The sequence below is a fragment of the Rhinatrema bivittatum genome, chromosome 13 (genome assembly GCF_901001135.1).
Source record: "Rhinatrema bivittatum chromosome 13, aRhiBiv1.1, whole genome shotgun sequence".
NCBI lineage: Eukaryota > Metazoa > Chordata > Amphibia > Gymnophiona > Rhinatrematidae > Rhinatrema > Rhinatrema bivittatum.
In genome coordinates this window covers 4,580,500-4,724,678 of record NC_042627.1, presented here as the reverse complement: position 1 = coordinate 4,724,678, position 144,179 = coordinate 4,580,500, and the positions used below count along the sequence as shown (strand labels likewise).

The 144,179-nt window shown below is 42.8% G+C and overlaps 4 protein-coding genes across 6 annotated transcripts; 3 read left to right on the top strand and 1 right to left on the bottom strand.

Moving 5' to 3' along the window:
- Window positions 1–3,719: 3,719 nt before the first annotated feature.
- LOC115075436 (proto-oncogene Mas-like) lies at window positions 3,720–6,881 on the bottom strand. The gene has a single exon (XM_029575803.1). It carries the CDS (start codon window positions 6,632–6,634, stop codon window positions 5,660–5,662), a length of 975 nt encoding a protein of 324 aa, XP_029431663.1. The 5' UTR covers window positions 6,635–6,881; the 3' UTR covers window positions 3,720–5,659.
- A 37,763-nt stretch (window positions 6,882–44,644) lies between these two features.
- On the top strand, window positions 44,645–64,506 carry LOC115075038 (mexicain-like). 2 transcript variants are annotated; one of them, XM_029575151.1, is made up of 8 exons: window positions 44,645–44,781; window positions 48,880–48,986; window positions 50,031–50,173; window positions 51,212–51,394; window positions 53,118–53,300; window positions 58,003–58,162; window positions 59,785–59,884; window positions 64,199–64,506. In XM_029575151.1, exons 2-8 carry the CDS (start codon window positions 48,881–48,883, stop codon window positions 64,296–64,298), a joined length of 975 nt encoding a protein of 324 aa, XP_029431011.1. In that variant the 5' UTR covers window positions 44,645–44,781; window position 48,880; the 3' UTR covers window positions 64,299–64,506. The 2 variants fall into 2 exon arrangements, with proteins under 2 accessions (XP_029431011.1, XP_029431012.1); XM_029575152.1 differs by having other exon boundaries at window positions 44,750–44,781; window positions 48,840–48,986.
- A 15,427-nt stretch (window positions 64,507–79,933) lies between these two features.
- LOC115075160 (ervatamin-B-like) lies at window positions 79,934–99,531 on the top strand. Its single transcript, XM_029575385.1, has 8 exons — window positions 79,934–80,030; window positions 83,541–83,647; window positions 86,820–86,962; window positions 92,210–92,392; window positions 95,903–96,085; window positions 97,050–97,209; window positions 98,540–98,639; window positions 98,871–99,531. Exons 2-8 carry the CDS (start codon window positions 83,542–83,544, stop codon window positions 98,968–98,970), a joined length of 975 nt encoding a protein of 324 aa, XP_029431245.1. The 5' UTR covers window positions 79,934–80,030; window position 83,541; the 3' UTR covers window positions 98,971–99,531.
- A 22,655-nt stretch (window positions 99,532–122,186) lies between these two features.
- On the top strand, window positions 122,187–131,134 carry LOC115075199. 2 transcript variants are annotated; one of them, XM_029575446.1, is made up of 2 exons: window positions 122,187–122,460; window positions 126,315–131,134. In XM_029575446.1, exon 2 carries the CDS (start codon window positions 126,367–126,369, stop codon window positions 127,576–127,578), a length of 1,212 nt encoding a protein of 403 aa, XP_029431306.1. In that variant the 5' UTR covers window positions 122,187–122,460; window positions 126,315–126,366; the 3' UTR covers window positions 127,579–131,134. The 2 variants fall into 2 exon arrangements, with proteins under 2 accessions (XP_029431306.1, XP_029431305.1); XM_029575445.1 differs by having other exon boundaries at window positions 122,187–122,497.
- Window positions 131,135–144,179: the final 13,045 nt, after the last annotated feature.

Sequence of the window (144,179 nt, the reverse complement as noted above, 5' to 3'; positions counted from 1 at the left end):
AAACATCCTAGTCTTAAATAATCACTTAAAGCATGATAAATCTTCTTAAAAATAATAAGTACCTCAGTATTCCCTATCTTTACATACATTGTTGCAGTATTCACAAAAATTAAGTAACAGTTTTAAGGCGGAATGAGTTTTGCCAAAAGATAGGATATTGGACAAAACATGTCGCTCTTTTAGTTTCCGGCATGCAATTCTTTGTTGGAGAGTTTAAAAAGCAACGTGCTCAATAGTTTTTGTTTTTGTTTTTTTTTTACAAGAGATTAATTTATCTAATGGCAAACATCACAAGCTTAAATGGGATTGGGTTGTGCAATGTGACTATTCCTCTTTTTCCATGAATCAGAGGGGAGAAGTCATATTTTTGCATAAGAATTTGCCCTTTGTCATTGTGAGGGATACAGAAGGAAGATATGTGTTATTTTCAGGGGAATTGCATAACAATAAGTGCTTACTGGGTAACATATACATTCCTAATATATATTCTCATTGGGGTCCATATATAAAAGCCATTTAGATGGATAACCTAACAGTTACATTCAGCCCTTATCCCGCTGCATTCTATCCGGGTAAGTAGTTAGCCAGATAAAATAAGGGGTGTTTTGAAGGTGCTCCAGGGAGCTGCTTAGATATGCAGCACACCTAGCCGAATATTGGGTCCTGGCAGGACAATGGGGCCCTGTTTAAAGGTAACAGGTGGGTGGGAGGGTGTCATCCTGGGGTGGGAGAGGGAGGGGGACTGAAGATATCCGGGTAAGTAGTGAGTTATCTGAACTCACCGATAGCCGGTTAGGGTTAAAGCTATCCAGCTATGTGTAGTATATTGATCCCGCTGAATATACTGGACAAGTTATCCTGCTGTCTGAATACTGGCCTCATTCTTTCATTTCCCATTTAATTACCAGTAAGTCAATATCCAGAGCACATAGTTCTCCTGGGTGGGAATTTTAATTTGGTAAGTGATCCAGAGCTGGATGCTAGTAAAGGACTAGCAAATTTGGGATTACGGTTTTTGCTACAATTGTTAGATTATATGGCATACTTTATACCCCTGAGAAAGGGATTATTCATTTTACTCTGCTCCCCACAGCTCTTATTCTCAATTAGATTATTTTTTTTTATTTCATACTGTATTAGAGGCCTCTATAGGTATTTTTTCAATTTCTGATCATGCTCTATTCTTCAGCTTTTAAGTGGAGGTTTCCTCTTTGTTTGTATAAAGATGAACAGTTTAAGTTTGTTTGCAAACTACATGGCAACAATATTTAATGCTGAATGATTCCCCTGAGGTAACTGCTGCTTAGCAGGGAAAGCTGTGATGTGGGGTGAGATAATTTACTATGTGGCCCATAAACATAAGGAGCGAGATGCAGAGATCCTGAGATTATCTAAAATATCAAAAGAAGAAAATGAGAAACATATTTCTACTATGAGTACTGAAGACAAAAAACCTGGAAGCTTCAAGGAACCAATTGAATCACTTGCTTAAAGAGCTAGACAGGCGATCAGGGGTTTAGAGAAAAAAATGTTTCCATATGCAAATACATCTAGTAAGAGTAAACTTCTGGCTTGATTAGTTAAAAGCTTTCCACCCAAATATTATATTACATCTATAAGAGATGCTCAAGGTAAAATGCTTACCATCACTGAAGATATCTTATTAGCATTTATGTCTTGCTATAATAAGATATATTCTACTAAACCTCTGAAGAATGTAAGAATAAAAGACTTTTTCTTCTATTCAGTTATCACAATTGTCATCTCACCAAACAGAGATGCTGGGTTTCCCTATAACAACTTTAGAAACTGATTAGGCCATTCAGCAGCTGAAGTTTTGAAAGGCACCAGGATTAGATGGTTTTAGTGCTGAATTTGATAAGCTTCTGCGTACTAATTTGTTGGACATTCTAAAATGGGATTATGATTACCCTTTGACTAAGGTAGCTTTCAGCCTGAGTTTAATCAGGCAGTGATAAACTTTTTCCCCGAAATAGGGAAAGGGACTGACAAATCCTGAAAGTTATCAAACAATTTCTCTTCTCAAAATAGATATTAAGATTTTGGCTTGCATTTAGCACTCAGAATGGGTTTTTCCTAGTTTAATATCCCCTGATCAAGTAGGATTTGTACAGGGTAGACATGAGATGAATAATGTTTAAAAATTGGTTCATGCTTTGTGGGATAAGTCCCCTTGTAATGCAGAAGGCATAATTATTACTTTAGATATGGAAAAAGCATTTGATAAGGTTAAGTGGCATTAAATGTTTTGGGTGCTGTAGAAATATGGGAGGTCCATATTCCTTCACTGTCAGGATAGCAAAGTTATCTGGATAAATTTATCTTGCTTAATGCAGAGATATTTAATAGTGCAGCCGCATTACTGAATATAACTGACTATCTTATCTTGCTAAATGCGGAGGGATATTTAGTAGTGCAGCCGCATTACTGAATATAGCTGACTATCTTATCTTACTAAATGCGGAGGGATATTTAGTAGTGCAGCCGCATTACTGAATATAGCTGACTATCTTATCTTGCTAAATGCGGAGGGATATTTAGTAGTGCAGCCGCATTACTGAATATAACTGACTATCTTATCTTGCTAAATGCGGAGGGATATTTAGTAGTGCAGCCGCATTACTGAATATAGCTGACTATCTTATCTTACTAAATGCGGAGGGATATTTAATAGTGCAGCCGCATTACTGAATATAGCTATCTTATCTTGCTAAATGCGGAGGGATATTTAGTAGTGCAGCCGCATTACTGAATATAGCTGACTATCTTATCTTGCTAAATGCGGAGGGATATTTAATAGTGCAGCCGCATTACTGAATATAGCTGACTATCTTATCTTGCTAAATGCGGAGGGATATTTAATAGTGCAGCCGCATTACTGAATATAGCTGACTATCTTAAAATTAGCCGGCTAACTTTAGGACAGCTCTTTGGTCCAACCAGACGTAACCGACTAAGCAGGACATTTTCTAACAGGATCGCACGCGAAAAGTCCCTTTTCGCGTGCGATCCCATTAGAAAATGACCCCTTAAATGTTTCTGAATATGGATCTCATTGATTCCCAACAAGTTTATAAAATGATTATCCCTATTAAATTATAACCCTCCCAGGCTAGACTTACTATTAATAGACAAGTTTATTCTCTTTTTCCACATTTAGAGGGCACTAGACAAGGTTGCTCTTTTTCTCCTTTATATTATGTGCTAATGGTGGAGCTGCAGCAGAGGTACGAACAGCACAACAGACATCAGTGAAGATTTTCTGTGATTTGGAGTGATGAAAGATATAAAAAGATGAGATTTGAACAATGTACTCTCGACCTAGCTTGATGCACACTATACCTAGCTCCTATCAAGCTAGGTCAAGAGTATAATGTACAAATCTCATCTTTGAGTATGTTTCATCACTCCAAATCACATAAAATCTTCACTGATGTCTATGTCTACTGTGTTGTTTGTACTTCTGACTGTGCATGTAAAACTGCCCTTCAAAACCTAGGCCACCACCAAAACCTCACCCTGAGTTCAGAATGCCCCCTCTTACAATAGTATAAAACGTTGACTAATATGGGTGCCTCTCTAGAGGCGTTCTCTCTCTCTCTCCTCCCATCCCCTCTCCCTCCCCAAAACATCTATAATGTGCATGAGAGAAAATTTGCATGCGCTAATACAAATACAAATTTTCTCTCATGCACATTCATTGTGGATATCCTGAAAACCCGACTGGCTGGTGGGCCCCCAGGACAGGGTTGGGGATCACTGATCTATTTGATTCTGTACAATGAGTGTAGAAATTCTTATGTAAGTGGTGGGAGCTCTTATGGCAAGTTTTCCTATTTTTGCCATTGGTGACTAATCCTGATTTTTCTCCTGGGATGCAGCATGGACTCTCATATATTGGGATTAACAAGAGTTTCGCAATTGTATTGTTCTGCTAGAGATACTTCTTTTGAGCAGTTAAGAGATGACTGAGCATACCTACAAGCCAGGAATTATATATTAGCTATTAAACATCAAAATCCTGATGTATTTTTGCCTGAGTCATTAACAAATATATTGTTACTTTTTGGCAGTAAATAGAATAAAATGGCATATTAGCATAAAATAAGATTTGAGAAGGGTCAGGCTGCATCTATAACCCAATTGGCAATGATTTCTGAAGAAGAATTAGTGAAATTATTTGCAAATCTTAAAGTTATATCATATGATTCTAAGGGCCCGATTTTAAAAGCCAGCCACTCGCAAATCCCGGGAGATATGTGCGTGGCCAGGCCATGCGTGTGTCGAGCGCATTTTCGAAATGGCGCAGATATGCGCATCTCTCCCGGTACACGCGGAAGTGCCGGGCTGCAAAAAAAGGGGCGGGGACTGGCGGGGGGCAGCACCACTGGCAGCCGGCCAGCGCACAGAACTTACTCCTGCTCCGTGGGGTAGACTGGGAGGGAACTGGGGTAGGCCTTGTCACATCGCCGAGTGGTTTTTACAGAGATCCCCCCCCTGCGCACGCGAGTGGGGCACCCGCGCCCACACGCACGAACTGGTACAAAATCGGGCAGGCCTGTGCATGCGGTCATCGGATTTTATACCATGCACTCAGTGACGCTTGCATGTTATAAAATCGGCATGTCCATGTGTGCACGCCGGGAATCGCACGCACTTGGACGCGTGCGCGCGGGTTTTTACAATTTACCTGTTGAGTCAGGAAATGCAATTTAAAATCTTTCACAGAAGTTATTATGATCTCCCTTAAGCTTTCTTGTATGGGCCTTTTGTTTCTGATTTATTTATCAAATGGAAGTTTATGCCCGGGTCTTTTGTTCATTATTTTTTACTATGTCTCACATTGTTTGACTATTGGGATATGGCTCTTTCCTTGATTGGCGAGGTAACTTCTGTTAAACCTCCATTCATAGGGGAAGCTTTGTTACCAGGCACTACAGATTGGGCTTATCCAAGCGGGGTTTAAAGTTTGTCCAGATTGCTATATTGTTGGCAAAGGCATATATTTTGAAATTTTGGATAAAAAAGGATCCATCTCGGCTACAAGTATGCTTTAATCAAATGTTTGATCTGATACATTTAGAAAGATTAGATGTGAAATACATGCATAGATCTCTTAATAAGGAGTATCATAAAGCTTGGGTTTTATTCTATAAAGTGTCACCTGCACAGTATAAAAGTAAATAATATATATATATGCTGTTTTGGAAATGGTTTTCAGTTTATCATAGGCATGAATGCGGTAATGAGTGAGAGCCTTGTCTTATCTCTGTTATATGTCTTTGCTGTTAATCAAAAAATGATGTTTTTCATATAGTTTGATATATTTATTTCTTAGAATTATACTTATTGTTTGTGCTGAAATGCATCCCTTAAATAAAGATTTTTAAAAGAAGTGACTTGCCTAAGGTGAGGCTGAAAGTTAATTTCCGATTGTGAGTTAGAACTCATGTCCAAGAGCCCTGCTGACTCATAAATCTTTACTTTCAAAAGTAGAGCTCATGTTGCCCCCTCTCAGTTAGCCCAGATTATAACATACATTTTTCACTGTGCTTCTGTGGAGGATTTATACATTTTTATCTTATTTATTTTTTCTGGCTCTTCTCAGGAATCCCAGACCTCTTGAACACCTGATCTTTCACATTTTGATCTCAGATGCCTCTGTAGTCGGGGCTGACTCTTGAGATATTTCAGAGTCCTCTTTGAAGACTTTCTGGAGTGCCCCCTGAATAGAGCCCATAACACCTTGCTTTCCTATACGCCCCACAAAGAAATAAACAAAAGGGTTAGCAGCACTGTTGACCACTGAGCAGAACAGGCTCCAGGAATACAAGGTGAAGAACTGCATAGGTACAATCTTAAAGTAGTCAAGGAGAGCCAATATCCTTGGTGGGATGGTGAAAAGAATAAAAATGCTGACTGTGACCACAATGACAAGGTAGAGTTTGGATGAGTGTTGGCGCCATGTTTTTGTCCAGACTTTGATGAAGAGGATCAGACTAGATAGCACCATGGCTGGTGAGAAGATCAGCAGGCTCAAGCTAGCTGTACTTATGGTCATTGCTGTACACTTCCACTCCCTCTTTGTGAAGGCTTCATCATTGCAACCAAAATAATCCATATATGTCAACAGGACAGAGACCACCCAAAGACTGGCACTGACAATAGCTGATTGGTGCCTTGGACGCTGGCAGCGGTACCAAAATGGGTAAGTGAGGGACAGACATCTCTCCACACTGATAGCAGTTAAAAGGAAGAGGCCAGCATAATAGGCTAGAGTTATACAAATCCCTGTATTAAAAATTTCCTTCTGCATTTGGCCTATCGATTGCCGAAAAAATATATATAGGAAAATAGTCATTGCGGAGAACAACAGAAGAAGGTCTGCAAAGGCCAGGTTCAAGATATAAACAGTGAAGGAGGTCTTTTGGATACGGAACATAAGGAACCAGAAAACTATTCCATTTCCTACTAATCCCAAGAGGGTGATGACTAGAGAAAAGTAGACCACAATTAATTCATTGGTTGAGAATTTGTTAGTGGAATTGTTCCATTGTGTGTCATTAGACAATTCAACGTCTGTAGTATTGAGAGACAAAATCGGCTCGGTCATGGTGACCTCTCCAAGATGCTGCTGTTACTCTATTTCTTTCTCTCTTCTACGAATCATTACAGATTTCTTTCTTTTTCATTCTCCTCCAAGATGTTCTTTCTCTCTCTATGTCATTTTCTTTTTCACTCTCCTCCAAGAGATTCTTCCTGTTTCTCTTTGTCCTATAGACATGGAACAAATAAGACAAGAATATGAGTGTAGTGAGAACCAGCTCTGAAAAGGCTGAAGCCTTCTCAGAATCTCAGGAGTTTCACTCCTAGAGTTAGTAGTTTGGTAGCTTGGTTAGTCCAGTTGAATACATAGAAATAAAGTCAACAAACAAACATTTTTAAGGTGATACCTTAAATACTACTAAGAATAATAACTTCTATAGTGCTACAGTACCTTATATTTACAGAACTGAATGTAATCCACTTTGAACTGCCAAAAAGCAGAATATAAAATAAATAGAGATTAAAAAATAAATAGAGATTACTTGATGCACATAGCATTGTACAAAGTAGAACTTACAACTTAATCAAGACAAACATACACAGCAAAAGAGATCCTCTAATGATTTAACTAATGTTTTGGTACTTGCCAAGTACTTGTGACTTGGATTGGCCACTGTTGGAAACAGGATACTGGACTTGATGGACCCTTGGTCTTATCCAGTACGGCATTTCTTATGTTCTTATGTTCTAATTTAATTTATTAAGAAAATTGTAAAATCAATAAAGCTGTGAGTGGATAATCAGGGGTTAAGAATAAAAGCAGCATAAAAAGGTGAGTTTTTAGACTGGATCTTAGTAAGACCATAGAGAGGCATTATATATTGACCTTACTTTTCAATATATTTATAAATGATCTGGAAAGAAATACGATGAGTGAGATAATCAAATTTGCAGATGATACAAAATTGTTCAGAGTAGTGAAATCACAAGCAATTGTGATAAATTGCAGGAAGACCTTGTGAGACTGGAAAATTGGGCATCAAAATGGCAGATGAAATTTAATGTAGATAAGTGCAAGGTGATGCATATAGGGAAAAATAACCCATGCTATAGTTCACAATGTTAGGCTCCATATTAGGTGCTACAACCCAAGAAAGAGATTTACGCGACATAGTGGATAACACATTGAAATTGTCGGTTCAGTGTGCTGCGGCAGTCAAAAAAGCAAACAGAATGTTGGGAATTATTAGAAAGGGAATGGTGAATGTCATAATGCCTCTATATTGCTCCATGGTGAGACCGCATCTTGAATACTGTGTACAATTCTGGTCGCTGCATCTCAAAAAAGATATATTGCGATGGAGAAGGTACAGAGAAGGGCAACCAAAATGATAAGGGGAATGGAACAGTTCCCCTATGAGGAAAGACTAAAGAGGTTAGGACTTTTCAGCTTGGAGAAGAAACGGCTGAGGGGGGATATGATAGAGGTGTTTAAAATCATGAGAGGTCTAGAATGGGTAGATGTGAATTGGTTATTTACTCTTTCGGATAATAGAAAGACTAGGGGGCACTCAATGAAGTTAGCATGTGGCACATTTAAAACTAATCGGAGAAAGTTCTTTTTTACTCAACGCACAATTGATAAAGGGGATGGAACAGCTTCCCTATGAGGAAAGGCTAAAGAAGGTAGGGATGTTCAGCTTGGAGAAGAGATGGCTGAGGGGCTTTATGATAGAGATCTATAAAATCATGAGAGGACTAAAATGGGTAAATGTGAATCTTTCAGATAATAGAATGACTAGGGGGCACTCCATGAAGTTAGCAAGTAGCACATTGCTAACTTCATGGAGTTATAATAATTTTATCCAAAACAAATTGGATAAAATTATTTTTCACTCAATGTACAATTAAGCTCTGGAATTGTTGCCAGAGTATATGGTTAGGGCAGTTAGTGTAGCTGGGTTTAAAAAAGGTTTGGATAAGTTCCTGGATAAGTCTATAAGAACATAAGATATGCCATACTGTGTCAGACCAAGGGTCCATCAAGCCCAGCATCCTGTTTCTAACAGTGGCCAATCCAAGTCACAAGTACCTGCAAGTACCCAAACATTAAGTAGATCTCAAGCTACTATTGCTTATTAATTAATAACCGCTTATGGATTTTTCCTCTAGGAACTTTTCCAAACCCATCACCTTGTCTTGTCAACATTAAATTTCATCTGCCATTTGGAAGCCCAATCTTCTAGTCTCACAAGGTCCTCCTGTAATTTATCACAATCTGCTCTAGATTTAACTACTCTGCATAATTTTGTATTATCTGCAAATTTGATCAACTCATTTATTTATTTATTTATTTATTTATTTATTTAGAATTTTTATATACCGACATTCTTGTACCTTCATTTGTCGTACCTTTTTCCTGCTCTCTGTTTCCTATCTTTTAACCAGTTTGCAATCCATAAAAGGACATCGCCTCCTGTCCCATGACTTTTTAGTTTTCTTAGAAGGGACTTTGTTGAATGTCTTCTGAAAATCCACCTTTTGCCCACGTTTATTCACCCCTTCAAAAAAAATGTAGGAGATTTGTGAGGCAAGACTTTTCTTGGGTAAATCCATGCTGGCTGTGTCCCATTAAACCATTTCTAAATGTTTAACATTTTATTCTTTAAACAGTTTCCATGATTTTTCCTGGCACTGAAGTCATGCTTACCGGCCTATAGTTTCCCAGATCACCCTGGAGCCCTTTTTAAATATCTGGGTTGCATTGGCCACCTTCCAGTCTTCAGGTACAATGAATGATTTTAATGATAGGTATACCATCCAATCCAGGTGATTTACTACTCTTCAGTTTGTCAATCTGGCCTACCATATCTTCCAGGTTCACCATGATTTGGTTCAGTTCATCTGAATCGTCACCCTTGAAAACATTCTCAGAACAGGTATCTCCCCAACTTCCTCTTCAGTAAACACTGAAGCTAAGAATTTGTTTAGTCTTTCCACGGTGGCCTTATCTTCCCTAAGTTCCCCTTTAACCCCTCAATCATCTAACATTCCAACCAACTCCCTCAAAGGCCTTCTGCTTCAGATATATTTTTTAAAATTTTTATTATAAGGTGTTGCCTCTATGGCCAACTTCTTTTCAAATTCTCTCTTAGCTGTCTTATCAATGTCTTACATTTAACTTGCCAATGCTTATGCTTTATCCTATTTTCTTCTGATGGATCCTTCTTCCAGTTTTTGAATGAAGATCTTTTGGCTAAAATAGCCTCTTTCACCTCACTTTTTAGCCATGCTGGCAATCGTTTGATCTTTCTTCCACCTTTCTTTTTTTCTGTTTAAGATAATTTTATTATTATATTAGCTGTACCCAGCCACGCGTTGCTGTGGCTCAGTCTGGTTAAATGGAAAAGAAAGAAAAGAGAAAGTGCACGTTTCTAATATGTTTAAGCGAGCTGTTCTCTGTTCAGCTCTTTGCGCTTTGGCTGCTGCAGGCTGCAGCTGGTTGTGATCTCTTCACAGCCGCTTTCTACTGCATTTGCTCTGCTCCGGCTGTCCCAACTCCCCTTCCCCGGCGGTGAATGGACTGGCTCGGCAACTCTTCTACCCTTTCCTCCTCCTGTGTGTAACTGTCCGGCAGTCCCTACTCCCTCCCCCCTTCCCCAGCAGCGGAGGAATGAGCTGAGCCATTTCTCAGAGCGGCGTCTCATCTGCCCTTTCCTCCTCCCCTCTGTGACACCCAGCACATAGCGCAAAACTCTATGGTCCGCACATGCGCGGTAGAGCTGCTCTCTACTGTGCATTTGCGGTCCGTCGGTCAGAGCCCATTTATATTGTAGATAGCGTGTGTTGCTCAAAAAAGCATGTTTTTACCTGTCACAGGTGTGACATCTATATAATATAGGTATATAAAAACACGTGCATATTTGAATGCAACATTGTGTCAAAATTTCAAAGCAATCGGTGAAGAACTTTCGGAGATTTAAGATTTTGAACAAACAAACATTTACATTTTTATTTATCCATATAGTAATGCAAAGAACAAAAAATATTCCTCTGGAGCACAGTGGTGCTTATGTACACCAGCGAACATGGTACATGATATCATAAAGAAAAATGAAATAACAAAAAGATAAGACTAAGGGGAGGGGGAGGGGTCTAGACTCAACAAGAATGCCAGCAGAATGAAACATATAAGAAAATGTGTACAGGAAACACATGAAAAAGAGGTCAAACCACAGAAAACAAAAGGAAAGATAAATATCACGTTACCAATCTCTAGAAACATCTGCAAACAAGAGGTCCATCGGCTTCCACGTGACGACCCAACTGCTCATCCATTGATATCTTCTGGCTATTTCCTTCTCGTATCGATAGTACAATCAAACAGTATGCCACCAAAACATAACATTCAAGTAAGCAGGTTGTTTCCAATGGAGTAAGACCAGTTTAGCAGCCACAGATAATAAGAAATCTAGCAGTTTCCTCTTAGAAGGTGAGAGAGGGGCAGGTACAGTGAGGAATTTAATAATTAAGCTATAAGAAATAGACTAGTTAAATTTAACATCCTAGAAACCCAGACGGCATGCCTAAATTGATTGGTAAGTGGGCAATGATATAAAAGGTGAGATAAGGCAACCTGAGTAGCATTTCATGTCCCGCAATAATGTGAAGATGAGATTCCAGATTTAAATTTAGTCCAAAGTGTCCAAATTGCACAGTGAGCCAAGAAGAACATAGATTGCATGAGGTGTGAGGAAAGAGAAACACATATAGTTTTATTCCAAAATGTATTTCAGGGGAAATCTTCAGGAGTCAACAGTACATGGAACCAAGCCTTCTCCAAACCAGCGCAACGTGGGAATGAATGTATTTTAAAATATTTATAAATTTGAGAGGCCTATGACCATTAATGTTCAGAAGGCGAAGAAGTGATATTGCTTGTGGCAATTGAGTAAGCAGTTGGGTATCCAGGGATAGATGGTGAAGGCAAGAGACTGTCTGAACTCAAAATAAAATTATTACTGGGGGAGGTGAAATTTGTCTTGCAGTTATGGAAAAGTAAGAAGTTTGCCATTCCGATATAAATGATTAGGAGACCACAACTCAGCTAGTTGCCAAGATATGGACCAATGAACAATCTGAAATTTAGAGTTCAGCCGCAGGAGAACTAAAGCTGATGATTTCCAAGGAACGGGCATTTGTGGAATAATGCTTTCAAAGGCATGAAAAGCAGTGTAAGTGGCCAAAAGTATTGGATGGGATCAAAGCCAACCCTGTAACTACAGAAAGGGTGAGCGGGTGGACCAATGCTCTCTCCAAGGTTAGCCAGACTGGGACAGAGGAGGAACAGACATACTCAGAAACCCAGACAAGACCCTGTTGAAGTATAAAAAAAGAAATGATTATACTTGATGTCAGGGAAATTGACTCCCCCTGATTATCTGGGAAAATTAAGCATGTGGAGAGCAATACAGGAAAGCTTGCCTTTCTATAAAAAATAGGTAACAAGCTGTTAATCTTACGATAAAAGTGAGATGGGAATAACATTGGCAGCATTCCAAGCATAAAATTAATCTGAGGAGCCAATATCATCTTGATCGCGTCTAGGTACTCATACCTATCAGACAGATCGTACAAAGTAAGACTAAACTCGACAGAATCCAAACAGATACCCCTCCCAATGGCGTCCCGCAAGGCTCATCCCTATCATCTACTCTCTTCAACATTTACATGCTGACCGTATGTAAATTTCTGAACGGATTAGGCTTATCCTACTACCTCTTCACGGCGAAACATGTTGGGAGTTTTGTAGAAAAGTAAAGGAAATTTGAAAAGGAATGTTGTAATTCTGTAATGTACATTTTTAAAAATTGTGTGAATGGATGTATGAATGTTTATTTTATGTATAATGTGGGGTGTAGGTTGTTCCTGGATTTATTCTATGTGTATCTTATAAAAGAAATGAGATTTTATTAATTGATGTTTTGTATAAAATACAGAATTTTCTAAATAAGTATTCTATATGTCACTATAATATATTGATTACCTAGCGGTGTGATATATGTAAAAATTGCCATAATTTTTGTAGTTATCTGTATTTGACTACAGCATCCTGACCTTTCATTCTCAACTACCTGAGGCTTTGCTATTCATCAGGTACTCTTGTAGTAACATATGAGCTATAGATACTAAAAAATAAATTAGAAAAGACCTTCAGCCAAATCTACTGGAGGATAAAAGTAAAACGATCAAATACTTTGAAACCAACAGAAAGGGACTTACCAGGCATTAGCTTCCTTAGTCAGCAGACTTAGAGAATAACTTTCAAACTCTGCAAGGCCCGATATACATGTGTATATGACTGCGTGGAGCTCTACGATAATATATAGTATCAGGTACATGCATATTATAAAATACGTGTTTCCCCCCAACATACACATGACTGTTTGCCTATGCACAAATAACCAGAAATTCATTGAAAACATGTACTTTTCCTACCTATTTTACAAACAAACACACGGATATTTTATGTTAAAAAAAAAAAAAAAAGTTTGACTTGTTCCCATAAAACCCAATTTATGCATGGAAGTTGGTGTATTTTAAAACAAGTGCGCGTTATTGGAATCACCAGTTTTCCGATTCTTCCACCAGTTCACCCAGACCTTCTCCAAGTCAAGATGCTTTTGTTCCTCAGTCTGCACTCTCCCAGTTCACCCAGACCTCCCACCCAGCCTATAGTACACAATAAACAAGTCAGATATCAATTGCGTAAGATAATAAGTTGGTAAATGTACTTATAAAATAGCAACTTACATGCATAACTGTTGGCCCTGCCCTGGAACACCACTCGACCACCCCTTTTTATTCATGCATATATGTGTGCATGAAAATGAAAGTAGGTGCATATTTTCAATGTTTATAACATAGCAATTCCAAAAGTACAAGCTACGTATGCATGCATATGGTAATTGTACGTGAATAAATGCTTTGAAAATTTACACCATTGTCTTGCTATCACTGTAAATCCTGCTGTTTTTCTCTTTCAACTTTCTATGCCCTTTCAAATTGATCAACCTCTCACTCCCTTTCACTTTGCAATGCTTTACTGCTTTGAAAACAGACATCAGTGTAATCCAGTTAGGATATACTTATATATTTAGGTAACATAGCTCTTGAGAGCTAATCATAAATCTGTTATGCTAGTTCAATGCAAAGGTTTCACTTGTCTACATCTTCTTGGATGACCTTTATTTCCATGTATGACAATGGATTACAAAGCAACTGCACTACATTATTCACTAACGTGCAACATATTGCAACATTGCTGCTTGCCAGAAGGTGGCAGCAAAACCTTGGTGAGCAGTTTCCTTGGATGGATTCCAGAAGCCTTTGGTAAAGCCCATGAAGTCTCATTGATGGCAAAGTTTTGCTTGTTGGAACGAGAACACATTAAAAACCTTTTGTCCGGCGTAAAACCCATCATGTGGCAGAATGTATTACTGTGCATAACCTTTTCTCTCGTTAAAGCTATCAAAGAGAAACTTGAAGCATTTAAGGAATGCCAAGAGGTTTGTAGGAAATCACTTTATTGATCATTAAGATGTGTGCATTAGAGAACTGACTGCCCACACACCCTCTGCATAGTGCAGGTTAGTGAGTTGCTATGACTAATCCCTTGGAAAAGGATAAATGCACTTTCATGGATGGGAAAGGGACATGGGTGGGGATGCACTGGGAAATGTTATTAACAAGTCATTTGAAGAGACAATGCAAGTAGTCAACGTGATGAGATTTTAAAACAATATGCCACTCGATCTGTACTCATTACGGAAGCATCACAGCCATAAAACTAGCACATGTGCACATGACAGAGATCCGTCAGACAGCCTTGCGCTTAAGCACGTTCATGTGGATCAAAGCCTGGCCCGTGTTCCTTTGGGCGGAAGAGGGTTTCTCCAGCAGACAGTGTTCTGGTAGTTCCTGTGCGTCTACAAGGAGTGCGTGCTTGCCAGAATACTTCAGAGATGGGATGGAAGTGAGGTACTTTTATTTTATTTTATTTTTTTTTGCCTGTGGTGACCAACAAAAAGATGTTTAATAGAAAAAGGTTTTCTTATACTGGGGCAGGGTAAAGGAGCAGATGAACCGATGGTGTGCGAGGAGGGCCTTGCAGGATTGGTATGGTTACCTCTCGCTCATGAGCGAGTTAATAACAGAAGGAGTAGGAACAACTCTTGATAATCTTTGGGGGAAAGAGGAGAAACGGCGGCTACAGCAGCAAAATATGTGGTATCCTGCCATCAGGCCAGAAATGAAACCTGACCAGGGACGATATGGACCAGAACCAGGACATTGTCTTGTACTGTACTATTATTCATTGTTCTTTTTTCACTCATTATTTTAAATTAATTATTTTATGTATTATTTTGATAGCATATTGTCCTGCAAATAAAGGTTTCCTGAATCTGATTTAAGTATAAAAGGTTTCTGCCAGAAAGCCCTTTGCAGGAAAAAGAGATTAAACCAGCACTGTTTGTCTCTTTAGAAAGCCACACAAGGATGGACATGGACCGTGTCCATAAACAAACTCCTAGCAGAAAAACAATTCTTCTGTATAGCACCAGAGATCTGCAATTTTTCTTACTCTTTTACAGACACCTACAATGGCTCCCGTCCACCTTAAAAAAATAAATGTTTAGTGGTTTCTGCTGCCTTCGCACCTGCCCGGATGGACTGCCCAGCTGGCACCAGAGATGGCCAATCTCTCCGAACGTAGATGTGGTCTGTCAGGGTATTCATGGCAGATATAGTTTCTCTCCCCAGCATGGTGCCCCTGTGGTCAGGATTTAAATGCCCAGAGATGATATCATCAAGAGACATCGCGGATATGAAGTCTGACAGCTGTGGTGGGTGCCAGTTCTCTCTTTGCTCGGGCTTGTTCTTTACTTCACCCATGTTTCCAGACCTTGAGCATTTTTTGTATCATTAGCCCAGACTGCTCTCTGGCTCCTCGGTACTAGATTAGCTAATTTGCCAGCTGAACCCTTGAGGACATGAGCAGAAAATCTCATTTTCCTTTTGACTAGATCTTCCGTCTCAGATCTTCCACTTCTCATGCATCTGTTTAATTGAAATCAAATTCCTCCAGCTAATCCTCAGGACTCTCCTGCATCACCACATTTCAAATGCATGTATGCCATCTATAAGGTTCATATTCAGCGCTATTTATCCGGTTAAGTTTGGATTTAGCTTGACGAATGGCAGGATTTCAAAATCCTGCCACACCGATTGACTTTGAGATAACCAGATAACTGTTTATCTGACTGAAAGGTCATCCGGCTATCTCGAGGGTGCCCAGTTCAAAGCATCTTATTTGTTCTTTGTTGTGAGTCTTGCCTGTGAATCTTGACTAAATGATAAGCTCCAAGGAGCAGGGCCTGCCCATTCAGTGTCTCTGTAGAGGATTGCAAATATCTGAAATGCACCATAAAAATGATTCATAGCAATAATAATAATAATAATAATAATGCAGTGCCCATGTTGAAAAGGGGATCCACAACAGAACTAGGCCACTAGAGACAGGTTTGCCTAATGCCAATTCCTGGGAACAGTTTGGAAGCTATCGTAAAAGAGGAGATGGCTGCACAGTTATAGAGGAGGGGAATGCTTAGCAGGAATTAGAGAGGGGTCAGGAGCAGCAGGTCCTGCCAGAACAACCTGTTTGCAGTCTCCCAGAATGTTAGCTGTAAACCCGATGTGAGAAACATGACGGACACCGTTCATCTGCATTCGGTTAAAGCTTTTTGGGGTCCTGTTTGCAAAGTATTTTTCCCATAAGACATAAAATGGGAGAAAATCTTGACTAAACAGGCCCCTTGGTGTGATGTTGCATGAAAGTCGGGAAGATTTGAGTTAAGAACAGCATTTTCAAGTGGGTGAGAGGCTGGCTTAAGGGAAGGCTACAAAGAGGTCCCATAATCTAACTTGAATAAGACGACACGTGGGATCTCACAAGGGCCAATGCTGTAACCACTGTTATTTAATGTGTTTAGCAATGCTCTACAAGAAAGAATAAAGAGCAATCCTGCCAGTTTTCCAAATGACACTAAGCTGTCACTTTGCACAGTGGCACTCGCCGATTTGACAAAAGACTTACAGTTTGGGAATCACAGTCGAGAGCTGGAGTTATGCAACAGAATGGTAGAAGTTGTGACACTGAACGTTGCAGGTGCAATCTGGTGCCAGCCTGTTGGCAGACAAAGAGCCTTTTTCCCCCCCGCTGCCTCTCGCTTCTACACAAAGCTGTGTTCCTTGCAAAATCCACCAGAGTGCATAAAGGAGTCTATTGTAACGCAGAACTATTGGCCAATGAAGCCTCTGCCTCTTGTCAAGGATTATATAATATATCAGGAGTGGTGGTATCTCAATATGCAAGTGTAGAGACCCCCCCAGATGTCCCTAGTGCCTTACCATTCCTATCCAGCACCTCCTCCAAGGAAGCTGAGAGAGGCATTTCCTACCTGCAAAACTGCAGGAGGATGTCTGCGGGGTTTGGGATTCGCTTTTGGAGAAGGAGAACCCCCCGGTTGGCGCTCCCAGTTTCAGGCTCCCCTGCCAGATTACCTGGGAGGAAGGGAGAGAATCATCCCTGCTCCAGTACCCAAACAGTCTGCTGGGATTTGCCTTGGTGTGGCGGGAACAATGTTTGAGAGAGAGTCAGTTTTGAAGTGGTATTGGTTAGTGGATTCCTGGTCCTGCCTCTGGGAGGAATCTTTTCCCCTACTTGGAGGAAGTCATGGAAAAAGAGGATCTGTTATTCCCATCCTTTAGCACCTGCAGGGTACAGCAGTGCATGCAAATCTACCTCATGCATATTCATAGTGGATGCCCTGATAACCTGGCCTGCTTTAGGCTCTTGAGGCCTAGAGTTACTCTTTTGCATTGCTGGAGCTCTGCCGAAGGTCGCAATCACAATTATTTCCCTAAACCTTTGCATTTCCTGCCATTTTGCTTTTCCAGGTTTGGGCTCCTGCTCTCTGATCCATCTTTCTTGTTTTTCTCCCCATCTTATTCATCATATTTTCTCCGTTCTTTTATTTGCTCATTTCCTGTATGAGATAGGTCTGCGTGCGCACTGCTTCAGTTGTCTGCAAACTGATCTCATGAGCATTGATTTGGAATATCCTGAACACCCCCAGTGGATGGGGGTCCACGGGGCCTGGAGGTTACCTGCCTGGCTGCCTCTGCATGTGCAATGCTTCCCAAACCTGTCCTCGGGGACCCCTGGTGTTTTTGTTTTTGTTTTTAATATTCACAGTGAATACAGATTAGACAAATGTACATGTACTGCCTTAGTTGTATAAAAACGAATCTCATGCGTATTCATTTTGGATACCCTGGATTGGCTGAAGGGCCCTGAGGATAGTCTAGGGCAGGGGTGGGCAATTCCAGTCCTCGAGGGCCACAAACCTGTTGAGGTTTTAGGATATCCTAATGAATATGAATGACATAGATTTGCATACAACTGAGGCAGAGTGCATGCAAATCTCTCTCATGCATATTCATTAGGGATATCCTGAAAACCAGACTGGTTTGTGGCCCTCGAGGACCGGAATTGCCCACCCCTGCTCTAGGGTGATCCGCTGGCTTGGATCTTTCAGGACATCTCCACTCCTGGGGTTACCCCACTGCATGTGTGGCACTGTAGTTCTTATTTCCTCTAAATCCATGTCTGCCCTGACAGGTAAAGACTGGATCTTTCTCTTTTGAAAAAAAAAACAAAAACCAGCCAGATGGTCACCATTTCATGACATAGGCTGGAACTTATTTGGAAAGTGAGATGCTGAAAACGGAAGAAAGACCGCGGAATGATCCTATCCGATGATCGCAAGATAGCAAACTTCCTCCCCAGCCCCAATCACTAGGATCCCTTTTCCTCTAAAGAACCAAATAAATTAACTGGACACAGAAATGTCAGAAGAGGACTATTTTTATAAAGTAAAAAACCAAAACAAACATGATTTAAATCGCAAATATCTGCAAATTGTCCACATCATTGCTGCAAACGTTTGAGAAGTTTGCCACAGAATTTGCCAACTTGCAGAATCTTGAAAAATCTGCCACAGGACACAGGGGCTCTTTTCAGGGACTGGGCACAGTCACCCCTAGGACTGGATAGCCCAGGGGATTGCTGTACCTCTCAGACTATTGGTATGAATTTGCTTAAGGTCATTCCTTGCCCTTTGTTGGCCCACGGGATGGCGGTAGTCTAGACCTTAACAACTGGCTTTCATAAACTGAAGAATTGCAGTGGACACATTAATTATACTCCTCAAACACTCTTCATGTTTGACACATATTTAACCTGTGTACACCAATTTGACAGGAGAGGCAGTTTATCAAACTGATAAATAATGAAATAGGCACTTTACTTGGCTATCTTAGCAGAAAATTAAATAAATGGACATAAAGACTAAAAATTCTCTTTCACCCTTAAATGTCTTTTTCATGGATGGAGGTTGAGATTTACTGGCAGGGCTTAGGACAATTGAGGGTGTTTATGACAGAGCTCTGTAAAATCACGAGAGCACTGGAACAGGTAAATGTGGATCAATTATTTACTCTTTCAGATAAAATAAGGAATAGGGAGCAGACCATGAAGTTAGCAAGTAGCACATTTAAAACAAATAGGAGAGAATTCTTTTTCACTTAACGCTGGAATTCGTTGCCAGAGGATGTGGTTAAGGCAGTTAGCTTAAGTGAGTTTAAGAAGGTTTGGACAAGTTCCTGGTGGAGAGGTCCATAAACTATCAGTCAAGTTGACTTAGAGAATAGCCACTGCTTATTACTGGCATTAGTTACATGGAATCTGTTCAATGTTTGGGTAATTGCCAGGTACTTGTATCCTGGACTGGTTACTGTTGGAAACAGGATGCTGGGCTTAATGGGACCCTCAGTCTGACTCAGCATGGCAACTTCTTATATTCTTATTGCTGTTTCCTGTGCGAGCGTTACTGAGTGTTACTGCCCCTGTTGAGCCTGCTCTGTGGTGGGGCAGTGTGTGTGTGTGTGTGTGTGTGTGTGTGATTCTTCCAGTGCTCCTGCCCGAGCTTAGGGTAGTGTTTCCTAACTATCTCTCCCCCCCCCCCCTCCCCTCCCTCCCAGCCAGTCTGGTTTTCAGGATATCCGTAATGAATATGCAATGGTCAGATTTACATATACCGATGTATGTAAATATGTCTCAGGCATATTCATTGTGCAGAAGAAATAAAGGTTAACAAAAACAAGAAGAGTATACAAGGCGATACTTTGTATTGGACAAAATTAATACAGTTCTTGACTAGGTTTTGAGAACCAGTGCTCTCTTCTTCAGGTCAGAAGTCAGGTACGCAAAAGATGACATTACAGGAAATATAAAGTAGTGTGGTTGCAATAAGTGAATCATAAAAGGCATTACAAAGGTATAGTGAGTGTGAAGGGGAAGGGGTCAGGGAGGTCTGATGGGAGATCAGAATTTAACAGGCAATATCATTTTATATTTCATCATAATGTTTTAGAAACTTTGGTTTTTATTGAGTTCCAAAGTGTCTGATCATTTTGGCTTTAAAAGTCATGCTTTCTTGGATTGTTTTACATTTTCCTTTCATTACCCTGATCAGAAGAAGGTCATTGATTCAGAGGATGGCCTTATGATCACGCGATCCTGAAAACCAGACTGGACAGGAGTGCCGCCAGGAGAGAGCTGGGGAAACTGGCGGTGTGCGAAGGATAAGTGAAATCCAATGGTCAAAGAGGCAGAAAATTAATTATGAGATGCAAGATGCCTCAATAGGACTCAGCAGCTCATTTCTGGACAAGCAACTGCACCCACCCACCTGCAGCCTCGCTAAATACTCAATCGAAATGCAAAGCTTCATACAACAGAGCCACTGAGTGCACTATTAATCTAATACACTGAGAAAGAAAGCTCAACTTCATGGTTTATGCTTTCCCATGTAATCCGTTTTGTATAGGGCGACTGAAAAAAAAGCAGAGTATAAGTGTTTTAAATAAATAAATAGCCAGAAGGGAGAGGTGGTGAAGACTAAAGCTGAACAGAGAACAGACGCAGTCTTTGAAGCCGAGCAGAGATGACCCTGTTAAGATTATACTCACCGTACCTCCTTTTGCTCTTGCAGTGTAGGGTAGGGTTGTTCCTCTGGAGCTGTTGCAAGCAGCTTTGAGCCCAGTCACAGACCCCCCCCTGATCTTTTCTTTACAGGAAATCCTGCCTGGGGAGAACCTCCTGGCAGCTCAGCTGCAAGAAGCTCCTTTCATTTCACCCCTGCATTTCCTTGCTCTGTAATCCTGTCACAGGGTGTTTTTAAGATGTCTGAGAGTAGGAGGGCTGGAGAGGTGGTTTAGAAGTCAGGGAGTTAAGTACCTGGAGCCGAGCCACTTCCCAGCAACTTCTGGAGAATGAATAATGCAAACTCTAAAAGGCTGGGAAGAATCTTTGCTCTGTGATTCGGTGCTGAAGGTTTAATGATGCAACTTAGTAATTTCACAAATGTCTGCAAGGAAGTGCGCGGTGGATGTCACAGAGAACGTGGACAGGTTCTGGCAGCTCCAGTCTCCCCCCATAATAAGAGGATAGAAAGAGAAGGCATCCACTATCCCCCTTCAAGCGAACATAGAACTCTTTTTGACACACGTTAGGGCCATAAATATTAGCCAAACAAAGTGTTCCTCAAATAACAAGCATTCGAGCAGAAGAAATCTGCCCCCGGATCTTTAAGTATCTTATTCACTCCCAGAGACAGAGACTTACGTATACGGGTGCAAACCCCTCTGCTTTTTGAATTATAGGACGCATATTCTCAATCTCTTCGCCCCATCCAGTCCCTAACCAATTTGGTATGCTCTATATCTGAAAGATGTGTCTCCTGGAGAAAAGCCACCTCTGCCCCCTTCTTTTTAAGGTATCCCAAAATCCTGCATTGTTTTTCGGTGACCCAATTCCATGGACATTACAAGAAATCAAGTTGAAGGAAGAGTTAGCCATGATCTATTAACATCTGCTTTTAACGGCTCTGTATCACCATACCTCTAAGGCACTTGCAGTCATCTGGCTTATTTTGAGAACCCCCCCCCCTGCTCCAACAACCCCAATGTAACACCATTCAACCAAACCCCCTTTAACAGTTTCCAACCCCCAACTCATGGGGCAGTAACCTCCAGGCACCCAACTACAACAGCCCTTGGGTGACTAGTCCCAACCCAAAACACCAAGGACCCTCCCCCCCCCCCCCCCCACAAGAGAAATCCATAACAGGAGTGGGATACCCCGAAACCCATCCATTTCCCCCCATGCAACCCATCAAATCCTCTGCTCTCCCCCTCCCAACCCAATACCCACCGCTCCTCCAAAATCCAAAATGTCCAGCCCCAACCTCAAGATTTCCTTCCTTTTCCAAATGAAGGTAAGAAAAGGTTCTGAAGACCCCCACCTCGGCTACATCACATTGGTAGGTAAGCACCAAAAGTTGACACTAATGAAGAGCTTCGTCCTTCCATCGAATATCATGTGCCGCCCTCCAACTATTGCTCCAGAATCCAAGCGCAAGGGACAAATATGTCTGCAGAGCAGTGAGCAGGAAAAGACACCAGACTACCACCCCACATCCACCCACCCCTAGATTCTCCCTATCAGCATCTCCCATGGATCCATACTGCCCCCCTCCTCACTACCCCAACTACAATAAGAGAAAATAGAAAAGGAGGGAAAAAAGTAATATATAAAAAAAGTATTAAAAAAGCCTCCCCTCCAGCTTGTCAAAGATATAACCATTGCCACGTCTGTAAATGCTAACTTAGAATGAGCCCATCTCTATCCCTAAGGATTTTTGAAAATAAAAAGGATATCTGGCAGCCATAAAATAGTTTAGGTGGCAGCATTCGAAACCACCGGGCAAGTTTTCTGGAGAAACTCCTGCGCCAACTTCACCGTATAAAACATCTATGTTTTGTCATCGCAGATCACCTGAAGTCGGGCTGGGAAAAGTATAACATATGTCAGGTCTCTCTTCTGTAATTCTCGTTTAATCTCCACAAATGCCATGCTATGCCACTGGACCGAGTAGTCATGGAAAATAAAAATTACGCTCTCCAAGCCCGGACCTCTGCTTTGCCTGACCACTCCGTTGTCTCTCTCCAAGACCCAGACCTCTGCCTGGCTTGCCACTACGTCCTGATTGCCACCAACCCTGACTCAAGCTTGCCCTACGATGCTCCTTCAGTCTCGTCCTGGACTTGGCCTATTCAGGCTTCGGCCTGCTCTTGCTCAGGCGCCCCCTGTCTGACTTTGTTCCTTTGGCGCCTGAATCTCCGGGACTCTACCTCATCTAGTTCAGACTGTATCCTTTCTCTGTTGCTGTCTCTGGGATGATCTCGATTATTCCATCGATGACGACATACAGAGGCCCACCTAAGTCCAGCCGGCCCCGGTATCCAAAGGCTCAACCCGCGGGGAATGAGGGCTGGTATTGGTGAAGCGCCAGCCGGCCTCCGTCCATCAGCCCACTCCGCCTGCCAACGGTGGAGACCTGTAGGACCCTTCCTAGGGGTTGCGTCAACCCCACCTCGGCCCAAGGGTTCACCTCCGGCGCAACATAAGAACATAAGAAAATGCCCTACTGGGTCAGACCAAGGGTCCATCAAGCCCAGCATCCTGTTTCCAACAGAGGCCAATCCAGGCCATAAGAACCTGGCAAGTACCCAAAAACTAAGTCTATTCCATGTAACCATTGCTAATGGCAGTGGCTATTCTCTAAGTGAACTTAATAGCAGGTAATGCAGATATATGTTTATTACAGTAGAGTGCGATATGTGTTTTCCTGTTTATTGATGCATATTATTTCCTTTATTTCATAAATATGAATGTAATTTCATTGGAAAATCTAATAAAGAGAAAATTATTAGTAACAACTTAGAACCAGCAGTTGTTTACTTCTTAAAAAGACTGTTAGGATTGCATAAGTTTAGCTGCACATGTAATTAATGAATATTAATGAGCAAAGTACTACAGTTCTTTTTCTCAGCCAATCAGTGCGATGGCGCAGTTCCTCTTTTTCTAGAGATATATAAAGAGAAATTAATTAATTAATAAGAGTACTGGAGCTGACATTTTATTGGATAATTCTCAATGCCTTGCCTTATAAGTAAGAAAGTATATTTAAGTCTGAATTGTAAGGGCAAGGTCAGGCTTTGCTACCTGACTTTTTCTTGGCAGCGAGACTCTGGGTGCACACATCTTGACGAAAGGGAAGCGATTTGACTGCTATGAGATGGACCGTCTGATTTGAATCTTCTTACAGTCTTAGCCGCACATCGTAACTCATTATGTCACCACCTTACTTGGCCTTCCAAAAACTCATACCACACCTCTCTGCACAAACTCCCGATACAGCCTCAAAGGAGCAGCTGCAGAAAGCTTCCTTATATGAAGTTTGATCGCGCGAGGTGAAGCGTGGTCGTGCAGTGAGATGCTAGATTGCACACCACGGTTGATCGTGTGACGCGATGTTACATACAGCGATGAGATAAGCTGTACATTTTCCTAAACACATCCACTTTTTTGTATGTATGAGAGAAAACCTTCATAATGTGCGAGATTTCTTTTTAGTGCACTTAAGTAAATCTAGGCCTGTAGGGATTTTCTCTTATTTGACCCAGTGAAAAAAAGAGAAAAAAGAGGGGAAGAGATGGGTGCTGCTGGGGGTTGGGGGTGGGGTTGGAAACTATGATGTGAAGGCAAGGGGGTACTTTTTTTTGATAAAAGGGAGGTGATTGGAAGGGGATGGGCTGTTGCTATGTGGACTGAAATACTATTTTTTTCTTTCGGGGTGATGTTAGTGCCTCCTTGGAAACAGGTGCGGGCATTTGCTATGGGGGACAGTTTTGATCCGCTTGGCCCTTTACATTTTTCCATGGGATGATTGGGGACCTATGCTAGCATCCCAATACTCCTGCAGAAATATAACAACACCTTCCTCAAATGTGATAAAATAAAGGAGTTGATTATTTTGCTAAGTCAGCCATGTTATTTTGTTAGCATAAGATTAAGTATGCATGAGCTGCTTTGCATGGATTTGCTAAATTCATGCATAAAAATACCATGCGAAGCAGCTCATTGTAATAGGGGTAGGTTTAAGTCTTGAATATTGCATAATATACAGCATTTAACACTATTTAACTGGCATTGCAGCCATATCACGGTTCTGTGAATCTAGAGACCTAAGTTTGATAAAATTAAGTTGTTTTCTTCAAGAATACCTGATTTTTTTCTTTGGAAGGGGGGTGTGGTGGAAAATCTTTTGAATTCATAAACTAATTTACAGTGTCCCTGGTGAAAATAAAGTAAGAGCGATTCAGATAGAATAAATGGGAAATGTGCCTATTGCTCCTCTCTGAATGAAAGAATCTGTGTTGTCTGCTATACTTGTAGCATATATTTATTTAATTCATTTCCTCATGTGATCCTCCTCTGCATCTGGCCCAAACCCTGGAGTGGGGGTTGCACAATGAAGAGCTGAGGAGAAAGTGAAGGCTGGAGCAGGTAATTCAGAGGCAGGGCTATAATCACGTCAATGGATGGCTAGCTTCACGTTACAGGAGAACCGAAATCTGGAGAAGATCACAGAAAATGTCAGTGTTCAGTGTTCTTTGAAATAGTCAGTATGAGAAAAGCCCTGATGGCCAAGGAGCCAATTTTGTAATAACAGATAATATCACCAATCTTGGAGTCATTTACAGGACCATCAAAAATCAAATATCTGTATCAAGATCTAAAAAGAGGCATCCAAGAAGATAAGTCAGGCAAAATCCCGATCTTCTGGAGGAAGACTGCAGGTGGCCAATGCTGTCCAATCGGCCTCACTCTGCTGGAGAGACGTCTTGCTGAAAGGTTGGGGCCAGATATCATTGGTGGTCTATCTGAGTTCAAGGAGACAGGCAGCATCTCGACAGCAGTAGAGGCAAGCTGGGAAGTTACTAACGTTACAGAAACACCAATTAGGAGCACACAGCCAGAGTTCAGTGACATTTCCTGCAAGGTTTTCTTACAGTCCCCGACTTGTCTATCAAGCCTTTAGGAGAGAGGTCAGGCCTAACTGGGGAGAAGCTTTCAAATGGCTTGGGCCCAAACATGGGCCAAGATATTTAGGTGGAGCACTCACATCGTTCAGACCAAAGGAGTTTGAGAGTAGGGGGGCATTAAAATAGATGAGCAACACTTCTCTGCAGCTAAAGGGTCTCATTTGCTGCAGCAGTCCTGGGGCATCTATTATTGAGGAGTCCATGAGTACTTTGGTACCTGTCGTCCATGCCAGACCAAGGTTTGAAGGGGAAAGTTTATCGGGTGCTTCTTTGAAAACGAGCTTGCTTGCACCCCTGCATATGCAAATTGCCAGTGGTGTTAAAAAATTGCCTCTTTAGTGCTATTTTTTTGTGCACATTAAATGGTGTTAGCGAACACACCAACTTTTAGTGCGAGGGTTGCTAAAAGTGTTCTTTAACCAGTTTATTTTCACTGGGGGTATGGAATGAATATTTATTAAGAAATGCCTGACTAAAGAGGAATGGTTGCAATGTTAGTCCACTTAGATATGTAGAAACAGAGGTCAACAAATTAGTTGTGGATGCTATTTTTTTTTTTTATTGGACTGACAATACATTTGTTACTAACTTTTAATTCTATTGTTAGTTTAGTAAAAGGTATAATTTATTACTTCTTTAATGACCTTTATTCAAGAAATCTTGCAAATTCTTATTCCTTCCAAAGGAAAACTATGACATGCTCTGTCTATGTTTGATGTAGGGTCTGCTGTTAAAATATGCCAAAATGTATTAATGATCTTTTATTGCATGTTATACCAATAAGCTTAGTTTTTATACCATTGACTCTAGATTTCACTACAGTGCCTTCTTTGTTCCCTTGCTTTGCTTATTAGGAACTCTGTCTTCTCTTTTTCACTAACTTTCATGTCCAATATGCAATAGCTCAACAATTATGTAACATGTTTGCATGAAATATCCTGAAACTGTTTGCACTCCTGATAATAGTATGGCAGGTTACTCATGTTTGGAAGATGGGTTCCGACGGTATTAGTTTTGCTTATGTAATATACATACAGATTGTGGTGACCTGTGGGATCTCCACTCGATAGCCTTAGTTGAGAACTTGATAGATAGGGTAGGAAGGGATCACCCCACATTGTACAGCACCCCCTGTGCGGTGGCTGAAGTGGTAATCTCCTGCCTGGGACGTGCAGAGATCAGTGTAGCATATACAGTAGAGTTTAGAGGAGAAGCAGATATTCTGTTCTGTGTTCTTCCCTATTTCATGATGCTAGGCCTCATTTTCCTGGCAGCACAGAATAGGAAAGAGACAGATACCTTTCCAATATACAACCTGTCTGGTAGGGTTGTCTTAAGCTTTGAGTTAAGAGATTTTTTGGAATTCATTTTTTGGAGTTTTCATGTGAATCCCTCATCCTGATTCAGGGAGGTAAAGTCCCTACCTTGAGAAAAATAAGAATAGCGAGGAGCTGCTGATTCCATTTCACAGCCAGCAGATTTTTTTTTCCCCTACTGAGTGGGGAATTGGAAGGGTTTCTTTTGAGAAGACCTTATTTTGCCATCTGCAAAAGAGAAGTAATAGCAAGACTGTTTTTCCACCCATATCTAGGATACCCTGGCCTACCTGGGATTTTTAATTTTCCATGCCCTGGAGATAATTTCAGGACCCCAAGTACTGTTATTTGGCACTTACCTCCATCCATACTATACTTATTGAAAATAACACCCACAGAAGAGGTCTGGAGCCCTGGAGGTCTACCCTCCCTCCGCCTTTGGAAAATTCATGCCCTGTCCGAACTGTGAATGAATTAAGTCCCAGGACTGAGTTTGACCTCGCCTTCAAGGTTAAATGCTAGCAGAGGGGCTACAAATATGATGGCAAATAGTTGGAATGCTGTTGTCTCTTGATACAGTGAATATGTTTCCTGAACTGAAAAGTTCATCTGATTCCTGTTACAATGAGACAAACATACATGGTGGGCCTTTATTTCACTTTACAGTCATTCTCAAATACAGCATTACCAGATTAGTATAAGCCAATGAGTTAGTAATCAGAATTACAAATTAAACTAAAAAGCAATGTATCAGCAATGCATTGTAAGCAGGTTATGGCCATACATAATTGTGAATCATCTAATTGCAACTTGGAAAACCTTGCTGCTGGGATTAATATTCATATCAAAGTGACTAAGCAGCTTTCTGCAACGTCAGAGGAGGAATGGACAACCTGAAACATCCTAAATGACCTCTGTACCCATGTCAACAGGTCAAGAGTTAACATAGCAAAATGGAGCTAGTCCAGCAAACCTGAGACCTGTAATTGTGGTGAGATGTAGACCATGCAATAATATTTGGTCTGTCCATTGCTTGAGGACATCCCCTGCACAGTGCAGGACCTTGCTGAGGCCAACTCACAAACTCTGAAATGTGTTCATTGGTAGAAAGAAACACAAAGATGGACATGAGCTGATCAAGGATGAAAGAGGATTTGGCAGTTTTTCCAGACAGAAATACTGTATCGACATTCATAATTTTGCTTTAATGTAAACTGTTGGTATAATCAGTCCATATCTGGGAACTCTTCAGATTTGTCTCGGAGACTCCAGAATTCTAAAGGGATTGCCTGATCTATAGGCAAACTTTGGAAAACTCCAGTGCTGCTGTTGCAAAAGTGGCTTATACAAGAACTGTAAGAGGAAGTCACCTGGGCCCGTGTAAGTGGGGAAATAGGAGTGGCATCAGCCCCGTGACCAGAAGAAGGGTGAACATTGGCCCACATGGCTGATAGAAAGAGCAGGAACAATGTCAACCCATGTGGCCAGAAGAAAAAGAAGGAGTAATGTCAGCCTTGTGGATGGAAGGAGAAGGCTGCTGACGCTGGTTGGTTCAGGGCAGGGAGAGATATAGCGAATGAGCATGTGTGTGAGAGTGAATGCGTGTGTGAGAGAAGGAGAGAACTGAGTGTAAGTGATCTTGTGTGTGAGGGGGCATGCGTGAGTGTGCATGTGTATGTGGAAGAGGGATAGAGGTGAACGAGCATGTGTTTGCACGAGAGTATACATGTGGGAGAATGAGGAGTGAAGTTGTGAGCATGTGTGTGCACGAGAGTATACATGTGGGAGAATGAGGAGTGAAATTGTGAGCATGTGTGTGCGCGAGAGTATACATGTGGGAGAATGAGGAGTGAAGTTGTGAGCATGTGTGTGTGTGAGAGTATACATGTGGGAGAATGAGGAGTGTGTGTGTGAGAGTGAACATGTGAGTAGTCAAGCACGTAACCGCTGAGCAGATCACTGCACACAGATTAGCAGCCTGTTAGTCCTCCTGCACCTAACTAGTTTTAATCTATTGTCCAATGCAGTGGATCAACAGTAAATGTGCTGCTGACATTAGATAACCTGAGAGAAAGTGGCAGAGCAGGGCTGCGAGTGCTGTCAGTTCTGCTCCTAGCCACACCTCAGTTAGCTTTTAAGTTTGAGGTTTTTCTTTCTGCTCTGACGTTAGGAGTTTAGCTACTCTTCCTTTTAATTTCCTTTTTGGAGCATGCACAGGCCACTGTTCACAGATAACCTGGGGTGTTGGAAAGGATTTTCTGTTTACAAGTATTTATATAGTTATGCAATATTTTTAGTGGGAAAAAGACTGGCATGCAGTTTGTCTCTGGTGGTTTATCCCTGGTGATGTCTTAGTGTCTCTCAAATATTCCCATCTTTTACGTTAGAACAAAAATCACAGGACTCACCACAAGACAGAGTGACTTTAAAGTTAAATCAAAGTGCACCTTGTTTCGTGGTTTCAAAGACATTAACTATTATTTATTTAAAATCTTTGCAAGCTTTTTGTACAGGCTGTACAAAAAGCTTTAAAATCTTCCTGTATAGCTTTTTGCTCTTGGATTTCTTCTTTAGAAGTCTGATTAACTATTGGAGTAGACTTTCAATGAACAGATGAGTAATAAAGTTAATTTGTCTCAATATTCACTTGTAACTAACCAGCTAAAGTTGAAATGAATAGCCCTTTAAAATCTAACCATCCAAAACTTATGTTGTTCAATACAGATAAGTTATTTGTGTGGCTGCATTTAGGGGACAAAGTCATCCAATTAGCCTTGAATATTGTACTAATGAGTTAAATGTGAAAACCTGTTGTAGCAGACCCCACCATCACACTCCCAGTAAGCCCTGGGGGTTAGTGCAGGATGGTTAGTGGGGAGGATCCATGCCCTCCTTCAGTGGGTCTGGAACGGCTGTCCTCCTGGGTAGGATATATAACCGCTGCCTTGCTACAGCTCGTAGGGATGTGCAGAGGGAAAAGATACGTTGCTATATTCTTCGGTATTCGTTGCGCCGGGACCCAAATCCGTTGCATCCGTTTTCATAGGGGGAAAGCAGATTCGTCCATTAGTTGGATTCAGTATTCGTTTTCCATTAAAGTTGGAAAAATTTAAAAAAAAAACAAAACCCATCCCAACCCTTTACATTTAATTAATTACAATTGCCCCATCCTCCTGACCCCCCCCCCCCCCAAGGCTTGCCAAAACTCCCTGGTGGTCCAGGGGGGTCCTGCAGCGATCTCCTGCACTCGGGCCGTAGGCTGCCGGTATTCAAAATGGCGCCAATAGCCTTTGCCCTTACTATGTCACAGGGCACTGCCGCGCACTAACATGTGAACACCACCCAGCACCCCTTATTATATCGGGCTCAGAGTACGTGGTTATCGTGGTTTGTGGAAAAAAACCCAAATTGTGTGGCACTTTCATGGCTAATCCAGGTGTAAAATGCTCCAAGCACAGCACCCTCTGCCCACTCCTTCACAAAGCCCACAGAAGATGCCACGGCATTAGTGGCCTTGTTGGCACGGATTGTACTGTAGAAGAAATCTGAGTGAATTTTCAAAGAGGTTTTGTACATAAAAATATCGTATATCCTGGTAAATAACATGGTCGTGTGTATTTTCCATTTTATAAGTGTCGAGAGCAGACGTGTTTTCGGTTTCAAACACATTTTGTGGGGGGATAAGGAGAGTTTCAGGGCGGGACTGAAGTAACGCAGTAGTTGCTATTTTGTGGAATGAATTTTCCAAGGGGTTTTGCATGTAAAAATAGCTGTACTTGGTGCACATAAATAAGGAAAGCAGACTGTTGTAACAAATAAAAATATGAATTTACTTTCTTCCTTCCTGACTAGAATGGCATCAAAATAGTATTTAGAAAGCTTCCTCCACAGAATGATTGTAATGCAGAAGCAGTTATATAATTTGGCTAAGGCCTATTTCATGCGCAGGTTGTATTCACATTTCCTAATGTGTCAGTAGACGGCATCTGTTTAATCTAGTTGTGGTGCTAATGGTATATGGGAACTATGCATTTTATGTCTAACAGAAAGATTTCTAGGACTTGACCAAAGGCTTGAGTTCATGAGGCAGATATTCAGAAGGCATTTAGACTGATAACTGAGAAGTTATCTGTCTAAATGGCAAAGCGGCTGTTACAGTTGTGTGGTGGTGAGGTTGATTCAGCCACACGGGCGAAGCCGTGGAGCCCACACTGACCATGGGTGGAAGGGCCTGGATGGGACCAGGAGGAGCTTCACCTGTACCAAACATAGTCCCCCACAGGATGTGCCCTTGGTGCAGACGTCCAGCAGGACTTGGGCGGGTCCCAGGGGCAAGGCAAGGGAGAATGTGCAGGTCCAAACCAAGGAAGTCCAGAGAACGAAACAAGGCTGGGGCCGGCGGCAGAAAGCAGAATCCGAGAGATGAATCAGGGTCAGGGCAGGCGGCAGGCAAGCCGCAGTAATGTTCAAAGCTGAGGTCAGGTCCAAGAAGTCAATCCGAAGAGGCAAGGCAGGCAGGAGAAGAAACAAATGCAGGAAACACAAGACAGCAAGAGATAGAGGAAAGGGAGGACACCAGACAAACCAGGAGCAGGAATAGGGAGCACAAGTCAGGAAGATGAACTAGCACCATGCACTGAGAAGCAGGCTACTCAGGAGACCTGTTGCCAAGGCGCTGGCTGATTACAAGAGACTTCCTATATAGCCCAGGAGGATGTGACATCACCAGCACCACAGGAAGTCCCAGCCAGGGAGCCTATAAAGGTCATCCAAGTTTACAGGAAATTCTATTCCCAGATCTTTACAACAGATGTTACCGGAGCCTATGCTGGAGTTACTTTGCATCAGATGTGAGGGGTTACATGAGGAAGGCAGACAGAACCTAACAACAACATTATTTGAAGTTGTATGTGGCTAAATTCTAGCCGTATAATGAGTTAATTAGGGGACAGTCTGGGGGTGGACAGGAGGCGTTTCAGGACAGGCCAGAGTTAGCATATAAGTTATGCAGATAATTCCGATATTCAGAGTTAGCTGCTTAACCAATGTGGCTAACTCTGGTCGTGCTGTAGGGCTGTCCTAAAGGTAGCCGGATATACTTATCTGGCTAACTTTGATAGCCAGGTATATTCAGTGGCCCAGCTGCGCTGCTGAATATCTCTGTTAGGTTAGCCAGATAGCTATATCTGGCTAACGGCTGAATATTGGTCCCCATATGATTAGTTCCAGGACACTGCTAGGCATTGGCACACGGGGCTCCTGCCTTGATTCTATTTGACAGTAACCCAAATATCCAGGGTGGTCTCTAGGGTAGGGTGAAGCCGATTTGAAATCGTGTTCACAAGTGGCAAGCATATTTGCACTTTCCTACCCCTCCCTGATCCCGGCACACCATTCCAATGTTCATTCCTGCTCCTGTGGGGGTTAGGGGAGCTGGGAGCCAGGCGGGTTGAGCAGCCCGGGTAGGCTAGGCCCCACTGTTCGACTTCTTTTTGTGCGCAGCGGAGTAGGCTGCACGGCGTTTCGCACGCTGTTTACTGTATGTTCAGCTGCCTGCTATAGGACTGTCGGTGCATACAAGTGCATCTGGCTATGCGTCCGAATTGTGCACCCAGTATCTTTTGGGCAGACTGAATGGTTGGTATGGTCTTTTTCAGTATTTTATTATGTTACTGGGAATGACCGGCACAAAAATAACTCTGCAAGAGATACAGCACATGTCCAGTAGGTGGCAGTGCCACACAGATAATACCACTGTGAAGGCAGACTATGAATTTATCTAGGGACCTTTGATTTCAGATTTTATTTTTCCTGGGAATTTCAGTGACATAACAAAAATGTAATCAGTGAAAAAATGACTGTTAAGAGGACCCAGCTCGGCTAGGGAACCCCCACGGGAAAAGTCCAGGAATCCAGAGGCAGAGAAGACTAGGGGTTCTTCGGCCTACAGCAGCCACCTTCCCCACAGGTTGAGCTCTTAGGTTCTGGTGGCCGGCAGGACTTAAACAAGGGAGGAGACCTAAGGCTAAAGCTGGACTGGAATCCGGACTGAAGAAGAACAAACTTAGGTGAAGCTGAACAGGCCTGGGGATACAGGCTGCAGGGCTGGAGACAATAGTCAGGCAGGGCTAGACAGGTTGCAGGGCTGTAGACTGATGTCAGACAGGACTGGAGACAGAATCCAGAATGGACTCGAGATGCAGGCTGCAGGGCTGGAGGCTGATATCTATTGGGTCTGAAGCTCAGGCAGGCACCAAGGTCAGGGATGAAATACTGGAACAGTGGAATAAGACAGAGGTTACTAATGCTGGCAAGCATGGGACAGAAGGCTAGAGAGCCAGAAGGCAAGCTTTGGACAAAGGCTTAGGGAAGCCGCAGGGCCAGCTGAGACAGAGGCTTAGAACCCAAAGAGCAAATTCGAGACTGGAGGCTTGGGAGCCAGGGAGCAAGTTCGAGACAGGAAAGGATAGAGTAGACCCCGAGCAAGCTTGGAAACAAGAAGGCTTACAGTAGCCACCAAGCAAACTAGGATGCAAGAAGGCATAGGGAAGCTACAAGGCAAGATTATTTATTTTATTTATTTTGTTTTTCTATACCGGTGTTCGATTTTACATATCACATCAGTTTACAGTCAACATGAGTGGTGCAGGAAATCAGGCGTTTCCTTTTGTCTAATACGATGAACATCTGTAACATGGAAATGGATAAAAGAGAGAGGAACGTTAAACAATAGTCAACGGGCAGAACTTCTATCTTACAATAGTCAAGGCGCAGAAATTATATCTTACAATAGATCTTCTATGATTGATGAAAGATTAACCAAATAACAAGGGTATATATAGTGTATATCATGTCGGTATACAGGGAGCTGAGGAGTAGGTATGCACAGGGACTCCTCTTGTTGATTACAGAGTAACACATAGAATGGATAAGCAGGTGTACAACGTCTAATGAGTGGTTATTGCAGGGAAGTAGGGATAGGGGATGATCTGTTAGGCAGGAATGGGGGGGGGAGGATGTGGGGGTGGGCACTAGCTAGTTACTGACTAGGCTGTAGGGGTTAGGGTCTGGTGTGGGATTCGGTCACATTATTGCTGCAAAGGCTTTATGAAATAGCCAGGTTTTAAGTTTTTTCTTGAAAGATTGAGTTGACGGATCTGTTCTAAGTTCAGTAGGGAGTTTGTTCCACAAGGTGGGTCCGGCAAGTGATAGCATTCGTTCTCTTGTTGATAACTTGTGTGTTGCTTTCGGGGACGGTGTTTGTAGGAGTCCGGTGTTTGATGATCGGAGGTTCCTTGGTGGAGTGTGGAGGTGAAGGGGTGGAGTTAGCCAGTTGGATTTGTTGTTTTGGAGAATTTTATGTACGATGGTTAAAGCCTTGTATTGGACTCTTTGATGAATGGGCAGCCAGTGTAGATGTTTGAGTATAGGGTGTTATGTGCTCCGATCTTCTGCTGTTGGTGAGAGCTGTGGCAGCAGCATTTTGAAGAAGTTGGATGGGTTTAAGAGAGGATGCTGGGAGACCTAGTAGTAGGGAATTGCAGTAGTCGAGTTTAGAAAACAGAAGGGCTTGTAGGACTGTTCGAAAGTCTTGTGGGTAGAGAAGTGGTTTGAGTTTCGTAGGATCTGGAGTTAGCACACAGGAAGGCTTAGGGAAGCCACAAGGCAAGCTTGGGAAACAGGAAGGCTTAGGGAAGCAACAAGGCAAGCTTGGGAAACAGGAAGGCTTAGGGAAGCAACAAGGCAAGCTTGGGAAACAGGAAGGCTTAAGGAAGCCACAGAGCACACAGTAAAGGGAAGGCTTGGAAAGCCACAATGCAGAAGGCTATGGAGAGCCACAAGGTATATAGAGACAAGAAGGCTTAGGAAAGTTACAAGGCAGAAGGTTACTGAGAGCCACCAAGTATACAGAGACAAGGGGCCAAGTAAGTTGCTGAGCAGACTCAATGACAAGGCCCTGGGTCTAGACAGAGGAGGGCTAAATAGGCAGAGATTTGCCAAGTCATGAGGTCACCAAGACTAAAGCTGGAAAGAAGGTAGGAGCAGCTCCCAGAAGACCTCTGGTGGTTGAGAGGCTGCATGACAAGCAAAATCACAACAAATATATAGTACCGAATGGCTAGAGAGATATAATTGGCATCTCAGAAACTTGGTGAAAGGAGGATAACCAATGGGACACTGTGATACCAGGATACAAATTATATCATAATGATAGGATGATTCAAATTGGAGAGGTGTGGTGCATAGAGGGCAAAGAGTCAAACTGGATAAAAGTTCTGCAAGAACCAAAATGTAGTGTGGAATATTTATGGATTGACGTTCCATATGAGAAACAGTAGTAGAGCTGTACTACCGTTCACCTGAGCAGAATGAACAGACAGATGATGAGGTGCTAACAGAAATTAGAAAAGCTAACAAACAGGGTCATTTATCATTTTGCTATAAGGGCTTAACACCTGCATTATGGCTCTAATGCACACGTTAATTACCGCAATGTACGTTAATATGCAAATTGCACATTAGCTATGCATGTGGGAGGAGTTAGGGCAACAAATGCAATAGGATACCACCTGCAATAATGCTGGAAATAGCTACAACTTTTGTTGTCTGCATTGTCCCCGCGATAGGCCTCAGAAACCTTTTACTACCTGGGGGGAGAGTGAGAGAGAGAACCTAAGAGAATGGGTCAGATTACTATTTATATCAGTGTAACAGGGGGAACTTTAAACTGGGGGTGAGGGGTGGAGGAGCGGGGAAGGCTTAGGAGAGCAGTTTAAGTTACACCATTACAGGGACGTACAGTACAGCACACACCTGTGAAGATTTGGTGTCAATAGGAGTGCTGAAAGTTGAAGTAAAGGTAGACTTGCTGACTGTTCTAGCCTGTTCTCTCTCATCGCCCAGTACTGCAGTTTGCAGTAAATACTGGGCACTATGCTTGCTATATTGGCAAATCTAGGTCAAAATTAGCAACACAGTAATAATGGGTAAATGTCACATCAGGACATGCTAAAGAAGTAAAGCTTCTAGATGAAATAAACGACAGCTTTATGGAGCCGTTGGTACAAGAACTGATAAGAGGGGGAGCTATTTTAGATCTAATCCTTAGTAGAACACATGATGTAGTGCAATGTTGAGGCCACTTGGCAATAGTGGGCTGGGGGTGTGCCAGGACAGCGCCATTTGAAGCTCTCCCGGGGAAGCGTGCGCCGGCGGCAGGCCAGCACCCGGAGATTACTTACTGCTCCTGAGGAGCAGTAAGTAATCTAATAATTAAAAGTAAGTGGCTAGGAAGGGGTTAGGGGTCGGGAAGAGAGGGGAAAGGGTAGGAAGGTTAGGTAGGGGTATAGGGAAGTTCCCTTCCAGTCTGCTTCTTAATTGGAGCGGACTGGGAGAGAACTGAGGAAGCCCTACTCCCATCGCCACGTGTGGCCTTTTTAAAATCCCCCCTCCCCCGCCCTGCGCACGGAGGAGGCCATCTGCCCGCACATGCACTTGCAGATGTTAAAATCCGCACGCATGTGCACGTGGATATCGTATTTTATAACACGTGCGAGCCGACACACGCGTGTTATAAATTAGCTGCGTCCATGTGCGCACGCCGGTCTTAAAATCGACCCCTTTGTGAAGTAACACAAACCTCTGAAAAAAAAAAAAGACACTTAGAGCCTTGCCATAACCATACAATCACAGCATTAACTCTCAGGAATCAAACAGTACCATTATTTATGAGACGTCAGTAATACAAATATTACACCAGGCCCTAGAATATTAATACACCACCTACTGGACAGAGAGCAATCCGAATTGGTACAAATCCTACAGAGAAACTACATGCTAGCCAAAATACTGCACCTCTGTCACACACAGGCAGAACACAGACAGACCCTTACCCATTACAGAAATAAGAGACTACAAATTAGAAACAGAAATATGCTTTATGAACTGGATAGTTGTGAACCCTTTGACCGAGGTGAGGGTTGACTCCGCCCACAGGGAGGAGCCCTGTGGGCCTCAACGTAGGCAGGCTCAGTCCGAGTACACAGCACACCCTGGTGGAGAGGTTTTATTATGGTGAGAAAGCAAGCCCGCAGAGCGGGGGTTAGAGAGGAAACACAGTTCTGTGCAGGAAAGGGAATACCCCAATGACGCTGTAGTAGATGGTATCTGGTTGTTGCCGCAGAGCAGATATGCCAGGAGTTCTCACAGGCGATGGGAGGTCCTCAGAGTTTAGCTCCAGTAGTGGCCCGCGGAGCGGGGTATGCCGAGGAGTGGACAGCATGGCCTGGTTCGCCACAGTACATACAGAGGCCACAGCTTTTACGGTAACGTCTCTCTTTGGGCGATAGGCGGCTGCGGCCTATTTGCATAGGCTCTTCCTCCTCAATGCTAGGTGCTGGCGTGGTCTGAGTAACAGTCATAGGACGAGGACGAGGAACTCCAGCAAGGAGCTTCTTATTCCCTTTTAGCTCTTGTGTTCGCTCCTGTAGGCGGTGATCAATCAGTCCTGCAAGGTCCGTGAGAGCGTCTAGGGTCCCCGGCAGTTCCCGCGCTGCCAGTTCATCCTTAATCCGACTGTTGAGACCTTCAAGAAGAATAGTTCTCAGGCAACCCAAGTCCCAATGCAGTTCTGAAGATAGAGTCTTAAACTCAATGACACAGTCTGACAAGGATTTGGTACCTTGTTGTACGTGAAGCAGAGCAGATCTGGCGATAGTCTTGCGAGCAGGGTCATCGAACACTGACCGAAAGAATGCAAGAAATTCTGTCAAATCATTGAGAATGGGATCGTTGTGCTCCCAAATAGGTGAAGCCCAAGCCAAGACTTTCCCGTCTAAAAGGGACAGGATATACGTAGACTTTGCTATTACTGTAGGAAAGTAGGTGGGCTGTAGCGAAAAGTGCATGAGACACTGATTCAGAAAAGAACATTCTTTTTCACTCAATGCACATTTAAGTTCTGGAATTTGTTGCCAAAGGATGTGGTTAGTGCAGTTAGTGTAGCTGGGTTGTTTGGATAAGTTCTTGGAGGAGAAGTCCATTACCTGCTATTAAGTTCACTTAGAGATTAGCCACTGCCATTAGCAATGGTTACATGGAATAGACTTAGTGTTTGGGTACTTGCCAGGTTCTTATGGCCTGGATTGGCCACTGTTGGAAACAGGATGCTGGGCTTGATGGACCCTTGGTCTGACCCAGTATGGCATGTTCTTATGTTCTTAAATAGTTAGCACTGGCCCTGCATGCGTAGAATGCATTTTCAGATCTGCATATTGCTTTCAATGATAAAGTACCTGCCGAAAAGAAAGTACAAATATCCCTGGGTATTTTATACCTGCGACTGATTTCAAAGTGAAAGTACACACTTTGACACACTCTGGTGCAAAATCTGCAGGTTCAAAATGCCCATAGATTTTGGCCCAATGTAAACAGTTTGAAAGTTGCCACCTTTTGGCACTCATTAACCTCCAACAGAAGCAGTCTTGTGTTTTTAAACTGCCGTTGTTAATCAGAGTTGCATCTCACTGGTTTTTACATATCTATAAAATGGTGTCTTATAGATGGTTGGGGTGGGAGGGAAAGGAAAGGCACAGTACATCGAGATATCATCTCCCCTTACTAGGAAGATCTCCCAGAAAAGATTCGCAATGTTCTTAACTTTGAAGCCCTGCCAGAATTCTTTCAGTCTCGGCCCATCTTCTCTTTCAGTTGCCTTGCTAGCCCATGAAAATGTGCACCTAAAATAGTAGGCTTTAGAGGTCCATGGGCTGCAACAGCGAGGTGGTGTTAGCTGGCAGAAAGACCACTTTGATGCAACTATGGCAGGATAGGATGGTGTCAACGATTAACAATGCTTTAAAATCAAGATCGCTTTTGATGCAATAATCTCTGACACTCTGCTCAAAATGATGATTAAACCAGTCTTCAGAATGTTTTTATGAACCAGAACCATAGGATTGATTTTCCATATCATTGAAAGAAATGCCTTGGGATATGCCTATAAAGCCCTGGGTTTTTAGAATGATAGACAAGAAAAGGTTTTTTACCTGTAGCATTGGAACCAAGCAAAATAATGTTTGTCTTTGGCAGTTTTGTATTTGGATTTCTTGTATGGATGTGCTGCCATTTTAAAAGCCATAAGAGCAATAGGCTTCATATATATATATATATATATATATATATATATATATATATATATATATAAACAGAAGCTCTAACTTGGATAAATTGAGTGCTTGTAACTGCCCAGTCATTGCACTCTCCAGGTAACTTGGGATGCTTGCTGCCACTTGGCAATGTAACAACATATGGAAAGGTACCACCATTAAGAACGAAATGAAACAGTACTGAGCCAGGATGGCAGTAAAAGTAGATTCTCCCGGTTCACTCATGGAAGCTCCACAGGGCACTGGCTTGGCCCAGGACCACCAGACTGGGTGGTCAGAAAGCCAAGACACTCCCACACCAAAGGCTCCAAGTAACTGTCTCCCTGGAAAGTGGAAACCGGACTCATGGCCCACCACAGAAGTCCACCCTACTTCCAGAGAAGCCAAAGGGAGGCCTTGACCCTCACTCCTGTCTAGGAAAAAAAATGGATTTTCCTGGTCCATTTAGGGAAGGCCCATGAGGCATTAACTTGGCTCAGAGATGCCAGGACTTGGTAGGCAGAGAGCCACAACAGGGGCCAAAAGCCTCATTTCACTGACCCACTGGACATCAGACTTATGGCCCTCCAAAGAGGTCATCCCACTCCCAGAAAAGCCAAGGGGATAATTGGCTGAACTTCACTCTTGTTAGAGCAGCAAAAATGAATTTTCCAGTCCTCTTAGGAAGATCTAGGGCTACCAGATTTGGTGGGCAGTGAGCCCTGACTCTTCCAGACCTTATTCCAAAGATTTTTTAAACACACCATTGAGAAAACATATAACCAGATGGCCAGGTGATTAGATGAAATCTGAATATGGTTAGATTTCATTCCATTATCTGACCAGCAGTTCCAGGAGCCTATTATAAATATCTGGCTTGCTCCTGGAGGTTGCAATCCTTATTTCTCAGCACTGCTCAGCAGAGCTGTTGGGACACCCTTCTTAGTAAAGGGATCTTCTTCAGAAAAAGATCACTTTATCCCAGCTCTCATCTGTCACATACAACCCGACCTGCTTGACTTGACCACGTCTGATCTGACCTCTGCTACCGATCCTGCCTGGCTGACCACTCTACGCCAAGACTCTGGCCTTGATTCTCGCTATACATTCAGACACTCTGTTTTGGCTTCCTGCGACCTCTGGACTTCCTTGTCTGAACACCGACCGCGCACCCTTGTTCGTGGTGGGCACTCCCTTGAACTTTCTCTCTAGGAGACCCTGCGAGGCCCACCTACGACCAGGCGGCCCGGGTAACCAAGGGCTCAACCTGAGGGAACCCCGGGTTGCTATTGGTGAAGCTCCAGCTAGCCTCTGTCTCCTCCTGTGCCCCGCCTCCTGGTGGCAGGCTCTCTCTGGGTCCGACCGGAGGGCCGTACCAATCCTGCACCAGGCCAAGGGTCCACTCCCGGCGCAACAGTGACTGTGGCAGTTAATATGATATTGCTTGAATATCTTTGTGACTAGATCCATTTTCTTTGCCTTGTCTTTATTTCTCAAGATTATTTCTTGAAATGTATTTAAAAATTAAATAGAAAGCTTAAAAAATGGATCATGCTTTCTCTCTGCCCTGATCGTGAGACCCTGGGAGGGAAGTCGCCACTTCTGGCAACATCGGAGCCACCTCGTATGGACATCATCTGTGTGCCGGGGGGGCTTTGAAAAGCGGTGCCCTGCGGCACGCTGTCGCCGGCGCGCCCCCTGTTTCAGCTTTTTCCAAGCCTAAGATGGGAATGAAAAGAAAAAGGAAGATTATTACTCCCCCCCCCCCCCCACCAGATGTCTACGTCAATTAGAGGACCGAATGGATCTTCATATTAATCATCCAAGTTAACAAACTGGAAACTTCCTTGAGCCCCGGGGTTATTCTCCCCCCTCCCAACCCACAGAGTTTTCAGAAAGTAGATGGATCCGAAGTTACGAACTCCCCCTTACAACAGCAGACGGTCATTCCTATTTCCAGTCAAGCGTATGCTCCAGAGGGAACTTTGTAAACTCTGTCTGTTTTTCCTAATCAGAGACCTCTACTCCCTCTTCCCGCTCCTGTTTCCCTGCCTCAGGGGATTCAAGGGGCCGATTCAGATGTCAATTAATTTTGTCCAATGTAGTATCTGAATTATGTGAATTTTCGACAGGCACATCTGATAAACTATCTGAGGTGGATAACAGGTTTAATCATGCAGAAACACAACTGGAGTTACAGAAAGATGGCGTTGCCAATTTACAGGAGTCAGTAGCTGCTGGTATTAAAGAGAGTTTATTATTACATCATAAGAATGAGCGGTTGGAAAATCACTTGAGAGCTATTAATCTATGTTTACTGAATTTCCCTTATTCTAGGTTAATCTCTGATAATGAGTTTTTTTTAAGAGATATGCAATTGAAGTTCTTCAGTTTACACCAGATAAATCTTTTTTGCTTTCCACTTATTATCTTCCTGATAAATCTAGAGGCGAGGGGGCTTTTGATGTTGTATCTTGCTTTATTTCTTCAGATGTCTAATGATGTTATTTTTTCTAGAGCCACACTGACTCTCTCTTTTGCCTTGAGCAGTGATAGATCTTCTTTAGGCAATATTTTAAACATAAGGATTCACTGTTCTGTGACCAAAGAAGACAAATCTTTCCTGATGTCTCTAAGGAGACTCGGTTAAAGAGGAAATTATTTATATAGATGAAATCGAAGTTCTTGTCAATGGGAGCTGCTTTTTTCTTGAAGTTTCCATGCAAATGTATAGTTAATTATCAAGGCAATAAGTCTATTTTTGTAGATCCTATGCATTTGGATATATTTATTGTAGATAAATCGACATGATCTTCAATGGAGATTTTGTGTGCTGGAAGGGATAATCAATCTAAATAGGCTGTGTTTTTCTTTTTGATAATCGATCTAAATAAGCTGCATTTTTCTTTTTAATGTACATTTTATTAGCGGTCCCTAGTAATGTGGACTTTATCATGTATGGTGTTTTTGATTTATTATATTATAATATATATATATATTTATTATATTATGCTTCTTTTTTATATTCCTAGTTTTTGTATCATATTTTATATCATTTAAAAAGCCTAATAATGTATAAATTTTAAAAAAGATTATCACTAACAAGGGGTGGCAATATCACCATTTGCTGCCACTCCCCTTCAGTGATGCACCTGCCACCTTCCTGCTCCAGCTCCCCTAGCTCCACACTGCTACCCTCTTCTGTTCCTCCCTGCCATGCTGGGCAGCTCTGGATCAGGCTGTGCACTATGGCATATTCCCAATACTCCCACTCCTGAGCATGCTTGCAAAGTAAGGGGAGGAGGCAGGGCCAGTTAGTGGCTCCCGGTTTTTATTTATTTATTTATTTATTATATACCGATATTCGTGGGACATCATACCGGATCATATATTTTAAATATATAAATAGAAGTTTCATTAAAAATATATCATCATAAAATCTCATACACAGTTAAAAAAACAAATAATTAAATAATACATACAATATACAACAATAGAATGAATAATAAGTCATCTTAAAACAAATAAAGAACTTTGAAATTTAAAATAAAACAAAAAAGTGGTTGATGAATAACCTGATAGTCTCTGGGACTTTAAGGTTTCATGATTGCTCACCAAATGCCTGCCGAAATAGCCAGGTTTTTATATTCTTTTTAAATGTTTGAAATTTACACTCGAGCCTTAAATCAGGTGATAGAGAGGTCCATAATTTGGGTCCAGCCAAAGACAATGCTCTCTCTCTAATGCAGCTTAAATGTTCTAACCTAGGGGACAGTATTGAGAGTAAACCTTTATTAGCAGAGCGTAAGTTTCGTTGTGGTGTATGGAAATGAAGTGTGGCATTAAGCCATTCCACATTGTCATTAAATAATGATTTATGGATCCATGATAAAACTTTAAATTGAATTCTGTAAAGAATGGGTAACCAGTACAGGTCTTTTAAAATGGGTCTAATATGCTCATACTTCTTGGAGCCGGTTAGGATTCTTGTGACTGCATTTTGAAGCAATTGAAGGGGTCTGATAGTGGCTAATGGAAGACCCTACAAGAGGGCGATACGATAATCCAATTTTGAAAAAATCAGAGCTTGTAAAACTGTTCTAAAATCATTGGGGTATAAGCACGGTTTTAATTTCTTTAAAATTTGAAGTTTAAAATAACCATCTTTAATCGACTTATTAATGAACCTCTTCAAATTGAGATGGGTATCTAGGATGACCCCCAAATCCCTAACGTCATTAACTATAGGATACTTGGGTTGAATGTTATTAATATCCGATATCATCTTATAATCAAGCTCATTACATATTTATTTATTTATTTATTTATTTAAAGTTTTTTTATACCGATTTTCCTGCATAAAATGCATATCAAACCGGTTTACAATGAAACAGAATGAGCAGGAAGTAAAATTCCTTAGTCTAATACATTTAAACATTTATATAAGAAGAAGTTTCATCTTTTGTTGGTTTAAAGAAAGCTGCAGATTGGGCTAATAACTGTTGAATAGAAGAAAAGTATATTTCCCTAATTTTAATGAGTTATCAAGAGAACCAGAAATTGGGAGCAAGATTTGGCACCTGGAAACCTCCTCATGGAGATCCGGAGTGCCGAGCAAATCTGCAGGCGTGTTAGCGGTGGCGGAAGCCCTGGGGAAGGGGACACGTCACCAGCACGGGGGTAGGGGGAGGGAAGCAGCATCAGCAGGGGGAGCACCTGGGGTGATCAGAAACCTCTAAAATGCTCCACCCCTGAAGACCCCTTTTTTTTACTTGGCCAAAGGAACACGTGTTGTGCAAACACCACATACACACATTCGGGCAGCTACAAATCCTGCTGGAGAGGATTGATTTAGAAAGGTGAACTCGATTTTCACTTGTGGAAAAGGCACGTAAGCCTTCTGGCATGTATTCCTGTGTACACCTGTGAGGTTTGTGAATACCCCCCTATCATTCACTTTTTGTCCTCCCCTCCCCCTTCACTTCTCCAAAGTTTCAAACTTTAAGCCCTGAAGTCCAATCTCGTAAGTGTCTGATATAGCCTTTAGGAAGCTCCTCTCTGTCGAGATGTGGCTGAGGTCTCACCAGCAGTTTTTAATGAGGTATTATCGCCTCTCTCTATGTCCCACAGCATTTCCCGGATTCTCCTCCCCTTGTAAAGCCACAATAATTTGGAACCTTGAGATCATGGATTCAGAAAATAACACATTATGGGCCCAATATACTAAGCATTTCCCCCCTAGAAACAAAATGGGAACAGACCTTTAGTAAATGACCCCCAAAGACTGAAGGTTCACATTTTTTGCATGTTACTCCCTGGCAATGTTTTGCCAGCGCTTAAAACAGGTACAAACGTCCCTGGGTGCTTTGTACCCATTGCAATATTCAAAGGAAATGGATGTGTCCAGTAACTCATGACCTCAAGGTCAGGAGATTATTTTATAACTGCCTTTTCAACCTCATGATGCATAATCTTATCTGCAAAAGTATCAGAAATCTAACATGCCCTGATCATGGGGGCAGTTCTGCAGAGTTTTCTATATAAACAGGAATTTCTGCCTTCCCAGAGCAGACTGACCCGGAGACCTTCCAAAACTTAAGTGCCTGCGAAAGAGCCAGGTAGGCTTTCTAGTCTTTGTGATTTCCTTTTAGAGAGGGGAATTTTCAAACGCATTTACAAGCTTAAAACCTGGAAAAGATTCCCCATCTGCTTTTTATTCCTTCTAACTGCAAAGAGGCCTTTCCAGAGGTAAAGCTGGGATAGAAAAAAAAACACTTCTTTGAGTTCTTGTGCCTTTCAAGGTGCTATGCATGCAAGCGTGAGTTTATACCTGCCGTCGAGCGCTTTGACCATGCGAGCTGAAGTGCGCACATATTGCGTACCCATGGACTTCAGCCCTACGGGGGCTGTTATGAAATTGGACTCAGTTTATTTAGCTGAAGAAAGGAATTACACAAAAAATGTGAAATCCCCAACCATAGCTGTGTGCTGTGTATAAGGAGAACAGTGTAAGTACCCGGCAGAGGTCATTTTCAAAAGGATTCATGTGCATTCTTAAATTCTTAGTTGTGGCTGTCTGCGATCGCCCTCACTCTTTTGGTGACTGTGTCTCTTGTAACTCGCTCTGGGCTGGAAAGGATGAGCACGTAATTGAATATGGAAAGAAAGAAAGCCCAGTTTATGCCAGTAAATCAGCTTTTGGACATCAGTGAGTCTGTGCAACTCTGTTCCGTGCGTCAGGACTGTGACAGAGTCAGCACTGACATGGGTTAGCACTCGCAAGGCCCACCCTGCTTCAAAAACCCGCAGCTTTGTGGGAGGGAATCTGTGCAGTACCCTGCCAATTACCCAGAGATTTTCAAGCTGAATTTATGAGCAGAAGTTTGCTTTGAATATCCTGGATAAAGAGTGGGTGTCCCATGCACCTGCAGACTACACAGGGGGGGGCAGATTTTAAAAGCCCTACGCACGTAAATCCAGCTGGATTTACGCACTCAGGGGGGGTTACACGCACCGAGCCTATTTTGCATAGGCTCGGCTACGCACGCAAGCCCCGGGACGCGCGTATGTCCCGGGGCTTGAAAAAAGGGGCGGGGTCTGGGCGGTCCGGGGTGGGGAGGGGGGCATGGCCAGAGGCCTCAATACAGCCTCTAGGCCGGGGGATCGTGTGCTGGCACTAGGCCGGCAGGCGCAACTTGAAAAATAAAGGTCAGGGGGGAGTTTTAGGTAGGGCTGGGGGGCGGGTTAGGTAGGGGAAGGTGGGTGGGGGGAGTGGAAGGAAAGTTCCCTCCGAGGCTGTTCTGATTTCAGAGCGGCCTCGGAAGGAACAGGGAAAGCCATCGGGGCTCCCCTAGGCTCGGCGCGCGCAAGCTGCACAAGTGTGCACCCCCCTTGCGCGTGCCTACCCCGTATTTTATAACAATCACATGGCTGCTCGCGCATGTTATAAAATCGGGCGTAGATATTAAAATCCCGCCCAGGCTGTTTGAGAATTACCTTCGTAGTGGTTCCTATGTGAGCCGGCTCCTGGATCTGGGCTGTTGCATCTATGGATTTGTAGTCCTGCTTTTCCTAGAAAAATTGAAACTAGAAGTCCTGATGTGCCATGTAGCACAGATTCTTGCCTCAGTCATTAGGGTTAATTAAGGGAAGATGAGAACCCCAGCCGCAGGGGGCACATGAACACAAGAGGCAGGGCAGTGCCACCTTCGCTGTTAGGCCAACACAGAACAGTGTCACATCCCTTTAGGAAGGGCTGTGGATTTAGTTTCCACAGGAAATGTATAAGTATATTATATGTATTGTATCCATTTGCCTGTTATAATTAAGAAAAGTAAAATAAAGAATTGAAAAAAAAAAAAAAGGAAGGTCTGTGGATAGAGATTTGAGTGTGAGAGCCTATTCAGCTACACCAAGTCCCTGTCCCAAAGTGCTCACAGGGTACCTGAGCCAACAGGAGACAAAGTGACTTGCCCAGGGTCACAAGGCGTGTCAGTGGGAGAAGCGGGATTTGTACCCTGGATTCCCTGGCTCACTCTCTAACCGGTACTAGACTTTTTTCTTTCCTCTCAGATCTCTACGCACTGTCTCCATTGTATGCAAATCTACCTCATGCATATTCATTGTGGAGGTCCTGTAAACCTGGCCTGTTTGTGGCTCTCGAGGACCGGAGTTGGCCACTCCTGCATTATTCCCATACTAATTGGCTGTCTGAACATTGGCCTTCCTCATTATAGCTGAAAGGTCAGGCATGGTTCTAGCTTCACTGAGAAGAGGGCATTCCCCGGAGAAGGAGGGGGATATGTTTAGATTAGGGGAGAAAACTGCCTGTTTTTTGTTTCCAGCAAAAATCTGCACACAAAGCAGGTGCAAGTGTTCACATGTATTTTGGACCCATGGCAGATATGAAAGGGAAAATAAATGCCTGCATTCCCTCTGAAAAGGGGGCAAAGGCCATACATAGGTGCAAAAGACCAATGGATTTTACCTCAATGTGGACACCTTGAGCGTTGTTCCCAAAAAGAATGAGTAGGGTTTTTGTTGCTAGGTTGGAGGATTAATCTTCAAGTTCCTCTGATTATTTGAAGACTCTTAAACTTGTAGACTCTCGTGAACTTACACAATCAGGATACGGCACACATTTAAAGAAATGATCAAGGACAAATACTGACAATAGAGTTCAAGATTGAGGAAAATTACTTCAGAAAGAAAAATAATTCCTTACAAGACTTAATACTTAGAGCAGTTTATACAAAAAACCGTCTCCACAGCAAGAGAACTCTTCAGACATCACTGTTGCAATAAAAGTGCTCAGCTCACCGCTCTTCCTCTCTCCTTGAGACCTCAGACCAGATCTGTTCCAGAACCGGGGCTGGACCTCCTCTTCTCTCATACTGAACTTTTCTAAGGCTGAACTTTACTGGGCCAGAACAAGCTCCAGTTCCTGAACCGTTTTTATCTTCTTAAATTAGGTGAACAGTCAAGCAGGTTCCCATTCTCCTTGAGAGCTCAAACTCTCAAAGAAAGCCCAGCTCACAGCTCCCCTTGTGCCAGTCCTGCTTCTAACCCTGTTTTCTTCCCCTAACAGGGGTAGCTCACGACTAACGGTCTTCTGCTAAGTCTGTCTTCCCTCCTTCTACTAACAGAGGCAGATTACTGCACTCCCAGAAGAGGATGTGCAAAGCAAGTACATCCTGGATAGCAGGGAATGTAATTACTCTTCAGCAAGGGAAGTTAATCAGGATCTCTCTGATCTGTTTTCTTTTTTTCTGTTACCATATTTATAGCTTTATCTCTCTTTGTCTCTCCATCTATCATATATATATACATATACCATATATCCCCAGTACTTTACAACCTACAATGGCTACCAGTTAAAAAAAGAATAGAGTACAAAGTACTCACAATCCTACACAAATCAATTCACAAAGCTGACTTCTCTGCCCTGGACAATATTATTCATCTACACAAATCTTTACGTACAACAAGATCTACATATAAAGTTCAGCTGGATGTCCCTTCTTTACCTCAAGCCAAATTATCCTCCACTAGAAATAGAGCCATCTCTATCATCGGCCCAAAACTATGGAACGCACTACCTCAACACCTCAATTCGCAAGAAAACTTTAAATCTTTTAAAAAAGATCTTAAAGATTGGTTACTCTCACAGTCGTACAATGGCTGCTCACCCAATGACAACTGAACATAATCTTTTTCACATCCACCTTCACATTCCTTTTTTATGCCAGTAATCCCCTCCTTCTGTCTTTCATCCTGTCTTGCAGAAACCTCTCTTCTCTCTAACGGTTTCAACCGTCTACTTCAAGTGTTGCGTACACTCATAACTTTTGTTCTATGAATGGTTCAATGTATTTATTGACTTTAAGTTAATGTTCTGATTCATTCTCTGTCACACTGTTATGAAGTTAAATGTAACTGGTTTGTTATAATGTAAACCGGAGTGAAGGCTATGTCAGCTGTACCTCGGTATATAAACAAATGCTAAATAAATAAATAAATAAATAAATAAATCTCTCTGTTTTTCTTACTTTATCTGTTTTATCTCTTTCCCTCTCTTTTGTGCCTATTTCCATTGCTTATTTTGTTCTGTATTACCCTTTTTTCTTCTTGCCCTTGACTCTCTCTCTCGCTTTCTTTCTCTCCCTAACCCTTTAAGAGCTGCTTAACTCTGGATAGCATCTTTTTCTTGTCTCTAGGATGCATTTGGAGAAGTTCCTCCTTATTCTGGTATCTATTCTTGCCTGCAATACGCTGACTTTGAAAAGTCTGGACGATGAATGGACACTCTGGAAATCAGATCATGGTATGTTAAAAATATTGCAATGTTAAGATATTCCAAAATGCAAACATGATGATATTTATTCAGAAATGAATCAAACTAATACTTTGTCTTGATTATGTGTAAATGGAGAACTATATATACAGTAAAGTTTATGTTATTTTGAAGGAATGTGCTACAACAGAGGTTTGAATTAAGGGAAAAGTTATTTCAAATATAAATATTGTTCATAACTTTGCCTAGTTCATCTCATTCTACTTTTAGCTTCCTGTTATCTTTCTAGCTCAACCATTTCAGTTATATGGTGGTGATGATGGAGATGATTTTCATGTTGATGATTACAATGGTGGTGATGAAAGCAATGTTGCTGATTATGTTGATTACAATGGTGATGATGATTTTCATGTTGATGATGATGATTACAATGGTGGTGATGATAGCAATGATGCTCATTATGTTGATTACAATGGTTATGAGGATGATGATGGTGTTTACAATGGTGATGATGACAATGTTAATTGCGATTATGATGGTGAAAGTGATTATTCTGATTATGGTGACTACGATGGTGATGCAGAGGATGACAATGGTGCTTATGAAGGTGATGTGTTAGTGATGGTGATGATGATAGTGGTGATTATGATGGTAATAATGATGATGCTGGTTACGATAGAGATCGCAACAATGAGATGGTGATTATGATGGTGATAATTATGATGATGTTGATAATATGATGATACATTAGAGGATTTTAAGGGTAATGATGATAGTGATGGTGATAATAAAGATGTTAGTAATTTTGGCAATGAAGAGCAGAAGGATGATGATAATTATATGTTAACAATAATGTTAATCCTGCTTAAGGTGGTGATATGAATAAGAATTATGATGATCATGATGATGGTGATTCTGTCGGTTGAAGCTGATGGTAATGAGGTTGGGCCCCATTTTAAATGACTGGCATAAATGGACACATTTTGAAAAATGGACACATTTTATTTATAATCTTGCTGATAATGAGTTTTATAATATCCACATGGAAATTATTTGTTTTGTATCTCATAACAGAAAGGAGATATAGCTCCCCGAAGGAAGAGGATGTTCGAAGAAAAATATGGGAGGCCAACTGGCAAAAAGTCACAGAACACAACAAACTGGCTGACCAGGGAAAGAAAAGTTACTGGATGAAGATGAATCACTTTGCTGACAAGGTAAGAGAGAGGGGATTAGAACCCCTGGCATTCTTACAGAAAAATGTGCCTTCTTGAAGAGAATCTTGTTGAAAATCAGTAAAATTCAATTTAGTGGTTTGCTTATATATTTAGAGGCCTTGGTGGTTTTTGGGGAGATCAGGGCCCAGCCTGATGGGGATGCTCCTGTGGGATTTTCCTTGCCCACCAAAGAGTGTATGATGTATCGGTCGCACAGTGTGTACACGAAGAGGTGCCATATAGCAACACCGCCCTCTCGCTCATTCTCACCCCAACCTCCCCTTCTCCTTATTTCTCTCGAGGACTGAAAAAGAAAATAGAAAAGCTGTGCAATCTCTCACCATCCTCCCTGTCAGCACTCTCACACTGGTCTGCCACTTCCCCTTCTCCCTCCTTTGCTTCGTACACCCTGCTGCCTCTCCCTACCTACTACTATCCTTACTATCATTTATCCTTTCTGTCTCCCTACTGGATGGACCCAGCGCTGTGAAAATATGCAGAAGCGGCTGCCTGCGCCACAAACCCTGCAACCTTGTCGAGGCACATAAAGAAAATAAGCCTGCTGACGGAACAGTGAAACTCCACACGTGCTCGTATGAGCCTGACGTTGCTAAGTTTCAGCTACACGGCGCCGCCCAGAACCTTATTCTTCCCATATTGCTGCATGGCGGGAGCTAGGCCTGCTCGTAATAAACTGGGCCACGTGGAAAAGGGGAGCTGGGGCACTGAAGATATGAGGAAACGGTGTCCTGGCTCAAGATCCGTGCGGAGTACCACGCATGCTGCCCCACTTCATCACATCTGGCTCGCCTGCAGGCTCCCTCACCTACCTTTATCTGTTCCTCCTCTTCATCTGTGTCACGATTCCCGCTAGCTCTCTTCTGCCTTGCTTTTGCCTCTTTTCTGGACATTTATATGTATCCTACCCTCTCTCTCTCTCTCTTCCTCGTCCCGTGTTTCTGTTTCTGTCTCTGCCTTGCTGAATTTCATTATTCCCTCCCTTTGCTTTGTACTTAAAAATCATTTCATTGTTTTTAGACGGCAAATGAATTGAAATTGAAAAGCTGCTTACGGAATTCAACATCCCAAGAGAGGAATTTTAAAAGCTACCAGGGTAAGAAGTATCAAACAGGGCCCCCAAATGTGGACTGGAGAGATGAGAAGTGCGTCACGGCTGTGAAGGACCAAGGCTTGTGCGGCTCCTGCTGGGCGTTCGCCACGGTAAAGGTCCTTTTACTCCCTCCCAGAGCGCAGCTCGTTGGATCCTCAGCTTTCTAGGCAAAATAAAACACATCTTAGTTCCTGCAGGGGCTCCAGAGCTCTACATTATTCATACACACGCTTATGCATTTATTTTGGTAGCAAGCGATATCAGTGCCCTGAGCGCAGACCTCTAACTATCCCTGCCTGAACAATTATTATAATTCATAACTACCAATAAAGAGGAATTATTCTGGGAAAGCAGCAAGGCACAGTCATTCTAAAATGTCCCCTTTTTCTTATCATGGGCATTATCCGTACATTAATAACACATTTTAATGAATCTAAGGGTAAGTTAACCGGCTTACTATAATATCCAGAGTTAGCAGGATAGCGTCATCCCGTCGACCTGATCTGGCTAACCAGTGGCTGAATGTGGAGTTACTAATTGACTTCGTTTTTAGGAACAGGCTGATCTACTCTTGATTTTACCCCATTTCATACAGATTAAACAAAGTTATGGTTTGGAATCTGAGCCTCTTGTTTCCTGTCTGTATTTGAGAGTAAATATACATCCAAGAGATCTGGATGAGGTGGGGTACACTAACCAGGACAGTGATCTTGGATGAACTCATCTGATAATAGCAAAACAGGACGACACAGCCCTAGTCAGAGCCAGAAGACTGCTAGGGAGAGAGGGAACCCGTAGGATCCGAATCATTTTGTTCCATTCTGGAGGCAACTCTCTGCAGTTTACTTACATTTATAATACTTTGAGTAGCTGAGAAGAAGGCATTTTCAGAAACTTTAAAAACTAGTTTCGCCGGCTCAGGAGTGAAATATAAATAAGAACAAAAAGGGGGAATTTTAACTAACTGCCACCCCCAGGTTACATAGTAATATAGTCAACGACAGCAGAAAAATATGTATTGGTTCCTCCAGTCTGCTCAATTATTCCAGTCCTCACTGCTATGTTTGCAAATTTTGAAAACCTGATTGCTTGAAGGATAGTGCTCTGCTCTTTATTCATGTGAGGTTAGTTGTCTTCCTTATTGGTTCTCTACTATCTTGGGCAAGTTCCCATATGCAATCATATACCCAGCCCAATTCAGCGCACCCACCCCATGTCTTTCCAACAGCCTTAGTAATAATTTAAACGGCTAGCAAAAATAGTGAGACTGTTGCTAAAAAGTGAGTGTGGCTGTTGCCTGAATATCCAACTGCCTAAGGTACATATGACCTTAATGGATAGTACCTGCCCATCACCTGCCAGCATTGACCCAACTGGTTTTTGGAGAGCTGTGATCTGCTGGTTCCAACCCAGCTACATGTATAAAGTAGACATGTTTATATCAGGGAGGCGATGAGTGACTTACGCACTCTGGGAGTATCACAGTCCTGTGCCCTAGTTGGGAGATCTCGGTGCTGAAATAGTGCAGACTTTAGGTTAAAAGTGGCAGAAATCCTAACACTGAAATACTATTGATTCAGGAAGACAGAGATTTCGACACTCACATTCAGCCTTATAGATATTTGGTGACAGAGATCTTAGTGCTAAAACACTGAGGCCTATCGATTCATTGTGGCAGAGATCTCAGTGCTCACACATGCAACCTATAGATTCCTGGTAGCAGGGTGTTCAGTTTTCACTTAAAAAGCACTGGAAGAGTCTAAGTTTTCTTTATTAGGGGTCTCGCTGTGTGTTCACTGAGCTCAGGTCACACTGTTCCTTTTCTCCTCCCAGGTGGGTACAATAGAGTCTCGGTTCTGTATCAAATATGGACCACTGGTGGAGCTGAGCGAGCAGCAGCTGGTGGACTGCGATTATTACAATGGTGGCTGCTGTGGCGGATATCCTAGTAGTGCGCTTGAATATATTATCGATCATGGGCTGATGAAAAGTTCCAAGTACAAATATAAAGGATATGTGAGTATATTTTCAGAATTGGCATCTTATAAAATGACAGGCTCGCATTGCTAAAAGGTACCAAACAGACAGCAATGCAAACTGATCTCCATAGGATCACAGTTACAGTAAAGCACAGTGCAAGCTTCCTCCTCCTATTATTGTATTCCTTTGAAATTGATTGCAAACTGTTGTGAAGGTCCCCGATGTGACAGTATAGAAAAGCAATAAACGTAAACCTTAACTCTCTCCCACCCCACGTATACTGCCCTACCTCATAAGAGGTACAGCACAGGCAGCAGCAGCGCAAGCTTCCCTCATATTCGCTGTCCCATCACAGAACAAGCGCAGTCCCTCTCTCTCAAACACTTCTTCATGATGCTGCAAATGATATACCGTAAATCTACCTGCCCATTCAGTGCTTCTGTTTGGCTTTGGAAGGCACCAGTGTCTCCTTTCCAGATCCCTCTCGTAAACCTGCCACCTCAGGCCTCGAAGGGGATTGGTGGGTAACACATCTTCAGGGCAGAATGTGACTGCCTATTCAGCATCGCCTGGCAGGGAGAGGAGGCTGCAATTCATCTGCTGTCAAATGGGGGAGCCATGGTCCTTCAGATGTGCTTTCTCATAGATTGTGCCGCTGCTCTTCTTCATTGCACAGAAAACCAATAATAAAGTTAATATCATGTTACAGCAAGGAAAAGACGTTGTGATGGAAATATTTTATTTGATCTGGCAGTTCAGAGCAGATTGGATTCACGTACTCTATCGCACTATCCCCTGGGGGCTTCCAATCTAAGGGCCGGATTTACTAAGGCTTCTCTTCCGCTCTGGGTGTATGGGGCAAACGCTTAGTAAATGAGGCCCTATGTTTATACCTAATCTAGTAGAGGGTAAAGTGGTTCGCCCACGGTCCCAAGGAGTGGTAGTGAAAGCTGAATGCTGGTTTTCTGGGTTTGTAGCCCACTGCTTCAATCATGAGGCCGCTCTTCCACTCCCAACATCTGCTTGCATCTCTATTCAGCTCAACCATTCATCGTATCGTCTGTAGCTTGAGAGGGAGAAGAAAAGCAGATGTAGCACTGCTGCACAAGGATGGAGAGAACAAGAAAGCAGAAAACTAGAAACTTGTCAGTTTTGCACCAGTGATGGGCAAAGCAATGCAACCTCTGTTGAATGACAAAATAGTCTGATACTGTAAAGAAGGTGGGTTATGAGATCTGAGGCAACATAGTTTCATAAAGGTACAATTTTGCCAAACAATGGATTTCTTTGATGTGACTGTCATGAGAGAATTAGCTTATAAGTGGATACTGTGCTATCGAGAGATTGTTGCTAGGTGTCATAAGAGCATAAGTCGTGCCTTGCTGGGTCAGAACAAATGCCCATCAAGCCTAGCATTCTGTCGCCAACAATGGCTAATCCAGGTCATTAAGATGAGTTCACTGTTTTGAAAGGGTAAATACCTATTCCCTATTTACCTGTTCTATCCCACTCACCCATATATATCTCTAGCATGTCCCTTTTCAGTTGTCTCTTCTGCAAGCTGAAGAGCCCTAACCAGTTTAGGCATTCTTCATAAAATGTCTTTCCTTTCTATTTGTTCTTGTTGAAATAACTAGCTCAGCTTTACTTTACCAGGACTCAAGGAAGGAAATTAAGTAACCAGTAAGTTTAAATTTTACTTTCTTCTTCTCCCTGCCAGCTCAGTCCAGACCAGTGGGAAATGCCTGAGCACTATCTTCCCAGGGTGGGATGAGACTTCAAAAGCCCCTAGGACTCTCCTAATGAATTCTGAGTCCTCTCTTGCAGATTCAATTTATAATGCTTTATAAATGCTTCCTTACATGTTTGTTATGGAGAAACCAATTTATATTCTGTCCAGGATGTTGCTTGGACTCTCGTTGAATGAGCGTTCAACTTGGGTGGCACTTGTCTGCCTACTCCAATGTAGGCTCCCATCATTGTTTCTTTGATCCATCTTGTGACAGACGGATGCCACCCAACCCTTCCTCTGGTCCCTCAAACTGTACAAACTTTCTAACCGACTTGCTGAAGGCATTCATGACCTTGAAGTGTCTTACTAAAACCGTCCTGATATTCAATAGGTGAAGGTTTCTTTTTGATCTGCTTCCTAAATGCTGATTCATATGAAATTCTGGCGGTACTTTGGGAAGAAAGTAAGGGCTTGGGCAAATTGTGACTTTATTTTCATGAAACATCAACTATGGATTTTGACACGGCAGTGCTTGGAGTACAGAGATTCTTCTGGCTGAGCAGATTGCTACTTAGAATATTGTTTTCACAGTCAAATCTTTAATTGTTGCTTTCCTCGGGGGAGTCCTCAGCACCAGGGTTAAGTTTCATGCTCAGATAGTGGGGGCACATGTGTTTTACCACCTTAAGAAAGCATGCTATCTCCAGAGGGGAACTTACTGAGCTTCCCTCCAGCTGTCCCCTTTAACACATCAATGCTGCTAACTGCACCTTCAGGGAGTTTAATATGAGAACCTTGCCCAGACCCTCCTATAGAAACTCCAAGATCATCCCTATCTGTGCCTTAAATGGGGAATTATCCCCATTTCTACACCAGGCTTCAAACACTTTCCAGATTCTGCTATATGCAAGGGAGGTGGAGTGTTTCCTTGCTTGTAAGATCTTTGAAATGACTGCTTCCAAATACCCTTGTCTCCTCAGTCTTCTCCTTTCAATAGCCAGGCTGTAGGACAATAAGGACCTGGATCTTCCATCAACATTGGGGCTTGATGGCGCAGTCCTCTGTTTCTTGTGAGCCTGAGAGGCTTCATCTTGCTCATTTTCACCAGGTCTGCATACCATGGGCACCTGGGCCAGTCCTCTGCTATTAAAATGACCCAACCATTCTTGCAATCAGCCATAGCAGAAACACATAGAGCAGGTCATATGCTGGTCATGGTTTGACCAATTCCTCTATCCCCCTTGAACCCTTTTCCTGGGCTCAGCTGTAGCATTTCTTGGCTTTGGTGTTCCCTAGGGTCACCATCAGGTCCTGTTGGGGCTGTCTCCACATGGCTACTATCTCCATAAATACCTCTTCCGATAACTCATTTTCCTGAGTCGAATTTGTTCCGGCTGAGATATCCACCTGCAGATTGTTCACTCCTGCTATATATCTCACCATCAAGACACTGAAGTGCAAATCTGCTCATCTTTGGTTGGGAATATCAGGTGTCCCCTTACCTGTTGACATATGCTACTGCTGTAGCACTGTCTGATAATACTCTTATATCCTTCCTTCCAGCCTCTGGAGAAAGATGTTGACTGCCAACATGATTACACTTGGTGATTTATGGACCAGGTGGTTTCTACCTTCAACCACCTGCCCTGTGCCATCCGTTCTTCTCAGAGGGCTCCCCAGCCTACCAGGCTGGCATCGGCCTCTAAAATTATCAATCTTGGTGGTTCCAGACTTATTTATTTATTTATTTATTTATTTAAAAATGTTTATATACCGCTTTTACAATTCAAAAGAATTAATCAAAACGGTTTACAACCGAACATACATAATGAATAAATTTAAAAATAAGACAAATTAAAACTAACATTTAAAAATAACACAATATACAATCATGTCCAACGACTTTTAAACAAAAAAAATAAAATTGGGATGAGTGGATGAAAATTATTCTTACTCCTTTGATTGGTCTCCCCTGAGAGTGAGAATCTCTCTTATCATAGACTTGTTTCTGTGAGGGACCACCTTGTCAACAAAGCTACTTCTAGCAGTTGCATGGAGGCCTTTGCTCATGGCACTAGATCTATTGCAACTGCCATTGATCCTAGCACCTTCAAGTAGTCCTTCCCTCTGGGTCTCCTACTTACCATTAACTCTCTCACTTGGGGCTGGAGCTACTTCACCCTTTCCTGAGTCATATAGACCTTCCCTGTCCCTCTGTTGAAGTGTGCTCAAACCAGGGACTGGAAGGATGCATCTGGCTGTTGGCTTCGTTCACGGTCCGGCCCAAGAGCTGTTACACTCTTTGAGTGGACTATCTGCTCTCCTGATTTTGAACTGGCCCTGATTAGTCAGTCGTCTAAATACGGGTGGAATAGTATGCCTTCATTTCTTAGCACCGCCACCACCAGTATCATCACCTTGGTGAAGATATGAGGTGCTATGGCCTTGAATTGATAATGGTTCCGCAGGACTGTGGACTTTAGGAAATTCTGGTATACCTTTCTGATAGGATATGCAAGTAGGCCTCTGCTAAATCTAGTGAGGGCAAGAACTGTCATTTTTGGACCACCCCTTAGTGGTTAGACAGATAAGTTCCAGCGATATTCAAGGCTCGCCATTTAGTGGGAGAACTTGCGAGTTATCTGGCTTAAATGGTTTAGAATAATAACTTCATAAGTCTAGGAAGAGCAGGACCACAGGCCTATAGATGTGATGTGGCAAACTCAGGCATGGTTTAGCCCAGGCATGGTTTAGCCCAGCTCTCTCCTGAAGGCACACCTAGCCAATCAGGTTTTCAAGATTGCCCCAATGAATATATATATTAGATACATTTGCATATACTGGGCCTCTGATGGATGCAAATCTTCCTGTAAACCTGACTGGTTAGTGTATTTTCAAGAGAGGGTTGGGAAAACTAGCTTAGCCTGTCACTGACCCTGTCTGCTTTTGCTGTTTCTCACTGAGACCTGAGCACAATCTCCCATAGCAATATTTTTTTTCCCACAGAATAGCGAATGCCGTTTCAAATATCGCCAAGCCCTGCAAGTGAACGCCTCCAAATTCTATGACTTCAGAGGAGAAGACAACATTGCATCTGCCCTGGCTCACGATGGGCCTTTGTCTATAACATTTGCTGTGGATGTTGACTTTTTCTTCTATGACAAAGGTTAGAACTTTGCATTTATATTATGCTCTGTTCAGACCCCTGTACAAAGATGGTAAAGAATAGAGAAAGAACCGAGCCACTGTGACAAAGTAGGAAATCTTTCCATCCAGGAGCTCAGCTCACTGCTGCTTGTCACTTGGTTCCACAAATGCTGTCCTGGTGATGCTTCACTTCAGTGCGTTGTCACTGATTCAGGTGTTCTGTGGGTGATTCTCACCTGAACAGGAAACATTGTCATGGGGACATTAGCAGAACATGCCAGAGAAAACTGCATCTGGACCTGCCACTAAATGTGTGCTTTCAATGCTGCGTGACTGTACAGTGCCAAGCCAGGAACCCACACACATACACACATACATACGGGCTTATTCTCACACACTCACACATACATACGTGCTTATTCTCACACACACACACATACATACGTGCTTATCCTCACACACACACACACACACATATATATACAGGCTCATTCTCACACACTCACACACACACACATACATACATGCTTATTCTCACACACAGACACACACATACATACGTGCTTATCCTCACACACACACACATATATACAGGCTCATTCTCACACACTCACACATACATACGGGCTTATTCTCACACACTCACACATACATACGTATGTATAACAGAGTCTTATCCTCAACTCACACTCACACATACATACGTATGTATAACAGAGTCTTATCCTCAACTCACACACACACATACATACAGGCTCATTCTCACACACTCACACACACACACATACATACGGGCTTATCCTCACACACACACACACACATATATACAGGCTCATTCTCACACACTCACACACACACACATTCATACGGGCTTATTCTCACACACACACACATACATACGTATGTATAACAGAGTCTTAATCCTCAACAAGAAGAGTTTTTCCTTCTGCTTGTACTGTTTAAGAGGGCAATTTCCAAACTTGCAGACTTTATAGAGTAAAGTGAACTTATGTGCCTGAGTTTGCTTTGAAAATACTTGGGTAATTTTCCAAGTATCCTAGAAAGTTGCACCTGGCCTTCGGAAGGTGGAACTTGTGAGGTGTAATGGACTGATTGATTATTTATTTACATTTATTAAGGCTTCTGTCTAAAAATACTTGAAATGATTACAAAATCAAATAAAAAATACAGAAACACAACAATGCAAAAACATCCTAACCTCATCACATAATAAATACAAATTATTAAATTCAAAATAAATCAATAGAATTCCAATAGAATACATAAAAAAAATTACAACTGAAAATATTTTTACTATAAGACAGGCATGCTTTTTAAAACAAAAAAGTATGCCTGTAAATCCCAATTCTACCTCCAGAGTGTCTTTCTACAGTTCACAGAAAACTTCCCGGTAATCAGGTTACACATGCACATTTTCTCTAGCAGGCCCCAAGGCTATTTTCGGACAATATTAAGGGGAAGGGTGAGAAAGTACTAGGGAAAATGTTTTTTTTCCAGTATTTAGCCACTGAACACCTTTTTTTGCACCTGCTGATTTATCTGTGTTTATCATTTAGAACCTAAAATCAAAAGTCTTATATATCATTAAATCTTTCCTACCACCATCTCCTTTCCCCTCAGGAATCTTTGATGGTGATTGTGCTCCATATTCTAACCATGCAATGCTTGCTGTCGGCTACGGAGCTATGGACTATGAAGAATATTGGATAGTAAAAAACAGGTATGTTGTTTGGATAACCTTTGAGAATTCTTCTCAGGGCTGTTTACTAGCTGCAGCTTCAGTTAAAAAACTGCATCTCAATCATCATTTTGACTGGGCCTTTTTCACTATGACTCCTAGAATCTGGAATGATCTACCATTGTTGGTTAGATCAGAACTAAGTTATCTAAAGTTCTGGAAACTGCTGTTTCCAAAGGTGGTGTGATCTTATTTTGGTAGATTCCCTCTTGATAGAGTTTTCCTTTCTTTGGCCTGGATCCACCATCTATCGCAGAAAACGAGGGCGGGGGGCGGGCCTGTGAAAGCCGGCAGCCATCGCACCACCTCGGTGTTATCGCTGCCGGCTTTCGCACCCAATAATGCTACCGTGAAAGGTGGTGCTATTGGGCGCGCTACTGGTGACGATAACGTGGTTTACCTTATCGTCGCCAGCGAAGACATCGCGGAGTCTGCCCCTCGCCGCCCGACTCCTCCCCTCGCCGCCCCGACTCCACCCCTAGCAAGCTATCACATGTGAAAAGAGACTTTTCGAAAGCGATAGCGGCTTATCGCACTCAATAAGCTTTATAAAATGATCCCCTTAGTTTGGATAATGGCAGCATTTCTATGTTTTCATGTTGTTGTATGCCTCTGTTTTTGATTATTTATGATTGTGTTATGATGTTACTTTTTTTTATAATTTACTTCTTTATTGAATTTTAACATTAATATGACATAAACAATGCCAATCAACAAACTGGATATTAACTACAAAGAATAAGAAATAATATTCAGAGGAAAGGCAAGGTAAAAGTAATGTTACAATCATATTATCATTTCAGAAAACAATATTTCACACATTTCTTTACACTTTTTCCTCATTTAGATACCCTGATACTATTGGGGAGTCCAAGATTCCAATTAGGAGCTATTTGGTACAAAGCACAGATAAAACAGAAAACAAGGAGAGACCCGACTATTCTTTTATGCGATAACACTAGTTGTCAGTATTCCCGACTAACACTTTGGCATCTAAAAAGGACTTAAGATCAGATGGTTCAAAGTATAAATACTTAACATTATTTATTTGCATGACACATTTACATGGGTAGTGAATAGTAATCTGGGCTCCTATTTGCTCAGCCTGTTGCCTAAGAGCTAAGAATTCTTTTCTCCTATGCTGAGTCGCTTTTACAATGTCCGGGAAAATCCATGTTTTTTGTCCATACCTGTCTATTTCTTAGATATAGCTTGAGAACTAAATCTCTATCAGGTGGAAATATAAATTTAACAAGTAATGTTCCTCGTCTTCCAATAAGCACTTCTCCCGAGGTTTCCAATAATGCTGAAACATTAGCAGGAGGTAGTTCTTCTTTTATTTTATCAAAAGATACAAAATAGATTTTAGCTAAAGGTGGCATTGCTCCAGAAGGTATTTTTAAAACTTCCTGTAGGTATCTCTTAAACTGGTCTTGAATTGAGACGTACTGAATTTGAGGGAAATTCAGCTCTCTTAAATTCATATATCTTGCTTCATTCTCTATTTTCTCCAACTTTCTTATTCGCTCCATTTCTCCCTATATTAGACCACCTTGAACTTTCTGGACCTGAGTCACTTTTTGTTCCAATTCTTCCATCTTTGTAGCTTGTACAATAACCTGTTGTTCTAAGGTTTGTGAGCGTTTATTTACATCAGCTATTGCAACTATTAACGAGGAAATCGATTTTCCTAGTGTTATTATAGCTGTCCATACACTGTCCAGGGTTATATCAAGAGGTTTTTCCACAATCCTTTCAGGAATAGATGCAACTACATCTCCTCTACCAGAAATTACCACATCTCTGTGTTCACTGGTGGTTCCTCCCTTCCCCCTTGGAGTCGACGCCATCATTAACTCTTGTTGACCAAACTTCTCCTCTGAAGTACATTTCTTTATCTGGCAAACACCAATAGTAATATTCTCACTTACTTCAGGTTTCTTGACCATAACCAAGGGATTTCCTTCGGTGTCTGATGCAGACAAAATATCCACTTCCAAGAGGGTCTTCCGTCCGTTTCATTTCACCAAGTTTTGTCAGTAAAGGGGAGGGTATTATTGGGGTTCCAGGACTGAGAGAGATGGACGAAGCAGGTGACGCTGCAGTTTGCTCCACAGCAGCTGTCACAGCGCTTCCGACTCCTGAAGCTCTACCGGAACCCGTGGCGAAAAAACTCTGAATTCTCTGTTGAGTCGAGCCCGCTGGGGAAGACGCTGTAGGTACTTCCTGCAGTTTGGCCTTTCTTGTAATGTGCGGTGTGTTGGTCTACAGCCACAAGCAAAGAGGAAATTGTTTGGAATCAGAGCGGAGAGTATCCAATGCATCTCTCCTTCAAGCGCCATCTTGGTCTCCCGTTATGATGTTATTTTTAAACCCCTTTTCTCCGAGGACAAACAGGATGGCAGTCTTCACAAGAGGCTGACATCAGATGGAGCCCAGCATGGAACATTTATATCAAAGTTTCTAGAACTTTGAACTTGTTCCACGGGGCATGTGCAGATGGACATATTACCGTGAGTCCATGTGGAGTCCCTTCAGTCTCATGTTTCCATGGAGCCCACCAATTATGGATCTTCACTCTCTGGATTTTGGATCCTCAGGATTTCCTATTCGAGTAGGAATCATTCCATCAAGGAGCCCCGTGGTCTTTTTCTTCCCTTTTAATTATCCTTACGCTGGGTTTTTTCAGCAACCACACTGTGCACTGTGCACTGGCGTCAGTGTACTACAGTGGCATTGACTGTGTCTCAGTCACTGAGAGATTTTGATTTTGCTGGACTAAATTTTGTTGGCCAGTTCCCCCACGGATAAGTGGATCAGTGACTTCACTAGATGCCTCCTGTATGCCAGAGCCATGTCTATCATGGTGAGAAACGTGTCCTCCGTCTGGGGGAAAGTCATGACATTTGGTGGTGTCATCACTGCACAACCATGACTCCTAGGAGGTAAAACCTTATGGAAAAGCACTTCGGTAACCAAAAATCTGGCCCATCAAAATAAGCATCAAAGGCACAACATCAATGGATATAGCTGCACTGGAGAAAGTACAGAGCAGAGATGTGAATCAGAACCGGTATCGGTTCCGATTCCGGTTCCGATTCACTTCGTGAAATTTTTATCTTGCAGTCCGATCGGGGTTTTTTTTATCGGCTGCGCCCGAGCCGATAACCAGAAAATACAGCCGACTCTTTAAAATGAGTTTGTTAGTATCCCCCCACCCTCCGGACCCCCCCCAAAAATTTTTTAAATACCTGATGGTCCAGTGGGGGTCCCGGGAGCATTCTCCTACGCTCGGGCCGTCAGCTGCCAGTAAACAAAATGGCGCCGATGGCCCTTTGCCCTTAGCATGTGACAGGGTATCCGTGCCATTGGCCGGTCCCTGTCACATGGTAGGAGCAATGGACGGCCGGCGCCATCTTTAAAAATGGCGCGGGCCATCCAGTGACAGGGACCTCCTCTTTTCCATTGCGTGGCCCAGTGACAGGGACCTCCTGTCTTCCATTGCATGGCCCAGTGACAGGGACCTCCTGTCTTCAGCCTCATGGCCCAGTGACAGGGACCGCCTGTCTTCAGCCTCATGCCCAAGTGACAGGGACCTCTGTCTTCAGCCTCATGGCCCAGTGACAGGGACCTCCTGTCTTCTGTTGCATGACTCAGTGACAGGGACCTCCTGTCTTCAGCTGCATGGCCCAGTGACAGGGACCTCCTGTCTTCAGCCACATGGCCCAGTGACAGGGACCTCCTCTCTTCCATTGTGTGGCCTGGCTGACAGCAGGCTTCTCTTTTTGGCCACACAGACCCAGGCAATTCAGCTGCTGCACGAGCCTGGTCCATGGGGAGGAGGGACCCAGTGCAGGAATTATTGGGGCTTAAAATTAAATTGGCGGGAGGTGCCCTGACTACAGGAAGCCTGCACAAGTTAGTCCTGCAACCACGTGACTGGCTCACCATTGCATGCCCGAAGCCCCGATAGGCCAGTCCGCCCCCTGGGTGTGACTTATGTTCAAGTTCAGCCCAACTCCATCCCCTGGAACGCTGTTCCTCAGTTTGCATAAAAGTCATACACGCAATTAGCCCTAGGTGATTATAGCACAGGACCTGATGTATGTGCCCTAATGAGCTCTAATCCATTGTATTTAAATGTGTAATTTTCATAGCATCTTCTAAATTATCTCATAAGCTTGCTCTAAGGTCTTTTTTCTCTCAAATCTTCTCTTGTTTCATTTGCTCATGTTTCTTTGTATTTCAGTACATTTCATTCTCCCTTACTTTTTTTTTTCTTTTATTCTTTTCCAGTTGGGGTCACTACTGGGGAGAGAATGGATATGTGAAAATCAAACGCAATGTCAACCTCTGTAATATTGGTGACTGGGCATCAGCTGCAGACCTGGTCTGATCTGGAGAACTGGAATCATCACCTATTTGGGGCTATGCGAGGGAGGCACCACGTGCGTGATAAAAGATCCTATTGCTGCAGTCTGATGTTATGAAATCGGTATCCTCACCTGCTATTCATTCACAATTTAAAACTATGCTTCTCAAAAATCACTGCTATTTGCAGACAAGCAAATAAAATGATTATTTGGTAATATATATGTCAATTATATTTGTGTAAAGAGTTTATTCTTTTATGAACTGTCTGTCACATCAGATTAGCATAAAGCTAAGACCTCACCTTGCCACTTTGAATTTAGCCACTGAAAACCATTTGAAGCTTCTGGGAAATAAACTGAAATGAAATCCTCATTCAATTTTCAGCAGGCAAGTATCAATGCAAATAAAAACCAACAAACCTGCACTAAGTCTACCCTAGAGGGCAGTCTGTACATAAAGAATATATACATATTGTATAGTATGAGCTGAACCCCTCTGCTGCCTTCACAGGTAAGGGCAACTTGAGGGTCACTGTCAGGGTAATATGTAATGGAAGCTTGCTGTGCTGTGCCTGATCCATGGTGGGGCAGTGTGTGTGTGTGTGTATGTGTATATGTGTGTGTGTAGTGTGTGTGTGTATGTGTGTGTGTGTGTGTGTGTGTGTGTGAGAGAGAGAGAGAGGGGGAAGCTTGCTGTGCTGTGCCTGATCCATGGTGGGGCAGTGTGTGTGTGTGTATATATGTGTGTGTGTGTGTGTATATATGTGTGTGTGGTGTGTATGTGTGTAGTGTGTGTGTGTGTGTGTGAGAGAGAGAGAGAGGGGGAAGCTTGCTGTGCCTGATCCATGGTGGGCAGTGTGTGTGTGTGTGTGTGTGTATATATATGTGTGTGTGTGTGTGTAGTGTGTGTGTGTGTGTGTATGTAGTGTGTGTGTGTGTGTGTGAGAGAGAGAGAGAGAGAGAGGGGGAAGCTTGCTGTGCTGTGCCTGATCCATGGTGGGGCAGTGTGTGTGTGTGTGTATAGTTAGTGTGTGTGTGTGTGTGTATGTAGTGTGTGTGTGTGTGTGTGTGGTGTGTGTGTGTGTGTATGTAGTGTGTGTGTGTGTGTGTGTTTGTGTATAAAGCCATATAATAAAATGGAACGCATAATCGGGACCCCCCTGTCTCCCATGATTCTGTGGCTGTGGCAAGGCCTGGGAAACGTGGCCTTTGCCGTGGAATTGCCTGGTCCCTGCAGAATCCTGGAGACCATAAGCCTCTCTCCCTCCCACCCCAATCCTCTCTCACTGATCCTTGTTTCACCCGTGCCTTCTGCCAGTCTCCAGTTTCCTCTCTTACCCAGTACTTTGAGCCTCACCTTAATCCTCTGCAACTAGGGTTGTGCATAGAGCCAAGAGGATCCAGGTCAAGAAGACAAAAACAAGAATCAACATACATCCAATGATCAATAAAAAGCAAAGGGTTTCTCTGTCCACCCTTATTCTATTCACTTCCTGCTCTTGCACCTTCATCCTGATTGAAAATATCCTCACCAGTGAGAGTGGGATAACTAGACTGAAGCTCCAGTTCTGGCATGAACTGGCCTGGAAAGAAGTGTCCCCAAGCAAAATATCCAGAATCAGTTCACAAATCAAACTCTTCAACTGTAATTCGAAACTATCAAAAATACAAGTTTCTCCAGTTATTGGCTCAAAAGTCTACATCCTTCTCTTCATCCAATCTGGTTGAATGAGCCAAAAGATTTCTGTCCCAGCCCTTTGGGATACCGGGGATATGCCCTTCCCTCTGACACTGGTCAATCAAAATCCAATCTTCTCCAAAAATCTCTTCCTCGATACCTCTTTGCCAAATGCTTGGATTGCCTTCTGTGAGATCCAGGGGGAATCTTCAGCTCTCCAATCTCTTTTCTTTGAAATCTTGGAGAAATCTCTTGCTCTTCAATCCTCTCTCTTGAAACCCAGGGAAGGTTTCAGCTCCTCATAAGAACATAAGAACATGCCATACTGGGTCAGACCTAGGGTCCATCAAGCCCAGCATCCTGTTTCCAACAGTGGCCAATCCAGGCCATAAGAATCTGGCAAGTACCCAAAAACTAAGTCTATTCCATGTAACCATTGCTAATGGCAGTGGCTATTCTCTAAGTGAACTTAATTAATAGCCGGTAATGGACTTCTCCTCCAAGAACTTATCCAATCCTTTTTTAAACCCAGCTACACTAACTGCACTAACCATATCCTCACTCTTCCTCTCACCAACCCTGCTCCTCACCCACTGAAGAACTGGGCATGCTCCATAGGCTTTTATACCCCAAAAGCCTATCGCAGTGGGAGGAATTAAAAAATATCGAACCCCCTCCTACTGCCCCTAGATAGCAAGAATCCCTAGGGATGATGTTAGTGAATGGGGCAGCCCTGTCATACATGGAATTACTGAATGAGAGAGTGGGGAAAGTAGGAGAGGGCAGAAGATGTGGAATCAAGAGGTGGTGGTTAATCAAAGGAAGGAGATTTTCAAGGCTTGGGGAGGGTTAGGAAGAGGATGATAAGATGAATCTGAAAAAAAAAGGACACATGTCAAGAAAAACATTTCAGATCAAGACAGAAGGCAGGATGCCAGCAGAGACAGGCGGGGTCTGGCTGAAGGCTGAGGGCCCACTTGCTTGGCCTTGGCTATTCTGCTGCTTCTGCTGCTGCTGCTCAGGAAGCCTGGATGTCAAGAGCCAGCGCCAGATGTTCTTCTGCCCCTCCTGCAGGCTGTTCATACTGCTGCTCGGGCAGCCTGCCCTCCTTGTAGGGTCCTGCTGACAGCTACCGTGCAGCTCCTTCTCTTCTGATGGGCTTGCACTATACATGGCCATGCTCCCGTGAGCCCATGCTCTTCACTGCCGCTTCCTGCTCTGGGGGCTCGTGGAAACCAGCTCTCCAGTGGTTCCTCCTCTTTCAGCAGCCTCACGGAGCCGGCTCAGCGCATTGCCGAGCTCCCTCAAGCCTGCACTCTTCCTGGACGCTGCTGCAGCGGCTCTTTGCAAGACTCTTGCTGCATCAGGGAAATCATGCGCCATTCAAGGTCAAATCTGCACTGGGGGAGATTCTGCGCAAAATCTGCATTACACGGCTGTGTAGAATTCGTCCACCAGTAAAAAAAATTAACAAAAAACAACAAATATAAATTCTGTAGCACAAAGCACATACAAAGGTTTAGGCGCTGATATTAAAAATATATATATCCAAAATGTAGGCCCCCTTAGATTTCTAACTTAGGAATCTATTTTCAGCAGAACTTAGGAGCTTAAGTTTTCTGCTAAAAATTCATATAAATTTGGGATCTTAAAAATTAGGGTGGAAATATTCAAAAAAAGGTGAGTCCTAAATTTAGGCTTCTAAATTAGATTCAGCATCAAAAAATTAGATATTCAAAACTTATCCAACTAGGAATGTTAGCCCGATAAACAAATCTGGCTAATTTAGTTGGGATATCCAGGACTGCAGCTGCATAGTTGAATAGACTTGAATATGTTTGACATATTAATAGCATATTTAATAGCTAAAGGACTAATAAAGTTCCAGAAAGTGTCCTGCTTGTCCCAGGTTCAACTGTTTCCCTTCCACCCTACCCCTCTGCCCACCCACCCCTGGGATTAGATTACTAATATAGACTGTCTAAATTAGCATTAGCAACAAGATCAATTAGTAAGTTAACAGCTAAGGACATACCAATCCAAAACTTAACCAATATGAGAACTATCCAATGCAACTGTTGTAGAGCCTTTATTCTGAGGGAAAGCATCTGGAGACTTGGAGCTTGCCCGATCTGTGCACAGCTCTCTTCTTTGAAAACGGAGCTGACTGAGGTTAAAGCTCAATTAGCTTCAATTAAAAGAATTACACCCATATTGCATTACTCAGAAAATAATTCCCCAACACCAAAGAATAACCAGGAGTCAAGAAAAAGAAATACAGTAGACTCAGGTAGGATAACACATGTGTCCCACAGTCACCCATTCTTGACAGATGGGAAGCCAACAAGTATACCCCCCCACTCAATCAGTTCATCAAGTAAATCATTAAAAAACAGGATCACAGTGGGCTCTGGTAGAATTAGACCTGTAACAAGGAGACACACACAGTATCAAATGCAACAAGAACATAAAGCCCTCCCTATATTAACTGAAGTAATTCTAGAGAAAAACATTGAGATGGATAACTCTGTCATCAATGGCACAACTGCAAAAGGAACAAGTAAAGTGAATAACAAATCTCAACTAAAGTCTCATAAGGAGTACAGGAAAAGCAATAACCGTAAAGAGAGTACCTGGAAAGCTATGACTACAAATGCTCATAGTTTGGGAAATAAAATCCCAGATCTGCAGGCCCTAATGACAGAGGCAGAACTGGACATCGTTGCTATCACAGAGACATGGTTCACAGAATCTCATGATTGGGATACAGCAATACCAGGCTATAATTTGTTAAGGAAGGACAGAGTGGATAGAAAAGGGGGAGGTGTGGCTCTTTATGTCAGAAATAATATCCAAGCATCTGAGCTGCAAGGAAGTTGGGGCAAGGAAGAAGCACTATGGGTAGACCTAAAAACAGAAGATGGAGCATCCATTTATATTGGAGTGGTTTACAGGCCTCCAAACCAAAAGGAAGAGCTGGACAGAGATCTGGTTGAAGACATCCATAAGATAGGTAAGAAAGGGGAAGTGGTGATCATTGGTGACTTTAATATGCCAGATGTAGACTGGAAAATCCCATCTGCAGAATCTAAAAACAGTAGAGCAATACTGGATGCCATGCAAGTATCTTTGTTCAAACAAATGGTATTGGAACCCACGAGAGAAGGAACTATTCTCGACTTAGTGCTCAATAATGGAGAAATCGTCTCTGATGTCAAGGTGGGCGCCCACCTCAGCACCAGTGATCATCAAACAGTATGGTTTAATATCACTAAAAGAATATGGAAAAGGAGCACAAAGACCAGAGTTTTACAGTTCAAAAACACAGACTTTGAGGAAATGGGGAAGTACCTAGAGGAAGAACTAAATGGATGGGAAAATGAGAGAGATGTGGATCAACAGTGGACCAATCTAAAAGGAGCAATCGCCAAGGCAACTGCTCTATATGTTAGAAATGTAAAGAAAAGCAAAAGAAAAATGAAACCTATCTGGTTCTCAAAGGAGGTGGCTGACAAAATTAAAGCTAAAAGAACTGCATACAAGAAATACAAAAGATCCCAAAGGAAGGAGCACAAAGAAGAATATTTGTATCAACTGAGGGAGACAAAGAAATTAATCAAGTTGGCAAAAAGTCAAGCAGAAGAGAGGATTGCCAAGGAGATAAAATATGGTGACAAAACATTTTTCAGATACATCAGCGAAAAGAGAAAGGTCCAAAGTGGTATAGTGAAATTGAAAGGTGGAAATGATCAATGTGTGGAGGGAGACGAAGAAATGGCAGAAATATTAAACGAATACTTCAGCTCTGTGTTCACTAAAGAAGACCCTGGAGAAGGACCATCTCTACACAACAAGAAACTGGAGGGAAGCGGAACAGAGGAAATCCATTTACAGTAGATAATGTATGGGAAGAGCTAAAGAATCTGAAAGTGGACAAAGCCATGGGGCCTGATGGGATTCATCCAAGGATATTGAGGGAGCTCAGAGATGTGCTGGCGGGACCGCTGTGCGACCTGTTCAATAGATCCCTAGAAACGGGAGTGGTGCCGAGTGATTGGAGAAGAGCGGTGGTGGTCCCGCTTCACAAGAGTGGGAACAGAGAGGAGGCTGGTAACTACAGACCGGTTAGCCTCACTTCAGTGGTGGGAAAAGTAATGGAGTCACTGTTGAAAGAGAGAATAGTGAACTATCTACAGTCCGGAGAATTGATGGACCAGAGGCAGCATGGATTCACCAGAGGAAGATCCTGTCAGACAAATCTGATTGACTTTTTTGACTGGGTAACCAAGGAATTGGATAGAGGAAGAGCGCTCGATATCATATACTTGGATTTCAGCAAAGCTTTTGATACGGTTCCGCACAGGAGACTGGTGAATAAAACGAGAAGCTTGGGAGTGAGTGCCGAGGTGGTGACCTGGATTGCAAATTGGTTGACGGACAGAAGACAATGTGTGATGGTAAATGGAACCTTCTCTGAAGAGAGAGCGGTTTTAAGTGGTGTACCGCAAGGATCGGTGTTGGGACCGGTCCTGTTCAATATCTTTGTGAGCGACATTGCGGACGGGATAGAAGGTAAGGTTTGTCTTTTTGCGGATGACACTAAGATCTGCAACAGAGTGGACACGCTGGAAGGAGTGGAGAGAATGAGACGGGATCTAAGGAAACTGGAAGAGTGGTCGAAGATATGGCAGCTGAGATTCAATGCCAAGAAGTGCAAAGTCATGCATATGGGGAGTGGAAATCCAAATGAACTGTATTCAATGGGGGGAGAAAGGCTGATGTGCACGGAGCAGGAGAGGGACCTTGGGGTGATGGTGTCTAATGATCTGAAGTCGGCGAAACAATGCGACAAGGCGATAGCTAAAGCCAGAAGAATGCTGGGCTGCATAGAGAGAGGAATATCGAGTAAGAAAAGGGAAGTGATTATTCCCTTGTACAGGTCCTTGGTGAGGCCTCACCTGGAGTACTGTGTTCAGTTCTGGAGACCGTACCTTCAAAAAGACAAAGACAAGATGGAGGCGGTACAGAGAAGGGCGACCAGGAAGGTGGAGGATCTTCATCGGATGACGTACGAGGAGAGATTGAAGAATCTAAATATGTACACCCTGGAGGAAAGGAGGAGCAGAGGTGATATGATACAGACTTTCAGATACTTGAAAGGTGTTAATGATCAAAAGACAACGACAAACCTTTTCCTAAGGAAAAAAATCAGCAGAACCAGGGGTCACGATTTGAAGCTCCAGGGAGGAAGATTCAGAACCAATGTCAGGAAGTATTTCTTCACGGAGAGGGTGGTGGATGCCTGGAATGCCCTTCCGGAGGATGTGGTGAAGACCAGAACTGTGAAGGACTTCAAAGGGGCGTGGGATAAACACTGTGGATCCATAAAGTCAAGAGGCTGCCAATGAAGAGTGGGTGACTCGCCAGAATGATGGCTACTGCCTGGAGTCAATACCCTTATTAAATAAACATACACAGGCGTGACTCCAACATCGCTCTAAGCTTCAACAGCAAGAGCAAATGTGGAAAAAAGGATTCACACTCACAAAGAGGGGAGTAGCTGGCTTGTTACGGCGGTTACTACCCCAAATCAAATGGGCCTGATACTTCACTTTCGATGCACATCCAGCATGGCTCTCTGCTTCAACGGCATGGGAGAAGACTTATACGTCACGCATATCCAGCATAGCTCCCTGCTTCAACGGCAGGGGAGAAGAAAAACAACCAATAAGGGCTAATAACATAGTCTGGGTAAAACAAATAAGCATGGGTGCAGCTTGCTTATTGCGGCGGCTACTACCCCAAACTAATCAAGCTAGATATTTCACTTGGATGCAGCTCCATCACTGCTCTCTACATTAAAGGTGGGGATGGAAGGGAAATAGAACCAAGAGCTAAGAGAAACAGATAAGTATGAGAGAAAATATGTGTGAAGCTTGCTGGGCAGACTAGATGGGCCATTTGGTCTTCTTCTGCCGTCATTTCTATGTTTCTATGTTTCTATGTTTCTATGTTTGAGTTTGCTGGATAAGCAGGTCTAACTTGTCCAGTTAACTTAGCCAGATTTATTTATTTATTTATTTATTTAGAGTTTTTTATATACCGACAACCGTTTGCACATCGTATCGGTTTACATATAACTTGTAACTTTTCGGCAGTGCCTTTAGATAGAACAGTAAGTATGCGTACAGGAACTAATAAAATAACCTAGAAACTGAGTAACTTGTGAGTTAATAGTGATAATAGTGATAATAGTCAATAGTGATATTAACTTAGCAGATAAATATCACTATTTATCTGCTAAGTTAACCAGATTTAAGTAGCTCCTTCCCAGAATGTCCCATCCCACCATCACTTAAGCTGGATAAGTACTTTGCCCAATAAGTAGTTATCCAGCTGAGTGGCAGCTGCTGAATGCGGCTGGATATCTGCACATGCTGCTACTTAGCCAGATAAGCCGAAACTTAACCAGCTACGTGACACTGAATATTGGACCCAAAGTTTTCAGCTGAAAATTTACATAAATTTAGGTTCAGAAAAGTAAAACTCTTAAATGAGGTGCCTAGTTCTGAGAATGAGTGCTAAGCTCCTAGCTTTTTTCTCCCTGCTCAGCAATCCGTCCATGGGGTCTTGGATCTTGGTACCTATTACCTAAGAGACGGCTCACCACCCGGGATAACAAGTCTGGTCAGCAGATGGACGTTAATACTAACTTAAGAAAGGAGACGAAACAATATCCCATAAATAAAAAAAGGTGAAAAACAAATTTTACATCATCTTCAAAAGGCAAACCAATTTTTATCTTTCCTTTTAAAACTTTTTCTTAGATTTCCATTTAAATAATGCTCGTGGCGTCAAACGAGAGCTGCAGCGATTACAAATGGCTGAAAACAACTCTCACCCCTGTGACGACAGTCACCAACAGTGCTCCCAAGTAGGAGGGGTTTTATTTTTATATCTATGACTCCTCCCCTTACCATAAACCCACCTTTTGGGGTGAAGGCTTGTGTGGGATATAAATATTCCCGTGAGTGTGCTCAGTTTTCAGAGGCTTAGGAGATGATGAGAAGATTTCCCCGGGATCTCAAAGCAGATTTTTGGAGCTATAAAGAGGAATTTGGGGCTTGGCTGTAGGATCCTTTTTAGAGCATCATCCAGCTGGAGTGCGAGCTTTTTATGTATTTGTTAATGATTTACCATACCAGGGGCCCAGGAAGATATCTCTCCCCACCCCCATCCGGACTTGAATCCAGACCCGAGGCACCACCCGTCATTATTTTCCGGTTCAAAGGGTTTTTCATTTAAGTATTCTTAATAAAAATGTGACATCACAAAAAATCCTATAGACATTCCCCTATTCTTAAGCAAAGGCAAATCAATAAAACATCTGTGGCTCTCAATAGGAATTATTGTTCAAAGGTTACTTAGTTTATCTTGTAGGATGAAATCTCATCAAAATCAAACCCCAGATGGATGACTCCAGCTGTTGATACATTTGGTCCTGTAGGAAGTCCATGATCCAAAGAAACTCCCTGAAGCTGAGCCAGATACAGTTCTGATTTGACCTGGTTTTTGTGGGTTTGGAAGGTACCCTCTAGTTGTGTCAAATGTGTTTCTCATGAAAGGCACAAAATTGCATTTCCTCTCCAGGGTCCACCAGAGAAGCAAGTCTTGTTCTCTGCTGTCAGGAAGTCAACATCAGGATGAGCAAAATGGATGTGGAGTTGCCCAACTGTTTGATTTGTAAAAAAAAAGAAAAATTAAATACATTCCAACAAATATGAAATGAGAGGCCAGTATTATAAAATATATAATAAAATGTAAATAAAATTGACTGAGTACAATACATTGTATTAAGGAACTGCAAGGAATTGGATTGGAGAAATTACTTACCTGATAATTTTGTTTTCCTCAGTGTAGACAGATGGACTCAGGACCAGTGGGTTATGCTCTCCTGCTAGCAGATGGGAGACGGAGTCAGATTTCAAAGCTGACGTCACCTTAGATTCACCCCTGCAAACTGCCATTCAGTATTCTCTTCAAAAGTCATTGTGGACAGACTATTGAAAAACTTGAATAAAATTTGGATACAACTTAATAATTTGATTAAAAACTTGATTAAAAAACTGGTGACTATAACTGTACTCAATTATGATGCAAAAACTGGTTACCATGTGGTAGAAATATACATCAAAAAATGAAGAACCACATGTAGGGAAACTAAGAATTATTTACGAAAAGGAGAAACCCTCATAAATGAGCTGAAGGTATAAGGCTTGTGATTGCGTTTATAAATTGTTCACTTATATCAGTAACATGGTAAATTCAAGTGTTACCAAAGTGTTAGGAAATACCTGCTCAAACTTATAATCACTGGGTTCTCAGTCCACGCCTCTACTGAAAGCAATTTAAAGAGTGACTTGGCTTCAAATTGAGCCAACCACATTCTGCCACGTCAACACGTTCTAAAGAAATACTGACCAATCCACTTCTTTATTTAACCCAAAAAGAGCAATAGTATTTAACAAAAAAATCCACTTTTGTTCACATTGGAGAAGGCTCTGACCAAAATTGCCCCCAGGTATCATTCATAGTTCTTCCAATACTGTAAAAAAGAGATCTTCAAAGCAGTGATTAAACTGCACGCAAAGTTCTACAAATGGCACCCTCGGTCTTTGACACTTTAAAGCACTACAATGTTCCACCACACGTGTTTTTACCATTCAGACAGTTTTCCTAACATATAACAATCTGCAAGGGCACCAACTTAGATATATAACTTTGATGGTATTACAAGAGGTTCTAACTTTAGGTTTATACGCGCAAAGCTTCTCAAAAGGAAGATTAACGTTTGTATGAACTTGCACGCACACACGACAGCCCCCACATGCAAAGTGATCCTTCCCAATAATAGAGGTATCCTCACTGGGATTTAACAATTTGATCTCTTATATTCATCCTTCTGCGATATCCTATTAAGGATCTCTCTTGAAATATTGAATGTAACTGCAAAACATGCAACTTTATAAATAGACTGGAAAAATGGAAGAACACAGATTATGCGTGAAGGAACATCACATGGTCTAGAATGTAATAAGGCATCCCTATCATTCCTCCGTACTTGCTTTAGAGCTTTATTAACTGTAGACACTGGATACCCTTGTGCTATGAACTTATTTCGCATTTCATGAGCTCTTAATTTATATTCATCGGTTGCTGAACAGAGCCTACGAAATCTTAAAAGCTGACCCGGAGCTGAATCGGATGGCAACTTTCGTATCTTAGACGTGTATTCTGATCAGTAGGTTTTTGAAAAATAGAAAAAGAAAAACTCTTCTTCACATTTTGTGATAGTGATATCCAAGAAAGAAACAGTTCTCTTGCTTTGTTGAGGTGAATTGTAAATGAACATCAACAAATTCATTAACTGGTTGAAAAATTAAAACCAGGATATCATCTGTAAATCTCCGCTAGCACTGAATTTGTTGTGTAAATGGATTTAAAGACAACCATTTTTGTTTGAAAGCACCAACATATAAACTAGCCATAACAGGCCTATCATAGCTCCCATTGCCGTTCCACTTATCTGTTTGTAAAACTACTGGTCAAACAGAAAGTAATTTTCTTTTAAAGCTAACGAAGCAAGTTCTATTATATAATGCACAGGTGTATGTATGTCTTAAGGGAAGGGTCTCCCAATAGGGCATTATATAAAACTGTTAATGCAGCATCTTGCAGAACATTATTTATTTATATTTATTTATAGTTTTTTTATACCGATTTTCCTGCATAGAATGCATATCAAACCGGTTTACAATGAAACAGAATAAGCAGGAAATAAAATTCCTTAGTCTAAATACATTTAAACGTCAATAATGAAATAATTTTAAACAAAGCAAAAAGCTAAATAACATTAATAAAAGTTAAATTATTAACATAAACATAAATACAATTATATTAGAAGAAGCACAAAGGTTAGCACGAAGGGGAGCACAAAGGGGAAAACCCCTTTGTCGCGCGTCGCCTGGTGTAATCGCGCCGTTAATCGGGTCGCCGCTGGCTGGTCGTCATGACGTCGGGGGGGGGGGGGGGGGGTCCTCACATCGCTGACTCTCTCCCTTTACACCTCAGATTCATTTTTACTATTTTTTTGGGTCTTTTTCTCACAAGATGTAGTTTTCTTTAAGTGCTACTATGTCAATCGTTACAAGTGCCAGACCTTGAAATGGTCCATGATGGTTTTCTGAGGTATAAATGATGTCCCCTGAATCTCTTATATATGAAGCCAATTTGGGTACCAGTGGTTCAAGCAAAGAACCCTTTGTTGAAGTAATGGGGCACCCTGGGGGACGCTCCAGAGAGTTATGCATTTTAGGTTGATGATAAAAGACTAAATGGCTACATGGCGATATTGAAAGCTGTATGCGGCTAATTTCTAGTCATAGAATAAGTTATGCAGCTAGAATTTAGCTGCATAAGTCAGGGGCATTCCGGGGCGGTCCGGAGGCATTTCCAGAAGGAGCAGAGATAGCCGCATATTTGGAGTTAGCCGCTTAACCTATGTGGCTAATTCTGGTTGGGCTGTACGGCTCAACTAAAGTTAACCAGTTAGACATAACCGGCTAACTTTAAGAGAGCTGGGTATGTTCAGCGGCGCGATCACGCCACTAAATCCACCCTGCTAGTTAGCTGGAATTGTTTATCCAGTTAACTAGCCGAGCCACACAGCAGCTGAAAATGGTCCCCAATCTGTTCTTTCTGCAATATTGTTTTATGTTACTTTGTCCAAGTATTGTTTAATGTTACTTTGTCCAAGTATTGTTTAATGTTATTTTTTGTTCATTGTTTTGGGCAATTTTTAGTTTGTAAAGCGATTAAGAAATGATGATAAATAAATGTTTTAAATAAATATTCAGTCAAACCTTTAGCCAATTACTTGTGGCTGAATACCCAGGCAAAGTTAAGAGGTTAACAATAACCACTTGACTTTGCTGCTCACACTGTAAGAGGCATCATTAACTTACAGCAGATCCTTTCTTTAAGGATGGGTCTCGTGTTTTTAAACTGCCGTTGATAATCAGAGCTGCATCTCGCTGGCCTTTACTTATCATGTATTGGTAATTTAGAGAGAATTGGAGGGGTTGGGTGTGGGGAGGGCACAGTACACTGAGATATTATTATCGCTCCTTCATAGGAAGATCTGCAATAGAAGATTTACATACAAACGAGAAACAGACATACAATACAGGATAAAGGCAGAAAAATTTATAATCATTGCATCTTATAAGATGAAGAATTCACAGTTAGAAGAAACATTTTCGAGCTGATAACAGATTAAATCCCAACTGCATTCTTTGATCTCAGCCTTGACCAAGCCCATATAACATGCCTTTGATAAAACTTAGGTCTATGTGCTTGTGCTAACCCAAATTAGAAGAGGCCGTTAATGTGACTTTAACGAGGGCATCAGCAGCGATTTTAGTACCTGATGTACTAAATGCGTAAAGGTTTTAATAAATTGTATTAGGTAACAGCAGCCTTGATGGGGGCTCCAATTCTTCCCTACCCCCACCTCCAAATCAAGAATGAAAAGGCCGCTGAGACCCAACTCCTTCCCTTGTGTTTACTCGATCCATATTGGGGGCAGAGAGCCCATGACCCCTTCTATTCCGATCAGAGAGAGAGGTTAATATGCAATAGTGTGCATAACTCAGCACATAGATACATGCGGAAGTGCATCTAAAGCAAGGGTGGGAAACTCAGGCCCATGGACCAGAACTGGCCCCTTCTACCTGTATCCTGAGTTTCCTTACCCTCAGTTCACCATAGCCCCTGATGTCATCTTTAATCTTCCTGACCAATGTTATCGTCAATGGCTCAACACCACGCTCATCAGGCAGCTCCAGGATGGCCATGGTGGCCTGATCCAATCAGAAGAAGGTGCCCCGTAGCAATTTCCTCACAAGCTGTGGCCGCAGTGGTGGCAGCTCCTTTCCAGTGCCTGCAGAAGACTTCTCGAAGCTCCAGATCCCTTCCCGGCAGGTGGCCAGGTAGATGCAGAAGAGCTCTGGTATAGGGCCAGCCCACAAGGGCCCTGATGCAGGAAGCTCAGGTAGCAGAGCTCCAAGCAGCGCCTGGCGGCTCATTGCTTCAGTGATGCCTCCTGTTTAATACCCCCTCACCGGAGTGATCGGATTCTGCAAAGTGCAAGGGAAAGGCCAAAGGGATGTGAGGAGTAGCTGACAAAATGGAGGTAGCTGTAGATTGCCAATGGCCAATATGATCTTGGCCATAGGCAACGCTACCAAAAGGCGCCAAGTACAGCAGTGCGGCCGGTGGGTCCTCAGCAGAAGAAAAAGCAGCGTGACCCCATCGAAATCAACAGCATGGTCGGCATGGCCTTAGTAACTGGAAAAGCAGTGTGGCCCAGCTGGCACTGCTGCTGATTTCGGCGGGTCCACACTGCTTCAGTGGAGGAGGAGCGCGCTCTGCCAGAAGTCATTCAATGCCCCGTGGCCAGAAGTTGTTCCCTTGACCACGGGGGACTAAAGAAAGAGAGTGCTGTGCTGCCTGCTAAGTCAAGGAGGCAGTGAGTGAGAGAGAGTATGTATGCTTGTGTTTGTAACATATTTACATAGTAATGACGGCAGAAAAATGACCCTTTGAAATCCTTCACAGTTTTAGTCTTCACCACTTCCTCCAGAAGGGCATTTCAGGCATCCACTACCCTTTCCGTGAAGAAATAATTCCTGACATTGGTTCTGAGTCTTCCTCCCTGGAGTTTCAAATCATGACCCCTAGTTCTACTAAATTGTTTCCAATGGAAAAGGTTTGGAAGAGTGGGAGAGAGCATGTGTGTTGGAGAGTGAGACCTTGTCTGCTTGCGTATGAGAGAGGGAGAGAGAGCATGCGCGCTTGTGTGTGGGAGCGTGAGAGAGAACATGTGAGTTTGTATGTGGAAGAGTGTGAGAGAGAGAGAGAGCATGTGTGTGCACAATTACCCCAGTTACTTTTTGTCTGCTAATTCATGACAATTTCAGGGCATCTGGAAATCAAAAGCTCCAAGGTATGGATAATGGGGAATTTTTTTAAATCCTTATTTTAATGTTGGGTGTTATTTGACAGGTTTAAAAGGTGAAAGTGCAGGCTATTAAACCAGGGAGGTTTGGAGAACTTAGCTCTTAACTGGGCAAACTGGTAGATGAACTAGCGAAACTGGCAATGGCATGGATGCGCACCAGTTGTAAAATACCCTGACTTATGTGGTAGAAACGTGATTTATGAGAGGCGAGCTCGGTGCATGCTTATTTAAAATTGGGCACATGTGCGAGTGTCCGGTATATTTTATAACAGCTGCGCATGTTATAAAATTGCTGCGTCCCTGGGCTCGCGCCAACGCACACGTGCCAATATGTGCCCGCATGCCCGTTTGAAAGTTACGATATGTTTATTTTTTATTTTAATTGATCAGTCTCTTCACATTGCATGTAAGGTTTATGTTACGTTATGTTTTATGTTTCATATTATATTTTAAATGTTAACTTGTAATCCACTTACAACAGCTGGTTTGGCTCAAATGGAATGCAAGTGCTTTACGAATAAATACATAAATACTATTTTCCAAATCAAAATGTACACAATTTTTGGGATAGTTTCAGATGAGACAATGTTTTGGTTCAGTTGCAACAGACTGAAACAAAAAGCAACTCATAGGTCATGGTTTACTCATCCTGGCAAAACAAATGCACATCCCTAAGTCTTGTTCATGACCAAGCAGTGAGTTTCTGAGGTAGCAGGGCTGCAACCTGTGACTCCATCACCGTTAACCCCTGAGCCTTACCGAGCAGCACAAATATCCAGTAACTCATGATCTACCCATCAGCAGATTTATTTTCCAACAGTCTTTCTTACATCATGATAACTTATCTTCATCGAGCTTGATATGACCAAGAAGTTAAAAATGTGGTGGTCATGGGAACAGTTCTGCTCAAACCGAGCTCTTTATATAAAAGAAGAATTCCGCCCTTCATGGAGACAGACTGACCTTGCAAATCCTTACAGCCTGCAAAGTTATCAGGTAGGTCTTCTTGCCTTTGTGATTTGTTTTAGTAAAATTTAGTGCTATCAGATCTGTTTTCTCTACTACAGTTGTATCCTACAGGACAGAAAACAGTAATTTCATTCACTTCCTACCTGCGGGATTCCTTTCTGAACCAGGTTCTGCTTTTCAGTCATAAAAATCCTTAAAATTGCCCTTCTAATTTCCTTAGAAAAAACTACAAGTTCACACAGATGCCATGTGGCACAGTCAGCCGTCAGGGTTAGTTAAGGCTGCAGGATGCTCATTGACAGAAGAGGCACCGCATAGGCAGGAGCAGTGTGTCAGATCCCTACAGGAATCTGTGCCAGGAAGCTTAGCTCTTAGGCTCCGTTGTATCAGTTTTATTTCTATAATTTTATGCTTTTATTCTTTGCTTGTAATATTATTTTATTGTTTGCTTGTAATATTATACACCGCTTAGTGCAATTCATTTAGCTTAAGTGGTATCTAAAAATATTTAATACATAAATAAATAAAACTTAGAAACCTACATTTAGGCCTGCAGTTCATTTGCTTAGATTCAGATACCTAAATTAGATGCCAAATGCTGAAAATCAGTGGTAGATGCCTAACTTATTTCCCCTGCCCTAACTCCACCGCTATAGCTGCCTAAGTTTAGGGTCTACAGTTACTAAAATGCATAATAAATAATGCACATTGTTTCTCACCAGCTCCCATTCATCTCAAAGGGGTTTATTTATTGACAACGCACATTGGGGCTGATGTAATAAAACCTGTGCTACAACTGAAGTTAAATTGTAGTGCAGGTTTGACTTATCGCATAAGTTAAAAACAGGGGGTCCCCATGGGATACAGTAAGCTAATGAGATGCAAATCAAACAGGACTAAAAAAAGAGCGCTAAATGTAAAAAGCTCTCTGGGGCAGGCACCTTCAGCTAGACATGGTCCACTTTGGCGCCGTGCATCTAACTTTAACACACTGTTCAGCTGCAGGTGCTCCCCTCCCCCACCTCAGCCCCCAGAGAGTCCATGCTTTGATTTTACCTGGATGCAAGAATGTGCTCTCTGGAGTGGGCACTTAGCTGTCTAAGATGGCCCTCTCTAGTTAAACACTACACCATCAGCTGTAAGTGCCCGCCTCGAGAGCTTACACTGGAAATTAAACTCCTGGGTCCGAGGTGGAGTAAACTCACATTTCCGGTGGCCAAAGTTATTCTATAGCTGTGCCCAGTGTGATGGAAGCAGCTGGATGCTAGCACACTGCCCACCAGAAATGTGAGTTAAGTTTTACTCCTGCTCTGACTCACGAGTTAAATTTCCAACATTAACAAAATGTGTTCTAAGCTGTCTGCCCTTTAATGCACCTCCCTGCATAGCTGGATGATAGCCAATGCCTTCTTTTACATGGCATTTGCATGAATCTGCACTTATTATAATGATGGTTTTTACTCCTGGTTGAACGCACATTTTTTAGGAATAAACCCCTGTGAAATACCAGCGTTAACGTGCCATAGCAAAATGCACACTTAAATAGGAATAACAATCTGCCTTATTACATCAGCCCCTTTTAACAAGTAGGTCCCTAAGGTAGGCAGAGTATCTACACCTTTTGAAAAGCCTTCGCTATGGCAGCTCTGATGTCAGTGTGTCAGTTATCTATGAGTCTATGGAGAAAAGCACAGTATCATTTCTCATTTTTCAATTAAGTGTTTTTTATCACATTATTTTAAACTTGGAAATGTAAGTTTTATTGCTGCAATGTAACAAGTCAGCATTTCCAAAAGTATTATCAAAGTAGTGTATGTATAAATATGTACTTTTTAGGTGTTGGATTTGGGTCATTACATTTTTTTTTTAATCATAATTTTAATTCTGTAACAGCACATACAATACACAGTAAGGTGTTCAATTAAGGAGAGAACCTCTAGGAGTTGTACCACAGAAAGCTGCTATTTATGCTACTATAGGAGGCCCACCTAGTTACTCGAGGTGAGGTTTTGGTAGTAGTATAGGGGTTAGGGGCCACTTTTACACGCAGAGTGAGACGTACGAACAGAACAGCAAATCTTCACAAGAGTGTAATGTCCTAAAGATGAGAGTTGTACAATGTGCTCTCAACCTAGCTTGATGTTACCCAGGTAGAGAGTCCATCAAGCTAGATTGAAAGAGCATTGCACAAATCTCATTGCTCTGTGAGGTTCCTCACTCTGAGAGACATCAAATCTTCACAAGAGTGCCCTGTTCTATTCGTATGTCTCACTCTGCATGTAAAAGTGGCCCCTAACCCCTACACTACTACCTAAACCTCACCTCAAATTATTAGGTGGGCCTCCTATAGTGGCATAAATAGCTAACTACTAGATTGGCCTTGTAGATTCTCTCTCTCTCACTCACATTTTGATAAATCTAGGCTTAAACAAATGAACCTTTTGGATGTAAAGTTCAGAATTTCAAAAGTCAAAACCACAATAATAATTCTGGGTCATTGAATTTATAATGTAATTTTTCAGGATTTTGTAAGTTGTCTAAATATGAGTGTGATCAACTGTGTCTAAAAAATAGTAATTGTTTTGAAATGTCTATTAATTGATATGTCTATCACGTTTTGAAAGATGAAACTTTTCAGACTACTAAGTTTCTGTTCTCAGACAAATTGCTACCTGAGGATGGCATCTGGGTAGTCCTGGGCTAGAAGAGTAACTGCCCTGGGCACCAAGCAGTGGGGAGCCCTATGCAGCCCTTCAGAGTCAGTCTGTGAGTCTGTGAGCAAGGGGAAGCTGAAGAGAGCACCTGCTTGGAGCACCCTTGTGTATTGCAGCTGACTTCTTACATCTTGAAACATCCATTGGCTTCCTAGATGTTTCTTTTCTACGTACTATGTTCATTTTCTTCAAAAAAGGTTTATTTTCTGAGTTTAAAGCTGACAAAATCCTTTGGTGGATCCCAACAATTAGTCTAGGACGTTCTAGGGCCAGGACGTTCCAGCTGAGCTCTGTGGCTTTACTGCACAGCCCCTGCAGGGCAAGACCCTATGAGTTGTTGTGCAAAGTTGAAAAGGTGCTTGTGAAAAATCTTGCAGCTTTCAAAACAAGCCATCGTCAGCGCATGTTATATTTCTGGGTGTCATTGCTGCATACATTCTAGGTGCTGGGTTTGCTTGAGTTATTGAATTGTTAATGTAATTTTTCTTCTCTGAGGATCTTGCAAGTTGCCTAAAAGTGTGATTAACTGTGTTTGTTTCTCTGCTGTCTTGCCTCATTCTTCTGTCTCCCTTCTCTTTTCCACCCTGATATTTCCTGCTCCTCTTAATATGTCCATTTCTCTGCTCCTTCATTTCCTGTCTTTTTGTTCCTCTGTTGCTGCCTCATTTATCTGTTTTTATGTCTCTGTATCTCTTGTTTATGTCTATTTCCATTCCCTATTCTCTTCTCTGTTATTCTTTCTTTTTTATCTCTTCCTCACGCTCTTTCCCTAACTCACATATGAACTACTTAACTCTGGTCAACATATTTTTCTTGTCTCTAGGATGTACTCAGAGACCTTCTTCCTCGTTCTGGCATTCATTCTGGCCTGTAATGCAACAACTCTAAGAAGCCTGGACAGTGAATGGAAACTTTGGAAATCAAATTATGGTATGGAGATTACATTACAGCATAAGTTATTCTGAAATGCAAGCATTATTGCATTTATTCAGGAATTAATCAAACTAATGTTTTGCTGTTTCGTTTTGTACCTAAATGGACAGACTACGTGAATACAGTCATCCGATTCTCCACTTAACTATCTGTCTGAAGCTTTGCAAAAACACATCCATCACAAACAGGCCAATGCAATACGGCGCGCTCAGCCGAGCGAGCGCACTGTTTAACTCGAGGTTGGACGCGGGTTTTGGATGCACCTCCACAACCCCTTATTCTACAAGGGAATTAGTGTGAGCGAAACTAATAGCGCTCACCACATGCAAATGCATGTTGATGAGGCTATTAGCTATTCTCCACTGATTTTTAAAAAAAAAAGTGTGCCCGACGCGCACATTTTTATCCTCAGAAATTAACGCCTGCCCAGAGCAGACCAGAAAATGTTCAGAAAAGCAGAAAATACTGCTCTTCTGTACTTCCTCCAACTTTTTATTGTGGGGATATTAAGTCAGAGGAACAAAAAGGACAAGAATGTAAAAAAAAAAATTGTATCCTCGTCTTGAAAACTGGCATCACTTATGCGCATATTTGCTGGTTAACTTATACACAATATTACAAAAGTACCTATAAATATTTAGCAGAAGTATTGCTAGGGCTAAGCTGGCTCAGGGTTTCCCAAACCTACCTTCATATTCCTATAGCCCATCAGATTTTCAAGCTATCCATAATGCATATGTATGAGACAATTTTGCATAGAATGTGTCTCCAACTCATGTAAACATCATCTTTGGCCTGAAAGGTCTGACCACATAACACCGACATTGCAAGCACTCCACTAGCTGCCGGGCCCGGTAGTTTACTGGGTCGGGTTTAAAATACTCGCCTGACATTCCATGCGTTACACGCTGGCTGCCCTCTCTATCTTTCAAAACCTTCGAGGATCCATTTTCAGCCGCTGTGCGGCTCAGCTAGTTAGCGGGATAAACGTATTCCACTAACTAGCAGGGTATATTATTCTAGCTGCATAACAAGTTATATGAGTAGAATTTAGCCGCATTTGGCTTTCAATATCGCCGGGTTGCCCTTTAGATGGATAACTGAAAAGTTATCCATCTAAATGGCGTTTGAACGTCGACCAGTTAATTCCTTATGTTCCATCCCGCACACTTCCGCTCCTCACAGAAAGCTGTTCTGCACCTGCCTCCTAACTCAGCTATTACGTTTGAAGGCACAAGGGAGTCATTGCTCGGTTACCAAAAACCAGCACTGGCTTAAAATCTACCTCCTGGAAGTGGATTTCTTGGCAGCTCTGCAGCAGGCTGTGAGGGTCTCTGGGACAGGTCTGGTAGGTCCTCTTACACAGGGGCGTAGGGTGACAGCTGAAGTTGTTGGGGCACCAGAAACCTTGCTGCTGTCGTGTGCCCTAGAACACAGTCCACCCTCCTACATTACCTTGTGAGCACTACTTTCTTTGATGGAAAAAGCCTATCAAATTTATGCTCACAGCAACCCAACACTCAGAGGGAACATTAGCTGATCCCTTAAAATAATCACCTAATCTAATATGTGAATAAAACGTATTTTCTGCAAGAACATTCAAAACCTCTTTCTGAATGCTGAATATATCCAGTACCCGGGTACCCACATCTGGACCACTTTAGGGCTGCTTGATACATTATCCAGATTGCTCTGAATATTAAAGTTATCTGCATAATTTAACCCCACTCCAGAACACCCCTAGTAGTGTATACGGATTAATTTTAAAGGGAAAGAAAATTGAAAGCTCAGGGTTTTGTCTGAGAAATGTAAAGGTTGCCCAGGCAAATCCCTCTGAACATGGTCCTCAGAATAGATAGTCTGAAGAAAAGGACGTTTTCCCATGATATGATTTGATTTACATCCCATAACAGACAGTAATAAAATAAATATTAGCTGATACTTTTTCCTGGACTAACCTGAAGCACTTCTTGACTAGCTTTCTGGAACTGTGCACGCTTCATCGGGTCAATACAAAATGAGCAGATAAAGAGTAAGGGATGGCGCTGCCTGAATGCACAAGTGATTCATTGATTACATATTGATTACATTACAATTCTGTAAGGATCGCGGGAGCAGGGGCGCTCCGTGTTGAGTGCCCGCTCTCCCAATGCGCGCCCAGCCACCTCTCCTGGGCGCGCGATCCTATATTTAAACGAGGGGTCGCGCTAAAAGGAGACGCTAGGGATGATTACGCTCCCCTAGCGCCTCTGTGGCCCGGGAGAGGTGGCTCTGTCAGCTCGATTTTATGAGCGTCGGTTTTCTGAAACCACTGACAGCCATTGGTTAGGAAAACGGGCGCCAGTAATATTGAGCGTCTATCGGACCAGCTGGCACTTTTTAAAACATTTTTTTAAATGTATTTTTTTTACATTTTTGATTCCTCCGACAATATCACTGGGATATTAAGTTGGAGGGTGTACAGGAAAGCAGTATTTTCTGTACATTTTTCTGGGTTGCTTATAAATTAACGCCTGCCCTTGGACAGGGGCTAATTTATGAGCGTAAAATGTGTGGATTGGCCGCACATTTTACTTTCAGTATCCCGGGTGACTGACTAATAGCCTCATCAATATGCATTTGCATGCGATGAGCGCTATTAGTTTTCAGGAGGTTTGGCTGCGCGTTTTTGAGGGGCTAAATCCCTTACAGAATAAGGGGTAACAGGCGCCCCTCAGAAACATGCGGCCAAACGCGTGTTGAACAGTGCGCCCGGCCGAGGGCACTTTACAGAATCGGCCTGAATGGTTGTGTGTTGGGGCAAGGGAGGAAGGGTGTGGTGTATTCCTTTAATATAGAAGTGATTTTCCTGTCACGCCATTATCGTAACATAATCTGGGAATCACTTATTTATTCAGGCAACATAATCCTTTATTTTTATTTATTTAGATTTTTTGTATTCTGCTTTTCGCACACTTCAGCACTTCAAAGCGGATAACGTTCGGGTACTGTAGGTGTTTGCCTTTGCCTGCTCATGCTGATGTGACATGAAGAAGGAGGTATAGATTCTGAAAGCGAGCCAAGAAATGCATTGTTAGTCCAATACAAAGGTATCATCTAGTATTTTTGTTGATCTTTATTGACACACATTCAAATGGATTAACTACCCAACCACACTACTTCATAACAGAGAAGAAGTATACCTCCCAGATTGATGAGGAATTTCGAAGAAAAACTTGGGAATCCAACTGGAAAATGGTCCAGGAGCACAACCAATTGGCTGACCAAGGAAAGAAGAGTTACTGGATGAAAGTGAATCACTTTGCTGACAAGGTAAGAGTGACGGGATTAGAACCCCCTAGTATTCTTATAGAAAATGTACCTGCTTGAAGGGAATCCTGTTGAAAATCAGTAAAATTCAACTTAGTAGTTTGTATATGCATCTGTGATAGAGTATATGACAGAGAGCCTCAGACAACGGACCGGCTCCAGCTCTCTGGCCCGGTCCACCTTAAGACAGACAGGAAAGGGATCCTCGAGTGGGGGAGTTTCCCTGAGGTAAGGGATACAAAGGTGAGGCCCATTGTCAGTCTGCTGAGGTAAGCAGCCATTTTGATTCTGTCTTGCTGAACGTTTTGTAATTAAACTGTTGAAAAGCAGAACAGACTCCAGCCTAGCCTGTTCTCCGACCTTCTCCTGTCTTAGACTGCTCCAAGGGCATCACAGCATCTTACATAGTTAAGGTTAACATATGCATAACTATGACTCAGACTTGCCAGAGGCTTTAATACTGCCCAGCCCAGTAGTTGTCCCTTACTGTGAGAAGAGAGGTGCCAAAGGAACTATTTGTATGTTAGACCAGTGATTCTCAACCCAGTCCTCAGGGCACCCCTAGCCAGGTTTTCAGGGTATCCACAATGAATATGCATGAGAGAGATTGCATATAATGGAGGCAGTGTGCATGCAAAATTTCTCTCATGCATATTCATTGTGGATATCCTGAAATCCTCTCTGGCTTGGTATGTTCCAAGGACTGGGATGAGAACCCTCGCATTAGTCATGAAGTTTATGCCTCTGCGGAACTAGCAGCTACGTGGTTAACCAGGCAGCTTACAAAGTGAGAAGACCACATGATCTTTGTAAGCCTATCGGAATTGTCCAGCAATCAGGAAGGAATGGAAAGAGCTTCTTCTCCTATCAAGAGTGAAACAAAAGAAATAAAAGGCATGTTTTTGGCTTTGACTGCCCAGGTTTTTTCTGGGGAGTTGGCCAAAGCTGTGCAGCATAGGGGAGTGGTACGAGCCTGAGAGAAATTGTCTGCTACCAGGACTAGGAAGTGCAAGAAATCCCATGGAAGCTGGGGAGATCGTTGGTGTCACAGCCTGCAAACAGATCTGGAACGCTGGAGCTGAAGCCCGGGATTTCCCTTCATGTATTTTGAGATAAGTGACCAAGAGAGTTAGAGGAACTTTATCTCAGAAAACAATTCATACTTCGTTGTTTCTACGGTCTGTTAATAGCACATCTGTATAAAGTCAAGACTGGTTTCCCCCTCCTGCTGAAAAGGTCTCTGATTGGGAAAAATAAAACAGAACTCAGAGGGGACGTGAAGAGGATTTTTGCCTCTGAAGGGAAGACTTTCTTCTAGCCTTCAGAATTCTGCAGGCTGCCGGCCTTTTGCTGACATATAAGCAGCCTGGGCCCCAGCATTTTATATGCGTACAGATAGTGACAGGAATATTAGTGCATCACATATCTGGGTGTGGCAGAGCTGGACCCCTGGCCCGAGGTGGTGTTGGCGCCACCTGTGGGGGAAATCCCCACAGGTCCCCACTGTCGGGAGGCGAGGCCAAGCAAGAAGCGGAGGTTGACTGGGGCTTCACCAATACCAGCCCTTGTTCCCCGCAGGATGAGCCCTTGGATATGGGGCCGGCTTGACTTAGGTGGGCCTCCGCATGGTTGATCCCGATAGAGGTGTCCAGAGGACAGAGTGCTGGAAGGCAACGGAGCCAGAGGGTCCCAGAAAGGCAAAACGAGAGCCAAAATCGAGTCCAGGCAGAGGGTCGAAGGCAGGCGGCTAGAGACGAGGTCAGGTTCAGGCTGAGTGGTCGAAGGCAGGCGGCTATAGGCAAGGTCAGGTTCAGGTCCGGGTCAAGCCAAGGAAGTCTGACCGAAGGCAGGGCAGGAACAGGGAGCTGGAGCAGGAACTGAAACTGGAACAGGAGCTGGATCAGCAATGAAGCGCACAGCAGAGAAGCGTGGAGACCTGTTGCTAAGGCAAGCTATGAGCATCTGAGCCTGTCTTATATAGTGGAGCCAGTTGATGTCATCACCTGAGGCCGCAGGAGACTTTCCAGCTGTGGCCCCTTTAAATTCCAAAGAGACACAAGCGCGCCTATGGCCAACAGGCTGGAGAGGAGGAGGTGGCGGCGTCTCTCCACGCTGCACACAGGGAGGACTGGTCGGCCCCGGAGAAACTTGCGGCAGCACAGGAGCATCCCGGGAGCATGGAAGGATCATGGGTGCGGAGGCGACTACCAACCGCCACCAAGGAGGTCAGACCAGCTCCGGAGGCCCGGCGTCAGGGGTGAGTGAACCTGGCTGCGGGCCTGCCATGGCCGAGGAGCAAATCAGTACCAACCCTTACCCGCCCCCTCCCCCCCCCTCCTGGAGGTCTGGGCTTACCAGGATAGGTAGCGTGGAATTGCTTGAGAAGACCTTTATCACAGATATTAGTAGCGGGTTCCCAGGAATTTTCTCAGGGGCAATACCCCTCACAAGAGTGGAGGTACTCCCAATAGAGGCCTCTCTTTCAGACATCCAGGACTTCTTGCACCCAATAAAGGATGTCAGTTTCAGTGACGAGGTGCAAGGGCTCAGGAGTTCCGTGAGAAGTTCAGGAAAGAATCAGTGTCTTGAGAAGGGATACATGGAAAGAGTTGTATACTCCCAGCGTAGGTGGAAAATGGAGCTGATAAGTCACTGGGCTGATGCATAGAGTGACTGGAAATGGACCAATATATTGGGGGTGAAACGCGGTGAAGGGAGCTTCAGATGAATATGGCGCATACTCAGCCATATTTTGTCGTTTGTTTGGAACTCTGGGGCTGGTCTTCAAAGAGCATCTGATGATTTCTTGGCATGAGCAGCCTACTGTTGTACTCTTTGATTCGTGCGGGTCCATAGAGCATGTAGACATCCGCAGTCGCTTGTGCAGCTGGAGAAGAAACTGTAAGAGGTATCGGTAGAGGTGGCCGTATTTGTCTCGTATACTATGGAGAAAGGGGAGGCTCCTGTGGCTGTAAAGGCATGTGAGTTATGAGAAAACTCTGCCCATGGGAGCAATTGAGTACAATTATCCTGCTGGTTGTTGGAATACGAATGTAGAAACAACTTGAGAGAATGATTCACATGTTCAGCTTGGCCATTGGCCTGAGGGTGGTAGGCCGTAGTCAATCCTACTAATATACCAAATTTCTTGCACAGGGAATGCCAGAAGCAGGTGACAAATTGAGGTCCTCTGTTGGAAATGATATGTTCAGGTAATCCGTGAAGATGGAATATGTGCAAGAAGAACAGGCGTGCCAGTTCAGGTGCAGATTGCAAGCTAGGAAGCGGGATAAGTGAGCCATCTTGGAAAACCTGTCCATTACCACCCAGATAATAGTATTGCTATTAGATGCAGGAGGATCCACCACAAAGTCAGTGGACAGGTGGGGGCTGGCAATGGCTGTAACTGTCCCCAGGGTCATCCCATGGGCAATGTTTGTTGTGCACACATGGGGCAGGAGTCCATATAAGCTCAGGTATTCAGAGACATGGTTGACCACCAGTAGTAGCGCTGAAGAAGAGACAACATTCGTGTGCATCCAGGGTGTCCAGCAAATCGTGTGCCCATTGTAGCACCTTTTCACAGAGTTTGCGGGGTACCACTGCCTTCCCCACAGGCACAGTCATGGTGGCAGACAGGTAAATACAAACCGGGTCAATAATATGCTGAGGCTCTTCTGGGGAATCTTTGGGTTTAAAGGAGTGAGATAATGTGTCAGCTCGCAAATTCTTTTCTGCAAGGCAATAACGTAAATCAAAGTTAAATCGGGTGAAGAACATTGCCCAATGGGCCTGGCGTGAATTCAAACGCTGAGCATGTTGGAGCTGCTCCAGGTTCTTATGATCTGTAAATATTGTGAACCGGTGTTGGGTGCCTTGTAACCAGGAGTGCCATTCTTCCAGGGCGAGCTTAATCATGAGGAGCTCACAGCCCCAATACTATAAATTCGTTCAGTGGAGGAAAATTTTTGCAAGAAGAAGAAGCATGGATGCAAAGTGCCTTCAGTAGAATGTTAACTTAAGACTCTGCCTGCTCCGATGGAAGAGGCGTCCACGTCAACTATAAATGGATGACTTGGGTCAGGGTGCCATAAACAAGGTCCATGATTTGTACAAAGGCCTCTTTCAAAGTCTGAAAGGCTGCAATTGTTTCAGGAGTCCAATTCTTGGTATCCGCTCCCTTACAAGTAAGCACCGTAAGGGGGCTGGCGACAATGGAGTAGTTTGCTATAAAATGTCAATAATAATTTGCAAAACCTAAAAATCTCTGTAGTGCTCGTAAACCTGCAGGCTGGGTCAATTTCGGATGCTCTGTAGTTTATTAGGGTCTATCGAGAAGCCATGTCTAGATACGATGTACCCAAGGAAAGGCAGGCTCTCCTCAAACAGACACTTGTCTAGCTTGGCATAGCGGCAGTTGTCACGCAGATGTTGAAGCACAGCGCAGACATCCTGGTGGGCCTGCCAAGGCCAGGGAGCGCAACACTGGGTACCCTGTGGTTAAGATTTACCTGTTTGGTTACCTATTTACAACTTTGTTTAGTTGTATAACCTTATTGTTAGAGAATACTATCCATAGAAACATAGAAATGACGGCAGAAAAGGACCAAGCGGTTCATCCAGTCTGCCCAGCAAGCTTGTGCCGCACTGTACAGATCACCCCCATACTTACAAGTTTCTCAGACTGTAAAAGTCAGGGCCCTTGTTTATTGCTGTCTTAGTACAATTCCCCGTTACCTCTTGCTGTTGAAGCAGAGAGCAATGTTGGAGTTGCATCAAACGTGTCAGGCTTATTGGTTAAGGGCAGTAACAGCTGCATCAAGACGTTACCCCCATGCATATTTGTTTCCCCAGACCAAGAAAGTCAGGGCCCTTGTTTATTGCTGTTTGAATCCAATTCCCCCTTTCCACGTTTCCCCTGCCGTTGAAGCAAAAAGCAATGATGGAGCTGCATCAAAAGTATGAAACCTTATTGGTTAAGGATAGTAACTGCCGCATTAACAAGTTACCCCCCTGCACTTTTTTCTTCATTTCCATCTTCCGCAGTGATATTTGCATATTTTATTTCAATGCTTCCCATTGGTGTTTCTTTCACTGATTTATGCTCTGTTATTCCCTCCCCCCTTTTTACACCTGAGTCCAGTTATGTATAACCAGTGAAACGACCATGACCATTTCTCTCCTTTTTTTTCTGCCTTTCCTGTCTCTACTCCTCTCTATATTTTTCTTAAAAATGATTGCACTTTTTAGACAGAGAAGGAACTGAAATCGATGAGCTGCTTCCATCCTCCAGCATCCGAAGAGAGGACTTTTAAAAACTATCAGGACAGGAGCTATCAACCAGGGCCCTCGAATGTTGACTGGAGAGATGAGAAGTGTGTCACGGCTGTGAAGGACCAGGGATACTGCGGCTCCTGCTGGGCTTTTTCCACAGTAAGGACTCTTTACTCCCTAATATGATGATTTGTTTTATTTCAAACCAAATGAATGGAGAGGCCCTTCGAAAATAACACAGATGTTTGCATTTATTTGGGAATCCATTGCAGTCTATGGGACAAGCAAAACTGCAGATTTCATTTTGGAAACTAGACAGAACGGAGCAGGGATGGGAAGGGAGAAGAAAGGAGCAATCAAGGTGCAGCGCTCTTTCGACCTAAGTGTGATTTCCTCAATTGTGTAGCCTGCAACTGAGAGGGAAAGTGGACTTAGAGCGGAGTCACTATTATCTAGGATCATTTCTCTCTTGGATTTGAGAGATAGAGGAAAGGCTTTCTTAAGCTTTTACTGAGAGGGAAAGAAACATTTTACAAAAACATTTCGATAGGAACAAATGCATAAGCTGAGTGTTGTCTCTTGTCATTGAGTCACAGGGATTAGAGAACTGCAGAAATACTTGCTACAGTGAGGTCAATATTCAAAGGCATTTAGCTGGATAGCTCACAGGTGATCCGGCTAATTGGTGGGTTTTCAAAATTGTCCCTACGTATCTGGCTCATTTTTGGCGTAACTCATTATCCCGTCAAAAATTAGCTAAATAAGTCATGGATATTCTGGGATGGAGACGAGTTAGCTGAGAAACGTATCTGGCTAACTTCAATATTAGGAGTTAGCCGAATAAGTTAATTAGCTAACTTCAAAGTGCCCAGGAACAGATCTAAAGTTATCCGGGAGCGTGTTCCCAAATCCCAAGCCCCACGTCAATGATAAAAGAAAAGCATTAATGTACTATGGGCTGAGACTATCCCACCACCCCTATCCTCGCCAAGTATTTTGAAAAAATGAAAGATCATGAGAGGTCTTGAACGAGTAGATGTGAATCAGTTATTTACACTTTTGAATAATAGAAGGACTACGGCGCATAAAAATGTTTTATCTTTCTCCAAAGTCAGTCCAAGTGAAATCATTTAAATTGCACTTAACTTCAGCAATCTGTGACCTTCTTTCAGCTCGTCCCAGTGTTGGTGTTTGAAATCTCTGCTTCAGGGGGCCTATAGAAAGACTGACATTGAATCAGTATGTTAATTAAACCCTTTTTAAACAAATGCCAATGTTTTAATCAATCGCACACATAGGTCAGTATCAAATGATCATATGAATCTGCTATGTGTCAAAATTAAATGCACATTAAATGATTAAACTGATTACATCCACTCATGAAGAACCCTCATAATAACTCCCAAAAAAGTTTAAAAAAAACCAAACCCTTTTAATTTATGAATCATTCTAATTAGACCAATTCTATGTCCACCAACTGTCCTGTCAAAAGATGCCAAACTCTAAAAGTATCAGTACTATCAAAAAAAGAACCTTTAGAGTGAAAAAATAACTGTATCCCAAACCCAATATCACTCTCATTAACAGGAAATGCGCATGATTTTAGAAAACATGCATTTCACACGAAGACCTCATACAAAAAGCACCGAGACCTCACAATAGTGTCTTGTGCCTGACGTCCGTCCTATTACTGCGTGCTTAGATATGCATAATGGTCAGTCCTGAATTGCCACAAAATATATATAAAATATATATAATATATATGAAATATAATATATAATTTTTTTGAAAGTCTCTAAAGGCAAACATGGCAGTACTTATGAGTAAAACACCAGCCAATCTCTTTCTGTGTTATAGGGTTCTGTCTGTAAATCCATCTTAGTTCTAAGGAGATCAGCTTATAATCCATATTACCACCTCATATAGTTGAAATGATTCTACCCAAGATGTATTATCACATTATAGGGGCCCTGTGAGCAGTCAGCATACAACTTCGGTGTTCTGTCATTCGTTTTCAAAATGTCCTTTGTGTTTTTCTGATGTACAATAACTCACAGGCGCCAAGTATCACATAAACAGCACGAGTCATATTGCAATGACTGTTCAATCTTGCATAAACAGGGTTGTGATCTTTAAAACGTAGAACTGATCCATCTATAGCCTACTGTACACTGGGAACACCATTGGAAAACCTCTCCATTCCTTAGTGCTGTCTTGCAAAGCGTCCAGATGAAGAATATAGGAATAGACGAGCAGATCCCAAACATTAAAACGAGGAAGGGACTTAAAAACAGAATGAACTTGAAGTATCAATCAACCATCATTGAACAATGGCGTAACACATCAGGTGTGTTTGTGCTGAAAATGGCAAGATTCATACTAAATGATCTTCACATCCCATAGGATACCCCCCGTTGGAAACATCTCTGTGCCATATCATTCTCTTGTTTCTTACACTCAATAGTTGTAGAGTGCACAAACATCTTAATCGAAAAAACCGACTCAGTGGCAAATTCAGCTTCAAATGATGCACATGACCATTTGAGAAATGTAAGCACAGTATGTGTTCCAGTCTGAAGGCTTCCACATCACTTCCTGTAGATAGAAAAGGATGTCTATAGATCATGATATCCAAAAACCCTATAGCCTCCAGACTAAGAGACTAGGAAATGGAAGGAAATTAGAATCACACTGATTAAGCCAAATAAAAAAACTCAACAACTGGCCTATGAAGTGCTTTGCTGCCCTCTTGCTGTCATAATTTGAACTAAATGAAAATGTATTTAGTCTGTCATTGGTTGAGATAGAATTTATGTTTTCAAATTTACTGCTCCCACTTGTTTCATTGTGTTCTGTTTTGTGTGGGTAGAGGTGAAACATCTTTATTTTATTTTCCTTAAAATAAAGTCTTTCTCTGCTCAGTTTCCCTGAATTTCCATGTGAATGGCAGGAGGACTGAGTGTACAGCTACAGTTAATCAGTGTGCACAGTTTTTGCCCTCTGTGCCTTGCTCTGTGCTGCCAGTTGCATTGGTATTATCATAAGACAGCATGTGTGGGGACTGAATGAACTGGTGATCTTGTGCTCACAGGCACTTAAGAACATGTCAAACTGGGTCAGACCAAGGGTCCATCAAGCCCAGCATCCTGTTTCCAACAGAGGCCAATCCAGGCTACAAGTAACTGGCAAATACTCAAACACCAAGAAGATCCCATGCCACTGATGCCAGTAATAGCAGTGGCTATTCCCTTACTCAACTTGGTTAATAGCCGTTAATGGACTTCTCCAAAACCTTATTCAGAGCACTCCTCATGCCCTGCCTCTCTCCTGCTTCCGCTCCTTTCTATGCTGATGTATCACTGTGGCTGCCCTGCCGTCTCCTCCAACCCTTCCTCTCTTACTTATACTGGAGTGATTTAGTCCCAAAATGAAAAATGTAAACCCCCCCCCTCCCCCAAGAACCTTCTAGAAGCATTCCATCTCTCTTCTGGTTCAGTGCCTTCCTGCTGGCCTTGCTCCAGCCCCTCTCGGGGTCTTGGGAAACTCCTCCCACTTCTGGTAGCATTTTGGCCTTCCCACATGCTCTTTTCTCCTCTTATGATACCTTTATCAGGGGTCTCGCTGTGTGTTCACTGAGCTCAGGTCACCCCATGCCTTTTCTCCTCCCAGGTGGGTACAATAGAGTCTCGGTACTGTATCAAATATGGACCACTGGTGGAGCTGAGCGAGCAGCAGCTGGTGGACTGCGATTCTTCTAATGACGGCTGCTGTGGTGGATTTCCTAGTTCTGCATTTTTTCATGTAACCGAATATGGAATGATGAAGAGTTCCAACTACAAATACAAAGGATATGTGAGTATTTTTTTTCATAGCTGGCAGCTAGTGTCCAGTGAAACCTAGCACTAAGATGCCACACCGACAGCAGTGCAAATTGATCTCCATGCGATGATAGATATGGAGGAGCACAGCACGCACTCCCTCACACTCAGCTGCACCCCAGAACAGGTAGAGCGCAGACAGCGGCCATGCAAGCTTCCATCACACACACTCACACACTCTCCCTCTCCCCCACTATAGCACAGGTAGGGTCAGTGCAGGTTCTCACGCATTTACCTCTTGACTAACATGCTTCAGCTTTGTTCTGGAGGATGTACCGCAAGGGAAGAGAAGTCCATTCTCCGTGTTCATTCTGTTCTTAGTCTGTCAGCCTGAGGTATCAAGGAAATTGGTAAATGTATTCAAGCTATGAATGGCCAATATATTTTAAGGGTGGAATCTGAAAGTTTATTCAGCATCTCAAGGGGACATATATGGGATGAGGCTTTTTAATTCAATGGCTCTTTATCCCAGACCAGGAAGCCTTGTGTCACATATATCAAACATATATCCAGATTTCCCTGTGTGATGGATAACTGATGACTGATTTTACTGTGAACTCTGTTCCCTCTAAGCTGTGCACACGTGTGCATGCACATAGCTCGTGAATCCTGCGCACACAGGAAAACACGCCGCACACACAAATTCCCAGCATTATTTGCATTATACTGGCTCATAGGGCACAAATATGAGCTCAGCTCGTACAACGTTGCACAGAGAGAACATTTTTGCGCACGTAGCCTGCCAAAAATTTAGAAGGAACATTGACTGCACACTTCTAGTTTCAATTTCTCAAAGAAGAACAGGCCTACAGGTGCAGAGATGCAATGGAGCTAAGCCAGGCAAGGCTCAGCCTGTCCCGGACATTGCCTGCTTTTTTTGCTGATTCTCACTCCGCTAGCTGAGCATATTCTCCTATGGCAATATTTTCTCTCCACAGGCTACCGAATGCCGTTTTAAAAACAGCAAAGCTTTGCAACTGAATGCCTCCAAATCCTATGACTTGATAGGAGAAGACAACATTGCATCCGCAGTGGCTTTCGACGGGCCTTTGTCTGTGGCATTTGCCGTGCACACCCATTTTTACTTCTATGACAAAGGTGAGAGCTTTGCTTTTATTACAACACTGCGTTCTGTTCAGAAATGGCAGTAAGAAAGCCAGAGAATAAGAGCTGAGTTGCTGGGAGCAGCCAGGAAATCATTCCCTCGGGGGATCTCTGGTGTATTATAGACAGATCCATGCAAAGTGAAATCTGTGGACCAAATCTAGTAATCAGAAAGTTGTACAAGGCTTTTTCCAAATAAAATACAAGTAGATGCCCTAGATAAAAAGGAACAGCAATGACAGTTATTAAAAAATTAATAATGAACAGTAGGAGAAAACACTGACCATGTAATAATTATGGATACATATATATAATGTTCTTTCTATTGCATCTTCCCTATACTAAGTCATTTGCTTGAAGTCGCGCTAGGTGAACTCCCACAAGGGCTAGCAATAGTTATCAATTTGGCAACCTGCCTAAAGAGTTGGCCAGCGTGACAGCTCAGGGGCATTGCTGCCGTACAAGAGAGCAGCTTTGGAGGAAGTCGGAATAGGGTGGACTCCGTGTGAGGGGCTTGCAGTCATTTCCCAGCCATTGCCTCAGGTACAAAGCTTAGATTGTGAGCCCTCTGGGATCTAAATACCTACAGTATCTGAACGTAATCCACTTTGAAGTGCCTGAAAAAGCAGAATATAAATAAAAATAAATCATTCTTTTTCTGTTTACAACATTCAGAAAAGAGAGCCACTCCAGAGGAGCAGCTAACCCCAATTTCCCTGCTGGTATCAGTGTCCTCCTCCTGGTGCACAGCCTCACTGAGGGGTCTGCCAAATACCCTTAAGAAGGGATCACAATGGGACCCTACAAATGCATAATAACGCCACATGCAAAAACCCTTTACAAACCTCATTTTTGCTAAACAGTTGGTGGAAACAGCACAGGCGCATATTTTGCTATGGGGTTAATGTGCATAGAAATCTCGGGAGCAAAACTGTTCCTGTGCAAAGCGCGGCCCACCTTAGCACATGAGTCTCGATGATGTTTGCTAACAATCTCGGAAGCCAGTGCCCTGGCGTCTCTTAGGAAGGAGCACTCGGGACCGAGCTGCCCCAATAAGAGGAAGTGAGTTTGGAAGGAAAGCTTTTCCCAGAGGACTAGCTCCCAGCCAGTGCTTCCTTCTGAAGGCAGAAGGGGGGTGCTGCTTTTTATAGAGGGAGGCCAGGTCTGTCAGCAGATATAAAAGAGGTAGGACATCCTCCACAATATCTGCCGTAGGCTTTTTTCTCTCTAAATATTGGAGGCGTTATATATCAGTGTAGAAATACTGTTTGTGAAACATATATATGACAAGGGAATATAATGTGGACCCTTCTGCCCGTCCTAGGGATCTACGACGAAGCCTGTGCTCCAGCAGCTAACCATGCCATTCTAGCCGTGGGCTACGGGTCTGAGGAGTATGAACAGTACTGGATAATAAAGAACAGGTAGTGCTGCTGGATAACCTTGCAAAACAGGCAGCTAGCTGGTCTTGTCTTCTTTAATCTCATTTTCCATTTCTGTTTATCTTTCCCTTTGATTTACTCTCAGGTCTTTCTTTCATTTCCTGATCTTCTTTTTTTTTTTCATTTGTTCTGGATTGTATTTCTCCCTGTCTTTTATTCTCGCCTTCATTTTCACGTTGCTCTGTTCCTTTGTATCTTCTCCTCGTTTTTCAGCTGGGGTCAGTACTGGGGAGAAAAAGGATACGGGAAAATCAGGCGCAATGTCAACCTTTGTGAGATCGGCGATTGGGGGTCGGCTATTGACCTTATATGACCTGGACAACTGGAAGCGTCACAGATTTGGAGATGCACGGCGGAGGCAATAGATGGGCTACGAAAGAGCGCACTCTTATGGACTCGTTAATGTTCTCACTTGCTGTTAGTTCACAATGTCTACACTTTTCTGCTTTTCAAAAATATCTGCTTTTCACAGCTCTGCTAAGGAGGTGCATTATTTAGCAGTTTATTATCTCGGTGATATTTCATTAGGGAAGTTACATTTTCATGGTCTGGCAGGCTTGGCAGATTAGCTCAAAATCATAGGGAGGTATTCACCAAACCTCTGCTTGCCACTTTGAATCTGACCCAGTTCAACAAGCACCACCTGACAGCTATTCAAGGCAGGTGGGAAATAAGCTGATGCCTTCCTTCAGGTTCTAGTGAGAAAGTGGAGAAATGGCCTAGTGGTGAGAGTCAGGGAAGCCGTGTGCAAGGCATTTTATCCTCTGCTGCCGCAGATGCAGACTTAAAATTGTAACCCCTCCAGGGACAAAGAAATACCTGCTGTAATTGAATGTAATTCCAAATAAAAGTAAATAAATACAACTGAAAAATATGAAATTGTGATTCATTGATGCAATAGTGAACAAACTATTTATTTATTTATTTAGCAGGTTTTCTATACCGACATTAAAGTACACATCATATCGGTTTACAGAATAACAATAGGTGGAAATGACAAATAACAGGGGAAGGGGGGAGAGGGACAACTGATAGAGGTCCGAGAACAACGGAAACCTGAACAAGATAAAAGAGAGAAGGAAGAGGTAACAGGATTAACAGGTTACAATTATATTTATAGATTACAATTGAATTTACAGATTACAATTAGATTACAGGGTAACAAGATTAACAGATTACTGTAATGGGTTGGAAGGGCGAGCATGGGCTACAGAGGTGGGTGAAGGGTCTGATTTGCTTCGATTGTTCTTTCACTGTAAAACGAGACAAGTATTGGTAAGCAAGAAAGACAGATTGTTCCTAAGCTAAGTTACCCTTATAAGTAAACCCTCAAAACAAGTTAAGTCATATTGGTGTGGACATATTTTGGGGAAGCTTGCACTGCTGCTGCTGCTTGTGCTGTATCTGTTTTCTGGGGGGAGCAGTCAGGGCACATCTGTGTGTGAGGAATGTTTTATTGATTTATGAAGGTTCTGATATTTCACATTTTTTAAAGAGATATGAAACATGGAAGGGTTTTTGCCTAACCAGCCATTATTAATTAACGTTTTACTTTCTGGTAAAGAATCTTTATCCAGTTCACAAATTGCCCTGGGAATGCCTTATTTTAATAATACTCTAAAAAAGATAGTTGTGATTCACCCTATTAAAACTTTCTATTGATCTAAAGTAACCACATATCCAGCCAATGAACCCTTCCTACCTGGCTCAAAAGTTTTTCTGATGCTAATAAGAGAATAACCCGCATTCCTGCCCCTTTGTCCACAAGTTTGAACTTTATCAGTAAAGAGCCACTGTGCGGCTCTGCTCGTTAACCGGATCAACGTATCCGGCTAACTACTGTACATTCAGCAACACAGCCATGCCAAGGAATAGACCCAGTTATCTTAAAGTTTGCCGGATACGTTTATCTAGCTAACTTTAGGCCACCTTGATAAGATGATCAGCGTTAGCGAATAAGTTATCCGGCTAACTCTGAATACTGGAGTTAGTCGGATAACTTCTCCGGCTCTATCAGCTCCTCCCCAGAATGCCGCTGACTTATCCAACCAAATTCTACCGTGATAAATAGCTAGAATTTAGCTGGATATGTGGCCAAATTTTCATTTAGCGGATAACTTAATTAGTTATCCAGCTAATGCATTTGAATAGGGACCTCAAGAGTTTTTGCTACATATCCTAACCTGTAACACAGAATTTTATCTAGCATTTTATAATCTGTATTAAAGAAGATTTTAGGTCACTAGTTCTTAATATCTTGACTATCACCCCTTTTACACAATAATGACATTAGTGACTGGTACTGTGAAGGATAGAGCTTGGCTAGAACTAGGCTATTAATATCTGAAAAGAAAATGCAAAATTCAGATGTAAGCCCATCAGAACCTGGTGATATCTTTCCCCCCAAAGATTTAATAGCTTCCTGCGCCTCTGAGTTCTTGATGAAGGTTACACCATAATAAAGAGAACAAAGACAAACCAGCTCCCATTCCAAGATTACTGAAATTATCTAACAGATTATCAAAGGAAAACAGACAAAGAAAGGCTTTCCAGAATTAATTAGATAAGAAGAAAAGAGAAGAAAGGGGTGGGTGTGGGTGTGTGTTGAGAGGAATTGCAACATTACCAAGAGCCAACTGACATTAAATATAAGTAAGAGATGAATGGACAAAGAAAGGGCTGAAGAACTACTCTGGAGAAAAACAGAGCAATTGGAGTAGAGCCATATATAGAACAGAAATAGCAACTTATTGATACAAATGCAAGATATAAAATATTAATAGAATAAACTATGTCAAAAGCAGGTAAAACAACCCTTATGCAAATGGCAATGTATCACTCTGAGAACAATAAAGATGGCTGGCTAGTGGCACAGTTTCTCTGGTAGATAGAGGATCCACATCATCAAAGTTAATACAACTAAAACCTTATCAAAAGATACATACAGGCCGATACAGTACAGCGCGCTCCAATGGAGCGCACTGTTAGCTGCTATTGGACGCGCGTTTTCCCTTACCCCTTATTCAGTAAGGGGAGGAAAACGAGCGTCCAACCCGTGGCACCTAATAGCACCCTCAACATGCAAATGCACATTTTACTTTCAGAAATTAGCGCCGACCCAAAGGTCGGCGCTAATTTCTTCCAGCACCGGGAAAGTGCACAGAAAAAGGTCCCGAAGAGTAAAAAAAGTAAAAAAAAAAAATTTGAATTCGGCCCTCGGCTGTCGGGCTGAAAACCGGACGCTCAATTTTGCCGGCGTCCGGTTTCCGAGCCCGTAGCTGTCAGCGGGCTCGAGAACCGACGCCGGCAAAATTGAGCGTCGGCTGTCAAACCCGCTGACAGCCGCCGCCTCCTTTTCCCCGTTTCTACCGCGCCACCTAATTTGAATACTGCATCGCGCGCACTGACGAGGGGCCGGTGCGCGCGCCGGGAGAGCGGGCGTTCGTCTGCCAGTAATGAAAACGGCTGCCGAGTCGGCGGCCATTTTATTACTGGCAGACGGCTGGTTATGAAAACCAAGGCCGAGTTTACCGGCGTCAGCCTTCATAACGTGCAGCCATGGCAACCCCCTAATTTCCATATTGCATGGCGCCCCCCTTGCGGGCACCAAACGTGCTTTAAAAAAGCAGGCGCTGAAAAGTCAGCGCACATAATTGCATCGGCCCCATAGTTACTGGCATATTTATTTATTTATTTGTTTTTCTGTAACCGATGTTCATCGGACATATCGCACCGGTTTACAGTGTAACAGAGGAGTCTGTTAGCGTAGACATCTTGTTTTACAATGGAACATTGCGACATTTAAGATTAAACATTTTTAACATTTTACATTGAACTTTGTACCATGTTGTACTGAACTTTAAATCATTTTGTATTGAGACTTTACGGCATTTTGTGTTGAGTCTTTGTGGTAGGGGTCGTAGAAGGTCTGTAGGGAGTCATTATGAAGCATTTTAGAGGAAGAGAGTATCGTTGAGACTTTGCATCCAGTGTAATGGGAGAGCTTAGGTTTTCGCACTGCAGGTTTCCACATGCACAGACACCCACCCTTCCCCTTTTCCTGTTAACTCACCATTTCTTGAAAGCCTTTCTTTTTCTTCCCAAACATGATGTCAGCAGTTTTTGTTCTTTCGGTCCTATTTGCCTTTGATAATCAATAAGATAAGGGCAATGATCTTGGCTGGTTTCTGTTTGTTTTCTTCAGGGTAGCTTAACCTTCATCAGGAACTGTTCTCTGTGTTTTGCCCTACAGGAATCCTGAGTTCCAGCCAGGAACTGCTCCCTAGGGTGGGATCCCATCAAAAACAGTGTTTCCAGGGCCAGGAAGGGGAGCCTCAGCTCTTCTGCTGATCAGCTTCACTGTGGTCTTGTATTGGGGTCTGGGAGAGTAGGTTGGGGGCTTAAACCAACAGGAAAACCTCAGCCATTCTGAACGAAAGCCCTCTGGTCTCTCATCTTCAGACCCAAACCATAAACAGAAGAAGACAGGATTAAGGCAGGTTCCAAATGAACCGGAAGCTCCACAGCTAAAAAATGCATAGCCCGACCTCGTGCTCTAGCATAAAAAGGGTGCAGAGATTCATGTCCGTTGAGAAGGGGAGCGGGAAGAGCAATCTCCAAGACCCTTAGATGGAAAATAACTGCCTTTTAAGTTTGGTCGATCACACGGATAAAACACTGAATTCTTGTAACCTTTACTCCAAGCCTTCTATTTTTGTATTTATGCTTGGAATAGGCGTCCTGAGCTGGTGCGTCAGGCTCCCTCCCTTACCTTATTTAAATCAGTCTAAAAACCCATCTTTGAGATTGCTTTTGAATCTGAATCCCTGATTGTCCTGCTTACAGCCTCATTCATTTTTAACCATTTTCTTAATAAATGAAATTCCCAAAGTCTTTATTGCCCTGTACGCCTCGATTAGATTATAAGTTCCACTTAGAAGGGACTATCTCCTAGGTATTTTCTTTACAGTACTATGTACATTGAGTAGCGTTATAGAAGTGATAAAGTAGTAATATACTCCTGGGGAATTCACACAAAAATGTAAAATTCTGCATACTTAATACTTGCCAAAATAATGAATTTAAAATGTAATGCAGAAAGTTATAATTCAAAGATGCAGTGTTTTAAATATTTTGAGCAGAATTCCCCTAAAAGTATAATGTAAGCGTGCCCCTTCTTCCTCCCTCCTTACTTCCCTGGCCAGACCCCTTTCAATCTGCCCTCACAGGCTCCAACTCCACTATGTCACCGATTCCCCTCCAAGCTCAACCCCTTTCACTCTATCTCCATCCCCTAGCCCTCCACTCCCAGAGCTTGACCCCCCCTCTCATACAGCCCCTCACACAAGCTCCTTCTCTCTCTCTTTGCACACACACGCATGTACCCACCCTCACGCAAGCTCCCTCTGTCCCTCTCACAAACACACTCACACACAGGCTCCCTCTCTCTCTTGCACATATAAATCTCCTCCTCACCCAGGCTCCTTCTGTCTCTCACGCACACACAAACCCATTCTCAGGCTCCCTCTCTCTTTCGCACATATTCACCCTCCCTCTCTTGTACACACAATCACCCACCCTTCTCTTCCTCACAACACTCTCCCTCCGTCCCTCTCACATATACACACAAACTCCCTCTCTCTCTCATGCACATATGCATGCACCCTCCCTCTCTCACACATACATACCCTCCCTTTCTTGTACACACTTACCCACCTTCACATAGGCTACCTCTCTTTTACACACACACACACACACCTGCACACATAAACATGCAGCCTCCCGCACACACGCATAAGGACACACCCAATCCCTCTCTCACACATACAGGCTCCTAATCTCTCACTCACATATACACTCACTCTCTCTCTCACTCTCTGGAACACATGCTCACCCTCACATGCACAGTGCCATACTTCTCTCTCACACAGGCTTTCTTGCTTCTTCTATCATCTTTTTACGTGAGCAGGATGGGCATTGCTATTGTCCACTGGCCTTCCTCGTCTTCTACCACGAGTGGGTGGGCATCGCTCATGGCCTGCAGGCCTTTTTCCAAATTCTGTGCAAAAAATACAGATTCTGCACAGAATTCCCCCAAGAGTAGTAATAGTAGTATAAATGTATTGGATAAGTATTTACAATAGTTTGTATAGTTCTGCTTCTTTATGCTAGAGAGACATATTCTAAATTAACTATTTAGAAATGTACCGCGGCAGAAATTACTTGAACAGGAAAGTCCAAAATAATTTCTTCTTACATTTTCTTTATTAACGCTATAATTCACAATGCACAGAAAACTTTGTCATAGAAATTAAAAAAGAGTCAAGGAAACAATAACAATATCAGGCAACAGATTATAATGAATAATCATAATCTCCTGTACCCATTAGTCCACAATTTAGAAGGTGGAGGAAAGAGCAGTAATTATAGGAAAATAAAGAAGAAGAAACATATAAGAAAATGGATTCAGCCTGATAATCTTGAAATGAATCAGTTAAAAACTGGCCTTCTTGGGCACTGGCGTAGAATTAGTGAATGTAAGTCTTTTAACTGAAGTGGGGCAAAGAAACCATGGTTTGTACCGCTATTATATTATCACACGTTTACAAGGAGAACACAAAATCAGAACAAGCTCCAAGAGCACGAGCTTCTAGTCATATTGCCAAAAATAATCTTTTCTCGTGCATACCTTTCACTAAATACAGATAAATCCAGGCTCTTTGCCCCAGAAATATAACATTGACTTTATAGAAGTGTAGGTGCATAACCGTACTTAAATCTGTTCAAAAACGAAGAAAACTAATCGGGTGACTCTATCCTGATCTTCTCAGCTTGACCATTCTAAAAAAAGCTGTCAGGACTGACCATTATGAGCTGAGCCACCTCCTGATCACACTTTGCTTTCTTTTTATGACTTCCAGCCAGAAGAAAATAGATCTCATAAAAAGGGGAGCTCGCATCATCAGAAATAGGCATTGACAAGGTTCTTTTAAAATGTTCTCAAGGCGCCATCCAAGATGAACAATTGGAGATTCAAGTGTCCAATATGATTTTCTCTATGTTCCAGTTTCCAATGTACAATCTGTTTGTCCTGGATAGCAGCGGCATTCAGAGATTTTACCTCCTCGATATCTTTTTCCCAAGGCCTAATTCTTCCAAGTAGAAAGGAGACTTGGGAATGAGGGGACATGGGATGAGGGTGAAAGGGGGTAGTCTCAGGTAGATGCATGGAACAGCTTCTCAGTGTAGGTGGTATAAACAAGGACAGGATCTGAATGCAAGAAAGCCTGGGACAAGCCCAGAGGCTCTCTGAGGGAGTGATAGGGATTGTACAGCTGAGCAGTTGTGTGATTGGGCAAACTAGATAGAGCGTATAGTTTTTTAGCTGATATCATGTTTCTATGTAACTATGTTCCTATGCTCTTTGGAAAAAGACTCATGACTATGGGCCAATATTTCCACATAAAGGACTAACTTCTGAAGAATGCTTCTAGCCGCAGCCAGACCCATCCACAGGGCATCTAGAAAGACCACCGGGGGCTTTACAAGCAAAGCATGGAACTCACTTGTTACTATCACTGATACAAGCCAGGGAAGCCTCACCTAATGTTTCTCTTTGAGGCTCATGATCTCATCCAACAATTGGTCTTGTTGCTCCTCCTCCACTTGCCCATTTCTACCTGCTCCCCAGATCCATACTTTTTCCCTTTGCAGTCACACTTACTGTTGACCAAAGGGAACATGGAGATGCAGCTCCCTCAGTGTCTTCAGTGTTAACATTATCAGTCTACAACAATTCCTCTGCTAGACACAAGCTTCCTTCACACACACACACACTGCCCCGGCACAGGACATGTACGGCGCAGGCAGCAGCAGAACAAGCTTCCCTCACACACACACACACACACACACACACACACACTGCCCCGGCACAGGACATGTACGGCGCAGGCAGCAGCAGAACAAGCTTCCCTCACACACACACACACTGCCCCGGCACAGGACATGTATGGCGCAGGCAGCAGCAGAACAAGCTTCCTTTACATGCTGTGCCACTCAGGGCAAATTCTCACCCCCTGACATCAGAGAGAGTGCATTACTTCCTCAAAACTGGGAAATGGCATGGGGGGCTCTGACTAATTCTGCACGGGCCACTGAAGGCTTCCAGGCTGCCACTGTATTTTGGGAAGGTCCTTTCATTGCCCAACACTTAATGGTCTCAGGAAGTTCAGAGCAGTATCAGTTATTGACATCGGTGATGTAAATTGTCCCAAACTGTTGAGAAATCAGGAGCTTGGCGAGTTTCCAAGAGACGGTGAGAGCAGGAGCAAGAAGTGGAAAGCAATGTTTACGAGAGCTGAACCTGTGCTTACTGTGAGGGATATAAAAAGCAGAACTGGCGGGGAACAGGAGCAGATCTGCAGCTCGAGAGACAGCAAGAAACATTCAGCATGAAGGCCACCATTGCCCTGCTCTTCCTGGGGTGCTTCCTTCTCTCTGGTGAGTAAAATGTGTTCCAACAAGGTTTGAACATTCAATCATGAGAAGAAGAGAGGAAGACAAGCTAGAAATACATCCTCAATGGAAATAAAGTTTTAATTCAATTTAATTTAAAATATCCTTGACTTGCCTACCTACACAACTTAAAATAAAAAAAAACAACATAAAATCAAAGCATACCGTTTCTTCATGAGTAAATACACTGGCCTAATAGACAACTCAGATTTGCATTTATCACTTGTACATTTTATTTATTTATTTATTTATTTATTTATTTTGTATACCGACATTCGATCGAGATATCACAGCGGTTTCCAGGTAACAGGTTGAATAGGGCGAGATCTGCCCTATTTTACATTTAACAAGATAACAATTGATTAAACTATTGAAGTAAAAAACATTGTAACATATGAATACAAATGAATGGGAGTATAATTTGTAGCATCTATCCTATATACAATATATACAGTTTGAATTGGTTACGATTACGATTAGTTCTGGTGGGAATAGGGGGGGAAAAGGAGGGGGTGGTTGTGAGGGGGGTGATATGCGGTAGTGCATGTAAGGGTCAAGTGGGCAGGTTTTCAAGAACATGCAGTCTTCAACTGGGTTGGGAATCCGGAGGGAAGGCTTTCAAGAACAGCCATGTTTTTAGCTGTTTTTTGAAGACTTGTGGTGAGGGTTCGTGTCTGAGATGAGTGGGGAGGGAGTTCCATAGGGTAGGGCCAGCTATTGTAATGGCTCGTTTGCGTGTTGCATTGAGGTGAGCATTTTTGAGATTTGGGATGGAGAGGAGACCTGTGTTGGAGGATCTGAGGTTCCTTTGTGTGGTGTATGGTTGGATAGTGTTGTTTAGACAGACCATTTTGCTATTGTTTATTTTTTTGTGTATAAGGGTGAGGGTTTTATACTGTATTCTTTGTGTGATGGGCAGCCAGTGGAGGTCTTTGAGAGTGGATGTGATGTGGGAGGATTTTCTGTGGTTGGTGATAATTCTGGAGGCAGCATTTTGTAGGACTTGGAGGGGTTTGATGTGGATTTCTGGCCAAAACATCACTAGCACCGTAAATGTCATTCCAGTTATTGTGTGCACTCTACAAAAGCCTCAGCAAACAGATGGGCTTTCACATTTTTTCTGAAGGATTTCCGATCAGTTATGGCCCTCGGTTTCTCTGGAAGGGAAGTCCACAAGTCAGGACCTGCCAGAGAGAAAGATCACTCCCTTGTTTCACACAGACGCAGCATCTGTACGGACGGCCCTTCCAGGAAGATCTTATCATGCGAACGCAGCATTTGCCTAGGCACATAGATTTTCAGCAAAGCACTGTTCAAACACCGTTCAAACACCGCTAAGAGTTCAAAGCGTGTTACAGGGAGATCAGAAAAGAAATGTATCAATCCAACAGTGAATTACAATAATCAGTTCAATAGCAGATAATAAATATAGCAAAACTTTGATGGACAAGAATGGGCATGGGAGATAATACTATTACGTACAGTAAGGAGGTTTTGCACAGATATAATTGACTATTGGCCAGTGAGAATGCCGTTCGGTGGAACGGAGGGGGGTGAGCCTAGTTCTGGCCCATGAGCAGTATTTGTGGGTCCTGTGAGCTAGTGGATCTCATCAGAAGTTCAGGGGGCAGGCTGTGAGCCATAAGCCACAGGCCTTGATCACTATTGCACAGGTCGGCCCACTAAAGAGGTGGCTGGAAGGAAGTGGATTTTGCGCATCCTTGATGAGCCTTGAATCTAGGTTGAAATCCAGGCTCTTAATAGAATAGGAAATCCATGCAGATTATAAAGCACAGAGGTAATGTGAGCAAACGTAATACACACAGATGGTGTTTCTACTTCTTTACCCCTGGGTTTCCCAACAGGTCCCAAGTGCAAAGCACACCCACAAAATTTGTATTTGCCCATCAACAACCATGGGGCAAGCAATGCGGACATGGAGAGGATGCATAATGTGAAAAGATGAGCTAGGAAAACACGAGAGATGTGCATCGTTTTTTGTGTTCGTGTCGTTCTTCGCTTTTCAGCCGCCATGGAAAATATCATTTTTTTTCGGTTCAGGTCTTTTTTTTCCGTGAAAAATCGATTTTTAGTTAGTGCGCGCTAACAAAAAAGCGGCAGGAACACTTGCCAGATAAGTAGAGACTTATCCAGTTAAGTGGCAGAGGCGGCTAACTACAACTGTGGCTAGCTGCCATGATCTACATTAGCCTGACCGGGAAGCTCCCCCCACCGTCCCGGTCTAAAATGTGCATTTAGTCTGTGCAGTTGCTGTTTTAAACTCCTGATGCATTTGCACAATTTCTTTTTAACTCTCAGATTATTGCATCGGCATGTCAGTTAATGTGCTGTTTTAAAAGCCCAATGCATTTGCACAATTTCTTTTTATTTTTTTATTTTATTTTTATGCATTTTACAAAATTACAAGATATCATCTTGAAAGAAAAATACAGAGAATACATTATCCAATGTCATTTAACATATTTCTAACCATCACTCTTCTTATTTTCTCATTTATTTAAAGGCCACAATATAGGGGGGAGGATGTACTCAACCTAAAGAAAATTACAACATCAAAAAATTCTCAGCAGCTCACAGAGCCTCATTACTTTATGAGGAACCTGGGTCAGCAGAGATCACAGGAGACTTCCCTATCAGAAATTGGGTCAGTTGGGGGTGGGGTCATAGAAAATATCCGTATTATTCCCATGTTTTGTCATGCATTTACAAGGGAATTTAAGGTAAAATACCCCACCAATCTGTAAGACCTGATGTCTCAAGAGCAGAAAGGTTCGAATGCTAGGGTTACTATTAACGTTGCTGGTTCCACAAGTTCAGTGTCTGAAGTCTCTAGAATTGCAGAAATATTCATTAAAGGGTCCTGTACTGGTGCAGGAACTGTTATATTCCCTCCTTGTTCCACCACTCTTCTTGCCTTAGGAAGATAAAAGATCTTGGAAATTGGAGCAAACTCTCTCTCTCTGCTTGTTGAAATACTTCCGTAAAATATCTTTTGAGAATTTCTCTTGGCATGTTGTAAGGAACATTGTGCTGTTTTAAACTCCTGATGCATTTGCACAATTTCTTTTTAACTCTCAGATTATTGCATCGGCGTGTCAGTTAATGTGCTGTTTTAAACTCCTGATGCATTTGCACAATTTCTTTTTAACTCTCAGATTATTGCATCAGCGTGTCAGTTAATGTGCTGTTTTAAACTCCTGATGCATTTGCACAATTTCTTTTTAACTCTCAGATTATTGCATCGGCGTGTCAGTCAGTTACCTTGCCTTCTTCATGTGGTTGCCACAGCTCCTTCACTGCTTTTGCTCCCAATACACACACAAGTTGACGCAATACAGATGCACTAAACTGTGCATCCAAACTGGGCGCCCGTTTTCCTAACGCACGCCCAGCCACCTCTCCCGGGCATGAGATACAGTATGCAAATGAGCCGCTGCATTAAGGAGGAGGTGATAGGGGGAAATTGTGCTTTCCAGTGCCTCCTGGCATCGGGCACCCAGGAGAAGTGGCTGTGCATGGGTTCGGAAAATGGACGTTCAATTTTACGAGAGTCTGTTTTCCTAACCTCTGGTTTTCCTAACCTGACCACTGGCAAGACTTATTTATTAATTTATTTTTTTACCGTACTCCTTTTTTCGGTTCCTCCGATGTACCATAATATTAAGTCAGAGGAACTACAGAAAAGCAGTATTTTCAGCTTTTCTGTTAACTTTAGCGGCTCCTCAAGACTTAACATCTGCTCTGGGGCTGGCGTTAAGCTTTGAGAATATAAATGTGCAAATTGGGCACCCGTTTGTTTTTTACATAAGTGGGTAATAACTAATTTTATTTTATTTATTTATTTAGGTTTTTTATATACCGGCATTCATGATACAATCACATCATGCTGGTTTACAGTTGAACAGGGGGTGCATAATAACTTCAAACTTTAACTAAAGTGCGGAGAAAAGCAGTTACAAATAACAAGGAAGATTGAACTGGGCGATTAGCCTCATCAACATGAATTTACATGTGATAAGCGCTATTAGCTATGCGCTGGTTTGGACGCACGTTTTGGATGCTCTAATCCCCTTATTGCATAAGGGGTTTTGGACTCACATCTAAAACATGCGCTCAGTAACCTGTGCCCCAGGCTCAGCGAACGATATTGCATCGGCCTGTATATGAGTCACATGCAGTGCTCGGTGGACAGTCTCTCTGTCTCACTCGCTCGGTGGACAGTCTCTCTGTCTCACTCAGCTTGGAGATAAGAGAGAGCCTGGAGGGACTTAGAGGAAGACTCTGAGGAGGGGGAAGATGAGGACGGACTGTATATGCTCTGTATGTGCGGCACTAAGTATCCACGCTTCATATGTTGCTGCTAGGAAGAAGAGGCCTGCATGATTACACACATTTTCCTTCAGGAGCTCCCATAGCTTTAAAAGTCACTGCTGGAGGTGCTGAGAGCACAGCTCAGGTGTTAATCCAGATGTGAGCATCAGGCACACCTGATCAGGTCTGAAGGACCACCGGTTTGGGGAAACATCGCTTTACCCCTTTTGTAGATGTTAAGGCTTCCAGACACCCCTGGTTGGTAGCAGGTACTTTGCTGACAGGAACGTTTAGGGCACGTTTTCCTGATGCGTCTCTCATTTCTTTCCTGATACAGCAGAAGGCTTGGTTTGCTATCACACCAGCTGCAGTGGAAATCGCTGTAACACCCAGCAACTCACCTGTCCAGTGTCAAAACAACAATGCTTCCGTGATGAGGTCTACAGCCGTAAGTAGCCACCGCGAGCAGGGAAGGCGCCTGGAGAAGAAGGGGTGGAAAATGTGCAGACATCCCCAAATCTGCACGGATTTGAGAGCGTAAATCTTGCTCTCTCAAAATCTTTCTCAGGGTTCTGGCTGTAAGATGGCCTTTCCGGTACACCTGTCCACTCCTGCTTTAGGAAGGACGTGTGTGACCCGGGAATAGAAGTGCTCAGAGGGTAGAGCTGCAGTATAACATGCAGAGGACCTCAGTTTCATTCCCAAGGACCAGCTTCTGCTTCCTGGGCCAGTTGGGGCCTTGCCTGGAGATACGGTGGAGCCGCAGGCTGTAGGGAGGAGAGTGTCTCAGACCTCACTCGTTGGTGACACCCACTGGTCAGAGTTAGGCTCCACGTTAGTTGGTTTCCGGAGGGAGCTGCATCCTGTAGTTCCTGCCTGTGTTATGACGTGGACCCTTGGGCCAGCTAGGAGATGATGAGAGGGGCGCTGAGGGGTGAGCCACAGCAAAGTCCGTAGCCGGGAGGCAGATCAAGGCCAAGAGACCAACTGGAGCTTCACCACTGGAAGTCCGAGATCTCCCCCCCGGGAGGAGCCCTTGGGGACCCGGGCCGCTTGGACTCAGGTGCGGTCTCCTGGAAGAGAAAGGTCCGAAGAGAAATCCGGGTCGAGGCAGGCGGCAGAGAAGCACAAAGAAGAAACAGACCAGGAGTCGGGGCAGGCAGCAGAACAGCGAAGGCCAGAGACGAACCAAGGATCAGGACGGGCAGCAGACACGGAGTACCAGGAGCAAAGCCGAAGTCAGGAACCAGGAAGACAAGCCGAGAGGAAGCTGGGGCAGGAGCGAGGATTCGGAGGCAGGAACTGGAACAGGAACAGCAGGATCAGGATCAGGAACGCAGCAACTAGTGACTCGGAAGAGTGAACCTTGTTGCAGGGCAAGGGACTGGAAGCTGGTGCTGGATATCTGCCGGTATCTGACGTCACTCAGAGGGCCGGGCTTCAGTTTCCCGCCGCGGATCCTTTAAATTTCGGCCTCCGGCGCGTGCCTAGGAGGCGGGGTTAGAGAGCAGAGCTCGGCGGCGTCTCCCTCGTGGAGAAGCCACCGTGGAAAGGCCCAGCCGCGGTCCTGAGAGGAGCGGGGGAATGGCGCGAGGAGCCCGGAGCACGCTGGAAGTGAGGTGTGAGAGCCCAGCCGTGGAGTACCGCGGCCGGGATTCGTAACAGCCTGAGAACTTGTGCTGCAGTGGCTGGGCTGAGTTATGAAGGGATATAAAACAGGGGAGGGAATCATCAATGCTTGTGAAGGCTCAAGGCACTATAGTCTAAAGTTGATAAAACAAGGAGGTAGGCGATCTAAAAAAGCTGTGAGGGAAATACACACAAAATAGATGCCTAAAAATGTCTGTTGGAAGCTTTATTAAGGAGACTACAATGCGCAATATGCCCAACTCAGGCCGAGTTTCGCCCCCTCGTGGGGGCTGCCTCAGGGGCTACAATAAATAAGTGTCAATGAATAAAAATCCAATACATAAATTACATGACTCACACAAATAATAAAAAACAAATAAATACTTAAATGGTAACAACATATATAAAACACATAAAATGGAACATGGTCCTTAATCAATGTGTGGAAGATATGGAGATGGGATAAATGTAACAGTACCGATATAGCAGTATAAACATACGTGACACACACAAATAAAACATAAATCGTTAAACAGTGACTAATGGATATAAAGCATATATAACCATCGAAATAAAATGTGCTCTCTAATTGAATATATACTGATCTTGTAATTTGGACCCATAAAATGGGAGAAGACTATAGATGATTTTACCTAGGTGAAATAATTTCTTGTATGTATATGGAAGATTGGTTTTCTTCTGAATAAATAGCTGTATAAAAAATATTAGGAGACTGTGAACTGTGTGCAACCAAACAACAGCAATATATGGAGATGAAAAAGAACATGAAAAAAACCCGGAAAATATCGTAAACTTAATAAAAATATAAAAACTAAGATCAGAAAGTAAACAAACCTATAGGTGAGCATATAAGAAACTCATGGTGGGGTAAAGAATAGATAATATGTCAAAAGCCAGCAATGTGTAGTATTTCAAACAAAAAAAAATATCTCAAAAAAAATTGCATGCATAGTGCAAAAAACTGAGCTGGCTCTACCATCTGTAGGTGTGATAATAAATCAAAAAATGTTTTCTGCTTTGACCCATTAACTAATAGTATGAAATCTCCTTTATTCTTCCAGCTACAAACCCTCAAGGATGCATTGCACCTTCCAGCTGCCGGCAAATCCAGATAATAGCACCTAACACTGTGTGCTGTTCCTACAATCTCTGTAACTAGATCTGCCTGCCACACAGACCAGCAAGACTAATGCAATGCATTCTCCAGTACTACCGGGGATATGGCATACAAGGCAGACCCTCAGTTGCCTCGCTACTTGTAATTAAGTTATTCTTTCCTACTGTCAATTCTTGGGACACAATTATGAATAAATCTAAAAAAAATCTTAGTCTTCCACTAATATCTGCTCTTAGTTATGCAACAGATTTCATTCAGCTTCATATTTGCTATGTTGCTAGAGGAGTCAGAAACAAGTAAAAAGCCAATAGCCGCCAACTTGTTTGCAAAGAGAAGCAAATCTTGGGCTTTTAACATTAAAGTTACAATTCAATGTGGTGAGAAATTGAAATCCGTTATTGTGCTAGCAAATATCCCACCCGTTATATAGACATTCACTCCTGGGTGGGATTTATCTGACCTCCGTGACTGATGATGATGATAATTCAAACCTCTGAAAATGGGATAGAAATGACCACTATTCTTTTGGTTAGGATTATTGTAATCAATGATAACATTCTTAATAAACTGTGCCCATGAGTGGTGTTAAGATAATGGGTGATACTTGTTGTCACAATGTTTTAGGACCTTCTCTACTTAGCATTGAATTGCTAGAGCACTGCCATTAGATTGTATCAAATTGATGATTAGCATGAAGACAGGACATTATACACCACTATGCTTTCATACCTTTATTAACTTCAGAATTACTGTATACCATTATGACTGTGAATTTATTTTTTAAAAGGAAAATGCATCACTAACTGAATTTATCACAGCTTAGACTGTAGAGTTCAATGAAGTCCATTCTGCTTCATGAAACCTACAGTTACAGAATCTAAATATCATATTAGAAGGTACTAAAAGTTGTTGGTCAATCACATGATTAATCATCAGCCTACCAAAATTAGTCTTGCATTGGTAGGATTATGGCTGATTTGATGTTTGTTAATGGTGAACATGGCAGTTTGAAAAGACACGAAGGGCCTGGTGTCAGCCAAATCATGATTAAGTACAATGGGAGGATATATCCATACATTTATTTTTACTAGAAAATGGCTGATAATAAAGATTTTGTCTAGTTGATCACACTGTACTTCAGATATGTTCAAGTTTTGTTCCCTATGAAGAAATAACAATAAAAATGAATTGAAGAATTGATTATCCATCTCTTTATTACTGCTGTCCATTTCCTTTCTATCAGTCTCCTTCCCCTATATTAATGCTCTCGCTATCCATCTCACCATGCTTCTTTCATTTTCTGAAGACCACTCTCAGGATGTTTAAGAGATGAATTTGCAAACTAGGCAGAGGAAGGCTACTCGACATGTGGACCTGTCATTGGAATTGCTGAAGCAATCTGTGAAGTATCAAGAGGATTCTAATATTAAGGAGCCCTCAGAATCAGTTTCTGCTGATAGGAGTAGAAACATCCAGCATTCTCAGGAATCTAATACCGGGAGAGCAGGGATGTGAAATTGTTTCAAACGAATAAATAAAATGTGACAAATGAGGCCACTTTCATTTTCTATAAATGAAGCAGAATGAAAATTAGTCTCAGACAAGAATACCAAAGAATTTTGGGATATTTTTATGTTCGTCATTTAAAAAAAAAAAAAAAAAAAGCTTCCAATAGGACCAGGCCTGAGGCCCAACCCAAGGCCGGGTCCTATTGCTGAGATCTAGGCCTAGGTCCAGGCCTCTCGTGGGGCTCAGTCGAGACTGGGTCAAGTTGCCAAGGCTTAGGCTTAGGCTTGATATCGGGGCCTGTTGCTGAGTCTTAGGCAAAGGACCAGTCCCAAAACAGGGGTCAGGCTGAGGCACATCTATGCCTGACACCTGGGTCTAGGCTGAGGCTTCGACACGAAGCACAGGCCCAGGCCTGAGGTCTAGGCCTAGGCCTCACAAGTTCTTCTATGCTCTCTTCAAAATGATGCCCTCTGGTGGAAGGATGCACCACAGCAACGTCACGGCGGCGCCTTCCTCCCAAGCAGGTGGCACATTTTTGGTAAATGGCTGTTGAAATGTATAGCTGTACATAAATATGGCACCATGCGTTCAAGAGGAAGGCGCCGCCGTGACGTTAACTGTGATGTCGGATCTGGCCCTAGGCTTAAGCTTGGACATCGGCAACAGGTTATAGCCTTGGGTCAGACCCTGATGTCAGACCTGGGCCTAAATCCAGGCTTCAATGATAGCATCTGGCCTTGAGCCTGGCCCCAATATTGGGCTAGGGCCAAGGCCTATTTTTTCTTTTATAGTGAAGTAAAGTGACGTATGGATTGCTTCCCCCATTGGCTTCAATGTAAAATGTAAAAAATGAATGAAATGACTCTGTCGTATGAAAGAAATGAACAAACCAAACCAAATATACTTCCTCTGCATATCCCTAAAGAAAAGACCCATTTTGGGATGAATTCTAAAGAATATCTGTAAGTGTGGTATAGAAGAAAAATCCTTGTGGTGTTGCTGTTTCAGAGACTAGACCATAAGAACATAAGAAATTGCCATGCTGGGTCAGACCAAGGGTCCATCAAGCCCAGCATCCTGTTTCCAATAGAGGCCAAAACCAGGCCACAAGAACCTGGCAATTACCCAAACACTAAGAAGATCCCATGCTACTGATGCAATTAATAGCAGTGGCTATTCCCTAAGTAAAATTGATTAATAGACGTTAATGGACTTCTCCTCCAAGAACTTATCCAAACCTTTTTTGAGCCCAGCTACACTAACTGCACTAACCACATCCTCTGGCAACAAATTCCAGAGCTTTAATGTGCGTTGAGTGAAAAATGACTGTAAATTATATGCTGTGCCATGGAAGCTTTCATTGCTGCAAGAAAATGCACATATCACCAAATCATTTATCCGTACTTATTTATTTCAAACTGTTATGTGATGCCTATCGTAAAGTGATCTAGGCACATTTACAATATCATAAAAAGCATGAATTCATTACAGCATCAATATAAGATTAGATTTTAAAAATTTACTAATCTTTAAAAGCATCAATAAAAAGCACATTTTTATGTTCCCTAAAAATCAAATAATCAGTACTGGTTCTGAGCTGCCAGGGCAATTCATTCCAGCCATTGGTGCTATATATGAAAAGGCTTCAGTGCTTCAGTGTTCCCACAAACCTTACATCCCTAACCTTGCATTCCGCTCAGAACGTTTTTCCTGGTGCCAGAGAGCTGGACTTCCTTAGATGATGGGATCCACAGGCAATTCACCTGTGGTGGGAAGATGCCCAACAGATGAGGTGTGAGGTACTGAGGTCTTTCATCATTTAGCACTTTAAAGGTGAGAAGAAGCAGTTTAAAATTGGATCTAAAGTGGATTAGAAAACGATGTAGATCTGGCTGATTTAACTACTCTGGAGGACACAAAATTATGCATAGTAGTTATGTGTGCATGTTATTAAATAAGCTGGCTGCACACATATGTGCACCTAATTTTAAGTAGGTACACCTATAGGCACGCAACGCCTGCTTCTACTGCGTAAGCTGGGAATTTTAAAAGGGGCACGTGTCCATGCCATTGTCAGTTTCACCAGTTTGGCCACCAGTTCACCCAGTTAAGAGCTAGGTCCTCCAAACCTCCCTAGTTTAGTAGCCTACACTCCCCAGAGTTACTCCAGACCCTTTACGCCCCTGAGAAATGTCCCTTTCTTAAAACTGTTTAACTTACAGCTCCTCCATAGCAGAAGTAAACTTATGCAGCACTGGACCTGGGCACACGCCTGCTAAATGTGGTTCTGGAGGGAACTTTGTAATTTTGAACTATGACCTTCAGAAAATGCTTGAAACCCACATTCTCCACTAACTGCAAGGGCTGGTCATCAAGGGCAATCATTTCCCCAATGCTCCTGGTTACAACTTTTGAGGCTGCCTGCCTCCTACCCCGGGATAGCATTACCGAACACCACCCCATTTCCTCCATGGTGGGATGTCGCTTCTGCCACATGTCAGGGGGTTGCTGGCCTGCCACCTGACTGCTAGAAGGTGATGAGGGCGTGGGCTGACTCTGCTCCTTTTCAACCACTTTACGCTGCTTGGAAGGGGTCCCCTGACTGGTACTGCCACCATCCTCAGATGGCAGTAATGTTGTTGGGTGTTGCCTCTTCATATGATGCGTCATGCTAAAATTAGATAGATGTTCCATTTGCTTGCCTCTGCTAATAGCCCTGCCACAGTAATTACACCGAGCAAAACGCGGGTCCTCCGTCACTTTAAAGTGGCTACAGATCACAGATGTCTTTCGTGATCCTCCCTTCTCTATAGCCTTGGGGGTGGATGCTGGCACTGGAGCTGAAGTAGTGGGTGCACCCTCAGAAGCAATGCCAGGGGCCTCAGTCACCCTCTGTGCCTGAGCTGACTGCTCTTCCTCCTCCTCATCATCATCATCAGTTTCATCTCTTCCCTGCTGCACTGAACTGGAGGCTAAGACAGGACTAACTGATCCTCACTGATCCTCCTAAAACTTCGTCATCTATTACTTCTTCCGTTTCTGATGAGAATCCCACACAAGATGATTCTTCATCTGAATCAGAAGCAAACAGTGCCTGCGTTATATTGTCAACGCTAAGTCGAGACTGCTGTCACACTGCTGCTTTTGGGTGTCGACATTTTGTCTGGCATGACTCAGCCTCCCCTTCCCTCACCTCCAAAACTACAGGGTCAGAAACAGGTGGTGACGATGCATCATGTTTAGATTTCATTTTTTTCTGGATGGAACTGCCTGCACCTCCAAAGAGTTCAGATTGCAACAGGTCCCTTTTTAACTTTAATGGGGGACTGGCACTTGTGCCTTTTGAAGTGCCTCCTCTGCCAGTCGCAATCACTCGACTGAGTTGACCACATCTAGCTTTCCCTGACATTATGGATTTAATGTCACTGCCTAGTGCCTATTGGCTGCCCACTGGCAGCCAGTAGGCACTACAAAAGAGGCACACTGGGGATTTCACTGCACAGACTGTCCCAATAATATACGGTACTTGAGTCTGCTAAACTGCCAGCCCACTGGTACAGTGCCTTGATGTGCACACACAGAGCTTGTAACTACAAAAGAGGCACACTGGGGATTTCTCTCTTGAGTCTGCTAAACTATCCAGTGCCCACTGTCACAGTGCCTTCCTATGCACTAATGTAATGTGTGTGGTATGCACACACAGAGCTTGCCTGTAAGCACAAAAGAGGCAGACTGGGGATTTCACTGCATAGACTATCACAATAATAAACTTGAGTCTGCTAAACTACCCAATGCCCACTGTCACAATGCCTTGCTGTGCACTAATGCAATGTGTGTGGTGTGCACACACAGAGCTTGCTTGTAAGCACAAAAGAGGCAGACTGGGGATTTCACTGCACAGAATATCCCAATAATAAACTTCAGTCTGCTAAACTACCCAGTGCCCACTGTCACAGTGCCTTGCTATGCACTAATGTAATGTGTGTGGAGTGCACAACAGAGCTTGCTTGTAAGCACAAAAGAGGCAGACTGGGGATTTCACTGCACAGACTGTCCCAATCATAAACTTCAGTCTGCTAAACTGCCAGACCACTGGCACTGATGCCCAGTGCACAGAGAGACTGAGTGAGTTCAATTAAACAAATCCAGTTTAAAAAAGCTGGAATTGTTGGCACAGCAGGAAAATCGATGAAATATATTTTCCAATGGAAGTTCTAGAAAACAAGCTAAACATTTAATATATCTCTCCCACCCAGCCCAGAGGGTGAATTAAACAAAATGGCACTGCTAGCAGCTTCTCTCCCTGGCACAGAGAGACCATCTTAGATCACCTAAATAAACTGCTTAAAAAACAAACAGGGCTAGCTGGCACAGGCACTGTATCCAAATAAAGAATAAATATCTTTTTCTCTTAAGTAACTAGCCTAGCTAGCAATTCAATACAGATTTCTGAACTCAGACTGGCTCTGAGTGCAGCCACCTTCCGCAGAGACCACCTCCCACACCACCCCTACAAAGAAAGTGCATGGCATGCCGCGTGCTTAAGAATATATAGTGCTGGGTCATCAGGAAAAGCGTCACTGAGCACTGAGTGACAGCGCGATTGGCTGCATTCAGTGCATTTCAAAAAATGTTATCGCTGATACGTTGCATTCCGGTATCCGTGCCAACCTGTCCGACTCACTGTGACAGGACTGTGAGGTCACTGATGACTCACAGGAAAGGGATGGTTTTTGGCTCTGGATACACCCAAATGGCGTCCTCCAATTGCAAATGGCGGCGAAGAAAAGCGCGCGCTGCCAAACGTATGGAACGGATGATACGTTATATTCGTGGGGAGTCGCGATACGTTTCGCTCCCCCAAGAATACAACGAATAGGAACATATGCGCTGCGGATTGCCAATACGTCGAAAACGAATGCGCACCCCTACTGGACTTTGCCTTGCCTGCCGCCTGCCTATGACCCTGCTTTGGATACAGGGACTTTGTCTCTTTGCTGCCTGCCTCGACTCCGGACTGAGTGTCCACACCACTGCCCTGCTGGTAACTCCGGCTGCCGGCCCTGAGGTTCATCTCCTGCCTTTCTACCTTATCACTGCGGCCCAAGGGGTCACCGATTCATTGAATCGTAACGTCAGGTGACTTTCTAACTCTCCTCTCCTCGGATTGGGTGCACTTTTATTTGCTTTTTGCTTCATTTTGTTTATCTTTCACCCGCGTTTCTGCCGTGATCCTGGAAGTGACTTCACAATCCAGTTCGAGGCTTCCTCCCTCTCCAGCGCCGGGGACTTTCCGAGGCTCCCGGAACCGTGATCCCCACTTTTTCCCCAAACTGCGGTGCTCTGAAGCCCCCCCTGCTCCTGCAGTTTGGGAGACAGAGGCAGCAGTGACTAATGGACTCGCTCTACCCCCTCCCAGCTAGATCGCCTGCCTTGATGTTTTGCTAGGATGGCGAAAAGAAGTAACAGCGTGTGCTTCAGTCTGACTGCTGCTGGAGCCCAACTCCTCTCTTTTCAGCCACCAAAAACTCTGTGGCTGCCAAATTTGCAGCATGATCTTGTTGTTACCACCTCTACCTTGTGTCAGCCTGTCTCTCTGTCAAGCCTGCCAGCCAGACCTGTCCTAATCTGCTATTTAATCCTCAACAGGCTCTTGCTCAGGTCATTTTTCAAATTTTTTTTCTGGAGTATCTTGCCACATTGAATGCACTACAAAAACCAAGTTATCCCATCCCTCTGACTGTTCTCTCCCTTAGACTTCAGACGGTAAACGACCGTGACCCACTAAGACAGCCCCTCTTTTCAATGTCCATCTGTCAACTAGACTGTAATCTCTACCGAGCAGGAACAATCTCTTTGGTGGGTCTGCACAGCACTGCACATACCTTGTAGCACTAAATAAATATTTAGTAGTAATAGTTTTGCATTAATTGGGATTTTGAAGTTAAAAAAAAAAACCTCGGAATTTGCTAGGGGACAGGGAGCTGTGGGACTAATCAGTCATCTTGGTCAGTAGTTCTCTAGCACCCTTGAAACGTGACTTCAAATAATATATCCTATCTACAGCTTATTTTTCATACAGCGAATAACACCATACTACTCTTCTCTTTATAGCTTTGATCCTGCATTTATCTACAGTTCATAGGTACTAAATGCTAGATTTAGTTAGGATACTGATGGCAGTGGGGGAGGGAAAAAGGAGGTGCTCAACATATTTATTTTGCCTTCCTGCCTTTGTTCCCTACCATCTTCTTTAACTCAGCAATGCAGACATGGGATATCTGTTGTTAATTATTATAGAAAACAAAATGCCTTGTAAGAGGAATTTGGTTGCACTCCCTTCCAAGCATGCTAGCTTTCACTTTTCTTCTTCCTTCATATCACATGATCTACAGGAAAACTGGAGCAATTTTATGTGTAGAGTGAAAGCAGAACACCCTGGCAGTCAGCACTTTGTATTCAGCATTGTCGGAAGAGCACAGTTCAAGTGGGTGCCACTTTCAGGACTGTGAGACCCAGAAAAGTGCCGAGGGCTGATTCCAGGACTCGCAGCAGAGAAACTAAGAGGAAAAAGAAAATCTTTCACCAAAAAAGGACTTGTCAGCGTGGTACACAAGGTCAGGGTTGTGAACCTGTGCCCAGCATTTGTTCTGAGCATCTGCAGAGAGGAAGAAGATAAAGGTACAGTATTCGGAGGCCCCAGAAAGCGATCTCCTAGGTAGGTAATAGAACAGGAGGCATCAGCAGCAACCCAGGGCTTGCTTGGTTGTAGATGACACAAAAAAATCTGTAACAGGGTGGAGGTGCCTGCAGGGGTGGAAAATATAAAAAGGGCTTTGACGAAACTGGAAGAATTGGTCCGGGGTCTGGAAGCCATGATTTAGTGTAAAATCGTGAAATGCAAAAGTCCAAGAACTGGCAGCTGCCAAGCAGGAAAGGGACCTAGGAGCAATCACCTTGGATGACCTGCAAGATGCCAGCTGTTGTAATAAAGCGGCAGGGAAAGTGAATGGTGTGTTCGGATGCACAAGGAGATGTATTAGCAGCAGGAAAAGGGAGGTGATATTACCCTTGGGTAAGTCACTCATGTAACGTGCATAAGCTAATGCTTAACACATTTCTATATCTTTCCTAAATTTGACAAGTATGGGCAAGAAATGGATTTGCTATGTGGCTCCACCATCTTCTTGGATGTGGTGCCCATATTAACATTTGGAAGTTGTCATTCCTCATCAGATTTTGTTCCAGTATAGGCCAGGGTTTATCTTACCCGAGTTGCTGCCATCCTCAAATTGCTTTCAATTGAGCTGCTAAAAAATATAACTCCTTGGTGTTTCCCCTGATATAAATTTCTGCGGGAGACTCTTGAGGGGTATTGTTTTCAAATAAATCTAAAATTTTCTGCTGTAGTAAATTTAAAAATTTGGCTGATAAGACAATCAGCAATATTAGAAATAATTAGCGCCATCATGGTGGTAGTGTTCTTTTGATTGCTGCTATTCCGCCTAACCAAGACAGGGTCTGATTAGACCATAGTTCTACATCTGTCACTGTATTTGACATTAATGGTTTATGATTTTCTTTAAATAACTATCTCCAGTCCTGACAACTCATTTCCTTTTTTAAATGGAGGTAAATAATATGCTTTGGACAATGGGGGAACTGCTTGCTCCAGAACCTTCAAGATTTCCACTAAGTATATCTTAAACATATTGTTAGGTAGAATATATAGTACGTTGGGAAAATTAACAAAATGGAGATTTCTTCCCCATAGAAACATAGAAATGACGGCAGAAAAAGACCAATCGGCCCATCCAGTCTGCCCAGCAAGCTCCCACACTTATTTTCCCCATACTTATCTGTTTCACCGACCACCAAGTTCAGGGCCCTTGTTGGTAACTGTTTGATTCAAATTTCCTGCCACCCCCTGCCATTGATGCAGACAATAATGTTGGCGTTCCATCAAAGGTGAATCGTAAGGCTTAATGGTAAAGGGTAGTAACTGCCTGGACAGCTGGGTTGCCAGCGTCATCAGCCTGGAACTGATCCAGGCTCTCCTCTAGGTTCCAAAGTGCAGCAGGGTTGGCTAGAACATTTCTCATCATCGGGGACAGAGAAATAAACGAGTAAAGAGGGGAAGCTTTGTGTGCAGAGCAGAGGCCTTGATCACAACAGGGGCACAGACTGTCCATTAGACACCAGGGGAACCTAGCTAAGGAGAGGTGTTCCCTTTCCAAGGATGGGGAGAGTTTTCTCAGTACCATGTAATAGAAGGAAACCCTGAGCCGAAAGGAAGAAGTGTTGGAGGGTCCGGGTAGAGCCTCTTTCTGAGGAGGAGATTAGGAAGTGCTCCAATTTCCAGCATACACAGGAGTAGGATCTGGGGCTGCTGAACAGAAGGAGATCTGGGATGGAGAACTTCTTAATAAAGGAATGCAGTTGGTATATTCTTATTCTGAGCTGGAGCATAATCTGTTATATCAATTGGAAGTAAGCATCTTTGGCCAGAGACCATGGATATGGTTCTGGCTCATGACCACCCTTTGGCAGGACATCTAAGAAGCCACAATACCCTAGCGCAATCCCTTTCTAAATTTACGTCAAAGGGAAGTCCCTTGATGTCCTCCACATGGAGTAGGTGCCTATAACCCCGAACTTCCACTTGTACCTCACTGGTAGGATAACACCATGGACACATCCGAACAGCATCATATTTGCGTGCTCTTGACCTCCCCTTCCAGATACCTGGAATGTCCTCCTAGTGGAAGTGGTGGAGAAAAAAAACAATACTAGAATTCAAGAAGCCACAGGCTAAACACAAAGGATCCCTAGAATGGTAATGAAGCGCTGCGGTAACCTGCATGGAGAGGCAGTTACAAACCTAAACAGAAGGTGTGAAGTAGCCTGCACAGAGTAGCAGTTACAGCTTGAAATTTCTTGCTGGACAGACTCGATGGACTATTTGTGTCTGCCATTATTATTATGTCCCTATGTTATTGCTCTTTCTCTGTGACATCACAGACTGATTTATGCCTGATTATAACAATTTACCCCCCACCCATTCAAATGCATTGCCTCCAGAAAGGGCGTGTCCCTTGAGCCAAGGTTTTCTATTGTTCATGAGCAATCCCTCAGGACGTATCCTAGTTCCCCAGAATTATAGCATATAAGGGAGAGTCTAGACTCCATCCTCCCTGTTCCAGGCCCTGATTGCCAACCCCTAGAAGTTATGGACTCTACCAGAGCCGCCCTCTGGCAGTCAGTTGGTTCTCCAGTGTCCCGACTCAGTCCTCCTCCAAGCTGAGGAGAGTCTGTACTTACTCTCACTCTTGGACTCCTTAACCTACGGCCATAGAGAGGCTTCCGCCGTCATGAAATGCTCCATAACAGAGAAGGCCGTTCCAAGTGTAGAGGTCTCCTGAAACGCACACAAATGGGAAAGGCAAAAAAGAGGGTGGGGCATGCGCATGACATGGGAGGTCTGGGTATGTAACTTGAAATGTGTGCGTAAGGATGTATATGCACAAGTGCATGCTGGGGTCCCTACTGTGTGACTTTACTTCTGCGATGGATGGCGTGTAAGTAATGAAACAAAGAAAGATGAGGCTATTAGCAGGGTTTTAAGGGTTAGGGTTAAGTGGGAGGAATATTAACTATGGGGGTTAGGAAGTCCTATCCTTTACCTAGGCAGCTGGGAACGGACTGGGGAAACTGGCAATTGCATTGGTGCTCATATCTAAAAAAAATCCCCCCACTTACCGGTAGAGCTGGCTTCACTCACACATGTGCATGTCCATATAAAATTGCGTGCACATGTAGGTGCATACGGTCAGTTTTATTTCATACGCACATATACAAACGTATGTTATAAAATAGCCGCAACTCTGGGTGCGAGCCGGCATACGCACGTTCATGTGCGCCCGCGCGGCTTATTCAAAGTTTCCGTCTTAGGGCCACTGTGACCATCACGTCGCTTTAGCTGAAATCTGGGGGCGGAAGGGGAAGGAACAGTGGCAGTGGGAGGGGCATCTTTGGAGGTCCGGGCCAGGTTTGTGGGGCAGAATGGGTCAGGAAATTGTCCTCCCCTTCAAACTTTGCCATCCTAGGCATAGGCCTAGTAAACCTGTAAGTAAATCCAGGCCTGCCTGTGCCTCTGTGCCCCTTTTACTGTCTGATTACTTCATATGGCTCATCCTTATGTTCCCCTCTGTCCTTTGCATCCTTCCTTGCTCGGTGCCTCTAATCTCTCTATGACTCTCTTCCTTTCTTTTCTGGGGTCCTAATCTGCCTCCCTTGGGCCTCTATTTTTCTCCCCTTCGTGAAATGAAAAAAAATGATGATGGTACTGACACCTTGTGGCCACTGGTGTTTTTACATCTTCTCTTTAATCTGTTATCTTCATAATTAGTGGCCACTGCTAATCGTGTAGCCTCTCTCATTTTTTCGACTGAAAATAATAGATGTTGACAATATGGTAATTATTTCTTTGCTGCTATTTACAGTAAACTTTGTGTTTTGTTTTGTTTTTTCTGAAGGACATCTATTGATATTACAGATTTTACCAGAAGAAGTTGAATTTCAGTGAAAATGGCTTCTGGAGGAATAGAGCCCATGGTCTGGTTATCTTATTTTGATTTTATCCCCATTATTGGATCAGTAAAGAACTCTGTGGAAGCCATAATGTGTGCTCTGAAGGGAGACCACAAACTAGCAGAAGACAAATCCTTTCTTGGCTTTGAAGGAGACAAAGCCAACTTGACATCACTAGGAACTGGGACTTTGCTAGACCATCTTGTTGTCAATGGAGCCATCAAAACTTTGGCCATAATTGCTGGTCAAGTAGCTTTGAAAGGAGGTGATTCTAAAGTTGCCATCAAAGCAGCAGGAAATGCTACTCTGAAGGAAGCTGCTTCAGGCATTAAAAAGACCCTGGGGGAAGACATGGTGAGAAACCTGGGTGAAAAAGCTGCCGAGGCTGCACTGAAAGCAGCAGATGAGCCATTTTTTGCTGCTGTGAAGGAAGCAGGAAAAGAAGTTACAAAATATGCATCAGGAAAAAGCACAAAAAATATTGGTCCCAACAAACAATCAGTACAGAAGTTGGTTGATGAGAAGATGGGATTCCTGAATCTTTTTGGCACGATTGATGCGTCATCACTAGAAGATGACAAGTCAAGATCCGGGCGAGGTGAACATGTCTTCAATAATGATATTCTAAAGTTATTCAGGAAGATGATTGATAATTTAATTGAGATGCAGTATGGACAATTGACGTATACCTTTGAGCGTCTGGTCCAAGAAGGGTTAATTACCAGAAACCTTAAAATCTATCAAGCTTATTATCACCCTCTTCCAGAACAGTATAAAAGGGCTATTGAGACTGAAATGGTAGTTCACTTACCTGAAAATGCGTTCTATATCAATGCCAACGGTATGATCTATGGAAAGTATATAGGATACCTAAAGGCTATGGTAATGTTCTACCTAGAACGGCAGTTCCAACGTCTTGTGCTTCTAATTAATAGAAGCGATGATGTTACATACATACAGAATTACAGACGTAGTATCTGTTATATGGTTCAGTTGATAAATTCCCGTGAGATTTATGTTGATAATGTCGCTAAGTGGTACTGGGTAGGAGGTGATGCTAAAAAAGAAGCTCGTTTCCAAGATGTGAAATCCCAAATTGCCCAGATGTTTGGGCGTTTAGTGGCTGATGACAGAAATGAAATTAGTTGCTGGATGACTGAACTTCTGGAATGTACTGGTCATTTATTTCACCAGCAAAACCAGCACTAGAAACTTGCAACTGGATGCCAAAATCAGTAGCTCGCCCACAGCTGGTAGAAATCTGAGTTTATCTTAGCTTATTTACTTAATTAATTGCTTTTGTAATATATAAAATTGAAGCAATGTACAATACAAAACAGTAAAAAAACAAAACAGAAATATAATAAAATCTACATAACTGATGAAAATGCATGCACATAAAAACTTAGAGTAGATTCTAACTGAAAAGTGTAATGTCTGCTTTGAATAAATATGTTGAAACCCAAATGCATATGTGAGATTATATATCTGTAGGTGGAAAAGTGGTGGTTTCATATATTCCAAAAAATCAGCCTGACTTCCAAAAACCGGGAGTACACGTACACAACAATAATAGAAGGTTTTTGGATATATTTTTTTCAATTTTTTACGCCATAAATTCAAAACACACTTTTAGAATTAATATGTTGATTTGTAGGACCGCTACCAAAGGGATCTGTATAGCAATCAGACCCAGCACAGGAGAGGTCACTTTACTTTTTTTATTATTACTACGAAAAATTTTCAATTTTCAAAAACTTCTTTTAAAAAATGCTATTGCCACGGGAATTACAAGCAAAAGTAGTAAGAGCTTTCATCTCACAAATTAGTAAGTCGCAAAAAAAAATTGCAGTACTTAACTTAAAGCTGAGAAACAGTGTAATAGGAGCTTTAATCTCACAACAACGTAGAAGTCCCGACGTGATTACGTTTCGGACCACCAGGGTCCTGCCTCAGGGGTCAATTCTTGATAATCCTTTCAATGTAGTTGATAGAACTCGTTCCCAGGCGGCAAAAACTGGCGTTTTTCACACTCTAATCTTCATTGGCGGTCCGTCCTCGATCCCGCTTAATTTAAAATGGCGAAATGTGTTTTGAATTTATGGCGTAAAAAATTGAAAAAAATATATCCAAAAACCTTCTATTATTGTTTGGTTTCATATATTCACCATTGCAAGCCCCAAACCATGGTTGCTCACTGCCTATTCCCAGCGTATAATCATTAACTCACCATCAACAACTCACTATTTTGGCAGACACCAACATTTTACAACCAGAGAAACTGCAAGACCAACATATACAATCCCCCTGACGAAGGAAATATTTCCGAAACATGGCCATGTCGGGTGATTTATCCAGCTAAGTAATTAGAGGCTATAGCCAGAAATATAATGAACAGTCTTGATGACAAAACCTGATGTTTATGACCGAATTTAATAAGTAAAATATGGATTTATAGTGGAAAATTGATTTGAAAATAATTAATGTTTGAATGTAAACCAAAGATTTTTATTCAGAAACATTTGAGGGTGCACATAAAATTAACCAAAAAAAATGTTGGTGTGTCTGCCAAAATAGTGGGTGGTTGGTGGTGAGTTAATGATTAAAAGCTGGGGGTTACACTCCGTGGCCGCAGACGGCTCCGACCGTTGCTACTCACCTCTCTTTTTGCTGCATTGACTCCGTTGGGCAAACTCGTGGCCTCTGCCAGCCATCACCAGCCTTCCGGCCTCTGTTCCCAGGCCTACCTGAGCAGCATAGATGCTGCTGAATGCCATCTTACCCTTGGGGTTCCCTAGGCGTGCATGCACACCCCGACCAGCTTTAACCACGTCATGGCGGGAACCTCGGGGGCGTCCCCATCAGATGACGTCACTCTACTCCAGTATTTAAGCTCGCCAGCCCAGACAGCCGGCAACTTGGCAACGAGTTCACTTGCTGCATTTACCTACTCTCACTTTCAGTGTTGTTCCAGTTCCTGCTTATATGGTGTGAGAAGATTCAGGTACTCACTCCTCCAGGAACTTCCATTTCTCTTGGCTATCCACTCCTCGGCGGGCTTTTCACCCGGACTCCTGCCTGCTTCGCTTCCCGAAGCTTTCTTTGGAACTTCTACTCTTCTTCAGTCGCTGTGAGTACCTCACTGTGGACCCCTGCTTATGTCATCTACGTGGGACCTCTCTCCGGTGTAGCCCGCTCTGCGGACCATTGCCGTGACTACTAGAGGAACCCTCACCAGTGTACCCCGCTCTGCGGACCACTACTGTGATCTCCCACCGAAGAACCCTCTTGAGTTTCATTCCTACGGACCCAGTGTAACTACGGTGACTGTAACTTCCTCCGGCACCCCTGCTCCTCCGGTAGTGCCATAGCTATTGCCTGACGCCAGTCTTCCGAGCTGAGTCTGACGGAAGTGTCGGCACTGCTGCTCCATGGCCCACCTCCTGGAGTCACCCTCTCTTTCTCCATCTACACATCTGCTGTATATCATCCCGCATCCTCTTGACAGTGAGGCGCAGCGGGGCTCCTCCCCCTGGGTGGTACCACCTCTCATCTCGGCCAAAGGGCCTACACACTAATCCTAACACTGGGACAGCTAGTGAGTAACCAGGGTTTGGGGCTTGCGATGGTGAATATATGAAACCACCACTTTTCCACCTACAGATATATATATACACATGTGCATTTGGGTTTGAACATATTTATTCAAAGCAGACATTACACTTTTCAGTTAAAATCTACTTTAAGGGTTTGTTTAATTTTTTGACATTTATATGATAAGGTTAACCCCAGTATTAGTGGAGATTGTGGAGTACATAAAATCTTTAGGTCAGGCGGCTGCAATAAGAGGGGAAAATTAGCACGGGACCTGTGAACCAAACCCGGCAGTGACCCCACCCCCTCACATGGGTTTCCTTGGCGATAAGAAATTGATGCAAAGCGAGGAGGTAAGGCCATCACAGGGTCTGTGATCATAGGCCAAGCCCCCTGCAGATCACTCCAGCCCATAACTGCCACCTCTCATGGGCCACCTAACTCCCTCATTCAGGGTCACCCCTGGGATTGGATTTCTGAATGTAATTGTGCTTTTTCACCAGCAATAGTGAGAAAGCACAATAGTTCAGGACAATTTGAAGAAACAGCTGTTGAAGGCAGAGAGAAAGATGTATGTTGAAGGCATGCTGATTAGAGTTACTAGTTTAGGATAATTTAAAGTAGAACTCGTTTACGTCTAACTGTAGATTTTAGAGAGAAGTAAAACTGTTCATAGACCTTGTTTACTATGCAGTATTACAGATAAGAAATTATATTCCTATTTGCTAAATCTCAGAACTATGCCTTATTTACTAATTCCTATACTATTGTAATTCTAATACAGTATATAAGAGAATGAACTCACTTATGACTTCAGAACTGTTTTCAGCAATCCCCTTGCATGCAAGAAAATACAATTACTGAAGTCATTTTGGGTGTGGCTTTTGTTTTTCCTTAAAATCCCAAACAAGGGAATCTTGGCAAGGGACCTAGGGATCCTTGTTCATGATCCCGACACTTCCACCAGCAGTCTCCAGCAGGGAATGCCCAACCTGTTCCTACTGCCTCCCTCTTCCAGAACATCTCTCGTCTGTTGTAGTTTCTTCCCTCTGCAGTCACCGCAGTCCATCTTCCATGGGCCTGGCCCAGGCTCCTACCACAGGAAGAAGACATCTACAGCAATGGTGAGCCAGAGCTGCTGAGGAAGGGATGGGAAGAAACTGGGATGGACGGAAAGGAAAGAAAACATTTAAGGGGGAAGAAGGATGGAAGAAAATTAGGTGAGGGGAGGAGGAAGAGAAATCTTAGAGGCCATAAGGGGGAAATATGAGATAGTGGTGGTGGGAAAGAACCATGGATCATGGAGTATAAGGGAGAGAAGCTGGGAACAGAGGGAGGGATTGAGGACCTGGCAGAGAGATGCAAAAAAGCCATATGGGAGAGGGTTTGTGTGTGACATAATGTGGAAGGGGTGGAGGGGGCAAGAGAGGACCAAGTATGGGGGTAGAAGAGATTCAAAAGAACTGGAGAGGCTCAAGAAAGCCAGCGAGAGAAGGTGTACATGAAAGAAAGCGAGAGGAGGAGATGGGGTGGGCTGATACAGCCAGAAATGATGTCAGGGTGGAGGTGGGGTAGAGATGCTGATGAAGGACTGTGTGAGAGAGAGACAGAAGTGGAGAGAGAAGATTGAGATAGAGCCACTGTTGATGAAGGTGATGGGGGGGGGGGGGGAATAGAAATTAGAGATGTGCATCGTTTTTTGTGTTCGTGTCGTTCTTCATTTTTCGACCGCCATGAAAATGTTGGGTTTTTTTCGGTTCGTTTTTTAGTTCGATTTTTAGTTTGTGCGCGCTAACTCCCCGTTAGCGCGCACTAACAAAAACCGTTAGATTTTGTTACTTTTTGTTAGTTTTTGTTAGTGCGCGCTAACTCCCCGTTAGCGCGCACTAACAAAAACCGTTAGATTTTGTTACTTTTTGTTAGTTTTTGTTAGTGCGCGCTAACGGGAGTTAGCATGCACTAATCGGAAAAACAAATTTTTGCGAAAAAAACAGGAAAATCCTGATTTTTTTCGGGCTCCCTGAAACATGCCGAATTGGACAATTTCGCTGCAGTTTTCCAATTCGGCAAAAACGAAGGCACGTCTCTAATAGAAATAGGTGCGAGAGCCATAGGTAGGAGGGTGTGGTGGCACAGAGAGGGAAAGGGTGGGCAGGATATTGAGTGATACTGGTGGGTACTGAATACACCTGGGAACTCTCTGAATCTGACATGGAGACTCAGGAATTCTAAAGTAATTGCCAGGTCTCCGGGCCAGCGCCTGAAATCTCTACGTGCCTTACTGCTGCTGCTAGTCAAGCAGCCTGGGCGGCCACATACTGCAGAGTCCAGAGCAGGGTTGCCAAGGTGGTCCTGCTCTGATTAAAAGACAAACAGGTAAACCTGTTATTAACAGATGCCGGGGAATGCCAGCAAAGGTGGCCTCACTCTAAGGGGCCGATGCAATTAAAGGGCGCTGAAAGTGGGCGTTGAACGCTCAGCGCCCGCTTTCCTAACGCAACTCCAGGCACCCCTCCTGGGGGCGCCATGCAATATTTAAATTAGGGGGGGTCACATTGTCAAGGAGGCGCCAGGGTTGCTTGCGCACCTGTAGCACCTCCCTGACAATGGGAGCCCGCGAGCAGTTCGCCATCCACCCATTAGGAAAACAGACCCCGAATTTATCGGCGTCGGTTTCCTAATCAGCGCACAACTTTTTAACTGAGCGTCCATTTCCTGAACCCGACCGCCGGCACTTTTTTCAACTTTTTTTTTTTTTTTACGTTTTTTAAACATTTTGTTCCTCCTACTTAATATCTCAGTTTTTTCTGCTTTTCTGTGTAACCTTTGGGAGTGCTGAGTAATTAACGCCTGCTCCGGACAGGCATTAATTTCTGAGCGCCAAAATGTGTGTCTTAGACGCGCATTTCTTTTTTGTATTTGGGGTGAATAACTAATAGCCCCAATCCCATGCATTTGCACATGATGAGTGTTATTAGTTTCGCCCCACATTGCACACGCGTTGTGGAGGCGCTAATCCCCTTATTTCACAAGGGGATTAGGTAGCGCCTGTACAACCCTCGTCCAACTGTTGGTTAAACAATGCGCTCGACTGAGAGCGAACTGTATTGCATCGGCCCCTAACTGAAGAGCAGTAACAGGGAAAAACTGTTGTGGCCTCATTTCTGTGGGGCTGCAATAAGAAAAACAGTTCTACTTTAATTGTTTCTTGATGTTACAGACATCAGGAGACCCACATTAACGTGGGCAACAGTTCCAAATTCCAGGACAGCATTCTGCTTTATGGTGGGAAGCAAGAACTCCGGAGATAAGGCACAACTAAAGAAAAGGAAGGAGAAGCATGGGTCCTCACTATTTCCAGTAACTGTTATAGGAAGAGTCCAACCACTACAAGACTTCAAAAACAATATATAATCAGCATACTCCCCCCCCCCCACCCCCCCAAATAACCATGCAGAGACTATAGTAGTAACACTTAAATATTTATATCAGTGCAACATCCAGGTGAGCATGTCAACCTGCCTGGATGTTTTAACCTCTTTCATGAGGGGAAGGCTGGAGACCCAAGACTAGGGGGCACTCCATGAAGTTAGCATGTAGCACATTTAAAACTAATCGGAGAAAGTTCTTTTTCACTCAACGCACAATTAAACTCTGGAATTTGTTGCCAGAGGATGTGGTTAGTGCAGTTAGTATAGCTGTGTTTAAAAAAGGATTGGATAAGTTCTTGGAGGAGAAGTCCATTACCTGCTATTAAGTTCACTTAGAGAATAGCCACTGCCATTAGCAATGGTAACATGGAATGGACTTAGTGTTTGGGTACTTGCCAGGTTCTTATGGCCTGGATTGGCCTCTGTTGGAAACAGGATGCTGGGCTTGATGGACCCTTGGTCTGACCCAGTATGGCATGTTCTTATGTTCTTATGTAGGCATACGTGATTGCACATGTTCTCACACAGGAGCTCCCAATGTTTAAGATCCACTGCTGGTGTCTCTTGTTGCTGTGAGGTGCTGAGAGCAGAGCCCAGGTGCTAATCTGGATCTGTACCATGGCACGCTGGTTGGGAAACACTGCAATAGACGCTCTGTACATAATTTTGTGTACACAGGGACAGGGCAAATCAGAACACTTCGATTCAGAAAAAGATTTTAAAATATAATTTATTCAGCTGTTCCAAGACAAGTGTTCTGGGAGATGCAATATGCCCTCTATCTGTAATAACTAGCATCTCCTTCAACACAGGAAGAGAGCCTTCTTTTATAATTAAAACATACAGTATTGCCAAAACTTCCAGAAAGGTGTAACCGCCCACAAACACATGATGCTGTTGTCATGACAATCTATCCTGTATAGGAAATGCTTGTGAGGACCTCCCTCAACTAAGAATTCTTCTAACCCTGTTCCTCCTCCCACCATAAAAAAGTTCCTTTATCAATGACTTTGCTGGCTTTGTTCTTCTGTTCTTCTCTTGATATTCTTTGTTGTATAAACAGGTAACAAGTCTGGTGTTTGAATAGAAGCTCAGCATGAATTCCATTTCTTGGCACCAGGGTTTACTTGAAAACTGTAACCTCACAGGATCTTCTTTTCAACTGATTTCTGTTCTTTGAAAGAGGCATCTGCAAGACAAAAGCTTGCATCCTGATTTCCTGCAAAATAAGTTTCCATGTATTGTGGTGCAGATATTGTCATTGATGCCTTCCTGGCCTGTAATTATAGGCTTTGCAGAGCCTGCCAGTAGGTCGATCTCAGGGATATTCTGCAAGTCATGCTCAGAAAAGCACTCAAAGTTCATTCACCTCTTGACAAGCCACAGTACAGCAGAGGCATCTGGGAATTCTTGGTTATCTGCTCGGCCTATTCTTCAGCTCATAATTTTCTTCAGAACCAGCACAGCTCCTAGAATTCTGCACAGTGCAAAAGAAATATAAAAGTGAGACTATGCCCACAGACACATGCTTTGCATGTGTCTGTGGGCAGAGAGTGCAGTGTATATATATATTATGCTCTTGGTTATCCCGACCAGGGGTGGGCAAACCTTTTGGATTTTGTAAGCTTATTTTATGCTGATGTATTTTTAGATATTTTATGCTTGCTGTAAATTGCCTTGGGTCACTTTTGGTTTTGGGTTGAGGTAGGCCTGTGTTGTTAATGGATGTCATTTGTGTAGGTTGTGATCTCATTCATTCTTTACTGAGAGCTCAGGATGTATGGAGTTTTAGATTAAGGGTGGAATTTTATTAGATATTTTATGCTGATGTATTTTTAAATAGCTTATGCTTGTTATTGTATTTATATTCTTGTTATAAACTGCCCTGGGTCTTCCTTGGGTGAGGAAAGCAGTAAATAAAACTGAAAGTTATGTTAAAGACTGGTCAATAACAGCAAACAAACAAAAACGTGATCACAAATAGAAAAAACGGTGTCAAACGTGTTTATCATTCTTCTGCATAGGCTGATTCAGAAACTGAATGGCCAGGCAGTAAATCTTCCACACAGACAAGACTTTAGGGGAGGAGATAGATGAATTATCATTTACTAAACGGTGAAAGTATCTGTAGAGGAAGTGCAAGAGAAGCGATAAGTCTGAAGATATCATAATCTAGGCCTGGCAGGAAGAGCTTTTCAGTAAAGCAAGACCCAAGAGGAAACAACATGTGATAATGAAAGCCTCTTACCCAAAGACAGAAAGAACATGTTTCAGAGTGATGAGCTTTCTATAGTGCTCTATATTTCCATTCATTCTCGTTAGCAAAACTTTGTATACAGTGTGAGGAGTAAGTATAATAGACTATCATTGATTTTTCTACATTTGATATTCCATCTTTATCAAATCGGTTTCAAGGCAGATTACAACAAATTGGATAAACAGGACATAGAAACATAGAAATGACAGCGGAAAAGGACCAAATGGTTCATCCAGTCTGCCCAGCAAGCTTATGGTAGTAACTACTGGCCATACAAGTCACTTTTATAATTATCAGCGTCTTAGATTGTCAAAGTCAGGGCCATTGTTGGTTGCTGTTTGAGTCCAACTCCCTGTTACCTCTTGCCACTGAAACAGAGAGCAATGTTGGAGTTGCATCAACACATAAAGACTTATTGGTTAAGGGTAGTAACCGCCCTATCAGCAAGTTATTCCCATGTTTGTTTGTTTTCCCAGACTGTGTAATTCAGTGTCCTTGTTGATTGCTGTCTGAATCGAAGTCCCCTTTTCCTCTTTTCCCCATGACATTGAAGCAGAAAGCAATGATGGAGTTGCATCAACAATATGAAGGCTTATTTGGTAAGGGTAGTAACCACCACACCAGCAGGTTACCACATGCACTCTTTACTTCATTCCCATCCTCTGGCCTTAAGGGATCCACAGTGTTTATCCCATGCTCCTTTGAAATCTTGTACTGTTTTTTTTCTTCACCACCTCCTCCAGAAGGAAGGGCATTCCAGGCATCTACCACCCTTTCTGTGAAGAAATATTTCCTGACATTGGTTCTGAGTCTTCCTCCTTGGAGTTTCATTTTGTGACCCCTAGTTCCACTGATTTTTTTTCCAGTGGAAAATGTTTGTTATTGATTGTGCATCATTAAAACCTTTCAGGTATCTGAAGGTCTGTATCATATCTCCTCTGCACCTCCTCTCTTCCAGGGTGTACATATTTAGTTCCTTCAACCTCTCCTCATAAGTCATTTGATAGAGACTCTACCATTTTGGTCGCCCTTCTCTGGACCGCCTCCAATTTTCTCAGAGGAAGGGAGTGGGCAGTGGAGTGCCTCAGGGATCTGTATTGGGACCCGTACTTTTCTTATTCTATTTAGAGCTAAGGTAAAGCATGTTCAGCACATAAACTTTCTTTAAGTCCTTTCCCTTGTCTTCCCTACCCCACCTCATGTGGAAAAGCCCCCAAAACAAAACAAAAAAAATCCAAAACATTTTTTTCCCTTACAAAGTGCTAAGGTTCCTCAGCACAATGCCACGAAAAAGCATAAAAGGGGTAACAGATATTTCTTCCTCCCCCCCCCTATACAGGACATCTTAAAAGCCACAGGGCACATCACACAAGTCCCAGCAGCTACAGGTGTAGGCCCAATAGTGGCAAGAACGCAGCCTACATGCAAAACAAAATTATTCTCTGTAGGTCTTCTTTCGGTAATTACTCCAGCAAACTCCATGTTCACAAATTCTGTCACAGTTCAGCAACTTTCTAAGGCAGGCATAACGTGCTGGCTTCAGTCCGTCCGGATTCCCCTAGAGTTTGTCTACTTCAGCGGGGACTCGGGGAGATCTGCTCAGGTTTCTTACACATGTATTCCCCACCGCTAGCCCAACAATGCTGTTTACTGAAAAGAATTGGAATAATTCCCCTTGTTGATTTTGATTCTCAGGACCTATCTCTTATTATAAGAGACTCCTCAGATTTTCCAGCATCTCTGCTCTCAGTCAATAAATGTACATTTTACCTTGCCTTCTGTTTTATTTGGGGTAACTTATCTGGGATATTCGACGGTAGCGCCACTGAATATCCCAGTTAAGTTAGTCAGAAAAGTGTATCCAGCTGCTCAATGGATGAATATGGACCCCAAAGTATTTTCTAAATGTAGATGGTGGGAAGAGTCAAATGCACAAGAAAACCCCAAAACTTCCCTTTTTCTGAAAACATGAGAGCTGTTTATCTGATGTTTTCAGCAAAGGGAAAGTTTGTGTAACTGGAAATATTTTTCTTATTTTCAAAGGGTCAATCCAAAAATATATATATAATTTCTTTAATTTAATGAGTGAATAACTCCCACACGAGATTATCCATTATATACATAAACATTATGAAGGACCTACATAAAAAGAATAGAAGTAAAAAAAACTTCCTATTAAAAATTCTAACCATCGGTCCTACAGAAACATAATTCTTTGAAAGCTTTCTCTCAATTCTGTACCTAAATTTGCAAAGGCTTTCTACCTACCCTGTCTGGGAGCAAGTGATCACCATGGAAAATGGTTCACTTATCAGCCTCTTTCTTTCTCATATTTCCCTTGTGGAGTTCTTGCTGTGATTTTTGTTTTTTCTGGGCAGTAACTTCTAAACTGTTTCAAAATCTTCCTCCATCTCTTTCATCTGACTGCCACGTGCTTTTCCTTGCAGGACATCACAGGGCCCAGCTCCCTGCTCCATTTGAAGAGACAGTAGCAGCCACTTGCACTGATACATAAACACACAATAACATAGATTTCCTTTTTTTTTTGTAACATTTCTACATTTTATCCCCTGATTACATAAATAAAGGTAGATATATTTTTTAAGTGTTCAAGTGTCTTTCAGTGTCTCCTCTCTCACCATTCTCCCTCTCTGTCATTCTCTCCCTTTGCTCCATGTCTCCCCTGGCATGAAAGCATTCTTGATGTTTGGGCAGGAGGAGGAGGAGGAAGGAACTCTGGAGCCTACGTACCAGTCACTTTGCCCTGAAGGGAAACATCTTGAATGGAAAGCCCCTGCTTTTGTGACCAGCCAGGGTGTGTCATAGACGGACAAAAAGGAGGAAAGTGCAGTCTGCTAATTCTTCTGCTAGCGTTTCACTTTTATGCATGTAAGGCTTCTCTGTGTTTATTCCATGCTGCTTCAACACAGCTCACTCAAAATAAAAATAAGGCTATGCACTTCATTTGGGGTTCAAAAGATACCAACTGTATTCAGTGCATTGCCACAGGGCTTGAAGTTCTCTCCCCTTATAGATGGGTGAAGTCCTCTGGACCACGAAGACGAAGGAATTCCCTTGACTGCTTACCACACGTGCAGTCCAACCTTTCCTTCTGGCAATCAGTTCTGGAAACAATCTATGTTACTCTATGTCACAGCCTGTAAGTCTCTCACTCCAGGGGTGAGGAATACAACAAGCCAACCTCCCTCTCCTATTCAATATCTCATCTGACTGCTCCTTTTTGTGGTTTTCCAAATACAGCTATGTCCTAGGTGGGGCTCTGTCTCTCCCCATTCCAAGAGCTCCACCTCCAGGGAACCCTCTGCTGTGGTGGTGGACGGACTCTTTGATTTTCTCTATACATTTATTGACAGTGTTCTCTCGTCTATAACCTGATCATACGTTTTTTAGATCCTGTTACAAGACCCTATCCATGGCAGGCAACAGAAATGGTAGTAGTTCAGGAACATGACTGATGATATTGTTGATATTAATTACTAGGGATGACCATTCGTTTGCAACAAAATAGGAAATACCAATGATATTTCCTATTTCTTTGCATTTGGGGAATTTAAAAACTGATAGGAAAAAAACATTTAATTTCTTGTTATTTTTCCTATCATTTTTTTTTTTTATGGGGAGCCAAAAAACAAATTTAAATAAACCCCAAAAAATCAAGAACCCTCCTCAACCCATCCCATTTATTAAAATATGGAGCCCCCTAACATGCGTACCCCCCTCCCGACTCTCCCAGGACTCACCAAAAATCCGGGGTGGTCTACTTCCGGACCAGTGGCTGCCATTAGTCAAAATGGCGCTGGCAGCCCATTGCCCCTACCATGTGACAGTGGCTACTGGTGCCATTGGGCAGCCCCTATCACATGGTAGGGGTAATGGACAGCCTAAGCCATTTTTCGAAATGGCATCAGCTAGCCCTTTGCCCTACCATGTGATAGGGGCTGCATTTGATTGGTTAACTAAGAGGTATGGGTAAGTGGTGATTATAAAAGAGAGAATCATTTACATGGCCTGAAGTCTTAGATTGCCCAAACAATTGGGATTTTAGTGGCTAATGAGAAAAATAAAGTACATTGCAGGATAACTACACTTTAGATATGAACTGTTCATAGTGAAAAACTGTAGGTTTAAAATGTGCCCAAGTATTAAAAGGCTCTTAAGAAGAATGTTAGCCATTTTGGGGTCAATTTTTTAAAAAGTACTGAGTGCCCGATCGAACTGGTCAGATTTTGACTGGCCAGGTTTAGGATCATTTTTATCCTCAATCAATTGTGGCTGAAAATCTCTAAACCTGGTAAATTTAGGCCTGCTTTTTGGCTGCTGCAGAATTAAATCTAAATTTATCCACCTTGTCCAAATTATTAGTACTACATCTATGTCCCTCTCCAAACTCTGGGGACTCTTCTGGAGCCGTCCATTTTTTCTGCAGCTAAATTTAGCCTCTGAGAGAAAAGGTTTCCATCATCCTCATCATTTCTAGCCACCTAAATCTTGCTGAAAACCTAGCCCTATGTGACTGAGAAGGTACCTGAGGAAATGGAGACCAGGATGACAACTGCTTCACTGTTGGCAAATCACTAATTGGCCTCTATTTTCTCCATGTGGTTTGGAAGGACTTGGCAACAGACCAGCAGTGATTAATCAAAAACAATTGAAAACTTTGCTCTTTCCCACTGTCATCTGTTACAATCCTAACATTTCTTATAGTAACATAGTAAATGATGGCAAATAAAGACCAAAAAGGCCCATCTAGTCTGACCCCCAAGGATCCTATTTCTGCAAGAATCATTCAAGCAGCTGCATGATCTATCCCTTGAGAGTCCCGTCCCTCTTTAATCTCTTCAATAGTAGACGATTGGCATTTCGACATGCAACTGAAACGTTTTCTAGACGATTGGCATTTCGACATGCAACTGAAACGTTTTCTAGACGATTGGCATTTCGACATGCAACTGAAAAGTTTTCTAGACGATTGGCATTTCGACATGCAACTGAAAAGTTTTCCCAACTAAATGGCTTAGCTGCAATATGGGGTGACATCCGGATATGTCAGGGGCGTTCTAGGCATTCCAGGCAGGAGTGGAGTTAGATGGTTTGGTTATATTAATCGCCCAACTCTGGCCACACTGCAGGCAGGTCTAAAGTTAGCCGGATATACCTATTCTTTAAATTTTCTTCTTTTTTGTTTTTACTATTTCTCAATCCCTCATTGTGGACTAAGTAATGTTAATTATATAGATTTATTGTTTAGTGATTTTCTTTTGAATATATCTATGTTAATTTGTGTTCTTGATTCAAGATCTCTTCATTGTAAAAGTTTTAAATCTAATAAAGAGATAATAATAAAATCTTTTGAAAGTTGAAAATTGCACTTGGTAATAAACTTATCTTTTGAAGTCATAAACGAGTATTTCCCACTTGAAAATCCAGAACATCAGACCACAGCATTTAAATGTAGAAAAAGGTTCAAATCTTAATCATGCAATTTAAAATATGACACTTTGTGAAATGGATTGAGACTTAGATGACTGTCTAACATTATTGGGCATGACTATATATTTATATGGTATACCGCTCAATTTCATGATTTAAATCCATAGGTTGAACAACCAGTATTGCTCTCTATGGTTGAGTTCTATTCCCAGATCAGAATCATGCCAATGCAGAAAAACTTGATCCATTATACACCATCTCATATCCTGAAATGTATGATGATTGAAAATACAGTGATCAATACAAGTGGAGTGGAGGAGCAGCCTAGTGGTTAGAGCAGCGGGCTACAAACCAGGAGACCAGAATTCAAGTCCCAATGTTGCTCCTTGTGACCTTGCGCAAGTCACTTTATTCATTGCCTCAGGTAAAAACTTTGATTGTAATCCATCTGGGGATAGGGAAATACCTACAGTAGCTGAATGTAATCCACTTTGAAGCACTGAAAAAAGTGTGAAAAGCAGAATATAAATCTAAATAAATAAAATAAACAACTCTGATGTTCAATGAGCCTGGTCTTAATCATACATTTCATCCATCCAACATAACTCATGGAACAGGGACAAGTTATGATGTACTCAATACATTGAGACAAACAATTTGTATTATACTTAAGATGATAAACATGCTGGACTTCCAGTAATAGCGGAGGTCTGAGCGGCCGGGTGGAGGAGAGCTCCAGGGACACTGTTTGAATAGCAGGATATTTGGGAAAACTACTGTAATTTTCTGTTACCAGTCACAACAGCTGCAAATAGACATTTTGCAATCAGAATCGAGAGGGAATGCATGTGAAAACAACAAGGGATATATGCTTGAGGCCAAAATGACATCTGAGTCACAACAGCCTGTATCTGAGAAAATATGTGCGGTGGTATCAAATTAAAATGATTCTTAGCATCTCTAAAAGCATCTCACGGGCAATAGAGGATCGCTTGTACTAACTGCAGTTTGCAGAGGGGTTGGACTCTCAAGGAAGAAGACTGCTTGACGTGGAAAATAGAGTCTCGTAATGGGAGGACCTTGCGGTGCAAGTGGACTTACAAATAGTAATGCTTCAGAAGGAAAATGAGGCCTTGATGGACAAAGTTTGATGATTTAGAGAACTGAAATCGCCACAATAACATCAGATTGAGTAGGGTCCCAGAAGTGGTAAAAGAAATAGAACTGCCGGTTCTATTTGAAAAATGGCTGCCGGAGGCACTAGGCCTCAATGACATGGTGAGTGTCTGTATTTGTGAAAGTGCCCATAGTGTCGGCCCTATTCGGGATAACAATAGCAGGCCAAGGCTGATAATGGCCTGAATGTTGAATTGGGCAGATAAAGTTAAAATTCTAAGCACTTACAGCGAAAAAGGGAGCACTGAGTATGAAAGCTCCAAAATATTACTGATTAATGCTATTCTGCTAAAGTTGCAGCCCAACAAAAGGAGCTCTCCCTGATCTGTGTGGAACTGAAAAAACATGGATCATATCAGTGAAGAAATAAAAATTGTATCGCCCTGACGCAGCACTGGCGAAACGTCAATGTCGGCATCTTTTGAGCAGCCTGTTAACCTAGCAATAAAAATAAAATATGATTAGGTCCATCCTATTCTAAGTCAAGGACAGTGAGACTTAAGAGTTTTTCTGATTCTCTCATACTCTATTATCTTAGCTCATTCGGAGTGAAATAGAGGGCATAAGGTACTGTGTTGCTTGCGGTCCCCCTCACTTTAAAGAGAATTTTACAGTAGGGCGTGTAAGCATCAGAAAGGCCACTATCTGGCTGTGGTTACTTCAGTGCTTTTGCTAATGTGGCTTACTTCCTTACAGCTTTCTTTATGTTTTTCTTCTGAAATAAAGCCTTGCAACATTTTTTATGATTCTGAAAAAGAGCTTAAGGCTTCTCCTTTTTCTGCAGAAGTTTTCAGTGATGAAGCAGTGGCACAGAACTTGTAATCTTTCTCTATAAAAGAAGTCTCTGCAAAAGACATCTTCCTTTTTTTTTTTTTTTTTAAAAAACTGTGTTGCTTTGTTTTCTTAAATAGTGGTATCTTCATGAAACACCATTCACTTTAACAGTGTTTCTATTTTTATTTTTTTTTTTTTTTACTTCTTGTAAGGGTTGCCACTCTCATTTAAAACTGCGCAACAGTTACATTTTTACAACTGGATTCAATCACACCGCTGTCCGCTTGCATTAAGACCCCAGGGGTCAGCTGAGATTACAATTAATTCTAATTATTCTCAGCCTTAGCAGGACTCCTTAAATAACTATCACTCTCACACTTTCATTCACACTAAGTTGTTAAACTGTCCTTATCAATAAAAATGGGGGTTTTTTTTGCGTTTTTTCAATCTTTGAGTGGCGCCAATGTAAAGTTCTCTCATTCTGGCTGAAATGTACTGGGTTGTTGTTTTTTTTTTTATTTTAATTCTAAACTGATTTACAGCCATCCAAAGGAGAAGGAGAGGGAAAGGAGTTAGGATGGCTCTAAGTCATCCCTCCTCTGGATGCCGACAATCTGAGGTTCTTTCTTAGAGAAGCAACCTTTCCTTTTGATGTTAAATCAGGAAAGAAAATAATGTAACTGAGTCCCTAGAAGACCCCTGAATATCTACTGGAGATTTGGAGAAGTAAGAGGAGCATCATTCTGATACTGGAAGGGGGAAGAGGCATATAATTGATGTCACTCTTGTACTATGAGGAAACAAAGAAGTTCTGAAGAAAGCTATAAGGAGAAGTAGGAGATAAATGACCGTGTATTCACCTTCAGTACTAAACCAACATTGGGAAGGAAGCATTAACTTGACCTATGCCAAAGGAATGGGAGAAACATCAGATTAAAGACTGAATCAATGGACTTTAACATCTTAAACTTAAACAAGACAATGAGAAGTCATAAATGTATTTAAAGCATTTGTAACATCACTATTGATCTAAACTACTGTAAAGAACATTTTCATCATTTCACACTATGGAGTGGATTTTCAAAGACGCGCATGGTTCCCGGCGCGCGCACATGGACGCTCCAATT

Excerpts from the sequence above, each read along its gene's own strand:
- LOC115075436 (XM_029575803.1), bottom strand. The coding sequence starts at position 6,634 with ATGACCGAGCCGATTTTGTCTCTCAATACTACAGACGTTGAATTGTCT.
- LOC115075038 (XM_029575151.1), top strand. The coding sequence starts at position 48,881 with ATGCATTTGGAGAAGTTCCTCCTTATTCTGGTATCTATTCTTGCCTGC. Across the intron at positions 48,987-50,030 it reads ACTCTGGAAATCAGATCATG|AAAGGAGATATAGCTCCCCG; the intron begins GTATGTTAAAAA and ends ATCTCATAACAG. Across the intron at positions 58,163-59,784 it reads CTTTTTCTTCTATGACAAAG|GAATCTTTGATGGTGATTGT; the intron begins GTTAGAACTTTG and ends CTTTCCCCTCAG.
- LOC115075160 (XM_029575385.1), top strand. The coding sequence starts at position 83,542 with ATGTACTCAGAGACCTTCTTCCTCGTTCTGGCATTCATTCTGGCCTGT. Across the intron at positions 83,648-86,819 it reads ACTTTGGAAATCAAATTATG|AGAAGAAGTATACCTCCCAG; the intron begins GTATGGAGATTA and ends ACTTCATAACAG. Across the intron at positions 97,210-98,539 it reads TTTTTACTTCTATGACAAAG|GGATCTACGACGAAGCCTGT; the intron begins GTGAGAGCTTTG and ends TGCCCGTCCTAG.
- LOC115075199 (XM_029575446.1), top strand. The coding sequence starts at position 126,367 with ATGGCTTCTGGAGGAATAGAGCCCATGGTCTGGTTATCTTATTTTGAT.